The sequence below is a fragment of the Haliotis rubra genome, unplaced genomic scaffold, assembly GCF_003918875.1.
Source record: "Haliotis rubra isolate DU_JTF1 unplaced genomic scaffold, ASM391887v1 Scf595, whole genome shotgun sequence".
Taxonomy (NCBI): domain Eukaryota; kingdom Metazoa; phylum Mollusca; class Gastropoda; order Lepetellida; family Haliotidae; genus Haliotis; species Haliotis rubra.
Genome location: NW_025767296.1, coordinates 394,673 through 538,851, shown reverse-complemented (window position 1 = coordinate 538,851; position 144,179 = coordinate 394,673).

Here is a 144,179-nt window from a genome sequence, read left to right as displayed (position 1 = left end):
GACTCAAGAATACCTGGTAATGGAAATATAGAGGGTAACCTTTCTCGTAGCTTCTTTCTGTGGCGAGTATATTCTATTAAAGTTTATCTATTGATCATCATGAACGCCCACAGGTAACTTATATTCCGATGACCGTTTCGGCATAATCCCATGGAAATCTTCTGAGTAAGCCAACGAAAGGAATTCACATATCTTCAACAACACAATCAATGTATATGCTGTCACTGACGTGATCTTAGCACTGTATAAAAGTATATATCGCTTATTAAGATTATTAGGCGCGATGACCATGAGAAGATATGCTACAATGTATTACTTTAGAATTGTATCAATGGAAAGAGTAACTGGGCTTAAAAATATAAAACCTTGTTCAGGTTTAGTTGTTATCTTTGTCTATCAACATGAGCAAACTTCTCGTGACTTCAACTTATACAACAAGGCCTATTTCGATAGTGTCTGACCAGCATATTGGCTGGTACATGTGATATATGTAGATGGAACTCAGTATCTAGGTGCTGGACGTAGTCACAAGTGCGTGAATGATATATCCTGATACGGTGACACACAATTAGCCTAACCTTACATTGTAGTCAACCTGCGGAACAGGTGTCCCGGTCGTCTGTCCTTCAATGTTTGTCTTCCAGAAAGACATTTAGTAATATATTCATTAATGTCCTCGACACTAACAATAAAGCATCAATCCTTCCTCTTCGTTAAATGCAAGTTGACACGTCTCCTCGTAGCTCATTCGTTATGCTCTTATAACAGATTGAAGCAATATTTTCCATATGATTGATCGAACGTAAGTCGTATACTTGTACTTGGAGGGCTCGAATACAAACGGGTATCACATGTTACGCCTTATCTTACAGCGCATCTCTATATGTCTCAAATAGTGCTAAAGGTTGTGTAAAATGAATTCTCTCCCTGACGATCGCTCGTTATCACTACTTGTTTTGTGATCATTAATAAACATGTCCTTTGGAATTCACTATGTGGAATTGTGAGCAAATACAAAATTACTGACAAAAAAGTGTACTAGTATATACTTCAACAGACAACACACAGTACAGAATGTTGTCTGGTCTCCTGTGTACATAAACGAGTATTCAGACTGACAGTGATTACTCTGATGAAAACTAAGTATTGCATTCATTGGTCCCTGATTTCGAATGAATACAAATGGGTTTGTTTGTGAAGTAAAATTGCTCTCACCAAAATTACATCTGCAGAGAAGTTTCATTCGATTTGTATCGTCCAAAACCAACATTCGGTGTGGACATGTCTATGTTGACACTAATTTGTAATTGAGCACGCAAGAGAATGCAAATGTAAAATGTAAGGATTTGTACGAAGATATTTACTTCACGCCTGTTGGTATCAAGCCCTTGTTGCGCAAAAAATTAGTCCTTTGACCATCATCTATGCTGATGTCACATGTGGCCACACCTCAGGTAAGTGGGTTTGTTCAAAATTGCCTCTGGTCACCGAGCAGTGAATGGATACCCGGTGGGATAAGATGGTCATATAACTGTTCACCTTCGAATGCTTAGGGTAAACTGGGTAGACATATCTGTGTTATGTGCATAGTGTGTTCTAAGCGCCAATGAGCATCTTTGAGGTGAAAACTAGTATTAAGCGCTCTACAAATGTATTACATTATTGATCAAAGTTTACAAAAATATGTGATAAATCACTCATGGATTAAATATTCCAAAACCAAGCAACATGTAAAAGGTTTTATTTCCCTGCACAAGCAACACCTTAGTCCTGAACCATGCTCTTAGCTAAACTACATCGTGGGCGAGAGATGTCCAAATGCAGTTAAATCGGAAGCTTTGTTTCTGTTAACAGATACATTATAAGGCTGTCTCTGGTGATTGCATCTTTAGGGCATCTTTGATACATGAGTTCACTGTATTTAGGATGTTTATGCACCAAGATAATTTGTCAATTATAGTCATCCAGGAAGCCCTGAGCTGAGTTAATTCAACTAGCAGTGAGGCTACATTATTACTGATTCTGTTACAGTTGTTAAAGCTATTTAGTCATGAAATGTTGGACCAGGAAGTAGCAACCTTTCAAACAGGATTCTCACCTAAATGCCAGCATGCGTCTGTCTGATGTTGTTTCAAAGAGGGAAGCTATTAGATACCAAGCAAGCAAGTTAAAAAAGAATAAGAACGGAAATCAATATATTATCTGTATGTCCTGGATATAATTATGGTATATAACTGCCTTTGTGAACCCGTTAAAGATGCTGGTTGAGCATATATTTTTCCTTTTCACTTTGTGTAAATGTAAAGATTCCCAGACGTGTTCGGTGATGCTATCTGCTGTGGAGAGTTGCGTCCCTTTTGTCACCGATCCTTGATCAAGCAGAAAATCATTGTTTTGTCCTTTTAGGTTTCGCCATGTAACAGTTCTCTAGGCAGCAATCACCGTGCATGTCGATAAATAACTGAAACACTCACTCACTACTGGAGGCAACTGATAATGAATGCCCACCAGAGCATGTTTTCCATCACACGCGCACAGAGTTAGAATGCGTTCAAGGGAATAAATTCTGTTGTCCAAATTTCTATCAACATATTACGTCCCATTTGGAGAGTAAATGTACACTTTAGTTTGATTCTGTGTTTTTCTATGGATGATTTTGCATTGTAGGAAATACAGTCAACGAAACCCTGACATATTACGTTAGAAATGTGTTTTCTCGTTTCTATAGTTTTTGACAGCATCTTTAAAGGGGTTATTTATTGAGTGAAGTCCCGATTGCACTGTCTGAAATTAAATTGTCTGGCAACCCAATGCCGTCATAACGATCGACATGTAAAAGTTACCATCAATACAGTATCAAAAACAGAGTGGAGGTGAATGAAGGTTTAACGTCGTGCTTGAGAATATTTCGCTCATATGACGACGTGCATGCGTGTGTATGGGTATGTACGGCTGCTTGTACTAGCCCCGACTTAAGCTGCTTTTACAGTGCTAGCCCACTGAGATACCATGCCGCAGTGAAGCATGAATACCCCACTCAGTCACATTATACTGACTCCGAGCCGACTAGTCCTTGATGTACGCATTAATGCCGAGCGCCAGGCAGGGGCCAACAAGTACCATGTTTTAACGTCTTTTGGTGTGACGCGGCCGGGGTTCGAACCCTCGACCTTCCGCTCTCCGGGCGGACGTTTTAACCACCGATGTTATCGACCGAAGACGGGGTTTCTGGATAAAAGTGGTCATGACTGACACGATGTCTCGTAATTACGTAACATTCGTGCATATCTCACAGTGTGAAATTGCATTACTCATCTTTATAGTAATAGTACTGATATAAAACCATAAGAATTTTACAATTCATAATATCAGATGATATATTGTTATGAGCAGTCAAGCATGTCAATTCCTACAAGCTGAGTAAGGTTTGGCGTCATTGATCAATGGTATTGCGCTATATTCCCAATTACACTTCAGATGATATGAGTCAGACAGTCCACCTAATGTCAACCAGGCATTGACAGTGATGGGTTCATCAATTTCTCGTACATAGGCAATACCAGTACATGGTTTAATAGAAAAGCAATTATTTGCAGAAGGATCAAATCTCACCCGTAGACATGTTAGTGAGATAGGTGTCAGGTTCATTACAGCGATGTCTCTAAGCTGTCTGATACCAGTGTACAGAAGCTACAAGAATACACAGATTGAGATTCGGATCTATATGTTTGACAATAATTAAAGGAGACTACCACCATAGTAAAACCGAGAGCAAGAATAGCAACGAGTTTGTTTGGGAAAGTAGTTTGATGTTGTCTGTTATTTTACATGTATGTTCTTGTGCTTTGGGGTGTTATATGTGAGATAATGAAATCGATTTCATACCTCTTTGAAAGCCATTTCAGTAACATCGTGGCTCTTCAGGGAACATGGGAACACACGGTAAAGTTAAAATAGGGTATGGCATATACCTTTTATCAATGATGCATCAGATTTGGTTATGTTCTCCCAAATCTTACTTAAAACATTCTGAACGATTTGCTGATGCCTTGAATGTTATGACACCTTTCACAGAAAAAAAATAAGACGATATTTGAATGTGCCTGCTTGATTGTTACTCAAAGGTTGTGAAATGATCAAGAGGCCTTAAATATTCAGACAGGCAGACAGAAGTTTATTTCCTAATATCGGCCTCATGGCTTATAATACAGTGACAGAATTTGGCAGTTTCGTGAAACAGTGGTCATAATTTGTATTAGGATCTTACATAATGTAAAAATGGTGCTGTGCAGTATATGACTTGGAGGTTTTTGGATTGCAAAATTGACGTCACAGTTATTGGGCCTTTGTAGACATTTTGTAGTTGTTTGAAGCAATTGTCTCTGTACCGCTGATATTTGTCACATCGGAAGAATATATGGTTTTCAGTTTCTGTTTCTGCGGCATCACAGAATAAACACAAGTAGTTCGTAATTGGGGCATCCTCATTAAAAGTGGACATGTTCTGTTTAAAGTTGTTATTCGAAATACGAAACTTGACCAGTGCACGGATCACATGTTTATATTTTCGTTCTGATATGTATAGCTCCAGGCGAAGTTCATTTATATTTAAACTGTGAATAATGGCTCAGAAAAGTGGAGCTGTTGATTTCGTTGTGCCAAGTTTGGTAGGCAATATCCTTCAATCGTTGTTCGAAAGTATACATGAATAGCTGATAGTTAGCAACGCCCTGGTTTAACCAGACATGAAACAAACCGTTTCTGAATAGTAAGATTCTAACATTGGATGCCCAGCTTGTTCTGCCCATGTCATCAAATGTTTTTAACATTCTGTAGCTCTGTAGTGGATAACGTTGTGACCTTATAATACAACTTTTGAACAAGACACGTACCATGAAAACCTCAATGGGAAACATTGTTATTGTCGCTCAGTCTCCCAAGACCAAATGCCAAATTAATTATTTATTCGAGTAATGTTACTTCCCCTCTTCAGTCTGAAACTCTCGCCGTTATAACCTTTGGAATTTTCCAAAAATGTGTTTATCTGATGACAGGTTATATATTGTACATCCTTACAGGATTATCTGTGACCTTCACTCTTGAGACTAGACGTTTTTTTTCGTAAAGCCATTGAGAAGAGGTGGTGATTGTCATTGAAACATTTCAGTACCAAAGTAGCCATTTCGTGAAAGAGTTGATATGACATATGCTGCTACACTATGCAGCTACATTTATGGCATTGTCTTAGAAGTCAAAATACATTTTCTACAATCACATTTCGGATGGAACAAATCAAGGGGAGATTTTTCAACCAATTTGCGCTTTCAGTGGCTTCTGATGCGATGAGGTCACAACAACCTCCAAAGACATGACACGATTACCTTACCCAAAGTTCTGCACGGAAACAGAATAATACACATCGAGGGAGACGCTTCAAAGGAAAAAAACATCTCCCTTTAACGTCACTTTGCCATGCGTTGGAGTGAAATATGTTTTGAAAACATGCAACAACAATATCTTTGACATTTCGTTTGTTTTTCTAATTTGTCATCAAGGCAAACGTCTTAGTTATTTCCTATTTGTTTTCTCAATAGTGTTATAAACATAGGGTGACATTTCGCAAAACGAAATTGTTTCAAATAAAAGCGACAATTCAGAAGAATTTCCGCTAAAAAGTGCCGCACTGAAACAACATCACGAGCGTGCCGATAAATCACAGTGAAACAACGACGACACCAGGCAATCGCTAAGAAGCGAGCGCGCCCTGTTCAAAGTAGTTCAAAGAAATAGGCCAGCAACACAAGAACCAGACAGCCAAGCTCGCCCAAACATACACGGGCATACATTTTATAAGACAAATTAGGGAACCGCACAGCCACAACCTTGCCACGATGTGACACCACGAGTGAATGAATGTGCGAGTGCGTGAGTGATATGATAGCTTTCATAAATCATGCAATCCCGTGTCTGAAATAATTGTTACTTCGAAAAAACAGACTGAAGTATTGACTCCAAAGTAGAAGAAGTTGCTGAGTTGTATTTGTTAATACATGGTCAAATAGATAAACAAGACACGATTTATTTTCTTGAGTGATGTGTGTCAAATTCGACTTGGTTGATGGCGAGTGAGTGGTGGTTTGATCTATTTGGGTTAAACGCTCCTGTGAACATCGTTTTGGATTTCTCAGGGCTTGCTTGTTTGATCTTTGGCCTTGGATACATGTAATTGGAAACACATGTCCAGTTATTCAAAACAGCAGGTTAAATGCTCGTGTGTTCACCGTAGTCTTATTCTATTGCATTGAATAAAAACCACATTCGAGGCTCAGCGAAGCCGTACGTGGTAATAACTGAAATTGCTTTTACTGTTTAATCTTCAAACTTAGCAAAGGATTGCCAAATGAGCATTTGCATTAATTTTATACAGCTTTAGTGGGGAGGTAGCGGGTTATCCCGCCAGCACGGTGCTTCAGGTTTACTAAAAGTAGTTTGTTTCATACACAAAGAAGGCAAGAACACAAAATACTTTTACAATGATCTACATCGCACAGTCTTTGAGGTGGAGTCTACTAATGCCTACAGTGAATAATGCCTACAGTGTTAAATAAACAACTTTACGCACCAGTGCTGCTGATTGCACCTGCCTTCAACCTTTCAATAAAGTGGCATGGTCCTATTTCAAAGTGCACTAATGCCTACAGTATATAGAAAACAGTAACTTTCTATGTTGAGAGACATTTTATTTGGTCATTCATATACATATGTACATTCATATACATATCTTTCACATTGTTGTCATATTTTTCTTAATTTTCTTAATCTTTCACATAGTAGTTTGTTTTGAGATAAATAAATTTACATAAATACACATAATCATTTATTTGGATTAAGATGTAATTAAAACTTAATTTGATTCATGATTATATATACATATATACATCTTTCACACAGTCAACTACCACATTCATTAATAAAGTCATTGTGGTAACCGTGCATGGTCGTCTACCCAGGTGCTAGTGATGTAGTCCTGGAACTCATCCTTCTGTCCAATGGCAGGGGCGTCGTCCACGACCTCTATCCAGGCATTTTGTACCATGGCCACTGGGAGGAGGGGGAGTGCTGCTGCTCGTCGGACCCATCTGTGGACCTCAGGATCCTGCTGGTAGGCTTCGCTGAGGCCGAGGTTCTGTACTTTCCTCCAGAGAGCCTGGCTGTAGTGGAAATAGCATCCACGGACGTCGCAGTTGGGGAAGACGGTCTCAACAGCGTTGATGGCAGCGATTTCGAAATCCGTCTGGATGACATCAGGCTGAAGGGGCGATCCCGTTGTCTGCTGGATCTTGTCGTTTAGGAGACGTAGCAGGCGTTCATAGGTGCGGCGTTGACGATTCGGCAGTAGACAGAAGACCAACTGGGTCATCTTCCCTCCGACTAGGCTATGGATGACGTACAGCTGATCCCAGAGAGGAGGACAGGAGTAGAAGGTGCCGCCCATGTAGAGGGTGTCCACTTCTTGCAGGAGGGTCAGGCGGTCACTTGTGGCGAAGCAGAGAATCTTGTCATCATCACCGTCATCAATGCAGAGGAAGGGCAGTTCGCTGACCTTTAAATCTATTCTAAACTATTTTTAAAGTCCAATGGAACATGCTGCGTATGCTCATCTGCCTAGTCCATAACATACATTTGTTTAGACTTGGAATTTGTTCTTTAAGGCGAAAGTTTGTTCTTCAACGAGAATGTTCCAAGTTACCGTAATAAATAACGGCGTATATTCTTTAAACACTGTGACGGTAGTTCATTTTGCCAGCATAATTATTGTTTGCTTTTTGTTAAGAAAATATAAACTCGAAACAATAATGACAGAAACGCCTTGACTTCTGTAGTATGGTAAACAGCCGTTGGAACCTTGGCCTTTCTCTCATGTGTTATATGAAATAACCTGAAATCGTTTTGTTGAATCTGCTTTAATTTACATCTGAGGTAATAAATAGAATATTTCACTCACTTCAAGTTTACGTCATGTCATTTCCCTCGTGAAATAGTTCTATATTTGCTCTCTGTTATCTTCGGACAAACGGACAATTATTTCATGAGGGCCATAAGTTTCATATCACACTGAAGCTCTGAATAGAGCTAATGGAGTATAATATCTTCTAATTCGATTCTGTCGATGGAAAACTGCAAATGCACGCACAGAAATTGTTTTAATGAGAACGTGTGATGCGGCGCAATAAAAATCATTTTATTGTACTACATTTGATATCTGATCCTCTTACAACCTGTTGCTACATTTGAAGCATTAAGCTATTTAATGAGTGTACACGGGAAGACAGAATCCATTTGTCAAATGTATATTCTTAGTCCTAGCCAAATTATCAAAACACAAAACTCTTATCAGTGCTTTCGAAGCTTTCAGGCTAATTGGTATATTACAATATAGATTACATAATCATATGATCAACGAATCGTGGGAAGGGAGACGTTTGGTTTGTGATCAGATTACTATTTTGTGATTCATAAAGACATGTTCATCAGGCAGTCGGAATCTCACAATCGACTGTGCTTTTTAATAGAGATTTCAGTTACCAAAGGAAAGTGTTTCGTCACTTTTTTATATTAACCGCAACCATTGGTAACCATAATATATTTTTAAGGGTTTTTTTCATGAAGGGATCTATATCTATTCATGAGCAGCATTGCAGTTATATTGTAGATACAACATTGCAACCTTGACTTTTTGACCTATCATATGTGAATGTCACACAATCCTGAAATGGCTAGATAAGTGTCTTGACAGGCACAGTTGTTGATAAAGGTAACGCTCACTAATCGGATTCATGCTGGAAAAAACGGAGATTCGTCGGAACCGTCAGTTACTTCTTCTGATCAATAAGAATGCGAAACATTACAATTAAATTGCAGACCTGTTTTAGATGGCAAGAAGGACGTACTCTTGATCTCAGGCAAAACATCTTCCCGAAAGCGTGCATTATTTATAAGGGTAGTAGTGACATCCTTCTTCTGACAAGAAATGTATTGCTGACTTCATTAGAGATAAAGGTCTCACCCATTCACTGCTGACAATCTAATTGTAGTCATTATGTCGTATGTTCTTGGGTTTATGGGGTGACATATGCATAGTATTGTAATTACTAGGCAAAGGCAGTTGGAAGATTGTCTACGGTACTTGACCGGTTTGTTTTTGTACTGTCGGCCACCAAACTTACACGAGCACCAATCGTGTAACAACATATAATTGAGTCATTTAAGGAAATAAACAGACCTTGAAATGCCACATCATCATCACGATGGGAGATGGACATGCTTGATCAGGATGCGCCTAGCAGGGCTAGATATGTCCCCTCATTTCCGGAAGCATTCTTGAATATTATCTTTTTGTTTATATACTAGCCACACAAAGAAACTGTGCATTGTCAAAATATGATCTCAGTTGATAAGTACAATAACAATGTCAAAGGTACATATAAACTTTAATGGAGGGATCATGAGACCATAACAAGTCGGGAGAATTTCAATTGAAAAGTCAATCACAATGACGTCACGAGTCCACAAGCGGGACAGGGGTCAAATGACCATGTCACAAGCTCAATAACGGGTATGTCAACCATCGGCATTGAGAACAGCAGTGCATCGACGACGTATAGAGCCTATCAAACGCACAAGGAAGGCTTGTGGGATGTCACGCCAGATTCTTCTAAGTTCTGTTGCAAGGTCAAGGACGTTATCTGGCGGATGCAGAAGACGGCGTAGACGTCGATCCATCTCGCCCCAAACATGCTCTATCGGGGAGAGATCCGGTGAATTTGCAGGCCAAGGCAGTAAGTCAACGTTGTGGTGTTGCAAGAAATCCATAGCAGTCCTTGCCGTATGAGGGCGGGCATTGTCCTGTTGGAATGTTAACTCAGGGCCATAACGTTGCAGAAAAGGAATTGCCACAGGTCGAAGAATCTGATCCCTGTAGCAAACACCAGTTAAGTTGCCTGAGCAATCACCAAAGGAGTTCTTTGGCGTGCTGTTATCCCACCCCAAATCATCACGGAACCACCACCAAAGCGATTCCTCTCCAAGACACAGGCCTGTGCATAACTTTCTCCCACGCGTCTATAGGCACGTTGACGTCCATCACTATGGGAAATGTTAAACCTGGACTCATCTGTAAAAACAACATTTCTCCACCAAAACAAGGGTCTGCGGACATGATTTCGGCACCACATTCGGCGAGCTTGTCGATGATGTTGTGTCAGGATAGGCCGTATGGCGGGACGTCGTGGTCTGATCCCATGATGACGTAAACGTTGTCGAACTGTGTTGTGGTGGATACAGCGAAGTCCTTGGATGGTTCGGGCAGTCATCACTACAGTCTGAAACCTGTAGCGAAAATTGGTCACCCTTATCCATCTATCCTGTCTTGGCGTTGTTACACGTGGACGTCCCAGAACGTGGCCGATCGATGACGTAATGTGTGTTCTGGTAACGTCTCACCAGTGCAGAAATGGTGTTCCGGTGGCAGTGTAAATGTGCAGCCACTTGTCGTTGAGACATTCCCCCATGGACCATCCCAATGACAGACGCGATCCTTGGCATTCTATGCGTTTCAATAGCCGTTTAATTTTTTGAACGATCGTAAGGGCAGGGGTTGAACTTTCCAAAGTGAGAGTATTGTGTGGCATTCATTTGCTCTGTTTCTCTTTCCCGGAATGCACGTGCAACAACGTATTGCACGTCTCAAGGACGAACCCACTGACGTCACGGAACATGGCACGTGCATGCATGTTGGATACATGTCACTAATCTCTGAGTTTAGATCCTTATGTGTCTACACAGGTTTGATTAATTTAGATTTTAAATTTTTGTATGCACAGTTTCTTTATGTGCCTAGTATATATACTTTGTTTGGTTGTTCTTATTAGAGTCATGCATAAGATAAATTCCAAGTTAAATGTCCATGTCTCTAAGCACACAACAGACTACATGAATATATTATGTGTATGATACATAAAAACATGTTCATAATTCAGTCGGAATATTACGATCGACTCTGCTTTTAGCAAAAGACTGACTGACTGAGTTTGGTTTTACGCCGCTTTTAGCAATATTCCAGCAACATCACGGCGGGGGACACCAGAAATTGGCTTCACACATTGTATCCATGTGGGGATTCGAACCCGGGTCTTCGGCGTGACAAGCCAACACGTTCGACCACTAGGCTACCCCACCGCCCCTTTAGCAAAACAAAATGTGTTATATCTTGTTTATATACAACCTCGAAAACAACAATAGCTCGGTTACCATAATGATATATCTTTTAAGTTGTTTTGGTAAAGGGATCAACTTGTCTCATAAGCAAACTCTACAGTTAAAATGTTTTAGATTTGATTACTGGTTTTACGTTTCTATCTGTGATATCAAGTTATTTTAAGTCACGATATGGCTGAAATATTGCCGATGTGACTATAAACCATAACTCACTCACTCACTCACTCTCATGCAAAAGCATGAAGGTATAACAGTGCAACCTTTGATTAATTTAGCTTTCATCTGTGAATGTCGTACATTGCACTGCACTTTCCATCAACACTTTACACGGGCAATTTCAAAACAAATCCCGAATGGCTACATATATGTCTTGGAAGACACAGTTGTTTATAAAGGTTAGGCTCGCTAATCGTGTTTTGGTTAAAAATGGGATATATCGTCGGATCAATTAGAATGAGAGAGGCAACATTACAATTAAATTGGAATCCTTTTTAGATGGCGGAAAGGACGTACTCTCGATCTTAAGCAAATAAAACATCTTTCCGAAAGCGTGCAATATATATAAGGGTAGTAGTGACATGCTTCTTCTGGCAAGAAATTTATTGCTGACTTCATTAGAGATAAAGGTCTCAACCATTCACTACTGCCAATCTAAATGTAGTCATTATGTCCTATGGTCTTGGGTTATGGGATAACGTAAAACAGGCTGCAGAAATAACTTTCTGGAGAACGACTCACACATTTACTTCATCTGCACAGACAGACCACAATCTTCAAACAGGAAACCGTTCATGTGAGATATGCATAGTAAAATAATATTCAATTTTATATTTCTCCATTATATATGAAGTCATAAAAAGGCAGTTGGACGTTGGAAGACTGCCCATTGTTCGTTACCCGGATTTCCTTTGTAATGTCGGAAAACAATACCTACATGAGCACCAATAATTGAGTCAATTTAAGAATTAAACAAATCTTGAAGTGTCACATCATCATCACGATGGGAGATGGACATGACCTATATTTGTGACGGATCCCTCCAGCAGGGCGAGATATGTTCCCTCATCTCCGGAAAACCACCATTGTAACTTTTAAATAGTTTCTTGAATATTTTCTGTTTTGTTAAAGTATGCTTTGTTCGTTTATTCTTATTAGAAGCATGCATATGATAAATTCCGTTTTCAATTTCCATGTCTCTAAGCACACAACAGACCACGAATGTCTGTGTGCGATGCATGATTTTGTGAGTTGGTCTTCCACTGCTAGGGAAATGATGTCCCCGTGGACACTATTGTGCGCCCATCCGTGTTGACCTTACTGTATATGAATCAGACTTTCTGCTGGGATATGTGCGTTCAAAATGTGGGATTAGGGGCAAGAAACTGTATGATTTACTGTCAAATAGTGACAGTGAACAGTTAAACTTTCCTTGTTTTGACTGTGCCAGTCCGAGCCTATATTTTGATTCGTATACATACAGAAGTAGATCCGCAAGTTGTGGAGCATAACTAATGTCCACGGGGATGCCTGCTTCTTGTATTAATGTCTTATTTACATTTTATGTAAATTATAGGCATATGCCGTCATCAGATGACACTTGCGTTTATCTTTTACTGATTGTCCTGAATGCCTGATGATAGATATGTCACTGTATCTACTGTAACAATAGTTTGTGCCAATGGTTGCATTGATCAAGAGAAAAAATCTGCCTTAGGTCTTTCACGTCGGGTAGTGTTGTACAAAGTTGGAAAACACATGGTTTGACAGAGTTGTACTTGGTTCTGTTCTATGAGTGCATGAAGTCAAGCAATTCAGTTTGATGTTTTGAGAATCCAACTCATTATTAAACTCCACTTGAATTGCAGACAGATCTTTGTTCGAAACCGGAACAAGAAACCAAAGAAACTGTCCATTTTGTTTCAATCTCAGATCGATGGATAAAGGGGACACGTGAAGCCCAGCTGCTTTTGTGGTAAACGTCACACCCCCGCATCACATTAAGTCCATATGTCGTAATATATCTGATGTAGTGTTAAATAAGGCTTGAAAAATCCACTCACTTACTACCTCATTATGCCTGCAGATGTATACATTTCTCGGAGTGGAGTAACAACTGAGCATGCTCTTTGCTCAAAAAGTTGTTTGGACAGGAGTGCCACATTCAAAGAATCAAAATAGTGTTCAGAAAGTGTTGTGGGAAACATGCGTTTTCACATTTGACCCCTCTAAAAAAAATATCACCGATGCACTTCCCTATTTCCCAGTGATTGGCCATCCATGCACTATTATTTTGCCTTTGCATCTTTTTCTAATTGTTGCGGACTATGATAGGTCACATTTTAGGAAACAACAGGTATCATAGTTCTTCATAAAGACATGTTTGTGATTGTAATCGGGCTTGTTATGATTATGAAAGGATTATGTTGCTTATAGTTTGATCATTATGAATCTGCAACTATAGCAGATAAAACAATTTGTGGTCTATCACTGTTGGAAAACATGAAGACGAAACATATTCTGATGTATTCCCATCGAAACAGTCACTATACGTTGGCACAGAACCAGCAAAGTTTCACACATTGTAAACACCCGACTCCTATTCCATGTGAATTTCTATGGCATCTATTTTGAATCTGGAATCCCGAAAGCATATTGGCGACATATTCCTTTTTATGCATCAGTTGTATGATGGAATAATCGTCCACACAATTTTTCCGATAAAACCAATTTCAAATAAATGGTTTAGCACTGGCGACCAGAGGGAACACGAATATGTGTTACATTTTAAACTTGTTAGCTTGAAATGAGTTCAAATGCAATAGCTTGAAATACGAAGAAATGGCTTTATATTAGAAACCCTAAAACAATGAATAAGACATGTTTTCACGTATGTACAGCGACAGCACAATGCGCTATGTGCTTACATAGTGTTCATTGCAGTACAAGTGTGTCACATGAATACAATGGGTCTGCGATTGAATTTGAGGTCAACGTACCATTCGTCCACGGTGGTTTCTACACAAAAAAGAATAGATTAATTGACGTATTTTCCTGACATTACATAACAGGGCTACAGACGCCCATGGTGGAATAAGACAACACATTTGTTAGTGTAGGTAGAATGGAGGCAATTTGGAAACATCGAAGCCCCCCAAACACAAATGTTATGTCTACAAAATACGTGCTTGAGGTAATCTTTGGTGGCCTTGCTGCTTTGGTGTCTGCAATTAGTGTAAAAAGGTCTGTTCACTTGTTTAAAGTTGTGGGCATGCTTGGGTCTTTGGATGACCTGGTATGGGGGTTAGTAGGGTTGGGTTGTGGTGTTGTGTGTTGTGGTATGTGGGTGTGCGTGTGCGTGTGTGTGAGCGTGTGGGAGTGTGTGGAGTATGGGCTATGGGTTATGATGTGTCGTAAGGTACATTACTGTAAAGCGTAGAACTAATGTTGTATTATGTAGAAATGTCAATGTTGTGTTTGGGCACATTGGAAATTGATAATGTGCTAGATCTTCATAAATCACAACTTTGAAATTATGAAAATATTCAGCCAAAATAATTGTCAGCCCGACAAAGTTTGCTGTATGTAACCCTACCTAACCAACTTGTCGTGCTTATAGAGCTGGTTCATAATATCCATAATGTCCACCTCAAAGTAAGATTCAACAAATGTTTTCAAAAACAAAACGGTTGTGACATATTTGTTTTACATACAGACACAACCTGAGCTTTAATAGATCATGTGTAACACGCATGACATTTAATAATACAAGAATATTTGTTGAGCTTTAATATCGCGTCACAAAAATAGTGAATTTCAGACAGTTCTTTGCATTTGTCCTTATGTAAATATAGGTAGAGACAACACGTACATATGTGTATTCCATTTCTTGCATACAATACAAATTAGAACGTGAGATTCATGAAGTTTACATGGTTATTTCGTCGACAGATAACTTACCTGGGTATTTAATAAAAGCATCAACGGAGCATGCATAGATGAATAAGTATCTATATATGTAATTCGTGTACAATTTCAGAATCCCATCTGTACATTATGTAGAGGATAAGTCAGTTATAAGGCAATGAATTTAAAGGAAGAAGCAATCTTAATATTTTTCGTTGAAGATTTAGAACACATACGTGTCAGTCACATTTAAAACTGTGCATACTGTTAGGGCAGGAGATTATAAGCATTGATGTAAATGTAAAGTCCCTGTTGTCATTATCCATTACGAGGCATTCATCAGAATGTTTATCTTTTAGTGTGAAAAGCCATTATGAAAGGTAACTTTAGAAAGTTTACTTCTGTCTGTCTTCTGGGTATAAAGGCATCACTTGTTGAAGGTTCACTGTCCAAAGTTCCATACAATCAAGACATGTTTCCGTCTGCCACCTCAGCAAATTGACTTCAGATATGCACCAGACCATCTTGCTAATATCAGCTGGCCATTACCTTTCAATACGGTTGTAGTGTCGACACCTGAAAGACAATTATTTACGCAAAGATCATGCGGGATAGAAAGATACATGCAGAAATGTTTGTATGGTTCATGGGCGAAGTAACACTGATCTGTCAACAGAACTAACGCGTGTGTAGATGGCTTTGACCAATGTGTTACTCATTAATCGCGGATACATCTTTACCTTTTTCCCAGACATTGTAATGTTCACTCAGTGGTCCAAGTTCCAGACAGGTTCTGTAGTTCACTTCACCCGTGCCAGGATTCGGTGATTGTTTGTTAATTTGTCCCAATTTATGAACCTTCATCAGACAGAGACATACCAATTGTTCTCTGTTAGTACATAGTTTAGAACTTCTAATGACAAATACTGAAAGCTAAAACATACATTGCATATGATACTATATTTTATATCATTACATCTCTTGATAGTAACTAGTAAATTGCGTGAAAGACTGAATCGGAAAGAAAGTGAAAGGCAGGAAAACAAGCAGATATTTTTACCGGGTATGATTAAGTTACAGATCAAAATATATTTCTCTATTTTCATTTCAGTTGTGAATATATCGTAGTTGTTTAAAGTTAGGTTAAATTGACCTGAGGCAGCATGACACTTAGTATAAAAAACAAAGAGATGTTTTGCGTTGTTTAAAACGCAAATATATCCCAAATGACAGCAAATGACGACTGACATATGTTTCAGAACAGCACCATATTTCTCTCAAACCGAATGCGTTGGCAGATGAGGTTAACAAAAACCCATTTAAATGACGACAGTGAGAGGTCAAATTAGTAACCTTTACATTTTCATGAGATATTTGCTTAGTTAGTTTGACAGATATCTTATTCTCAAATGTACCCTCATGTAAGATCTTATGTGGAATACAGGTTCTCGTATCTTTGATTAAACATGAATTGAATTGATTCATTCTAACACTGAGTACTTAGAGGTATATAATGGCTTCTCAGGCCCTGTGCTGAAGAGGTCAATAACTGGATTGTCTGGTCCACATTCGAACGTTTACAGAGAGAAGTCACATTCTTGGAACAGTTCGCCAGAGATGGACCTGCATACGTGGGTTTCACCAACATATTAATCATCTGAGATCTGCATCACTTTGGGCGTTTAAGCTGACATGCCGAAATATGATTGAAATACTGTTCAAGCGGCATTTAAGCCAGCGCTGTACTTATTGGAATGAGTCCTGTTATTAAAACTGCTGATGTAAGTATAGTTCAAATAAATCATCTACGCCCACTCGAGATAAACTGTAAGAGAAACCGACACGTACAATTTCTGCTTTGAAAGGATAAATGCTTGTTTTACAGATATATGAATATCCGCTTCGATAGATCAAACAGTAATAAACGAATTTACAATGGAAAACCTAATTGAGCATTGTGTTTGTGTACTCATGTAGCTGTGACATTGTTTCAAAACCATTATATTCGAGCAATTTAGAAAATGACCCTTGCTCACATTTGTAACATAGCTACCAGAGTGACATTTTGATCACTTCACGTATTGGTAAATATTTTCACTTTCTGTCAACCTGTCATACAATGATGTAGCGCTATATTTCCAATATTTCTTTCTCATTAAACGCCAGATAATGTAACTCAAACTGTATACCAAATGCCAGTCAGACCTATATAATGGGAGTCGTCAATTCATCTTACATAGGCAATGCCAACACAATATATAATAGAACAGCAGTTCTGTGCAGAAGGATCATATTAGTGATGTTAACGAGAAACTTGTCAGGTTCATTAAAAATATGGCTGAGCAGTCTGTTACCAGAGTAGCGAATTCTAATACAGATTGTGATTTGGATGTTTATGTTTGACAATAATTAAAAGATACTACCACCATAGTGAAACTAAAAGCACGAATACCTTTGAGTTTGTTTGTGAAAGTAGTTTGTTCTTGCCTGATATTAATAAATGCATGGTTTGGTGGTTATACCTGATCCAATGAAATTGATGATATCTCTTTGAAAGTCATTTCCGTCACACAAGGGCTCGGCAGAGTAACATGCAGTTCATACATAGGGATTGGTATCAGATAATAGTTTTATCACCCTTGCGTCAAATTTGGATATATTCTTCCAAATCTGACATAAAACTTCCTGAAACCTTTGCTGGCATCTTGAATGTTATGATACCTGATCTCTTTGAAAATCATTTCCGTCACACAAGGGCTCGTCAGAGTAACATGCAGTTCATACATAGGGATTGGTATCGGATAATAGTTTTATCACCAATGTGTCAAATTTGGATATATTCTCCCAAATCTGACATAAAACTTCCTAAAATTTTTGCTGGCATCTTGAATGCTATGATACCTTTCAACGAACTTTGGGAACAGAAGATATATGAGTGTTCGTAATCGGACCTCAAAGGCTGGGAAATATTTGTTGACACACGTTGTGCTGATCATGAGGCCTGAATGTTGTAAGCACATCAAACAACTTTAGAACGTGGGTTGTAAAAAGAAAATATTGCTAATGGTGCAAAAGCATCCACAAATGAGTGCCAAACATAATTATTTACCCAAGTAATGCTATCACATTTCCCTTTACAGGCTGAGGCTCGAGGCGTTTATACCTGTGGAAATTGTGTATATCGGATGACATGTTGTATGCTGTACGGCTTTGCAGAACTATGCGGGACTTTCACTCTGGGGACGACACGTTACTCGGTTTTGTAAGCCAATGAACAGGGGTGGTTAATGTCATTGGAACATTTTAATACCCAACTAGTCACATTTCCTGATAGGTGATATTAAGCAAACTAGATTCCACTACAACATGCAGCTAATATGTGCAGCTACTTCTATCATATTGAATTAGATGTCAAAATGCTTTTCCTTCCATCATAATTTGGATGAAACATGTTTTCCTATGAGTATAATCAGAGGCTGCTCATTCAATAAATTCTGGTGAGATACGGTAAGAATGTTCTGCACAGACATGACAAGTTCTGCACGGAAACGTAATAGATGTCGAGGGAGACACTTCAAAGGAAAGCATCTCCCTTTTAAGCCACCTGGCGATGCGTTGGAATGAAGTATGTTTTGGAAGCATGCAACAACGAATATCTTTGACATTTCGTTGGTTGTTCCAATTTGTCACCAAGTCAAACGACTTAGTGGAGTACTTAAACAACAACATGCGGCCATAAATGACAGTAAAACAAAGACACCATCAGGCAATATGAAAGAAGCGTATATGGAAAAGAAGCTTTCGTTTTTCTCAATCGGTGACTTTAAAATGTGACTGAGCTGACGGCGAGTGAATGGAGTGATGGGATGACTTAGTATTGGTTTAACGTTCCATTGGAAAGTATTTTGGTTTTATCAGGGAGTGCTAGTTTGACATACGAGCAAAAGCCGATATCTGTAGCCTTGGAAATTGTAATGAGCGATACTTGTCCAGTTAACTTCTATGGTTTTCTATACATAAATGCTGATATGTTCACAGTAGTCTTTTTCTGTGGCATTGAATGAAAAGCCACACTGGAGGCACTCAAAACCGAAAGTGGTAATAACTAAAACTGTTTTTGCTTAGCCCCCTTCAAAATTAGTAACAAATACTGAACTGTACATCGACCTGTACAATTAGGATAAGATGGGCCAGATCTTGTCTTCAGCAACCCATGCTTGTCAAGAGGCAATGAATTGGATCCGATGCTCAGGCTCGTGACTAAATTATTTTCTACATACTCATGTCAATTGTGAATAATACTTATGAGTTGTTAAAGGATAAATCAAAATGACAATGGACAGCTAGGCACTTACTATTCAATAAGCAATGAGATATGTCATGTGTTTAAAACACAAATATTTCCCAAATGACAGCAAATGACGAGATATGTTTCAGAAGAGAACAGCACCATATATGTTTCTCAATCCGAGTGCATTGACAAATGAGAAACAAAAAGTGATTTAAATCGCGGCAGAAGGAACTGATAATGTTTTGATAAATCTGCTTCAAATTACATCTTTGATAATGAATAGAGCATTACACTCACTTCAATCTTATATCATGTTACTTCCCTCAAGAAATAGTTTTTGATTTTGCCCTCGGTTATCATCGGACAAACAAAATGTTTTCAGGAGGGATATAAGGTTGATATCAAATTGAAGCTAACTGAGTATAATATCCTATTATTTGATTCAGTCGCAAAAAATAAATAAATAATGCGCACATGGAAAGTTCGTGTTATGCGGCGCAATAAAAATCTTTCTCGATAATGTTACAGCTTACATTTGATATCTGATCCTCTAACCGCCTTTTGCTACAGTTCAGAGTATTAAGCTGTTTAATTTGTGTATGCTGGGAGACAGAATTCCTTTACCAACTGTTCATTCTCAGTCCCAGCCCAATGATCAAAACACAAAACTCTTGATAGTGCCTCTGAAGTTTTTGGCCATTTAGTTTATTCGATGGTAATTGCAGTAAAGATTACGTAATCGAATGATGGGATCAAGAAATCCAGAGAAGGGAGACGTTTGTAATTTCACCAGATCACTATTTTGCGCTTCATAAAGACACGTTCACTATACAGTCGAAAGTGTACTTTTGTACAGATTTCCTGTAGCGAAAGAAAGAGGTCCTTATATATAATTTGAAAATTACAATCGTTGGGTAATCATAACACTACATGTTTTAATGAGGGTTTTGATAAAAGAATCGGCATCTATTCATGAGCATGATTGCAGTTATATTGTAAATATAACAGCGCAACCTATGACGTCTTTAGCTATCATCTGTGAATGTCGTACTCTGCACTGGAAGCAGTCAGCACTTTACACGGGGGATCTGAAAATCAAATTCGAAAGAAACACCATTGGTCACCAAGGTCAAAAGCATCTCATCCGGTCCACAAGAAACTGTTTGTTGTCATTGAGGGTTATGCCCTGGGGTTTATGGGATGAGTTTAAAGACACAGAACTAACAATTTTGAAAAAAACCCTAAAATCATTTACTTCATATGCACAGACCACAATGTTAAAATCGGCAACATAATATCCGTGAGCTATTCATATACAGATAACTAGATCTACCACTTCTGATATGCATGCAACAGTATGACGATCATGACATTTAGTAAACATTGATATTTTCACACAAATACATTAATCCGACATTTTCGTTAATCCGACATATTTCTCTGAAATGACTGTATATTACTCATTACACTTACTATATATTACTTATTCATATGTCTACATTGTCGCCCACAATGATGTTTTTCACTTATATAAGTTTCACTTTGTAATGCCCACAGCATATATGTATAACAGACCTGTGAAGATCCGGGTGAGAATTGGTCTTCACCCATGGGTGATGAGGCTCCCTGGCTTGTTGTTGCATGTCATTGTGTCCCAACTGGGTAGCTAGCTGCTCGTGATGTCAATCACTGGATTGTCCTGTTCAAACATAATTGTTTACAGACCGTCGTCCTATTGCTAAAATATTGCTGGGCGGGTGGTAAACGGCAAACAAAACGAAAGGAACACGAGTACCAACAGGTAATAGTGTCAATTAGGCAAAGAAACAAACCTTGAAATGTCACATCGTCATCACGACGGGAAATTGGCATGCCCTTTACTTGTGGTGGATGCGTCCAGCAGAGCGAATCCTGTTTCATTATTCCTAAAAACTTGCTACCACCATTGTAACTTTGTAATGATTTTGGTTAATTTGCACTTTGTTTAAATGTTTTTATAAGATACATTTTTGAGATCCATCTTGCACTTTGATATGTCATTTTGCACACAACATATTGCTCTGAATATCTATGCACGGTGCTGGATTTTGTGAGGAAATACATTCCTTGCTTGTTAGATTACGACCTCGTAACCACCAATTTGTGCATCGCTCCTTGTTAACCTTGATGCATATGGATTGGAACTACTGTCCGGTTTGGAACGTTTCGAAAACAGGATTACGAATAAGCAAGAAGTGTAAGGATGACTGTATAATATGGGAAGCCTGCGTCTTGTCAAAATGTCTTATTTACACTTTACCTCAATAATATCAAGCATATGAAGAAACCTAACCACTTCACTCCATGGCGGAATTATTCAAGCAGCCCGACTTTTGATGTCTGTAAATTTCAGCCCTGAGTGGCAAATGAGCATTTTCTATCTACCACTCTTTCCTCAAAATGTCTTTGATCAAGAACACATTTAAGGAGTGAAATTCAGAATGTGTTGTGGTATATGACGAGGACGTGTTCAGATTTGACACACCTAAAATGATAACCGATCCAATTTGCCTATTTTGACTCGAACCGCAATTCGCGATGCTATATTGCAGGTGAACGACTACTCTGCAACTAATTACCTTGCCGTTGCATGTATTTCTGACAGGTTTGGAAGTGATACAGTCTCATTCTGGGAGTCTGCTGGTATCATCAGTATTTGATAGTGCTTAATGATAATATATGTTTGTCACTGTAGTTTGACTTCTTTTGATTATGGAAGGAATATGTTGCTTTTATGTTCTCCGGTATCAGTCATAGCAGCAAATACAATTTGTGAAAAAACTGACAGTTGGAAAATAATTTAATAGACATTTTAGTGAGCGATTCACATCAATGCAGTCCATATAAAATCGTACATAATCTACAACTTATCACTCATCGTAAACGCCCGACCCCTATTCAACGCAAATTTCTATAGCACCCTATAGGATATGATCCACACATTTCTTCATACATGAATTGTATTTCATGAAATAGTGCACGAATAATTCACATAAACCCAATTTCGAATGATTGGCATTACACTGTCGACCAGAGGGGCACAAACATATCTCAGTGTTACATTTTAAACTACTTTGATATGAGGTAAAATTCCCTAGATTGAAATACGGAGAAGTGGTATTGTGTTATCAACCATACACCAATGACAAAGACGGATGTGCAGTGACGGTGCACACAGCTAAGTGTTGACATAGTGTTCGATGCAGTAAACGTGTCTCGCATGATTAAGGTGGGTGTGCGATTGAATTTATGGTAAAAGGTCCGGTCGTTTACAGGGACAAATAAGGTTTCTTTACAAACAGGAATAGATTACTTGACGTATTTTCCTGACATCTTATATGAGGGCTACACACGCCCACGGTGGTTTCAGACAACACACTTGGTAGTGTTTGTAGAAAGTCTGTAAGGCGTGTGCGTGAGGCAATCGTACATGTATGTGGCATTAAGGTATCAGTGTCGCCAAGGGTTTTACTAGTCCGTTCATCGAATACTCTTCAAAAAAGTAGGGGAAATTCATTTTTAGATTGAAAAAAAAGAGATTTTCGGAGTCAATGTTGATAGGATAATTATGAATGTTTTGAGAGTGCATCACTTCTGCCTACTGACCATAGTTATTTGTACAGTAATTGCTCTTGAAAGATGACTGGTGTATGAAGTGAAATTTGCATGTGTACGATTTTCATTTTCTAAAAAAAAATCCGGGTAAAAACACTAACTACTTTGTGATTCAAGATAATTGTCAAAATTAATGGTTTATACTGATTGTTCAACCATCTTGAAAACTGTCAAAAATCAAGAATGACACCCCTTGCACGTGCATCTCATGCGTTCAACTTGTGTTTAGGGTGGTGATAAAGAGAAATGATGGTTTCGTTTATAAGATGTATGTCTTTGAACAGTTTGATAACGCTTATACTTCCTATCCAAATCGAAAGTTCAGGTTCCCCTACCTTTCTAAGAGTATAGATCGTTGGAATGCGTGAGTGTGTGTGTCGGTTTATGTTCCTTTCGAGTGATGTGGTGGTGAGTGGACTTTTCGTCTAAGAACTGACATTTGTATTATACACATATGTCAACATTGCCACAAGACATATGGGAATTGAACGTATTAGCTGTACATATGTAACAACCTTATCGAAATATTCTTACCATCCTTGTCAGTATGACGAGGGGTCCTTTATATAACACACAGAATACATGCATATAGAGCTGTTTCAAAATGATCATCATGATCAGTTTCAGCAAGCACTTTCATGAGCTCAGTATAGTTGTCGTACATTTGGTTAAAACATAACATGCCTGAACATCTAACAACTTGTGTCCAAAACGGAAAGATAATAATACAAGAATACATTTATGTTTTGTTGTAGAGCCATATCATGCCGCAGAAATATTGGTTTTCAGACAGCTCATTGTCATTGTCCAGATGCAAGTCTGATATGTCATATCTCTATTCATATTGCGTGTATACAAAACAAATTAAAACGATGATTGGTCAAGAGTAAATATTGCTTTGAAACACAGATAACTTCTATGCTGATTAGAAAAGCGAGTCAACGGAGAATGATACTGGCTTGGCATTATGTATAAATATCCATGAATCTTCTAAAAATTTAAGAATTCCCTGCCAAGAATTTCCAGTCGGTAATTAAGTCAGTTTTAAGGCAGATAATCTTAGACATAATTCATCCTCACTTTTTGTCTACGTGGATACCACAAACGTAGATGTTAGTCACAGTTGAAACTGTGTATACTATACATGAATAACATTATGAGGATTGGTTAAAATGTAATATCCGTTTGGTTATTGCCCATTACCTGAATGAATATGTTAGTCTGTTGGTGTGAAAAGCCATTACCAAAGTTAACTACAGAATACTTTGTTCTGTCTGTCCTTTCCTCACCAAAGACAGTGTCCAATGGTATTTTAGGGATTGTTTTTCAAAGCTTTTCCATTCCAATTCGATGTAACGTAAGCGGATTGTAGACACCAACTATCACTGGTGTGGAGACTGGGTATAATGACATGTCCAGTTGAAGGCTCACAGTCTAATGTTCCAAACAATGAAGATACGTGTTTACCTCTGTTACCTCAGCATAGCCATTCATCACACCAAGTACCTACTGTCAGCTAGCCATTACCGTTCTATACGGATGCAATGGCGATGCATGAAAGAGAATTATTTACGCAAGAGTCATGTGAGATGTAAAGATAACTACAGAGATGTCTGTTGGGATCATGGGCGAAGTAACACTGATTTGTCTACAGAACCAAAGCGTGTGTCGGTGACTTTGCCGAAATGTAAATGTTACGTATTATTCACAGATACCTATTATCATTCCTTCTGGAGTTCCCGACAGGCTGTAAAGTGCACGCTATCCGCGCCAGGTGATTGCTTGTTAATTTGACCCAATTATATACCTGATCAGGCCATGGGTTTGACAAAGTTTGAAAAACGTCTAAAATCCTCAGTATTTGGGCCTTTTCACACATTTGTGTTTTACTATTTACACTGGTATTTACACTGACTGTAGCCGACTGTACAAAAGTGGATGTGTGACATTACTCAAGGATCCCTAATATCGTTTTCCCTGATGTTCTAATGGATGAATTGCAAAATCTAATAATTGCAACAAAACCAGATTTTGCACAGTCCCATGTAATCGACAGACCAACTCTTATGATTTGTATCATAATTTTGGACACCTGAATACATATGTTGTTGAACAAGCGACCATTATTTTGTTGTCACTTTTCGCTATTTCTTACGAGGGGAGAACACTCGCTGGTAGGACAGCCAGGTAATCAACAAGCATGTGAGGTGAAATTTCAATTTCATTTGTGCAACTCGCACACATGGCTGTCCTACCAGCAAGTGGTCCCCCCTCGTAAGAAATAGTGAAAAGTGTAGAACATTCATCTCATCTACACAAGATAGTTTCAAATCTGAAAATTATGTAACACAATATTTTCTATACGGTTTTCTCATTGGTCAGACAGTCTGCCTAAAGTCAATCTGAGTAAATTGTTTTATAAGTTTCTTCCACATAGGCCATACCAATACATCGTCTAAGCAGATATTTGCAGAAGGATCAAATCTCACCTGTAGACATGTTAGTGAGCCAGGTGTCAGGTTTATTATGGAGCTGACTGTAAGCGGTCTGCTTATTGATGTACAGACGCTATAAGGATACACAGATTTTGATTGGGATCCATGTTTAACAATACTTATAGGAGACTACCTCAATAGTGAAACCAAAGCAAAATACGTTTGAGTTATAGTTTGGCATGAAATGCATGTGGACCCAGTTTTTGTAAATATCTCCATATCATCCAATGACAGGAAACTTCCTGAAAATCGATCTCAAACTGTGCAAGTGGATGTTTTGTCAGACAACCTAATCACATTGTAAAATGACCGATTTTATGCATTTGTATTAAAGAATCTGTCTATGTAACTGTCAACAAAATAAACAGCAGAACGCAGAATGCTTGCAGAGGGCGGGAGCCAATGCACCGGAGACCTGTAACAGCGTGGCCAGGCTCGCTTACTTGGTTCGTGGATTTGATCGCATCCGATTGCGCTGGTAATGATTGTGATATCTGTCATTGAATTATATGGTCCAGACTAGATTATCGTCGCAGACCAATGGCACTGTGCTGGAATAGTACTGTTAAGTATTATAAAAAAACTAACAAAACATATTTTTAATATTTGCACAGCTCACAAGTATCTGTTTTCAGCAATTCCAATTTCTTGTTTTGGCAGAATGTAAAGCTTCTGCGACTACTTTCGCTACATTCAAACTTGCTATTTCGAACTCCGTGTCGGTTTAAGTTGACAATGAAACCAATATAGTACCAATGAAGTACTATTAGCAATTTTATTATTATAAGTTGAAGTAATCTATCAGAAAAGCAACACTGTATTTAGTTTTCATATGAACCTGATTATATTTTTGAACTGAGAGAACGTGCTGGTACAGGATGGGCGAGGATCGGACAATACAATGGGAGTAGGAGAATGCCCTCAACTGACATGATACAAATTACTAACCACCGAACAAAATTCAGTACAAAACAACAAGTGCTGTTTGACATATTTTTGTGTGTAGATTTACCGGGTATCCCTGTAAGTGTTGTGCTTCAAGTTCACTAAGAAAATTGTGTCCATGCGTATGATCGTACAGGTGTTTAACAGGAAGAAAGTAAGGAATGCCACTTGGCAAGATAACTTACGAATGAACCACATCGCACAGTCCTTGGAACATGGTCGTGTTCCGGCTGATATTGTCATCGACCATGCAGCGTGAAAAACCACAGTGTTCGCAGGGTGAACAGTGAGATTTCAGTTAGAACACAATAAGACGAATGCGCCAAAAATTCACTGGAACATCCTATGAACTGTCCACAAATCATTGTGTATTCTGACAAATTTTGGGCAAGAAACACGGTTTGATATCAATTTTGACAGTGTTGCCATTTCATCAAATGCCTTTCGCTGATGTTTTAAGGTAAGTCTTAATATCCAGTGGAACATGTTGCGTATGCAAAGTTGTCTAACCTTCTGAGCACAGGATACTAGTTCTTAGGGTTAAATGTATGTCAGCTGTGCTAAGGCATTACTGTATTGTTAAATGCTTGAAGTGTCGTTCATTTGCCAAAGGATTTGTCGTTTACATTCTCAGGAGTTGACATACACCAGCAACTATGACTTCAGCAGTGGTTTGGTGAACAAACGTTGACACTTCACCTTCTTTCTCTCAGAACTGAAACTGCTTTTGTTGACTCCGCTTCAGATTACATCTGCGACAATAAATAGAGGTTTACACTAAATTCAATTTTATATCATGTTTATGTCCCTCGAGAAATAATTTTCGATTTTGCCCTCGGTTATCATCGAACAAATTAAAGAAATATCTCATGAGGGACATACGCTTGATATTAAATTGAAGTTAATTGATTTTAATCTGTAATTCGATTCACTTGCAGAAAGTTTGCAAATGAACATATGGAAAATTCTTCAAGTATTTTCATAATAACATCATTCGAAGAGCTTTTACAGCTTACATTTGATACCCTGATCCTCGAACTGCCTTCGGCGAGATAAGTATCTAGATATTTTATTAGATTTTGTATTCGATCCATACCGAAAACAGGGAGACGCAATTAACTTTCATTCTTAACTCGAGCGAAATGATCAAAACACAAATCTCATATTATGCCCCTGGGGCTTCTACCTTGTTGGTATATCAATGAAAATTACAGTATAGATTACATAAACCCTGGGGCTTTCAGTTGTGCAGCAGTCCCTGGCGTGTTCATTTTGCGAACACCTGTTGTCTTCAGTGGTTTCTTTTTCCAAAAATATACTCATGTGTAGAGTGAGTGAGTTTAGTTTTACGCGGCACTCTGCAGTATTCCAGCTATATGGCGGCGGTCTGTAAATAATCGAGTCTGGACCAGACAATCCAACAGCATGAGCATCAATTTACGCAGTTGGGATACAATGACATGTATCAACCATGAAAACAGCAATCGTTCGGTAACCATAATAATGTGTGTGTGTGTTAAGTTTTTGGTAATGGCTAATGACATATAACTCTGGTGTATACATCTATTCATAAATAAATATAGCAGATTTAACAGTGCGGCCTTTGACGTATTAAGCTGTCACCTATTAATGTCGTAATGTGAATCGGAAACAATCAACAATGAATTTAGACGGGGAATTTGAAAACAAATGCTGAAATGGCTAGATGTCTGCCATGTTGAACTGATGGTGGACATAGTTGTTGGTAAAGGTCACGTTCACTAATCAGATTTACGCCGGTCTTTAAATTGACATACCATCAGTTAATACTGCTGATCAATTAGAATGCGAAAGGCAACATTCCAATTACATTGAAACCTTTCTACATGACAAAAACAATGTACCCTTGATCTTGGGCAGTAAAACATGCTCCTTAGAACGAGCATTATAAATACGTTTAAAAAGGAGGCAATAACATTCTTCTTTGAAACGAAAGGTTCTTGTTAACTTCATTACAGAAAAAAGGTCAAACGCATCTCATCCGGTCCACAAGACACCGTTAACAACCTATCAGTGGCCCTGATGTGTTATGTTCTCAGGTTTATGGGATGACTTGAAAGCTGGTTGCTGAAAAAAACTTTTCTACAGATGGATGGACAACGAGGTTGATATGGGAGAAACATTTGAGCTTTTCACTTCTACAATAATAGTATGATAAGATTCATATTTCTTCGTTGCCGTCCATAATAAAGCCTTCCAAAGGCAGTTGGAAGTATAAATACTGCCAACAGTGGGTTTGCCCTTTGCAATGTCGTCCACAACTGAAGATATGAATACTAGTTCTGCCATCTTCTCCAGCCCATGCCTGTCGTACGAGGCGACAAACGGGTTCGGGCGGTCACGCACTCAGACTTGGTTGATAAATGTTATCGTATCCCTTGCATGACCACAGCACTACTAAGATGCGCATGCGCCTTGACCTTATGATATTACGCATGCGCAACGACAGCGTCTAAACCGCGAGATCGCGAGATCACGAGAACGCGAGAACATTCTTGCGTTCTCGCGATTTCGTGTTTTTGTGGCCATTTTGGACAAGTCGAGATTGCGAGATTGCGAGATTTGACAGCATGTACAAATATCGCATTCTCGCGTTGTCGACTTTTGACAAAAAGTGCTAAGTACCAAAAACACGAGAATGCGAGATCGCGAGAACGCGAGATTTTGGCCAAATCTCGCGTTCTCGCATTCTCGCACTTTTAGCATTTTTAGCTTGTTTCCAAAGGTCGAGATCGCGAGAATGGGAAATCGCGAGAATGTCCCTTACAGTGTTCCATACTTTTTGCGTAGATTAATGTACCTGGGTGCCGTTGTACAAAGCGGTCTTAGCACTAAGGTGATAGTGACTTCCATTCCTTAACACAGACTTAATACAGCCTCAGCACTAAGGTTGTTTTGTACAACGGCACCAAGATGTCAACCACTGGACGGTCTGTTAGAGACACGACTATTTCAGATCACTGCCATTTAGTTGAAATAGTGCTCAGTGGGGTGATCAATAGCCAACAAAACGAAACGTTCACGAGTACCAACTGTGTACCAGCCGGTGATAATGCTGATGAAGCACAGAAACAAATCTTTTATAACAGCATCATCATCACGATGGGAGATGGACATGCAGCAGGGCGAGATATGTTCCCTCATTCTTCAAAGTTTACAATAATTCATGGAATATTGTGTCTTTTCCTTCAATATATATAGGGGCGGTAGGGTAGCCTAGTGGTTAAAGCGTTCGCTCGTCATGCCGAAGACCCGGTTCGATTCCCCACATGGGTACAATGTGTGAAGCCCATTTCCGGTGTCCCCCGCCGTGATATTGCTGAATATTGCTAAAAGCGGCGTAAAACTATACTCAATCAATCAATCAATATATATACATTGTATCTTCGTATCAATAAAGACACTCCGTCAGTAGCGTTACTGCCTAGTCAATAAGGTACAGCCTCGTCAGTAGCGTTACTGACTAAAACGACTAGACAGTGAGTTTACTGACTCAGTTATATTTGCATTTTTCCGATTATTGCCTTAGGTAGTAGTGTTACTGACTACACCATTTCCAAAATATTTAAATTTAAATAGATTTTTCTTTATTTCTCCATTGATGATATAAACGAAGTGGGAGAAATTGCATAAGTCAGTGTCATAATTCCAGTTCATGCTCTCATAAATAATCCACATTTAACAAGTTTTCATGCAATATGAATATGTAATCAGTCAATTTACTCTGTGTGTGTGAGATGAGACAATGAATTTCAGCTTTTTAATGTGTATTCTTATTGTTTTATGCATTAGGGAGTAACGCCCCGCCTACTATGAATTTCAGGCAGTATCGTTATAGACTCAGTCAATATAAGCTTACTGACTAACCTTAGACATCAGTTCTCTTATTGACTATGTTGCAATATAATGATTACCCCTTATGAGTATTTTGTGAATGCAAGGACTGCTCCCCGCATCCGGGTAGTTGTACCATCATGGCTGACTAAAGTGCAAGCGTGGATCGGTTTGTTGTGTTATCATTTAAGTTTGGGTAACTTTAACAGGATATTGGTGTATGAAACAGACTAGGCAGTAACACTACTGACGGAGGTTCCTTATTGACGCTAACATTGACGCTCAGATTTCTGAGTTTGTGAGATTGTCACTGCAGAAAACATATGGTATTATCGCTATCTGTGATTGTAGTTTGACTTTTTATGAATATTTAAGGATTCTGTTCTTTTTTATCATTTTCAATATGCAACTATTCTCATAGAAGAAAACACAGTTTGTGGAAATCTGACTGACGCAAAAGACGAAAACTTATGACAATTTCCTGATCGATTGGCATCAATACAGTCGATATCTATTTGCACATAACCTACAACTTATTACACATCGAAAACATCAAACCAATATTCTGTGCGAATTGGTATAGCACCTCTTTAGATATATTCTTTTTCATAGATAGGATGTTTTTCGAGAAAATATTACACGAATCGTTTCACATAAAACGAATTTCAAATAATTGGCTTAGGTCTGTCGACCATAGAGAACACTAATGTCTCAGTTACATTTAAATGTGATAGCTTAGAGTTGAAATCAAATAGCCTAAGATATGAAGAAATGGTCATGTGTTATCAGCCATAAAACAATGAAAAGACATGTTTTCACGTATGTGCATTGACAGCACAATGCGCCATGTGTTTACATAGTGTTCGGTACAGTGCTATTGTCCAACATGATTACGATGGGTCCGTGATTAAATTTATGGTAAAAGTTCCATTTATCCAGCGTTGTTACTTACACAAAAGAGGAGAATCCTCGCACAACAGAGCTACAGAGGTCCATGGTGGAATAAGACAACACGTGAAGCAATATTATGCAGCGTTGCGGCTTTCGTGCCTTGATTGAGTTTTAGTTCATTGTTTTGTTTGCTGTGATGCCTGGGTCATCGGATGGTTTGGTGTGGTGTCTTGGTGAGTAGATTTGTCTTTTAGTATTGTGTGTTGAGGTATTCTGTTCTGGGTATGCTTGGTATCGTATTAAAATGTTTGATGTCTGGAGTGTTTTGTTCATATATCACCCATTCTCCACTAAGTGGGACGATTTTGGATTTGTAACATTTCAAATTTTTTCTTCCGAATATTATTCACTTTATAAATTTTCGTCTAGAAGAAGACACAAGATATCTGGAACAATGACTTGATGACCCAAATCTGACTTAGATTATTTTAAGCAATGCCTTAAATAATGTATATCAAATTTCAGAAAATCAGATACGTTAACATGGTGCATAAATTAAGAAAAAATACTGCTTTGAAAATGTAAACAATATGTTCTTTTAAGCATTGGTGTTGAGTTTGTGAATGTGTTGTTAATCATATTTCATCACACATCATGTCCAGGATTGAACGAGTTCGTGATGTACGGTAAATATGAAGAAGACATAAACGTTCAGACCATTTAAGAATTTTATAGGTATTTGTCGTTTTAAATCACAAGTTGACTCTCCCCGGAAGTGAGATACGATTTTGATGCAAATATAGTTGAAGGTATTCTCCTAATGGTGGACTAAGTAAAATCACTGCTTCTAAGGAGCGGATTTCAGGAACATTAAAATAAAAAATGATTCAGAAGTTAACGTATCTGATGTATTTTCCATTGGCATTGTGTTGTATTATTGTATTATTCAAAATACCTTTAAACATGTTTCCATGAGATAACACAACAAAATCAACTCAAAATTCATTTCGGATAGTACCTTAACACAATATTAACTCAAACAACCATTACTGTAATGCGACTGGACAATATAACCATATATAAAACCATTATTTCAGCAAAACATAAGACAAACAGATCATAATCGGATACGTTAACAGCATTATCCGATACGTAGAATAGCGTTTCGCTAACTTGTCAAGAGTTACATTATTTACCGTTTAATTTATGGAGAGAGCATCAGTGTATGACCACAATAACGCCCATTGATAATTATAAAAGTTTTATAAACATTATCTAACAAACAAATGATTAATACCAAATTACATCAAATACGTTAACATACAATAAGATACATTAAACATATTTGTTAGCGTTTGTCACAGAGAGGGTTCAGTCTAAAGCTATCTGAGGCGCATTCAATGAATATACGATTATAAATGTATACAAACAATTATCTAGCTGGTCCGATAAGAACAGTTTATATTTCCTAGAATACTCACTAGAGAACAGGCAATATCCCTCCCTAGTCTACATACACAATGGCACCAAGTTCCAACCACGTGCGCAAACCGGAAATACACCTAAATACACGAATACACGAATAATTCGGAGTGGAAAGTAAAGATTATCGTGTACATGCCGATGTAATCCGAATGAAAATAAAGTGACCCTTGTTTGTGGTTAAGGCATCTGATGAAAACGTCTCTGATGACCACTAACGTAAACTCCAGGTTTGTTTTATGTACTGGGGATGATTGAGGCAAGTATAAATATTCTTAATAAGTATTTGATACTGTCCTCCATGAGGCCCTAAATCCTACGATTAATGCAATGGTTAGTGTGTATGTAACTGGGTTTAGTCAACGTATCTGATGAAAAGTGAATGTCACATGCCTTTAATCGTTTGCGTTTGAAACTACCACGACAAAGTGAAAGTAGCAAATTGGAAACAAATTTCAGTTGCTTGACTTTCATGATTAGCCCGATCACTTTGTACACTTATATTGTTAGGGGGTACATTCTAATATTTTCACGATGTCTGCAAAAATGCTTAACGTATCTGATGTTAATTTGTTGGAAATTTATTTCATGCATATTAACAACAACTATTGTTTTGAATTCAACTGACTTTGTTATGTGTTGACACACTTATATATATGCTACAAATGATAGAAGCATGTTTTTTGCACACTACCTGGCGTAGGTAAGAGAATAGAACAGCGCTTTATATGTGAGTTAGGACGTGGAAACCAGAAAATGCCAAAATTGGGCCTTAAAAAGTCATATAACTTAGATTTTTGTGTTTATTTGTGATGAAATTAATGTTGTTTCAGCTCAAACCAAACCTAAATGTAGTATAAGAGTACAATTGCAACTTTTAATCTTTGGATATTTACAATATCGTCATTGGAAAGACAAAAACTAAAATCGTCCCACTTAGTGGAGAATGGGTGATATGATTAATAGGTACAGTATGCAGGAGTTGGTTGGTGTTGGTGTTGTATGTGGATGGGCTGGGTGCTGTGTTTCTGGGTATGTTGGTGTGACTTGTGATTGGTGCCACAGGTAGGACGGGGTACATTCACTTTTTCTAAAACACGTGGTTTAATCACTATTTGAGCGTATCAAACACGTGGTTGTGATTTAGTTATTTTATGAATATCTCTGTGGACCTTTCGCGGTGATGTCTTGTGATTATAGAAAAGGGTTTGGACACATGTAATGCTGGATGGGACTTGAAAATAAGTGAATGCTAAACCTGTACATGCAGAGAACACTTATGGAAGGCAAACAGATATCAGAGGATGAGCACGCCTGTTCTATGAAGAAATTCATGTGAAGCACGGGGCTATTGTTGTATTGTATGCAAATGTCAACGTTGCGTTTAGACACATGGGAAATTATTTATGAACTCGCTCTACATATATCAAAACTTTGACATTATCCAATATACTTCTTTATGTAACACACTGAATCAAGTCATAAATTACAAATTAAGAAAATACTTGAATATATTTTTTAAGAACACAGTTATGGTTCTCGTATATTTGTTTAAAAACACAAAACTGCCTGACTATTTAATAACTTGTGTGCAATAAATGTGGCATTTGATAAAAGAAGAATACATTTGTAAGAGTATGTTTTGTTGTAGAGCTCTCATATAACGTCACGAAAATATTGATTTCCAGACAATTCTTTGTGTTTGTCCATATGCAATTCTAGGTAATGACACCATGTACGTACGTATATGTGCATTTCTATTTCGTGTGTGCAAAACAAATGAAAACGTGAGATTCATGAATGTTATAAGGCAGATATTTCGTGGAAAGGCAGCTGAGATCTCTGTGTATTTTAGAAAAAAACATATAACGGAACAGGATAACGCATGGCATGCAGAATAGATGAATAACTATCGACAGATATTTTCAAATGTAAGCACCCCTGCAAAGGAATTCCAGTGGCTACGTCAGTGTCAAGGCATGAAATTTAAGAAAAAAGCAGTGTGGAGTTAGATAACATACGTAACAGTCACCGTTCAAAAAGCATAGTTTAGGTCAGGACATTATTAGCATTGATGTAAATGTAATATTTCTGAAGCCATTAGGCATGCATTAAAGTGAATATATTTGTCTTTTGGTGTGAAAAGCCATTACGAAAGGTAACTTCAGAACCTTTACCATACATTACCCAAAAAGGTGCCAATGCATCTTTGTAAAGAAACCAAATTCAATTGAAATGGTAACTAAAAGATTCGAGCAGTTGCAAGTCAATAACGCATAGGTTAAGATTCTGTATATCACTGTTTATAGAGAGTGAGTGTGTTTGCCTTTACGCCACTTTTAGCAATATTCCAGCAATATCACAGCAGGGGACACCAGAAATGGGCTTCACACATTGTACTCATGTAGGGATTCGAACCCGTGTCTTCGGCGTGACGAGCGAACACATTAACGCATTAACCGCTACCCCACCGCCCCCACCCTTTATTGAGTAAATTAGAGGGTATTTAGCATTTGAATGTGTGTTTTTTAGTGTTGTAGTTTTACTCAAATGATTCGGTTCAGAAGAAATATACTCATTTTTCCAAAGGTTATTCGCTGTAATTCGATGTTACCTTAACCTGAGCAGGTCGTATACACTAAAGATCACCAACTCGGCCTTATGAAATGGAAGCCTACAATATGTACAGTGTCATCAGATCATGTACCTTATGTCAGCTATCCATTACCGTTCAATACAGATGCAGTGTCGCTACTTAAAAGGCGGTCACTTACAAAAGGATCATGTGGGATACATGGATACCTACAGCGATGTGGGGATTGGTTCACATCTTACTTGACAAATCGTCATCAGGCTGTATTCATTGATGGTTGTTCTTCTGACAACGTTCATCTCCAATGTGGTGTTCCTCAGGGATCTGTACTGGGACCGGTCCTTTTCACACTATACACAAAGGATCTCGGGACTCTCATTGACCAGTTTCAAGTCTCGCGACAGCTGTATGCAGATGACACCCAGCTTCATAACAGCTTCAAACCAAATCCAACTGACGTGCATTCTGCAACAGACCACATGGCAGAGTGTTGTGACCAGATCAAGTCAAGGATGTTCACCAACAAGCTGAAACTAAATGAGGACAAGACGGAGTGTCTTCTGGTAGGAACAACACCTCGCCGAAAACAGATCAACATCAAGTCGTTTCACTTTGGCGAAACCACTGTTCCACTATCTAACAGTGTTAAGGACCTTGGCGTGACTTGATCCAGAGCTGTCATTGGACCAGCACATTACCATCTTGTGCAGGACATGCTTCCTACTCCTCAGAAACATTGGAAACATTCGAAAGCTTCTCACAAAGGAGTCAGCTATAATCCTTGTCCTCTAATTGGTGATGACAAGACTACATTATTGCAACAACCTCTTTGCTGGTGCAACAAAATCCCAGATTGGTAGACTGCAACGGGTCCAGAACACAGCAGCAAGAATAGTCACTCTCTCGACCAAGTCAGCTCACATCACCCCTGTGTTGAAGGACCTCCACTGGTTGCCCATTCCACAGCGCATCACTTTTAAACTCTGCATCCTCGCCTTCAGATGTCTCTCTGGAAGTGCACCTCAATATCTGTCCGACCTCCTTTCTCCATACAAACCAACAAGATCCCTCCGCTCCGAGAAACATAATCTTCTGTGTATTCCTTAAGTCACAACAGTTAAATTTGGTCAAAAAACTTCCTCTTATGCTGCAGCCTCAGAATAGAATCATCTCCCACAACATTTTAGAGAAATGCCAGAACTTTCAACCTTTCGAACATCGCTAAAGACCCAACTTTTCCAAAAAGCCTTTTCGTCCTAACAACAGCGCTTGGAGCATGCATTGTACATCGAAATATGCGCTTTATATATGAACTATTATCATTATTATGTTTTACAGATTAAAGATAGCATGTAGCAGAGAGGGTTCGGGTGATCCTGGCACGGTCAGGCTGGTAAGGCTCATCACCAGCTCAGGGCCCTTGCCCCCTCTACACGCAGCCCAGACAGCGAATGGGACTTCTCCCAGGAAACGCTGCCTAGTCGAACCCACCAAGAACTTTCCGGAGAATATGAAGGCTCCCCAACACTGCAGCCTTCTGCATTACCCAGAGTGTCAGAAGGGCTGTACTCCCTGTGGAGAACCCGGGCACTCTCCTGATCTGCGCAAAGAGATCAGAAGGTACCAAACCTAGGGCACCGAGTACAATGGGGAGCCTGACGACAGTGTACTTGGGATGCAAGCGAGACATTTCAAAGGCGAGGTCCGCATATTTATCATGCTTTTCCTTAATCTTGCCAATCACATTGGTGTTAAAAGGGACAGAAAATTCAATGATATAAATAAATTCATTGGCTTTATCAAAAAGGACAAGATCAGGTTTGTTAGCTGGAATTCTTCTGAGGCTGTATATGGGCCTATTCAACAGAAGTTTAAAAGCATCATTTTCCATGACGCCCTGGACATGTTCAGGGTCGTACAATGGATGGACCTCGGAGTCAAAGCCACAGACATGTCGGAGACGGTAGTAAAAGCAAAGAGCCATGCCATCATGTCTTTTAAGATATGCTGTTTGTGCCAAGGAAGGGCATCCACTGACAAGGTGTTGGACAGTCTCTGTAAATTCATTGCAAAGTCGACATTTCATGTTAATATTATCTTTAAGAATCACATTTAGGCGATTACGAGTGGGAAGTGACTGGTCCTGAGCAGCAAAAAGGAAGCCCTCAGTTTAGCAGTTAAGACCAGCCGACTTCATCCAGGCGAAGGAGTCGGTGGGATTGCTATTCTGTTCAACACACTGCATGTACACACGATGCAATGGCTTCTCAGAAAGCTTCTCCACAAAAGACCGACTCTGGGCAGACTTGGTAAAGGACTTCACCCGGTTTACTCCCATCGCTGTACCGTCCAGCAGTACATTGCCATCAGCAAAGTCAACCTCAAATTTCAGATTCTGTCCAACAACCTTGGCACGCTTAAAATAACTGTGGAATTCCTTGCTTTCATCATGAGTCTTCACATGCATCACCAGAGGATCATCCGATAAATAAATATGTGCAAAAGTACACAATAAAATTCTGTCATGAAGAGCCTCCACATTAATCAAACCCCGACCTCCAGAATTGATTGGCATGTATAAACGGTTAAGAGAGGAACGAGGGTGGTGGGCTCTGTTATCAGACATGATCCTTCTGGTCAGACGGTCAAGACTCTGGATGTCTTGTTTTGTCCAATCAACTACTCCAAAGGAATAGGAAAGGACTGGCACAGCAAAAGTATTGGTGGCTTTGACCTTGTTTCGAGCATTTAGCCCTGAGCTCCAGATTTTCTTTAAACGAGATTTATACTCGGCGCGAAGTTTGTCTTGAATCTGGGCATCCTGGAGCTTGTCTCGAACTTGCATTCCAAGATAGGTGTAGGCCTGATCTTCCACAAGATGCTCAATAACTCCTCCCCCTTGTAACTTGACCGATCCATCATTAGTTACCTTGCCACGTTTCAAATGAAGAGTATTACATTTGTCGTTATTATTATTATTATTATTATTATTATGTCTGATTCGTGGTCGAAGTACAACTGATGTCTCTATAGAAGAAGTGTGTAGACGACTGTAATCTAAATCTAAATGTGTGGCATTATTCAAGGATGCATTGTATCCTTCTTCCTGGTGTTCTAATGGACGCTCAATGGTCCGATTTCCTGACATGCTGTGTAGTGCACTTTATCCATGCCAGGATCCGGGGACCATTTGTTTAGTCATTTGTCCCAATTATGAACCTTTATCAGGCAACGACATACCGTGTTCCCTAATTAACAATATGTGAAGAGTCTACAACCCACAACATTGGGTTTGTCACATATTAGCGTCATACTCCACGGCAATGAACCACTGTTCAAGTCATCGATGCACATATAGTACTCTCCAAGTACATGTACATTTTCTGTTTTCCGCCAATTCAGGAATATTCACTGTACAGTAGTGTCCTCACAGTTTAGAACATATGATGACAAATTCTTAAATCGAAAATGTTTTTTACATGTGATATTAAAATACTGTTCTATATTCAGATTCCTTTTTAAAAAGCTACGTGATGAAAACATGGCTAAAGCAGTAATTCCCTTCAACGTGATTGAGATTAATTCAATATGAACTAAAATGTGCATTCATCTACAAGGACACGTCGGATTCCTTTACAAGCAGAAGATAATTAATTACTTGATGTATTTCTGCCGTCAAATGGCACGGGTTCTGATGTTGGCAGCGGAGTCATGGGTAGTTACTGCTTGCATGAGGCGGTCATGGAGAAACAACGACGTCAATACTCCTGGAAACATAGCAATGCCATGTCTTAACTCATAGGTCGACAGCTGGGGTATTGTCTGCTATTGAGGACAGTTTTCTCTAAAGAGAGAAGTAAGCTCGTGTGAATAATTTCGTCCAAAGATATGTTGTCATCTTTTTTTCATTTCTTTTGTTTGTTGTTTAATGCCGGACTCAGCAGCAATATTCCAGCTATATGGCGGCGGTCAGTAAGTAATCAAGTCTGGACCAGACAATCCGGTGATCAACATCATGAGTATCAATCTACGCAGTTGGGATACGATAACATGTGTCAACCACGTCAGCGAGCCTGACAACGCGATCCCGTTAGTCGCCTCTTACGACACGCATAGGTTACTGCTAACCAAAAGCCAAGGCGAACTCTGTTCCATCGGTAACTGCCATCACAAACACATGCAAAAACATCCCTTTGTTCATCTGGAAAATAGACATGGGAACAAACAATATGGGAAAGCTATGGGATATTATTTATCGTCACTGGTGACAAATTTGGAAATGCCCTTCGTATGTCTGACATAGCACATTTTGGAAGCTATTCTCAATCGTTCAAGTTATGCACACCTACCTCTACGAATCTACCTGAATCCTCTGTGCAGCACTAGTAAAGACTGTCAGCTTTGCCGCTGCAACAGCCTCCCATTCTAGTTAGATAACCTTTCCGCATTTCCAATATCTTTAAGCGTTGATCAGGGACTGGCCTTTTCAAGCTCGCCATCGTTGATTGATATGAATATTTGTTTGTGCACTTTGAGTAAACATTATTGGTGGATTTATAGATAATGTATGACTTGTTCTAGTCCCGGCATTACTGACATATTACCAACGTGACTATAACTTCTCTCACGAAGGGGTTATGATTAATGTTGGCGTGTCCTTGTCACATTATGGCTGACATATTGCCGACGTGACTTTAACTGTTAACTCCCTCATTCATGTGGCGTCGTGGTTTCAATATTAAAGCCTCCCAATAAACATGTGTATAATGCACCGTGGTCGAAGTTGAATTTGGTTAATGAATATCACAGACAGAAACACAAGTTTATTATTGTTAGTAGCCTGTATCTGTGGAGGAATGAAGAAAGTTTGAAACTATACATGACCGACATTTGCTTCAGCGTGAAACATGTGCATGTAACGAATGACATTTGTTAGTTGTTGCCAACTCTTGACAGTGTCAAGTAAAATTATTTTATTTTGCTCTGCATAAATCTAGCTTTGCTTTCAATCAGTTCTTTGCTATTTTTCAGCATTACTATGGTTTTAAGCAGACAAAGTGCTGTTCAACAAACTTAAATATGGTAAAACATTCAATCTTATATTTAGATAAATGCAACGTTAACAAAGTGTTGAATTACCATTGTAAGACATGCATTGGAAAACATCTGTACAAAGACTATTCAATGTCTTTTTCCTGTCAGTGTGAAATAGGATTATGCATGTCCATTCCTAATCTTTCAGACAAAACAGTCGTTACTGTCTTTCCCTTCCTTTGATAAAAACAACCACTCGTATCTCTTTGCTTGGAAACCGAGTAGAATACGTTTTATCGGCCTGGAAACAACAATAAAACACTTTTTCATTGGTTAAAAAAAATATCGAAATAAGTAAGGTGCATGCAGTTAGAAATCGATACCGATTAAGGACAGATAATCGAGAGAAAGTAATACAGGAAAGTAAATCTACAACCCTTTGTATTTAAATATGGATCGCTAGATCCAGCTTAATCGGACGTTCGGTGTCAATATTGATAGTGCCAAAAGGCTATTGGATGTGTCATAGAAAATTTCAGGGGAGTTGGGGCATTGTAACTAACCAGGCAGCTTCATCTTGACTGGGTGTGTCTAATCTTAACGCTTACGTTGCGATATCAGAGCTATACGACATCGTCTGTTGACTGCATCACTCGACGTATACACAGCGTCTTTATCGAAGGGTCACTTAGGCATGTAGGGTGCGGAACACGAACATGTGTCAACAGGGTAATACGTCTGAGCATGTCAGCAGAGTGATACACTTTTAAAAGACGTGCTCTTTATGCCTGTATCGTGATGATTGGATTCTTTTAAAAACACTGAAAGGTGAAATATTCATGGTGATGGATAAAGTTATCCAAAACACACGCGTGAATGCTATCAGCGGTTTCGCCAAAAACGTTGAATAAATGACAGCTGACGGTCAACGTGGGCATAAAATAGTGCGTTCCACATGCAACTGAACAGCACTCTTTGAAACTGGAAATGCGACATGAAGCTGATTATACAGTTAAAAACAGGAACGTTGGGGAGTCCATTGCCAATGCTAAGGTAATTTGCCCATCTGCCGATATTTTGGACATGTACCGATAACCACCATCATATTTGAAGCTACCAAAACATTTATGCAATCTAGGTTTTTGTAGTTTTATATCTGTATATCAAGTGATATAGAGTCGATGGACAGTTCATTTGAATGAGCATCAAGTATTTGCTGATGTTGGCTTCATTCTATACAATAGCAATGGGGATAGGTTAGCAACACGGGTTGTAGTTCAGGTGAGGTGAAATTGGGTTTGTGTCCCCCGCCGTGATGTTGCTGGAATATTGCTAAAAGCGGCGTAAAACCAAAACTCAGTCAGTCAGAAATTGGGTTTAACGTCGTGCTTGAGAATATTTCGCTCATATGACGCTCATACTTGTCCTAGCCCAGACTGAAGCTGGTTTTATAGTGCTAGCCCACTGAGATACCATGCCGCAGTGAAGCATGGATACTCCACTCAGACACATTATACTGACTCCGAGCCAACCAGTCCTTGTTCCCATTAATGCCGAGCGGCAGGCAGGGACCAACAAGTACCATATTTTAACGTCTTTTGGTATGACACGGTCGGGGATCGAACCCACGTCCTTCCGGTCTCCGGGCGGACGCTCTAACCACTACACCACGGAGGCGGTCTGTAGTTCAGGGAAAAGATGTGTAAATGACAGCTTGCTGTACATAATGAGCCAGGTAACGCGTGCTTAAAGGCATGATAATTATTTCATATTTCTTTGTTAAATTTAATCATATGTTGAAAGCCAATTCACTAGCATTCACCCATGAGGGCTCTACATATCACTTATATATTCATTGATTTTTTGATACAGTTTTCATCAGGCATATCCTTCATGTGATCAGTAGATGTTTTAAAACAAGGGGTATCATTTGGGGAGTATATGTGTCCCTGGAAATATGACTGGAAAGAGCGTACCTATATATGTTGTAATTACTATTAAATAGCATTTTTCTCATAGTCATGTGTTCCAGTTTGATGTGCTCTATTTGAATTCTCTGCTCTACAATCCCACACCACCAACCTGAAGTAAAACGGCTTTCCGTGACCCACGTGAACTTTTTCTTCTCAAAACGCGGTAGCTATTGATATATCTTTATCTCTTTATGTCAAACATTAAACATGGAATGTGGCGACCTGACAAGAAATATGCATTTTATGGACACTAATCTACTTCCTAACACACAGGAACTGGAGTTTATGGTCGGGAAATTGGCCAAGAAATGTAAATTCAATTACATCGCTGATCTGATATTATATAGTGCAATAATGGTCAACTTGCCAATTCCCTTCCACATTTTTACTTACCTGTTTCACATTTAGATAGACATTTGTGCTAAAAAGTCAGAGTGTTAAAACACTATCGCCTAGACAGTGACCTATAGGATGACTTGAAATTTCGGTAGCAAACTTCTTCTTTATGCCGAGCAATTTTCCAACACCTCCAGCCTTTGGAGTCACACTTACAAATTAGCGTTACGCGACTCTTTGATGAACTGTTGTGTTTGATGGGTGGTCTCCAAGGCCTTATTTAAGCTACCAAAATATTTATTGGATACATGTGGGGTCTATTGCAGGTTACGTAAAGGTTGTAACTTAAGGAGAGAGAGAGAGAGAGAGAGAGAGAGAGAGAGAGAGAGAGAGAGAGAGAGAGAGAGAGAGAGATCCAGAGATGAGAGAGATCCCTTAGAGGAATTGTGTTTCCAGCATACCTATAAACACTAAAAACTCAGCAGGAATATGGCTAAAGATGGTCAGCTAGGGTCAATAGGCCTGCTCGTGTCCTAGTATTCATACGATCTTCCTGAAGCCTAAATGACGTCTGATGAGATTCATTCTTTTGTCTTGACTATATGTTCCCATGATTGTTTTGGTGTACGTTTGACTTGCTTCCTGTACATGTTTAGATGGGTGCAACCAGCACGGTGTCCTATCCTTCAGTACCTGGTGTCATCTCGATCTGATACGGTTTCACAAACACATACCTGTGATATAATCACGGACACTACTTTAGTTTCGGTTTTCTTACGATTTCTTTTTATTAAATTCTTGAATTTGCATTTTCAAAAACTAAATGTAGAAATTTAATCTGATTATGATAAATGAGATTTAATTAAACATGAAATGCCCATCCATTTATAAGGACACGTCTTATTTCTTTAGAAGCAGCTGAACATTGGATTGCTTTTTTTTGCCATCATGTTATACCGTTTCAGATGCTGGTGGCGGCCAAATCATTGGATGATGCTTGTGGAAGGCGTTCATGAATAAACAGCGGCGTCAACACGACTGGAACCGTCGTAATGACAAGTCTGTACTCAATGCGCCGTTTGTTGTGGTACGACCTTGTATTGAGGATATTTTTTTTCTCCACAGCAAGAAGTAAGCTTGAATTAGTGTTTTTGTTTGAAGATGTTATCAGAAGACAGATCATTTTATTAGGCATTAGAAAATGACCGATGATCTCCTTACTGGATCCCTTTGCGGTGATTATTCATCAAATATGCCATTGAACTTTTAAACTTAATTTGTAAGTGGAACATGTTCATTACGAGGAAGATCAGACTAAATTGACGAAGGACATTACAACAAGGAGAGGAAACAGGTTATTTGCAAGAAGGGGTATATAGAAACTAAACATTATCCTTTTCCTTGAGCGGTTAGCTTATAAAGCAGATATAACTTAATTATGAAAAATGGACCGCGTAACACACAATATATTTGGCATTATACTTTTTCAGTAAAGTATAGATTCCCATCCGGGATTCGAACCCACATCCTCAGAGTCAGGCACCCAATCGCCAGCACACCAAGTCAGCAACCTGACCCACTCACCCACCGCGGCTTCCACAAAAATGGAAGTCGGATAACTGGCCATGGTAGTCTGCATCCCTCTGGTAAGTATAATTTCTATTTCTATGGCCTTATCGAAATCAAGGTACCACCGATTTCAGTTCGTTATGTCTGTCAATTCGTTATTCTGAACAAATATTGCTCAGTTTTACAATCTGTAATCCAACGTAATATATTCGAGTCTGCAACTACAAGTAACTATGGCCGTTATAAGACATGAATTTACGTATGCTTTTTAAATGTGTTTTTTTTCTGTCTGTTTGTAGACCGTATCTCCAGCACGACTATTACATCCAGCATTTGCTTTAACGTGTCTGTTTTGAATTTAAACTGTGAACGAATTACTTCAGGACTTCACATCATTGACAATATTAAAAGTCCACAGGAGAGAATAACCAGGCTCCAATGTCCGACGATACAGATTTCATTGGGTGATAGAGATAATACTGCAGTGACAATTTTACGAATGTACCATTGTGTTAAGGGGTAACAATGCCCTCCACTATTGGTAGCCCTCCGTTACTTAATTTGTTGTTTAACGCCGCATTCAGCAATATTCCAGCTATACGACGGCGGTCTGTAAATAATGGAGTGTGGACCAGACAATCCAGTAATTAACATTATGAGTATCGATCTACCCAACTGGGATAAGATGTCATGTGTCAAGCAAGTCAGTGAGCCTTACCCCACGATCCGTTTAAGGGTAAACATGTCCAGCTTATTGGGTAGCACCCCGCTATTAAACCTCAACCTCAATAAACAGTAAATTCAAAAGAAATAAATTAGGTTGCACTATTTCTTTTTGCCTTACATAAGCTTCTTTTGTATTTTTCAGAATTTGATTCGGCAAATGTCAGACAAAATGTATTTGTTTCATGGATTTTGATTATCTTTCTTTTTTTTTGTAACTTTCGGATGTGTCAATGTTTTAAAATCTAACCATTACCATTGTGTCTTGTATCCTACTAATTTGAGACATGTTAGTTTTATAATAGAATACAAATTTAAAAACGAATAGGATTGATGATTTAAGACAGCACATATGGTAAAATCATGCAGGCTATATTTATAGTTGTTGTGAGTGCCCATCACGACACCTTCAGACAGAACATTCGGAACCGCTGTTCCTTTCCCATGGCAACACTCTTTTCTGGTGTCTGATTGTTAGGAACCTATTGGAATTCATGAAATTTACAAATAACTATAATAGGCTTGTACGGCGGTGTACAAATATTACTTTGTCCCCAAATTATTTTAACAATACTGATGCTTTCATAAATCCGTGTGGTTGGTTTGCCTAATAAAAAAAAACCTGTTCAAATGTTTATACAATGAAACAAGAGAAAGCAACCGTCTCAGGTGAGAAGCAACGTTTTCGGCTTAATGGATCCAACGAAAGGATTAATAATGGACCGTATTCCGAACACTGATGGACCTAAAAGCGTATACGAATCAATGGTAATGTCTTTTAAATTACTCCATAAATATCCATCAACATACTGTACTATTGTTTGTACGTACTTTAATGTTACCTTACAAAATACGACCACCTGGAATTGGGAAATTATCCTGATTGTAGCGGAATGGTGATGATCGTGTAGTCAGATGTTTGTAGACGTATTCATGGCTAGGGCAAGGTTTACGATCAGGTTCATTGGCCATGTTTGTTCTCCCGACAAAGGATGAAGTAGAATAATGATGGTTAAGTACACACGTATTTTAGGTTGACAGTTTATGTCCTCAAACTGTAACAAGGTAATTGCAAGGGTTGGAGAACATCCAACTCATTCGGTTCCAATGACTGCTTGGTACGTATTGCTTTGAAAGAGTGACACTTGTCATTGTGTTACACTCTGATATAGCATGATCACACGTCAACACTACAAAAGAAAGATTTCGAAACGAAGCGACAGAACCACCTCTATAATCATAGCAACACATGAAATGAAAAGGAGTAGCCAGATTGAGAATTCTTTCCGAGTTCATTGAACTCACACACTATTATCACGAAGGATGATTATGTTGTGGCTGTTACCGGTGTAGCAGCCAAGAATACACACACACCCACCCACCCACACACCCCACTAGATTTTACCCCAAGGGTAAAATCATAGGCTAGCCCAGTTTATACCCCGGGGGTATATTCTGGACCAGGACAAAGTATACCCCTCCAGCCCAGACTAAACCCCTAAAAAATTATGTTGACAATTCACTCAATATGAGTATGTGACTCAGGGCAATGGTCTTGGTGTCATTTAAAGGAATTTGTAGGTGCATTTCATTTACATTACTGCATAATACAAAATTTATGAAGCATTTGTTTAATGCCTCTCTGCGATGTGATATTTTCGACTTTGCGTAAGCCAGCCATGCTGATATATCATCAAGGTTAATAGTTAGTTACCTGCTTTATTTAGCGTCGCACGCACAACTAAGGTATTTCGGTTAAATTATGTTTACGTTTTTCGCAAACACTTGTTGTTATCAAACGATTCCTATAATTGTCAACAAATGTTGCCTTTACTCCCAATGAAATCTATTTTGGTAGCTATTGGTGACTGAAAATCTCTTTTACTGACGCTTAACAGTTACATGGTAAGATATCTACACTTATTGTTGTAGAAGCATATAAATATATACTAAAGCTTCAGATTTTTCATGACATGAACCTATATAATATCAGTTATAGTTTAGGTATAATATGATCCATATACATATAGCACAAGACATTTCGGCAGATAATCAGGCCTGAATATTCTCTGGCACTTACGTTTCATATTTATGAATCACTATCAAATAGAGAGATGGCGTTTTAGACAAACGGTCAGTATGATCCAGCTCTTCCGGTGGTATATGTTACAAACACTTACAAACGCAAAACAAATGTTTACCTGAACAAACATGGGACATCTGGCACAAGTACAAAGAGGGGATTGCCTGGAGCGTTATCGTTGTACTAAATACCTCAGACGCGGGAATGTTTTCATGTCCATGTTGTAATCTGTGTCAGTTTTGAATGGAAATTACACTTTCCTCATGGAATCATGTGCCACTCTTTGTAATCTGCGTTGACCGAGAATAATCGAGTGTGCCTCAAAAGTTGTTGAATGAAGATCCCAGCTGCTGGAATACAGTGCTCGACATAAAGTGAAAGTAGACTTTCAGAAAGTTGAAGTCCTCCTTTTCATATCCTAATTATCCGTAATCCTGTATCTGCTGTGCATAAACCTAACTATGAAACAGACAGGTTTGTACCACTGGTAGAGTAAGTTACGCTGACTTTATGCGGACATCCGGTGTCAACACAAGTTGCTAGGGATTCGGGGCAGTGAAGTAGCCTAGTGGTGAACCGTTTGCCGACGATTTGGGTTCGATTCCCTACAACGTGTGAAGCCCATTTCTAGTGGCCTATTGCTGGAATAGTGCTAAAAGCGGCTTAAAACTAAACTTACCCATGGCAATGATTCATAAACACACGCTTATTGTACTCATAATTCATATTTCTGATGACGGAAGATCAGGTTTAGTCGCATTACCGTCTACGATTAGTAATGTGTTGAACTTATGAGCGAGAACCAAAGCAATGATGCGTTATTTTTATTACTATTTATGGACATCAGGCGCGTGTTTGTAGCCCACCAACACAATGTGAAATCGACTCTGTTAACTACCTGTCCACACCATTATATAAATGTGTATTTATGCATGTATGACAAATATGAGCAGTTAGTTACACATTCATCAGACAATATCTGACCGCCTCCGTGGTGTAGTGGTTAGAGCGTCCGCCCGGAGAGCGGAAGGACGTGGGTTCGATCCCCGACCGCGTTATACCAAAAGACGTTAAAATATGGTACTTGTTGGTCCCTGCCTGCCGCTCGGCATTAATGGGTACAACAAGGACTGGTTGGCTCGGAGTCAGTATAATGTGTCTGAGTGGGGTATTCATGCTTCACTGCGGCATGGTATCTCAGTGGGCTAGCACTATAAAACCAGCTTCAGTCTGGGCTAGTACAAGCAGCCGCACATACACATACACACGCATGCACGTCGTCATATGAGCGAAATATTCTCAAGCACGACGTTAAACCCAATTCCACCACCACCAAACAATATCTCACATCAACTAGTCACTGAAATGTTCACCACTTCATGATATATAGCCAATGTCGTCACATTGTCTGATTGCAATCAACTCTACCACGTAGACAGTTGTCTGTCAGGTTTATGGGAAAATGACACTATGCTGTCTGCGACTAGAGTTACGGCTCTTTCAAATGGATAGCTCTATTCGTCAAGTCTGTATCACAGACATTGTTTTGAAGGTAGCCAATAATCAGACTTGCTGACATTCTAATTCAAATGCCTGTTCGCGTTTCTTCTATACATTCTACCTACACGTAAACAGTGGGCGAAGCAGTGAAAATATTGGTATTTCACATTTGGAGACATCAAGATGTTTACTTATAAAGGCAAACCGAGGGTACCAATAAAAGGCGAATGTATGTGGATACATAAAACGTATGCACTTATATGAAGATTCAGATAATTTGATCACAAATATTTTTATGATGTTTTATATTTAGAGATTTAGCTGGTTTATCTTCGACAACCTTCACTCGATAATCTATGTTTGGTGATCTGCATGTTACGATCTACCAATAAGGATGATTTATAATATTTCGTAGATGTTATTCAAACTAGATGTAATAATGATGAATTTCATGTTCCCTATGCTTGCTCAACTGAGGGTCGGGCGACCTGACTGATTATGTGTCACTGAACCCCAAACAGTGGATCGCTTCTTGATTTCGATTTCTAGTTTTCTGGGCCTAGATTTTCGAAGCTCTCTTAGCGCTAAGATAGTCGTAAGTTAATGTTAATGTATGGCACTTACGACTTTGCTGACTAAGAGACCGAATATCTAGGCCCATGACTGAAATTCAAGTCACAACATCCACTCAGTATTCACTCGCACGACGGTCATATTTACGATGATGACACACGCTTCCACGATTCAAGACACAAATGATTTTTGACATGTATTGTGTGTCAATTGACGTGGGTAATTATTAATCTTTGGTGTATTTTTACAAAAGTAAAAGAGCAAAAACACTTGGTTTCGAATTCAAACTTAGCATTTAGCAATATATCATTTACACCAGAGGAAGTATAAAGGGTCTGCATGAAAGTAATATAATGATTTTAAAACCAAGTATAATGGGTTTTTTGTTTTCTGTAATGATCTTTCGAAGACATAGGCAGTATTGCAGGCTGGAAATAATCAATGTGTAAATAGTGGTAAAACAAATGGCATATGACTATGTTGATCAGAAATATCATGTCTTTTAAAATATAATATATGTTTTACTTGTTTTGTACTGATTTAGATTAACCATGGCTTCACATAATATTGACCTCGTCTACGGGATGAAGATACATACTCATGTAAATATGTATGGATGGCATACTCTCATAAAAGCCCGAATTCCATACGTTGATTGCCTACCCTTTGACCCATTCTGAATAAATGTTACATGTTGCATAGTTACATTTGTACAGGTTGCAAACAATAAACTGTAGATGCACGTTAGAAAAATGAAGACTATGTATATATTTTGTTGAAACTGATGACACATGGGATATGACATCTCCGCAAATGGCTGCAACTTTGCTGACTCATAGTTAAAGAGTATTCACTCACTAAATCTCTCATTGTGTCGCCCTGTGTCTTCGTCCATGCCACAATCCCCACCATTATCCTTAGTCTTCACGTATGATTTACCACAATAGAAGACGTCTCACACCTGCATCACATTGGGTTTCTTCCTCAATACTACACTTGCAACAAGTGTAAATCTCAAGAGATGAAAAACACTCAATATACCTATGCTGTTGATATACATGTATGATCTGGCCGTGATTTCAACTCGACGAGGAATTTCTGTGATGATAGAGAATATCTATAATGCTATCATTATTGTAACAATCAGCCTTTCCGAACAATGTAGGCACATGTAGTTTCTTTTGCCATATCAGCAACACAACCCATTTTCTTCAGATAGTCTACATGATATATGTTGGCAATTACTATTCAGTACAGATGCAATGGATATACGTGCCCACATTGAAAGACAATCATTTACACAAGGACCAAGACTGGTGTTTAGATAACTGCAAGGGTGCATGTTCGGTTGCTTGATCTATGTACAGAAACCATTTGGACGACGACTGCTCCAAATCTAAATGTTTGGCATTTTTCATGGAAGGTAATTAACGTCTGTCCAGATGTCCTAATTGGATGCCGAATGAACCTGTCCTGCAAAGGTTCGGCGTCTGCGCATTCTTATGTTTTTTGTCTTTCAGTAGGGTAATCGAGCTTGTGGGATTCATTTAAATTGGAAGCAATGACTACTGTATATGTTCATAGTCGTGTCACTATGGGCTTCCATACTTTTGAAAAAAGGACCTGATGCAATGCCTTATTTTCTTGATAAACGACCACTCCATAATTAAGATTCAGTACCGAATTATAGCTTCTCACTCTGAAATCGTCAGAGGGATACAAACATCTTTTTGATTGATAATTTTGATTGATAAGATGGACAACATCAGTGAGATTATTAAAATATAAAATGACATTGTTCTATTTGTTGCCAAGTGAAAACATTTCCAAAGTGAGAAAAATAAGTCTAATACCTATATATTTTCTAGCACCTGGATAATCTGATTAAAATTTAATTGAAATGCAATGTGAAAAGGAATATCTAACTTTTAGACGTAGTCAACAAAGGCATATATATAAATAACGAAACGAAGAATTTAACAGGACCTAAACTATGTTGTGTCAGAATGTATGTAGAACAAGGCACGGTGACATAGCGCGTGGCATGTAAAGTCGACGAGAAAATGTAATTTTCCTCACGACACATAAGCGACTGCAGAATGTGGTTTCCTGTCAGCTTGTAATTGTGTAGTTGCGGCTGATCACAAGCCCCCCAGACAGAACAGCTGTTTCTGCTCGTGGAAAATGGTCTCAGAGAAAAGCCAGGCGTCACTTCGGCGGAAACCCTCCTTGAGACCATGTCTTATCTGAGGGTCAATCTAATCTTAGTTTTAATGATGTATAGAAAAAAGCGCAACCACATCAAATACCGTAACAACCGTTCCTCCCTATCTGCCTGATCTATTTGTATCCATATACGTACTTCATTCTGTATCTATCTTAACATCTGCCATGTTGTGTCGGGTTTACATTGAATACCCAACGCCATTAAATGTCAATGTGTATGCTTGTCAATAGTATAGTCCTTCAGACAAAAATAAACGTTTATTCAAGAAGTCGAGTTAAACTTGAGTTGCTGACATCCCAATCCTGTGTTCCTGTCACATAGATCCTGATCATTAGATGTCCTGACAGGGGAAGGAACATATGCACACTAACACTGACTGACTGAGTTTAGTTTTACGCCGCTTTTAGCAATATTCCAGCAACATCACGGAGGGGGGCACCAGAAATGTGCTTCACACATTGTACCCATGTGGGGATTCGAACCCGGGTCCTCGGCGTGAGGTGCCAACGCTTTAACCACTAGGCTACCCCACCGCCCCACACTAACACTATTTAGTTGCTATACTTAAAGGTTCCCTTCAGGTTTGTGGCTGTTGGTGATCTGGAATGTGTATAACTATGTCAGAATCGCGGTAGGGAAGTTTGAGTATGTAATGTAAGCGTGTACTATCAATGAATTGGTTCCACTTCGAGAGCGTTGAGTGGAACAGAAACGTTTATCGAATGTGAACCACACTGAAATAATTCTGAGAAGGTTCGTGTATCAATGCACTTACACAAAGTAAATTTCAATGCTATAATGTTTCTAATTGAATCAGATGTGTGGAATCAATGTAAGCAGTCTGTCAACAAGTAAACCAAAACATATCAAACATTTCAAAGCATGCCATAAACTCAATCCTAATCTGTCTTTTTTTTGCTAAGTTAGATTTAGCACATGCTGTGCTTTTAGACAGGCGATGTGTTCTTGTGTTAAGATTAAGTTACCAACTTTGAATTTCAGCATTAGATTTGCATTGACTTCTTTGGTAAGGCATCTTATGTTCGATATTATGTAACAATAAAAAATGTATATTAACCACCACACTACAATTGATTACATCAGTTAAAAAAAACTACTGAAAGCCTTTTGGCTGTTAGTGTATGATATGGTTGCAAATGCTCATTTTGAAATTTAGATCGGTTTTATGAATGTAAATCTTGCTAATATGATTATATTCAACAACGCATTAATTTTAGACTCGTATTTTTATATCATTTCAGAACTTAAATCGTGGAATAAATCAAGACTACTGAATGTGTTTTTCTGTTGGTGCTCAATGGGGTTGTGAATGCCCAGCAGGAAACCTTCAGACAAAATATTCGCTACCGCTGTTCCTTTACTTTGAAAAAACAAACAATCTCCGGCTGGTGTCTCATTGCTTGGATACCATATGGAGTATCACGTCTAATCGTTCGGGATATTTTGTCAATTGCTCTAAAGAAATCGTATAACATGCTAGACTTAGTTGCGGTATGATTATAGAAACACTTAAACGTGAATGCGTGTGCTCTGGTACTGACAATAACACTTACAATCCATAGGAGGAAAAAGCGAATTCTGATTTATGTCATGGGTTGCGATAGTAGGAGCATACAACTGAATCTGAAGTTTAAGTACTTGTAACATATTTGATCTAAAATCTTGCCAAGTGATCGTATTTTTTTAAACATTTTTTTAGAAAGCGTGTTCGCAATATCAGTGTTTACAAAAATCACTTTATGATTCCTTTGAAAGTTTGAGGCTGGTTGGTTTATCAAATCGAAAACTATTCAAGTGTTGATGCAATGATATATGCGAAAAAATATGAAACAGATTCCACTTGAAGTGAAAACATCAATGATTTTATCAATCATTTTAAAATGCTATTGAACGTTTTACTGGAGTTTGTTTATCAAATGAAAATCTGTAAAAATATTTTACAATGAGAACATATGAAAGATATAACGTTTGAAGTGAAAACACATGTTCCCCGATGGATTGATCATGCAAAAGGAGGACTAAATAACACTGATGGATCTGAAAGCGTATATGAATCAATTATCTTTTACAAAGTAGTTATTCGGTAGATCAAACAAAATGTTTACTTATGTTAAATTTATCACAATGCGGCTGTGTAAATGCGGCGACATAGAAATCAGGAATTGACCAGAAAATGGATGTCTGAGACATTGTACTAACTGTTTGTAGCCGTGTTCATGGTCATGGGTTAATTTCAGGATTTCGATCAGGTTCATTGATAATATTCGTATTTCTGTATTGAAACATGTAGTGACTCCTTCTATGTTGAAAGCGCGATAATAAACGTTTGAGAAGGAGGTGCATGATTTTCTTTTAAATAGGATTTTGTTCTATTGGACATCATGTTGTGAAATGCTGCCACCAAAGGCATAAATAGCTGGAATACTGTTTATTTGTTATTGGAAATTGTACTTATATATAGTTACCAATTTGTTGAATACAAGAGAAAACACTGCCACTCATAAACACAAAACCATAATCAAGAGGATATTTGGTATTTTGTATGAATATATATGTTTCTCAGACACAGCTCTCAGAACGCCAAGACGACCGAGTGGATCAGTTAAGTATTTGCAAACAACCTTCTATAATTGTAGTCTTTCTTCATGATTGACAAATACGACCTATTTGTTGGGCATTTATCGAACAATATCTCACACCAGTAAGCTACAGAAATATTCACCATTTAATGGTGTATAGGCACTGGCGAATAACATTGTCTCGACATAACTGGAGTCATCCACCTACACGGCTGTCTGTCAAGTCTGTGGGAACATGACACTAAGTTGTCTGCTACTAGTGTTACAACTCTTCAAACTGATAGGACCCTTCGTCAAGTCTACATCTCAGGCACTGTTTTGAAAAGCAGCCAATTATCAGACTTGCTGACATTAAAGTTCCAATACAATTTCAATTTGCCATACTATATATTCCACCTATTCTTTAAAACTACTGAACATTGAAAATGTTTTGTTTTGTTTTTTAGCTTCAAATATTTATAGACATACATGTTCAAGACACTTGCTCGTATACGGGAAGAATTATGTCAACATTTGAAACGTCTGAACTTAAAACAAGAATCAGAAAATTTGATCGCATCTATTTTTGTTATGGCATTTCATATTGGGAGTTGGTTTATTTCTAACAGTCTTATATCTTTTTAAGTCTTTCTCTGACAAAACACCCTCTATGGCAGATACTCTCCCACCGTCAAATGACTGCTTTATTGCTCTGTCACAGACCACACATCCACTTTTGAATGTAGTTTAGTAATAACATGTTAATAAAATGCCCCATAATATTGAAAAGTTTCAATGGAAACGTTCATATCCACAATGATAACACACGTTTCCAAGATCAACTAAAAGTATTTAAGGAAAGTTAGCATTTGCAGGTATAAGTATCACATGCCGTGCAAGACAAAGTACGCATAATGTGTAAATTTTGAAATCCATTTATCTGAGAATGATAGGAACTTTCAAGGACATGGAGAGTCACACAATCATACAGTCTACAATCTACAAAAGCCAGAATAATTATATCAATACTGACAAAATCAAATGCAAAGCCACTGTGTTGGAATATCATACCCTTTACCACTTCATACAATATAGCTTTGTTGGTTATATGAATTTAGATTAACCGTTACTGTTCACCTTGCCGTGTACGAAAGGGAAATACGTGTAGCTGTCTTAACTTCTTCATAGCTGTTTTGGTTATATGAATTGCGATTGATTATTACTGTTCATATTGCCGTCTACAGAAGGGAAATGTGTGTGTCTGTCTTTACCTCTTCGTAGCTGTGTTGGTTATATGAATTGAGATTAACCATGACAGTTTACATTGCCGTGTGCAGGGGGGCAATAAGTATATATGCAATCCTGCAAGGATCACACACGCTCAATGTAAAAGGCGGCGGTGGGGTAGCCTAGTGGTTAAAGCGCTCGCTCGTCACGCCTAGGTCCCGGGTTCGATTCTCCTAATAGGTACAATGTGTGAAGCCAATTTCTTGTGTCAGCTGCCGTGATATTGCGGGAATATTTCTAACAGCGGCATTAAACTAAACTCACTCACTCAATGCAAAACCCTCACTTTGACAAACAGGGAAAATCTTTGACCTTACATCACAAAATGTTCACGCTTGTGGGTATTTGGAAAGAATCATTGTAAGATCATTTTAACGGGATACGTAATATGTTTTAATTTAATCCATATTGAGGACAGATAGGCTTAGCAATCCCCGCAACCAGCTGTAATATTGCAGACTCAGGGTTAAATTATATTCACCGGCTCACTCACTCTCTTATTAATCTCAGTTAACTTCCTCAGACTTAATGAGTAGTATTTAGCAAATATGTAAACATCCTGCTGTCAAAATACAAAATCCTTTCACGTTGTATTTCATCTTTTTAAGATCTGAATAGTATTGTAAATCAAATATTTAACCAAGTAAATCCACAATATTTATAGGTCTTAGCAGGTTATTAACTTAATATATCCATATCATTAAGGTTTAATAAGACCATTCCAACACAACCTTAAGAAGGTGGAAGAATAGTGTCTATGCTATACAATGCACTGGCATCATCTGTTGTAACAGTAGCGACACATGTTCCAAATAGCTTACACATGCAGTTACTTTTGCCAGCAACGCTTCCGTATATATATTCCTTCTATTGTCTACTTCATGCCAAATCATTGTTCAGGGAAGATGCAGTGTCGATACTTGTCCACGTTGAAAGACAATCATTTACACGAGTATCAAGAGAGATGTTGAGAAAAGTACGAGACAAAAGTGTCGAGTAACACTCATCTGTCAACAGAAACAATGTGATTGAAGACGACAGTGCTTTAAATCTAAATGGTTGATATCATTCAAGAATGCCTGTTAGCGATCGTCAATTTTGCGCATAATGATTTCTTGTCTTTCAGACCGCCTCCGTGGTGTAGTGCTTAGAGCGTCCACCCGGAGAGCGGAAGGTCGCGGGTTCGATCCCCGACCGCGTCATACCAAAAGACGTTAAAATATGGTACTTGTTGGTCCCCGCCTGGCGTTCGGCATTAATGAGTACAACAAGGACTGGTCGGCTCGGAGTCAGTATAATGTGTCTGAGTGGGGTATTCATGCTTCACTGTGGCATGGTATTTCAGTGGGCTAGCACTATAAAACCAGCTTCAGTCTGGGCTAGTACAAGCAGCCGCACATACACATACACACGCATGCACGTCGTCATATGAGCGAAATATTCTCAAGCACGACGTTAAACCCAATTTCACTTCACCTCACCTCTTGTCTTTCAGCACTGTTATCGTGCTCGTGGGCTCCATTTAATTGGTAAATGATAAGAAGGAATGCTCTCACCTTTGTTATTTTGAGCTTCCGCCCTTTTTAAATTAACAGTTATATGCTTGATAACGGTGTTAGGATCTTCACCGAAACGTCGCAACTACTACTACAACAAAGAAGTTGTCTATCCATAAAAAGTGTTCCACTTCAAGAAATGACTATAACGTGTCACGATGTATCTGGCACAAGGTATCGTGACATGAAGGGAGGCATGTAGGGTCAACATGTCCTCACCACACATAAGAGACTGCAGATTGTAAGTTCCTGTCAGCTTGTAAGTATATAGTTGAGGCAGAACACACCTTTCTGTTAGCGGATAATGGCCTCAGACAAAAGCCAGGGGTCGCTTTAACGGACCCTTTTTTCAAAACCTTATCTTATCATGGTCAGTCTAATCTTAGTTTTGACGATGCTTTGAAAAAGAACAACCACATGTAGTTCCTCCATAACAACCGTTCCTTCCTATCTGAACATATACTGACGTTCAGAAGAAAGTACACAGTCACCTGATTCTTTGGTAAAATGTTTTCTTTAAAACAGCATTAATATTTTAAAAAGTGTTTTGATTCTGCCTTGTCACAAACATTGTGCACGTGTTTCCAAAACTCCAGATATTGTACCTAGTTACAGCATTGCTAGCGAAATATTTATGGTTTTAATGGAAATAGCCCCAAAACACCAGGTGTGTACTTTCTTATGAACGTCAGTATATTTGTATCCGGGCGTGTACGTCTTTCCACCTCCATGTATCAGTTTGTGTGTGTATTTGTCTATAACTAGACATATACATACATATGTGTCTACTTAACTGCCTGTGTCCTTACCGGACTGCTTGACACACTGTTGTAGCCACCACGGAAGTACTTGTGTGACAACTCTCATGTCTCATACTTTTATGGTATTCAGAAGAGATAACATTTGATTACGAAATCACTGAAGTTGCTCATGTCCAAATTGTGTGATCATCACATAGATAGAACATATTTCATGTGCCAGTGCGTGTTTGCGTTTACTGTGGTACTAACAGCATAATTTCACACTGTTAAGGATAAACTGAATCTGATCAAGGATCCACTTTTCTGTATTTGGAGTTACAAATATATATCAGACATCTACATATTAGAAAATCAAACTATATCCCTTTCTAAAATATATTTTCTAATATTTCCATGTAATCAGAACAGTTCACAAGCACCAAACATTAAATATTTATACAATGAAATGTGCTGCTTCAAGAGAAAACAAATGTTACCAGAATATTGCATCACACGAACCCCGCGAGTATCAATTGCAGTTCTTACAGTGATCGACCGGAAAATGCTGTTCATCATTTTAATGTAGTTAATGCATTTTCCGCACGTTCCGTTGTTCAAGCATACTGTGGAGTATTCTGTTTGTATTGTAATATTACCTTGAAAACTACTGACCTGTTTGAAGGTTTTAATGTAGGTCAGGGCCAAGGTTAAGTTCACGGTTGCCTTGAATAATTACATTTGGATTTTCTGAAAAGGGAAAGGGGTAATCAGGGTTAAAGCAGTGAAACCATTTGTTCTGAGGTATGTCAAACATTTCAAAACGTGTTTCAGTGATCAAAATGATGGCCGATGCCATTCACCGTATTGACCTTCACATTTTTTCGGGTGTGTACAGATTACCCGCGTACAAATACAGGTGTGTACAGATTACCCGCGTACAAATACAGGTGTGCAAATGATTCGCATGTTTATGATGACCATCTGTGGCGGTGTGTGGTCCTGTGCGTAGAGCTAAGGTCACAATCAGTTGAAGTTAAGCAAACGTTGGTCGCGAACAGTCCTCGGATGGGTGACCGTGTTTGGCAGCTTGACTCCTGAAAGTTTCTAGGACTGCTGTCCTGCTCCACAACGAAGCACATGTGACGCATGTGATCTCACCTTGGGCAAGTGGGTTTGTTCAAGATTGCCTCTGTCCACCCAGCACTAATTGGGTACCTGGTATGATACGATGGTAGTCTGAATTTGAACCTTGAGCGCCTGACAGGCGACCGGTTGTATTGTCCACATGGAGTGTTCTGTACTCGTTGACCAGGGGGTAATATGTCAGCGCTTTGAGCATGCAATGTGCATGGATAAACGCGCAATATAAATGGACTATTATTATTATTATGTTTTACAGATTAAAGATTGTATGCAGCAGAGAGGGTTCGGGTGATCCTGGCACAGTCAGGCTGGTAAGGCTCATCATCAGCTCAGGGCCCTTGCCCCCTCTACACGCAGCCCAGACAGGGAATGGGACTTCTCCCAGGAAACGCTGCCTAGTCGAACCCACCAAGAACTTTCCGGAGAATATGAAGGCTCCCCAACACTGCAGCCTTCTGCATTACCCAGAGTGTCAGAGGGGCTGTACTACCGGTGGAGAACCCGGGCACTCTCCTGATCTGCGCCAAGAGATCAGGATGTACCAAACCAAGGGCACCGAGAATAATGGGGAGCCTGACGACAGTGTACTTGAGATGCAAGCGAGACATTTCAAAAGCGAGGTCTGCATATTTATCAAGCTTTTCCTTAATCTTGCCAATCACATTGGTGCTAAAAGGGACAGAAAATTCAATGATATAAATAAATTCATTGGCTTTATCAAAAAGGACAAGATCAGGTTTGTTAGCTGGAATTCTTCTGAGGCTGTATATGGGCCTATTCCAGAGAAGTTTGAAAGCATCATTTTCCATGACGCCCTGGACATGTTCAGGGTCGTACCATGGATGGACATCGGAGTCAAGGCCACAGGCATGTCGGAGACGGTTGTAAAAGCAACGAGCCATGCCATCATGTCGTTTAAGATATGATGTTTGTGCCAAGGAAGGGCATTCACTGAAAAGGTGTTGGACAGTCTCTGTGAATTCATTGCAAAGTCGACATTTCATATTGATATTTTCTTTAAGAATCACATTTAGGCGATTGCGAGTGGGAAGTGACTGGTCCTGTGCATCAAAAGGAAGCCCTCAGTTTCACATTTAAGATTGCATGCTTATTATATTGTCTAAAACGTCAAACGGACTTTGCTTTTAACAGTGATGTTACAAATACAGTGGAAGTTTAATGTCGCGTTTTACTTCATTCAGTGCAAGTTTAATGTCGCTTACTTCATTCAGCAAGCTAATGATATGTGAGAGACACAAACCAGTCAATGATCTGACTCAGTGTTTTGTGATAAAAATTCATCTTAATGTAAACGTTTTCAAGTCTCCAAACAAAAACAGCAGAGTCAGCATGTTTGTTAAGCAGCAAATGAAAATTGTATTTTGTGCAGAGAATAAAAAAACATATCGTATATCATGTTTAAGCGGCAAGTGCTTCTCACCATATTTTCGTACAGCTGAAGATCAAACTATTTAAATTACATCACTGCACACAATGGTTCTTTATTAGTGTCATTCGAAGTTTACTAAATTATCTCCTGTGGTTTAAGAAGCGTCTTCTAATGATAGCTTCCGCAGCTTGTGCAACATATGTGATCCATTCTCACAGAAGCTTTACTTTTCACAAGTCTTTTATCCACGATTCAATAAATTCTTCGACTCAAATTCACCATGAAGCTGAATGAATTATCGGTAGGAATGGGTCCAGAACTGAAGTCGATCTTGCTGGTGCTCACTCACATCGTATTTCATTTGCGGAAACAGTTCAGTAAATGGCTTGCACGCATGACTCAGACAAGCACATAACTGCCCAAATGTCAATATTTTCATCATAAATCAAAGAGATCCATGATCATGTCCATATGATTGTAAATGTCAATTATGTCTCCATTTATCATTCGCTGTAAAGGATAAATTGAATTAAGACATATTATTTAGGGAAATATTACTACTTCGGACAATACTCTTGCCAAAAATTAAAAGTAGAAATTATTGTAAATCAATGCGTGCTAGCGAGCATGTTTGTTAATTTGTGTATATGTATCTATACATCATAACTGGAATTTTTCGCCCACATCATCCAAATAGACATACTAACTGAGAACGCCGTGTTTACCACCACTGTAAGCAATGCATTAGCAACAAGAAGGCGGTGGTAACGGAATCCGTTTGGCACCAGTGATTGAAAGTATGAGGAATAATCGTTGATACTTAGCTACTCATTTACACAGCAAGTATATACCGACTTCAGACAGTTGTGGCTTCATGAATGTGGAAAGAGGCCCACGCATAATAACACGCTAAGGAAGTCCACGCATAATAAACACGCTGAAAAGTCCACGCATTTTAAACATGATAAAGAATCCCACGATTAATAAACATGATAAAGAAGTCCACCCATAATAAACACGATAAAGAAACTCACACATAATACACGCTAAAGACACCCACGAACAATATAACACGCTATGTGTATTGGGCAAAGGGCGACAAATCACACACAAATGCATAAAACGTCCACTGTTAAATTTTGACAAGGGTTCATCATGATCATTGTCTTTTACGTTCTTTGCTTTAACTACAGACTGCCGTCACACAGCCGTTGTAAGTAGTGACCTGAGTGTGACGTTAAGCATGCAAACAATCTATCCCCAGCTCATAATTTTATCAAGATTGTACAATCGACAAATTGAAATCTATGGATACCTAGGATTTTGTCGTTTTTTCAACGCATTACTTTGAGGCACGTTTCAAACATATGTATGAATAATACTCTATATTTCATAATTTCTGTGTTTGCAACTTGGCATATGGCAAGGATTGAGTGCCTCAGAGCCCTAACCTCAAATACACAATGAGATATATGATCGTATGAGATGATAGCGCCAGGTTATTGCCTAGATACCCAACACCTAGACTGGTAAAGAAAATAACTGAAATGTGCTCTTTTTGTAATGAAACCAGTTGCATAATCTGAACGGAGAAATACACATTAAAATCTTCAGCTGTGTTTATTAAGAATAGAAAAACAGAAACATCATGAAGAATTCAATATACAGAGTACTTTCCTATTTCATACAAGTCTGGGAGTAAATGTATCGGCAGTTACTGAAGACAATATACCGTCAAATGCCGTTGTGCCGAAGTTGAAAGGACCTATTATAAATACTTCGAGGTATCTGAGGTTCGATACAAACACCAAGTGAAGAAGGATTACGCTGGGAACAAACCCTGACTTCGAATGTGAAAGGACCTATATAAATACTTCGAGGTATCTGAAGTTCGATACAAACACCAAGTGAAGAAGGATTACGCTGGGAGCAAACCCTGTCTTCGAATGTGAAAGGGCCTACATAAATCGTTCGAGGTATCTGAAGTTCGATACAAACACCAAGTGAAGAAGGATTACGCTGGGAGCAAACCCTGACTTCGAATGTGAAAGGACCGAAATAAATACTTCGAGGTATCTGACGTTCGATACAAACACCAAGTGAAGAAGGATTACGCTGGGAGCAAACCTTGACTTCGCGTGTGGAAGGACCTACATCGAACCTTCGGGACAACCGTTCGACAGGTTACAGTTTGACACAACGGTGTTTTACTCTGTGTAGTTTACTTCATGTAAAATAGCAATGGCATAAAGACGTTTATGGTTAAATGATAAAGCACCAATGATAACAAACTTTGGATGTTTCGGCCTTTTACTTTTCAATGCTCTTTGACTTTCAAATGATTCAGATCAATGCATTTTATGCATTGCGACTCTTTGAACTGTGCATGTATGTGTTGGTGGTAAATTATCTACTTTTCACATACGTTTAGTGTGCAGTTGAGATGAAAGCGGAGCGTTGCCTTTCTCTGTTATTTAAAGACACAATGAAATGTTATACTGTCCGCGAAAAAAACCCCTGCTTTCAGCATTTTTAACTTCAGACTAGATCTAATTTAAAACATTGTGAAAACTGTCGACACACACGACACAAAAACTATCTGTTTCGGTGAAAGATGCAATGATAGTGGCAGTATACGTTGCTGCTGACAGTAACGTCTTTTTCTACTGTTTGGTTTTGCGAAGACCAACATTTATGTAGTGAAGAACATTACAAAAGTATTCGTGCAACCGCCACTCGGTAGTTCAGGAAGAGACAAGAAGGTTTCTTTGTATTAAAGTTTGCCCTGGTATTTTATAGCTTTTGCATACTTCAAAAGCACGTTATTGCAAGAAGATTTAAGAAAACTATTACTTCACAAAACAATAAAAGCTCATAAATCCTCTGCGACATTGATATCTTTTTGGTTGGTTTGCTGCTTAAGGCCGCATTCAGCAATATTACAACTAGCGGTCTGTGAATAATCGAGTCTGGGCCAGACAATCCAGTGATTAACAGCATGAGCATCGATCTGCGCATTCGGGATACGATTACATGTGTCAACCAAGTCAGCAAGCCTGACCACCCGATCTCGTTAGTTGCCACGTACGACAAGCATGGATTGCTCTTTTATTACCCTGATCTGCGGTAGGGTACTCTTTTGCACAGAGAAATAGGCACACAAATCCAAACGTTACAATTACGTAGAACTATTAAAATAACTAAACATATGCAATGTAGAAGAAACGGTTTTAGCTGAAAGTTGCAATAAAAATATTCCAGTTGGTAGTGCTTAGTTTGGTGTACTCACAACAAGCAAGAAAATTACATTATAGTCCAACACAATTCTACACAAGAGCCTCATTAGTGTTACCAAGTTTTAGCGATATTAGTACAATTGCACCTAATCCCTTTACAAGAACAAGTGCATTAATAAGTTCTGACCCCAACGTCCGAGCATTCATGATTCATTGGCCGACATTTCATTTGACAAATTAGGTTTACTTTTTTATAGTTCTATACGAAGTTGTGGATATGGTCGAAACGGATATGCAATATTAGGTTCAAACGGCGGATCGAGCTAATGGACCATGCATCACATGGGACTCGGTACATCCGCATCTCACACGATTTCGTTCAACACGAGATTTAGAAACTGTACGAAAGCCATAATTGGTCAAACGTTCTCTGACAGACGGAAAAGTAGCTGAAATAATTGACAGGATACTAATTATTGATGATTGAATTGAATAGTGCATCGTCCTACAACCGGGATACTCAGTACATGTTATTGGTATGATACTCGTAAGCCCCACATGAGTTTTATATGAAAGTACTTCTCGATGATTGTAATAAATGAGTGAGTTTTAGTGCAATGTTGTAAATGCGGATGACTTTGACTCGAGTAATGTGGACTTTTTTTGCTTGGTTAGATTTCACAGCAGTGGGTTCGTTTAATCTGAGTCAAATTCAAAACAGTGCTTAAGTGAGTGGTGGATTAGTTCGTAAGTGGTTGAGTGAGTAGTAGAGTTGTTCAGTGAGTGGTTGCGTGGTTGAGAGAGTCAGTCAGTCTGATCTTTATTGTTCTGCACTGAAAAGGCTACATGCCTGTAGTACAATTATGCATATGTTTAAGCAGTATTTTACAAGCGAATATTTTCGGTGTTAAAAGGCATAAAGGATAAACATGGATAATCCATCTAAGTGCAAAAGGTTTGAATGTTTTAACAAAGATACAAAGATGTTATGATGCGCAAAGTAATAACGAATAAATACTTGGTTCTCAAATAGTGGTAAACTGGAAATACTTAGAGAAAATTGTATTCATCGTCAATTCAATTCACTAGTATTTCGTCTTTACATTACACATACAGACAGTGTGTGTGTGAGTAGGTGGGTGAGTGAGTCAGTGGGTGAATACATGTGGGTCACGCTAAATTGGTCCACACAAAAATCGATTACTGAACAGATAGTTGCGGAATATCTTTGACCATAACCTCCTATTAAATGTACAGCCAAATGTACTGAAAATATTCGGATTTTCCTGAAAAGACATAACCGTCATTTAATCAGTTGGTTGAGGTAGATTAATGATGGTCATATTCCAGTTGACAATTCTTAAAATTGACAGTTAGATGCATTCCTGATCATGACAGCGTAAAACATGCGAATGCTAATAATTAGCTACTTTTGTATTTGAAAAAGCTCTAAAAAATTCCAACTATCATATTAAGATGTTTTGGATTGGTACATGCAAGACAATCATGATTATCGTTGGGGCGAACACCCGGTGTCACTACTAATTATGAGTGATCCATTCAGGACGGTTTCATAATACTTTTGTCATTTACTCACAGGAGAGATAAGACATATGTTGGTCAATATATCAATATCAAATATATTAAAAACTCAATTTCTGTAGGTAATCGATACCGTTTCTATTTATTTTATTTTTATTATTTATGGATCACTGTGACATAATAATGTAATGATGTAATGATGTTTATAAATGATCGATGTAATCTTCATGCAAAGGCAAACCAACACTCTAGCCATACATGTGCCTATGCATCTTATCATGAGACGGTTAGGAAATCAGTCTAAGTGGGACGTCCTTCTTGTCATACTTATGTTGCTAATATGTTGACTTCTGTAAGACTGGTTGGTTCTCACAAACACAGAACAACAATCAGGACGATGATTTCTAAAATGAATTATGAATTTGTAAATTCACGAGACACAGGTTCGTAAACAACCAAGACAATTTGCTTAGATACATGGCCAAGTGGCTCTGTGGAGTATTCGTGAAGGAATTATGTATTTAATCATATATGGTATGTATGTCACATTTTCATTGGACAATATATTTCAACGACAATGCCATAGAATGCTCATCACTTCATGATATGGAGCCAGTGGGGAATTTCCTGATTGCACACGAGTCTACAACGAAGACAGCTGTTTGTCGGGTTTATGGGAAAATGACACTAAGTTGTCTGCGACTAGTGTTACGGCTCTGTCAAATGATGGGACTGTTCGTCAAGTCTGTATTTCAGACAATGATTTGAAAGGTTGCCAGTTATCAGACATGCTGACCTTTCTACTTTGAAATCTTTATCACTTTTCGTCCTACATGTTCTACATACAAGGACGTTCAGAACATTGCAAATATTGGTTTTGATATTTGGGAACATCCGTATCCAAGATGCCTGCTTAAAATGGGAAGAAGTATGTAAACATTTGAATGATTAATACTTTGTAAAAAGAATCAGATAGTTTCATCACTGCTACATTTATGTCATTTACATTAGGATATGGAGCTGGTTCAAATTAATCAACTTTATGTCAGCACTCGAGAATTTGAAATATACATATTGCAATTCTCAGTGTAACCTGGGCCTATGGCCTATTACTTACTTTTCTCTGAAATAAAACCACCAACCAACAATAATAATAAAGGTACCATTGAGAGTGTTAGATACATTTACTGAAAGCCAAGGATGCTGTGAACAGATCCGGTGCGTCCAAAACCACGAGAGTGACCTTGTTGGTTCTGTGTTACTGAACCAGAAGGAATAATATGTTTTATTTCTGTGTTTCTATTTTTTCGACCTCATATCCTATGTGAAGATGACCATTGATGACCTCGACGTAAACTCGAATTCACTTTCTAATGATGTCAGGAATTGGTGATAAAGCCCTAAAGGTGCATCAGTTAAAGAATACAAACATGATTCCATTTTCATAAGTTTTGCCTAAAGTCCATTGTAAGATTCCTACAAAATTTTAGCCATGTATCTATGATCTGCTATCACAAAGAGATTATACAGGAGGTTCTCCAGAAGGGTAGCATCATGCCCCACCAGAGGCATCCGTCACGAATAAGAATGATAAAAACTAAGACCAAACTGCTAAAATTATGTTACGTGTGCAAACCGACTTGCAGAAAGCTAAGTGTTGGCCTGATTTCAGTTTGCGATTGAATCACCGGTGAGAGATTCATTCGATTATCAGGTCACATGTGGTAGATTACTTGATGTATTTTCCTGACATCATGTAACAAAGTTACTGATGGCGGTGGCGAATTCAGCCATCCCATCTGGGGCTGCTGGTAGAAAGGCGGCCACGTACAAACACTGATGCCTTTAGAATAGGTGAGTCTATCTACATGACATGCGGGTCGGGAAAAGCCACTTGGTTTATATATTAGATTCAGAACATGGCGTGTGACTGGTGTTTGGTTCGAAACATCAATCTTGTCTGAAGAGAAACTCAGAGCCTTGATGGGAATGTGATAGTGACTAAGCATTATAAATGATAAAAGCAGCATGAGAGTGCGTGAGTTTTGTTTGAGGCCGTTTGAACGGTATTTCAGTTATATCAGACCACGTCTTCTTGATGTGGAAGGACAATCTAATTTGATGCAGGTCTGAGAGTTTCAGCACTCGCGTGAAACTCCCGTGCACTGTACGATCCGTGACTCATAATAAGATTAAAGATATTATTTTGCATTCATTTATCTGAATTCCACATGCGGTTGTGAAACATGTTTGGAACATATAGCTAAATGTGGCATGTAAACACTGACAGTAGTTTTGCTTCAAATTGCAAACTGCAAACCTCTCAATCACAGTTGAACGTTGGATCATACAAATCAACTAATAACAATAATATGTAAGATCCATGACACTCAGTATGCGACTAAATATGTTGGACGGTGTACAAGTGTTTTCAGACTGTTGTCGACCTTACTGCTATCCTTCACCGCTGACACCTTGATAAAATATTACCATATCTATGTATTTATAACCCAACACGTCCGCACTATTGAGATCTGATCTGTCCATGAGTCCAGTTCGACCTTAAGACATGGAAGGATAGATTCTGATCTAACATAGACGGGGTATTTAATGGCACTATCTAAATATTGCGATGAATGCTGCCAAAGGATCCAAACAATGTACTAGGTATTTGTAGCTAACGTTTCCATATCAGCAACACAACTCTTGAGATATTCCTCAGACTGTCTACATAATGTCATCTCGCAATTACTATTTAGTACAGATGCAATGTCGATACTTGTCCACATTGAAAGACAATCATTTACACGAGGATCAAGACTGATGCTTAGATAACTACAAGGATGTCTGTCGGATTCATGGGCTAAGTAATACTGATCTGTCTACAGACACAATGCCAGTGAAGACGACTGTGCTCCAAATCTAAATGTTTGACATTATTCAAGGAAGCTGATTAGCTTCCGTCTTGATGTTCAGTCGGCCGCCCAATGGTCCTGTCCTGCAAATCTGCCAGCGTCTGCGCATCATGATCTGTGGTCTGTCAGCATGGTAATCGTGCTTGTGGTTTCCATTTGATTGGTAAACGATAACTAGATAAGCTCTTACGTTTGTCACTTTGGCCATTTAGGTTGAAAAGGACAAATACATACGCACGTACTTGTTACACTTTGAGTGCTCTCCCTTTTGAAATTGACCTGACGCGATATGACAGAATTACTGTTCAAATCCCATTCATTTTCATGATATGTGACCGACCATTCCGTTCACTGAGATTCAGCGGTTAAGTACAAGTTCCCACAGCGAAATCTTCAGAAAGATTCAAATAATATCAACAAATTATCAACAAAATTATGCAAGATAATATCAATGAATGTTAGAAAACCGTGACATGAAACTGACCATTGTCAGCAAGGCGACTTAATGTGTTCATCTGCAAAACAGACACAGCAGTGGTATATTTTCTAACATTTGGGTAATCTGTCTATAATAGGACACCTAATTGTAATAGCCAGCAATGTAGCATCAAATGTCTGAAGTTTGGAAGTAATTTGGCCAGAACATGTGAAATAATAACGAAACTTGGAAACCTACTACATCATTTCTTCCAGCATAAGGCACAGTGACATAACGCGAGACATGTAACATCTCCCAGACAATGTAATGTTTCCTGATGACACATATGAGACTTCAGATTGTTGTTTCCTGTCAGCTTGTAATTGTATAGAAGAGGCCGGCCGCAAGCCACTAGACAGAACAGCTGTTCAAGAGAGATGTTCTCAGAGGAAAGCCAGGCGTCCCTTTGACTGAAACTCTTTTTGAGACTTTGTCTTATCTGAGAGTCAATCTAATCTTACTTTTAATAATGCATTGAAAACGGGCCATCACATCTAATGCGACCACAACAAATGTCCCTTCTCATCTGGACATAGGTTTGTATGAATGCGTCTACATCGTTCTAGAACATCTTTGTGTCTCCCTTTATCTGTATCTAATATTGGCATCCCAAGTATTTGATCATACTGATTACATTAAGACACTTTAACTAACATGTTACATCAACTGTGTAAGGCTGCACACTGTCTAAGGCTGTTTTAACCGTCATTCCAACATTAGCAATATGTTTACAGTCCATTCAGTTCTTTAGTAATTTTATGCCGGTCCTCTGCAGACGAGGAGGTGTAAAAATGTAATTAGAAGTAGTTAGATATTTGGGTGATTAGTAATTTTAAATGATTCGGCATTAGGCAAGTGTATTCACAAATCAGTATTTGTATCAATTGATCTATGATGTTGAATAGTTCCATACTAAGTTAGAGACATGTATTCAATCTGGTTTCTATATACTTTTAAAGTTATCTAGCAGTGATCTAAGTTGAATATAAGTATGTAATGGAGAGGTCAACTATGATATGATGACGTCCATATAGTGTGATCCAGTCATAAAGGGCCCGAACACTAGTTGTCCTGGCAAGACTTGAAACACACGCACATAAACACCATCCAATTGTTATACATAAACGTTCTCATCAGGATTTTAGATGTTGATGATCCGGAACGGCAGAGTGCGGCGTACTAAACTCACTCGCTAAAAACCGTACGGCAGTTTGTATGGAATCCTAGAAGGTATATTATCGCGTCACCGCGCGTTACCTAATGTGCTTGTGACCAACTGATTCCACATTTTGTGAGTCCTGTGGTGTTATCTCCTCTAATGTGTGTCACCGAACTGTATGAACGTTCATAAAAACCCTAAGAGAGTTCATACACCACTGAACTTCTACAAAATTAATTTCAATGCCTATTTTTTTTTATTGAACTCAGATTTGTGAAATCACTGTAATCAGTCTGTCCACAAGTAAACTTTCCGTTTTAAATTTATCACAGACCATGTTAAACGCAATTCTATTATTTTGCCTTTGAGAAAATCCAGCTTTGCCTTTAATCGGATTCATTTGTCTTTTTGTACTTTAGATTTGGCATATGTCGACCAAACCAGCTAGGTCTTTATACAAGCAAAGTGTTTCTTTTAGCAGTCTGGATTAAGTTATCAAATTAAGCTCATGTCGTTATATTTAAATCCTTCCAGGATAATAAGACATTCAAGACATTTCAGTTTCAAAAAGAAATATTGCAAGTTTTAGAACGTCTAGAATTACCCACCGCCAAGACTTTAATTCAGTTTCATCATAAAGATTGTTGGATGTGTTCTTTTGCTCTTAGAGTGTAATAGAGTTGTGAATGTCGACTTTGTTCCCTGACTATCAGATTTATCGTCAAAAAATTTCATTGAAATCACATAATCACAGTACTGTTATATTTTACACTGTATCCGTTCGAAACATAATAGTTTTATCTCTGTGATCTATAAACGTGTAGCGGTTGTGACCAGTTGCAGGACGTGCGTTTGGTTAAATCAGAACATAGACTACTGATCATATTTCTTCAGCTGTTGCATAACAAACATATTACTTCATGACGGACTGTGATAAAAAGGGAGTTCACTGAGTTGCAAAATAACAAGCATGCGTGCACTTTAGTACTGGCATGTAGTACTGGCATGAAAACTGAACTTGAAAGTAAATTTCATTAAGCATACATGTATGCACTATGCTATATCTAACATGTTATATGGAGCAGACAAGTAATCTAAATTCAGTTGTAAAAATGTCCAGTCTGGAATCCAACCCAAGGGATCTAACCTTTTCTTTCAAATGCTTACTAGCTATAGATCATTTCAAGACACCATTCAATGTTATAGGTTGGGAGGGAGGTGATGCGGTCCAGGAAGATGGAAAACAAATATTAACTAACGACAATGAAAGCAATAACGTTCCAAGTGTAAACACCCTTTCACGGGTAAATGTATCATTGTTGAAGTCATAACAGTGACCGATCTGCAAACGTTATAAATCATTTGTAATGTTTTTTTCAACACACTGGAGATATTCATTCATGCAGGCACACAGTAACTCTATGTTGTATACATTGCAATGTTACATTAGAAACACGGCCCACACAAATCGAGAACCGACCTGATACTGTAGGGATGTCTATGACCGTGTACCGACATTGTTGTAGGGGGGGACAGGGACCAGGTTCAAGGTCACGTTAAGCAATACTTTTCGGAAATATAAATTGCCTAATCAGGGTTTTAATCAGTCAATACCTTGGTACATCCTTTTGAAAATGTTAGTAGAAAATTTTAAATGAGATACAGTCACCAAAATGATGTCCGAAGCCATTCTCTTTCTGTTGGTTTTTGTTTGATTTTCAGGGGTACATCTTAGTCGTATTTATATTACGCTCATCGTTTTTCGGCAATATGGTATCGTCAGTATTTGAAAATGATTGATACACACATGCTTATGATATTATTGTAAATATGAAATGGGCTTTGCTTTCAGCGAACATGACAAAGGAAAATAAAGTATTGCGCATAGCAGCAGGTGTGTTCTATGTAGGGGACTGAAAATACTGAATGATCTACCTCAGTGTTTTGTGATGTGAATTCAGAAAATATTGGCTTGTCCAAACAGACACAAACGAGTCAGCATGTTCATTTTGCGGCAAAAGGAAATCAACTCTTTGTGTAGTTTTCATCATGTTTCGAGAGGCAAATCGTTTTGCCGATAGACGATGAACCACTGAAATTGCACACGATTGTTCTTTGTCAACGTCTTTTTGAACGTTACCAAATCATCGTACAAGGATTATAAGCTTCTCGTAATGAAAGCTTTCGCAGTAAGTGCAAAATTACCATCCACATGTCTTTTATCCACGATTCAATAAATTGTCAGGCAAGAACGCATCTGTACTGCCGCTACAGGCAATATGGTGATGATAAATAGAAACGATTCATTATCATGTACTTATGTCAGTGTTATCATTCACATTCTATTTAATGGAAAATGGAATCAGGATTTATTATCCAGGGAACTACTACAACTTCGTCCTTCTATAACTCAAACTTGGAAGTTTTTGTAAATCAATTTCTCATCCAAAATGGTCATTTCTGTTTGCAGGGGAAGGTCTATTTGAACGATGTTTTTTTTAATATAGAGAACAGTTCCTGAATTATTGTGCCATTCATTAATACGCATCCCATTGAGGCGCGTTTCCGTTACATTCAGCGTGTGTTCTATGTCTTTACAATTCAATTTATTGCAACATTACGAATTGAAAGGATTGTGTGCCTCACAACCATAAACTCAATTACAGAATGAGATATAAGATCTTGATGTATGGTAGTGCCATCGGGGATTACCTAACAAACTGACACCTTCACTGACATTTAGATTGGAGAGTACAATAACAACGATGTGCCTATGAATATTTAAAAACAACAAGCCACATAATCTGAACACAGTATATATAGAGATCTATAGGATACGATTCTAGGAACGTTTTGGAAGTACTGAATGCAAATATTCTTTTTTTTCTTCATTCATTAAAAGAAAGGAAAAACTCTCTGTTTAAATGAATACGATTTAGAAAATGAAACAATTGGAAACATTGAGACGCAATGGATTGATCAAATTGATTCTCCTTAACTAATATATCGGTCGGATGGGGGCATTCTTGTAGGACTTCTCTTTCAGAAATCGAACTGTTCATCATTGTCGAAAGAACAACTGGAATCAGGCTGAAAGGCGTTCCTTAAACTACTGCATTATGCAACACATTCCATGTTCAAGTTCTTTAGATGACCTGCTTTGCTTTTACATTAATAAATTTAGTGGTTAAAACTGAATTATAAAATTGTGTCCATAATCGTTTAAATGTAAAACGTTAGAAAATAACGAACGTCCATACAAATATGTTTTGCTGGATATAAAAGAATAGATAGAGTACACTGGCTGCTCTTTTTAAAAGAACATGACATCTGTAATGTTGATGTTAGATATAATTATTGTGTCTCTTACGTAGGCGTGCGAGGTCTTCTACCAATGAAACGAATGCTCTGCCATTATTGCTTACTGACTATCGATAGATTTCTTCTGATATTGAATAACTAACAATAATGGTTATTCTATTATTAAATGATGATGAGGTTGTATGAGCCACCATAGTGTTTCCAGATACGATCTGTTGCGTGTTGAGTGAAGGGCCGCCCATACCGTTTTAACATTAGAACAGGGGAATGATAAAACTATGCCAATGCGAGCCAGCCACCGAAACCTAACATAAAATAGCCATGGTTTGTACAGAAGTGTGATACATATATACGTAAACGTACATAATGCACACACACACACACACACACACACACACACACACACACATACGCACGCATTTGTGACATATGATGACCAGCAGTGGAGTGCTATGCTTACAAATAATTGTAACACTTACAAAGATGAAAGCAGGTTTCCACCAAACAAATCTGTTATCACCTTTCATGTGTGAAGATCGATTTGTCTTTTTGTTAAATAGGCAAGTACATGACATGGCCAGAGTCATAAGATCATCGTTATCACGAGGCACCAATAGATATAAAAAAAACTTTAGATGCTTAGAGGTTTCAGCTGCTTGGCTGTTTTGTATTCTTCAAATACATGTTGTCGGTGGATAACATAATTAAAACGGTAACTGTACTTAATCAAACAGAAAAAGTGGTTGAAATTTACATACAATAACGTAGAAAGTGCCTTTTTATGTTCAGTGTAGAAGACACAGTTTCTGCGAAGAAATGGCGGATACATATTCCATTTGGTTTACATTATGTTTATTTTTCTGTATGCACAATAAGAAGAAAGATTGCATTACAATCTAACAAACCGGTGAAGTTCTGGGTTAGAACTGGTCTTCAGTAACCAATGCTTGTCGTAAGAGGCGACTATACGGGATCGGTTTATCAGGCTCGCTGACTTGGTTGACACACGCCATCGTATCCCAATAGCGTAGATCGATGTTCATGCTGTTTATCATTGTCATTGGATTTTCTGGTCCAGACTCGATTATTTACAAACTTTCGCCATATAGCTAGCATACTGCTGAGTGCGGCGTTAAACAGCAACCAACCAACCAACCAGCCAGTCAACAATCTAACACAATTGTATACAAGGGTATCATTAGAGTTATCAGTCTTTCCCCATATTCGTAAAACTGCACATAATCCCTTTACAAGGACAGGTGCATTTACAAGTTCTGAACCAAACGCCCGTCCAGTCATGATTCACTGGCCGACGCTTCAGTAGGAAAACTTGGTCTACTCTTGATAGTTCAACGACTTGTTACATATACATCTCTCATGAACCCGTTCAACACAAGATTTACAAGCAGACAAAAAATATCTGAAATCCATAGTAATGGAGCAAAGGTCATCTGATAGACGGAAAAACAGCTGCAATAATTGCATTGGCTGGATAATGATTAGTGTTGATTGAATTAAGTAGTGCATCGTCCTACAAACCAAGATACTGCGTATACGTAAGTGGTACGATACTGATAGTTCTCAGTTGAATGTTATGTGACAGTCCTCGCTGATTGATACTAAATCATTTAGCTTTAGCGCAATGTAAATGCGAATACTCGTAAATACGAAATACACTGTTCGTTATTTGGTATATGTTACGGTTTTACATTGAAAATACGGCCACACAAATTTGGGAATTAACCAGTGTTGTCGTTGACCATAGCCCCTCAGAAGGCTTCGTTGTTGGTCATGGGTAAGTTTTATTTCAGATTCACTGAAGAGGATTCGGAAGAGCTTAGTGTGTATCGATATTTTGAAGGGAACTTAATAATGACCTGTATTGTAACTGATATAAGTAACAGGAGAGTGAGTGAGCGAGTTGGGTTCAAACAGAATTTCAGTTACATCAGAACTTATCTTGCCTCACACATAAATGTCGCTTCCTGATTGGCTGAGCGCTCTTCTATTATTTTCAATGTACCCCGCTTACAAGAGAGTAACATTTTCGATGTACCCCGCTGGGAATGCCGAACTCATTTGGTACTTCGTAGTAGTAATTCTTTATCTCCAATAACATTGAATCGCGTATGATGTACGGAAATTACCGATGTTTTGCGAATGCAAATCGATGGAAGGAGATAACTCTAAATGTATTTTTCTTGTCGTCTTGTCGTCTGGTACTCAATATTATGATCTGATACCCGTGCTTCAAACAGTTCAAAATTACCATTGAGGTGTTCAGTAAGATAAATACGTTGTTCACTGGTCCCTCGGGGCCCATGGGTTGATGGACCCTTGATGTTTCTTTATGTTCCCCTCGCCCTTAGGCGATGTGATGCAGGTCTCAGAGTAAAGGGTATCTGAGAAAACTGTACCCCCCATGCTTCATAATAACATAAGAAGTATCGTTTTGCACTCATGTATGTGTGGTTTCCCTTGCGTTTGGAACGTAGTAAAACAGTATGTGAAAAGACAGGTAGAAATTTAGCTTCAAATTACAAAATGCAAACCTCTCAGTCGCTGATGAAACGTTGAATTATCAAGCATGTAATAACAATAATATGAAAGATTCATGAAAGTAATAGGACTTGCACTCGGTTTGTGACTGAATATAGACATTTGTCGAGCTGACTGCTTTCCTTCACCGCTGACACCCTGATAACATGTTGTCATATATATTTATTCATATCTCAACACATCCATACTGTTGAGGTATTATCTGTCCATGAGTCTAGTTCGACCTTCAAATGAAGAAGGATTTTTTGTGCTGACATATACTAGATATTTTATGGCACTATCTATTGCGATGATCGAGTGCAGTCAAATGTTCCAAACAATGTAGGTATTTGTAGATATCGTAGGTAACACAACTCCTGAGATATTCTTCAGACCGTCCTGACAATGTCACTTCGCAATTACTATTCAGTACAGATGCAATGTCGATACTTGTCCACATTGAAAGACTATCATTTACACGAGGATCAAGACTGATGCTTAGATAACTACAAGGATGTCTGTCGGATTCATGGGCTAAGTAATACTGATCTGTCTACAGACACAATGCCAGTGAAGACGACTGTGCTCCAAATCTAAATGTTTGACATTATTCAAGGAAGCTGATTAGCTTCCGTCTTGATGTTCAGTCGGCAGCCCAATGGCCCTGTCCTGCAAATCTGCGAGCGTCTGCGCATCAAGATCTCTTGTCTGTCAGGATGGAAATCGTGCAAGTGGTTCCCACCTAATTGGTAAACGAGAACTAGATATGTTCTCTCACTTTTGTCACTTTGGGCATTTAGGTTGCAAATGACAAATACACACGCACGTGCATGTTAGATTGCGCATCATGATCTCTGATCCGGCAGCGTGGAAATCGTGCTAGTGGGTTCTTTGTAGATTGAAAATGAAAAATACATACGCAGATATCTGTTACACATGCTGTTTTTTTCGTTTTGAAACTGACCTAAATGACAAAAATGTAGCTCAAACCCCTTTTCCTCACTTTCAATTTCATTACATTCAAATGACCATTCCTTTTACTGAGATTCAGGATTCAGTACTTAAGTCTAAATATATCGACATCTTGAGAAAGAATCAAAGCATTTTATTAATTAATGGTAAATCAATTTCTAATCCACAATTTGTGTGTTCCTTGCAGGAAAGGTCAATGTGCATGATTTTTGTGTTTAATGCAGAGATCAATTCCTCAATTTTTTGCCATACATTAATACGCATCCTGTTGAGGCACGTATTATTTACATTTATTATGTGTTCTATAATTCCTTTTTGCAGGGGCAGGTCTGTTAGAACGATTTTTGTTTTTGATGTAGAGAACAATTCTTCAATTACTTTGCCCCACGTAAATATGCGTCCCGTTGAAACACAATTCCATTTATTGCAACAGTATGTATGGAAAGTATTGAGTGCCTTACAACCATAACCTTATTTGCAGAATGAGATATAAGATCATGTCGTATTGTAGTGTTATAGGGGATTACCTTACCAACCGACACCTTCACTGACATTTAGACTGGCGAATACAATAACTACGATATACGCTATGAATCATTTAAACCACCAACCGCATAATATGTACGTAGAAATACATAATTTAGTAGAGCAACTTCAGGTCTGTAGGATAAGATTCCAGAAACGTTTTGGAAGAACTGAATGTATAATGCACATTCTTTTATCTTCTTCATATATTAAAAGCTTCTTATAAAAAAAAACTTTCATTAGTTGTTGAAAACGATGGAAGTAGTTCGGTTTTACATAGTAGAGTGTTTTAATACGATTTAGAAATTGAAATAACTAAAAATATTGAGAAGCAATGGAATGATCAAATGGATTTTCCTTAACTAATATATTGGTAGGATGGGGTCAATAGTTGACATTCTTGTAGAACTTTTCTGTCAGAAATCGAACTCTTCATCATGTTCAAAAGAACTACAGAAATCAAACTACTGCATTATGCAAAACATTTCATGTTCAAGTGCTTTTAGATGACCTGTTTTCGCTTTTACATTTAAATTAATATATTTAGTGGTTAAAAGTGAATGATAAAATTGTGTCTATAATCTTTTAAATGTAAAACGTTAGAAAACATCGCATTTCGATGCAAATATGATTGAAAGTTGGTGAAATTAGATAGAGTATACTTGCTATTCTTTTTAAAAGTACATGACATCTGTAATGGCGATATGAAATATAATTATATGCCCCTTACGTACATGTAGGCGTGCAATATCTTCTAACAATGAAACAAATGCCATGTCATTATTGCTTACAGACTATCGATAGATTTCTCCTGATATTGAATAACTAACAATAATGGTTTTGCTATTATTAAACGATGATTCACGGATACATGGAGAGTCATCATAGTATTTCCAGACACGATCTTTTGCGTGTCGAATGAAGGATCGGCCTATATCGTTTTACCGTTAAAATAGTGTCATGATCCAACTGTACCAATTCAAGCCTGAAACTAAAATCTAATACTAGATATTCAGGGTTTGTATGCATGTGTGATACATATATGTATACATGCACACACAAACACACACACGCGCGCCAGGTTTCCACTAAACAATTCGTCTTTCATGTGTCTTTTTTTGAACATTCATTTCATTCAGTGAAGGTGATTACAAATGTGTGCGTGTAATCAATAATGACTATACAATTTATTGACCTTAAGTTTTTTTGGTATAATTTCGCCTGGTATCTTTAGTTGTTTTTTACTCTTCAGAGGAATGTTGTGGGGTAATAATCTATTTAAACCGGTACATTGTTTGCACTAAGAAAATCCCACAAATCCATACAGCACAATTACGTCGAAAGTGACTATTTATTATCAATGTAGAAGAATTTCACTGTGAACTTTCGTATAAGTAATCCAGTTGGTTTGTGTTCATTTGTGTGTACTCACAACGAGAAAGACAAATTGCATTAGTGTCCGACACAATTCTACACAAGGGCATCATTAGTGCTACCAAGCTTTACCCATATGAGTAAAACTGCACCTAATTTCTTTAGAAGAACAAGTGCATTAACAAGGTCTGACCGCAGCGTCCGAACAGTCATGATTCATTGGCCGACATTTCAGTAGGAAAATTAGGGTTACTCTTGATAGTTCTATACGACGCCTTGGATATGGTGGAAACGGATATGCAATAGTAGGATCAAACGACGGATTGAGCTAATGGACCATATGTTACAGGGGACTTGGTACATACGCATCAATCATGATCTTGTTCAAAACGAAAATTTAAAAAAAAAGGACAAAAACTGTCTGAAAGCCATACTCATGGGTAAAAGGTTCTCTGATAGACGGAAATAGTTGCATTGACTGTATTGTAATTAGTGGTGATTAGTTGAATAGTGCATCGTCAAAAGATTTTTGTGTACGTAGTCTTGTTATGATACTGATAAGTCTCTAGTGAATATTATATGACAGTCCTTTTCGCTGACTTATAGTAATTTGTTATTTTTACACCAATGTTGGCTGCAACCTCGTTAATCAGACCGCCGTTCGTTATAGATGCGACTCAAGACGACCCTGGCAGAATGATTTTGCCGAAAAAGAGTTACGAGCTTTTCTGTTCAATAGGGTCTTGTTGTATTGCAGGTTGATAACAGTGGGTGAGTGAGTGAGACAATTTTGTAATTTTTATTAAATACCAATATACAGATAGTGGTATATAGTGGTACGGGATTTTGGTCCGTTAGGTTTTTGGGTCTGTTTAACAGGTGCATAGGCTGTGACCTTGAACATGTGCGAGGGATTAAGGCCAGGTGACATATATCCTCATTAATACCGATCGACTCGACAATCTTTCTTGACTTGCAATTACCAATGCCACTTTTACAAAATGAAGTTAATCTACATCCATCACATTATGTCGAACTTATCAGCCATCAAACAGCCTGAAGGCGGTTATTCGCTTTTGAACTCCTTAATTCTGGTTGAATTGTCTGGCTGTCGAAATTGCCCTATATGTACATGCAAAGTCGCTAGTACTTATTGAATTTGGATCACGCCTGTCAATATTTGAAAGTTTAAGATATGTTCATGGGACCTTGGATCTCCTTTGAAATGCTCTAACTTGGCAGAATATCTTATTGGCCTTCAACCAATAAGGCTCAAAGGGTATATATGATATGTTACGCATATGTCAATAGTAGTTAAAGTTATCAAAGGGAAATTTGTTTCATAACTGTAAGGGTTGATCGAATGAGTTACATTTGAATGGAATATGATGCCTGAACACGGTTCAGCAACTTGTGTGCTATCGAAGGCGTTAGGATTCTTCACAAATTCAGCTGTGATCAATAGGATCGGCCTATATCATTTTACCGTTAAAACAGTGTCATAATCTCGTCATATGAGCGAAATATTCTCAAGAACGACGTAAAACCCAATTTCACCTCATTTAATAATCAAATTAACCAAATTACTCGAGCCTGTAACCAAATCTAATTCATGGTTTGTACGTATAGGTGATACATATATGTATACATGCACACACAAACACACACGCGCGCCAGGTTTCCACTAAACAATTCGTCTTTCATGTGTGGAAATTGATATGATGCCTGAACACGGTTTAGCAACATGTGTGCTATCGAAGGCGTTAGGATTGTTCACAAATTCAATTGTGTCTGAATTTCAATACGGCAGGGAGAAACATGTAACTACCTTATGCCAATTATCATGTCCTTTTAGTTATAATTTCTTACTCTTGTCCTTAAGCGTAACGCATGCATCAAATCAAGACACATTGTTCATTATTTGCTAAATGTCGACACATTATCATTTCGAAGGAAACAAAAACACATGTTGCGTCAACGCCAGAGAATAATCAATCAATTATCCGCCAAACCATATTCCACTGGGTGTAAAGGGGAAAGAAGTGGTGAAAACTGTATGAACGGAACATTGAAACTCAGGAAATGCCACTGGGTGTTTGCCAAAATAGTTACCATGTCCTGCACCATCGGTAGAATCCGCAAGACATACAATTGGCATAAAACTGTCAGCACTTGGTATCTAAGAAATACGTATTGTTTTGGTACATATTCTGAATTTTACCAGTGCGACTAATGAATTGCTTCAAATTTAACATTTAACTTCAACTCCATACTAAGGTTAAGGGTTGTGTGGTATCATTAATGCTTACATTCTGATAGTGGTTGATCATACTGTCGACTCATGTCAAACGACCTGGTTGGTCAGGATCCTGCAGAGTGGTGTCTTGAACATGAGTCACCATCCACGCAGTCGTGGTGGGGTTATATATAATCGTCAGCGTTACATGTCCTGGGAACCGTTTCCCAAATATAGTCTCCCTCAGGAGCAAAAAGGATTATTGGGACTCATTCTGACTCATGGATAGAAATGAAATATGGAAGGTTAAAAACAATTTTATAAATATTTATGTTTGCTCTTTCTCTATCGTTCAAGTTTTATTGCAATTCTTTAATGATATATTTTTTGAAATTTTAGTTTTTCACTTATGAAGAATGAAATGTACTACGGTACGGTAGATAGTAGATTTATCATCTGAAATTGGGAAACTACATTGTGTGCGTTTTTTGGGGGCTTATATTGAAAAGTTTAGGAAAACAGTTCATTTGCTCTTATATCCTTTGTTTGCTCTTATATCGTTTGAAATTTCCCTTGAGAAACAGTTCGTATACATGCATGAAGAAAGCATAGGGAATTCAATATCTGACACCTTGGCATACACCAAGGATTGAGTGCTTCGCAGACCTAAACTTAATTATACAATGCCGTGTACACTGACCCTATTGCTATGATGTTGTTATGTCGGAGTAGGTGTCTGACACGTAGACTGAGAAAGTGACAGCTGTGTCACGTACTCACCGGGAATAAAAGTGGGGATATAGCATCTACAGAATTAATCGTTCAGATTGGGTTCGTCTTGTAAATATAAGTGGGTCTGTGTCATATCTTTATATACTGTACAAAACATGAAAGACCTTTGATAACAAACTACGGGAACATGAACCATATCAGCAAAAGTAAGAAGCTTATGTGGCAAGTGCATTTCTGACAGAAATGTAACTCCAAAACACACCATTGTGGTAATGATGGAACACGTGCCCTCTGACAGCACGTGAGAGCGCGGTGCCAGCCGTGGGATGCCAGATGTAACATAGTCATTAAGATTCAATTATGACCAGATACATCTTGTTTTCTGGGAACCAAAGATACTTCGTTAAATACATTTAATCATTTACGTGTGCCTCCGCATGAAAATAAACCACTTTCAGAGTCCTGCTCTGACCAACATAGAACATAATGAGTCAAGATGGCTCTGGTCGACTCATCGGAAGTATGCCTCTGGGCAACACTTGTGGTTTTACATGATATTAGATAATTGCAAAACGCAAATTTTGAATTGGACCCCTGAACTCTGGAACCTCCACTCCAGCAGATATGATCGTATTAGTTATACTTGCCATGACAATATGGATCAGGCGATAAGTGTTGATGATTCCCACTATCACATGCTCTTTCGGAAATAATAACATTTTCAGATATATTTGAAGAATGGAAGCCCAGTATCCAAACAGTTGTTTTTAAGTTTCATACATACTTGGTACAAATGGATCCTGCTCTTTAAATGAACATTTCACAGAGCGTCACACGACGCATCAGCTAACCGTTTTCCCTACTTGGAAATATACCATGTGTCCCATAAATGTGTTTGTGACGTGTGCTAGATACGATCACCTGGTATCACTATCTGAAAGTGATAGCCTCATGCTGCTGGATGTATTAAACAGTATAACCAAGCTTATCCAGACCCTGCCTACCGACAACATGAGGCGAAATGCATATCCAGAAAATTCTTCTTGTAAATGATAATCTTACGTGTATTCATTAAACGAGTTTCCTCTTTTTTAGCATTATGATATTACGTTTCTCCTTCAGCAGATCTGTTTATGTAAAACTATTTGTAGATCATTAACGTAAAACTGCAGAGATGTATTCTGTAATATACTTGTTTCAAAACATATTTCATTGCTTTCTATAGATCCACGTTTTATAGTGAATGATAAACAGCCACTTGCGTGTCTTCATGTAATATAATTGACCAAATTACAGAGTTAAATACATTATTCTGTGCCTTGAAATGGATATTTCTAACAAGACACAAAAAGGTTTCATTTTTAATCAAGCTCTCCATGGAAAGAACGAGGTCTTACTTGTCCCTCTTAGTTTAGTGTGCAAAAGGATCTACCTCATGAACAAAAGTATTCTCAATATTTCTGATCTCCAGTCAACAATTTCCTGATATTTGATGACTAATAATACGAAAATGATATTATAATGAAACGATTTAGGACTATGTATGGGTTTCTAAAAGGTTTTAAACCATACTATATTGCGTGTACGATGATGGATAGATATGCACTTTGGACCATTTTTGTTTCGTGATCTAATTGAGCACTTCGACAGCAACCATCAATCGATACTTGATATTTGATCCAATATCGATAGGTTTTTAGCATGTATCCAATACAGTGGTCTTCTGGTATCTATAAAAATGTCTCCAGCATGTATTCCAGCAATATCACGCCAGGGTACGCCAGGGTACGCCAGGGTACGCCAGGAATTGGATTCAAACATTGCATCAATGTGGAAATCGAGCCCGGGGTCTTCAGTATAATGAGCGAACGTCTCAAGTTTTAGGCTACCCCACCTCTCCGTAATTAATAAGCTATTGGAAGCTCTTGTCGCGAGTGGATATCGAGGCCACAGTTTTCTGTGTAAATCTACAATCGTGAGAGTACAGGAATTAGGTTTCTCCAAAAAGAATGTTCTTAATCTCTCGAATGTAGTAATCGCAATTACTGATGATTCAGTCTGTTGCATACACGTCCGACATTTCTTCCAACGATCGATCTGTCCAGTTTCCCAAACCCAAAATTGGCCAAAAAGTCATTTACCTCGTCAAAACATGAACAGTAACAACCAAGACGCACCAGCACATGAAACAAACTTAACATCATTTGACCTTTCATTCCGTCAAGAATAAAATCGATAGTGGAAAAAACTCCCCCGTGTGTTACAACCTGTGCTTTTACTTCAAACGAAAGACAGAAGTGATTCACCAACGGATATACAGTCAGATAAATTTGTCTCATTCGGGACATTTCGTTGGCCTGATCTTGTTAACTACAATTGATTGGGATAGGTTTAAAATAGACATGGGGATCTTACATTCTTGGTCAAGTAGGAGAGACTTGAGAGGATTTATGGTTTCAATCAAATAGTGTGCCGAAGTGATGATAGGAAAGGGAGACGTTCCGACAATGACACTCTTTATGACAGGCCTCAATGCCTCTGGGATATTTAATACAAGAACTCCCCCCAAACTGCAATGTATGTTAGAGCTGGCATGGTGACTATCTAATGCTGACGATATCTAATCTGATTCATGCATAGGAATTCAAGACAGTGGATAATTTACAAGAACACACAAAATGGAAAAAGTCAATTGTCCAGTCGCAACAATTACCTTTATGTACACAATGTCTCTCAGCTCAGTAAGGTATTTTAATAAGTTGGTGGCCCGATTTCCTTTCTAAGAATACCAAGAAGAATCGAAAGCACTTTCCAGTTAATCGTAACAGTTCTGAAGATGATAGATTTGTTAAATGATTTGTAAACAGATGAATATTTTATGATTGGAAGTTTGAATTAGTAACTCAGATTGTGAGTGGCTGTATCCTCAAGGGGGGTTAAAGTACTGCAAAATTATTGTCCTCCTGAGAGGGATGGTGTAAATCCAGCTAGGGCCCATGCAGGAAGCAAATGTACTGTAAGTCCCCATGGTCCCTAGGATGGTGATCTACCTTTTTGGCAATTTATAGCCTGTTTTTATATTGTATTGTCCACATAGTGCTATTACTTTTAACTTTCCACACTAGTTTTAATTGTAATTGTGATATACTAGTTTTTTTACTGACCTTTGACGACAGGTATTTTATAATATACACATATTCCATTTCAATGTCAAACATGTTGTCGTCACGATACGGCTGAAATATTACCGATATGACGTTAAATATTAACTCACTCACTCACTCTGAAGATGAACTTTTCTTCACATGAAAAGATGTAGACGTTCAGAAAATACACGATGCAAGTTATTGGCATGTCGTGAAATCGGTGACAATTTTAACATTAACCACACGGTTATTATTCGACTAGTGAAGAAGAACATGATCACTTGTGAAGTAAAGGTTCGTCTAAGACATCTAGGAGATCTACGAAGAGAAATGACAGTGATGACCGAATCCTAATTCGTCGTTCAAGACGCAATTCCATGACCAATGTCGAAGACCTGCACAGTTAATGGAGAGTACAAGTCAGGAGGAGACTGCGGGCTGCTGGTCTGAGGGGGCATCGTCCGACCAGAATGGTCCGGCTCCGAGAAAAACTCAACTTGAGGACATGATCTCGGAATAATTGGCCAAATGAAAGTCGTTCTGTTCTTTATGTTAGATGTGGTCGTTGTCGGGTATAAATTTGTTGTAACAAGTCATATCAGTAGGAGATGAAACCTTTATTGGTGGCTCAGAGGTGGCGGGGGTTGTGCCTCTTATGATTGCAAGTTAGAGCTCACTACAGTACATGGGGCATCCAGTAGACGACGCTATCAACAGAAAGTACTGCATACCGTCGTCGTGTCTCATTTTATTAGCCATCCCCTAGCCAGTCGTTCGATATTCATGGATGACAACGATCGACGTCACTGTTCCCAAGCCAACATCGCCCATTTGCTGAACAACTCCATCGATGAACCCAATCGAATATGTCTGGGCTATCATGTGCGCCAAGGCAAACTATTTTAATTTCGTAAAAGAAATGTAGCTAAAGATCATCCTGTTCAAAATCTGCAGGAACTGATACAGGCACTCAACGACTAGTAGCTGCGAATTCGATTCTTGATTGCCAGTATGAAGAGGAATCTGGCAAATGTTATCCGTGCGAGAGGTGGCGACACCAGGTACTGTGGTCGCCAGTGGTGGTTTATAAAATAACAATAATTATTATCTCTGAACTTTCCGGCCTTGTTGATATTCACGTCTACGTGTATTCCTGTTATATTGTAAACCAAATTTCAATGGGTTTCAAAGCATACACAACATATTGTGTTTTCGAAGGTAGCTTTCCATAAAAAGTGGGTGGTCCATAAGTGTCTGTATCTGTCTGTGTGTCTGTCTGTCTGTGTCTGTCTGTCTGTCTGTCTGTCTGTCTGTCTGTCTGTCTCTCTCTCTCTCTCTCTCTCTCTCTCTCTCTCTCTCTCTCTCTCTCCATACATGTGTATCCTGATGTTTTCTTTCTACAACTTCCCGACTGGTGTTGTCCTGTGTGATGAATCCGCCACCAGCATCTGCAACCCTGTCATGTTGCGGCAGCGTGATAAATCACATAGTCTGAAACACAATGTAGCAAAGCCAGAGTTGTTCGTGAAGAAACAGTACCTCATATGGGAGACGTAAGTGTATTACATTAACCAACCTGCGTATTTCAGACAGCCACACATTATTTGTGTGTTACTCACGTTATTGGAAACATTAACTACCATATTTGAAACTTACCCGTGTGCGGCTATTTTTCTGTCCGACTTTCAAAAGACAAACGATTTTTTATTTTAAAAACAAATGTAGCTAAAGACGGTGTTTAAATAGCCATGTGATACTATGCTATCGGAAGACGATCGGAAAATTTCGATGTACTTCGTAAACAGGAATAACATCAGCTATTATTAAATTTTCGTTGAGTTTACACGAACTTTGCCCTTTTCATGCAACTTATTACTGATAGTCATTCATTTATACGTTGGATCACAAACATAATAGAGAATTGGACACCTTGCAATGCAGTTTTGTTGAAGGAAACATGATGGAAACTTGTGTAACTGGAATGGCGTCCACGTTTCATTTGAACTTTATTGCAATGCTTAATATTTATGAATTAGAGAAAAGAACCTAAGATCTCTTTTCCCTTTGTGTACGTACACTAAATATTCATGACTTTATGAAAACCGAGTTTACAGTAAAAGCGAGTATGTCCTATGAGCTTTGTGTAAAAATATTTCTTAAAACTTAACTTTTGAAATACTTTAGGTTCCGATGAAATATATAAACAACAGGAAAACATTCTAAACAGTCAAACAAATGCCATCACCTTCAGCACTGCAATATATCAAATGAAAGGAACGTGTTATGGGAATGTAAATTTGTCTTTTTCATCCTTCAAAAGCATTTTGTAAACGCTTAATGTGTCTATTACCACAAACTTTGCATCAACTACAAAAGAGTTCATCCTGCGCCATCGGTATAACTGAAAATGAGAACACAATCCACATGGTGTAAGGATGCTTCGAAATTGATATAAATGAATGTTGGCGTTTGAGAAGAAACAAAGCGAAATGTAATTTCCAGTATAATACATAGTAGCACTGTCAGTCTTTTGAAACATAACACATAACTTATTTCATGGGAATATATTCTATATTCAGAAAATATATCCGATATGTATAATTGAATGGTAAGTTTGTCTCAAGTGCGATAATTTTGCCAATTCTTAAGACAGATGGTTGAACTACGCCAAACACAGATGGCAGTGACTGTGATTGATTTTGGAAGACATAAATACCATTCTGTTAAAGCGCTTTGTCACGTACAGATGACCAGACATATAACCTGACTGTGTCGTTTTCAGCCCCACTAGCTACTGCTAACAATCGAATAAATGTATTGAACAAATACACTTACTATTCAAAAGATACTGGAGTAAAAGATCCCCAATTCTTTCACACTGCAATAACTACTAGTAATCTATCATGTAATACGACGACGAACGAAATCAAAGATGGAAAGCCATTTTTTAAAGATTTTAATACAAAATTCCGTCGTTTAAGTGGAGTCAGTATCGTTCCATCACTCTGAAACTCGATTACTTAATTCTATTTATGTTCCTTACCAACGTATTGCTCTTTTTAACGTTGCATGATACACAATAAAGCAATCAATGACGCCTACTTACTGAAAATAAGAGGATAAAGCGTTCACTTCAAACACGTGTATTTTTGTTGAGATATTTTTATGTCCTGGCAATGCCAATACTCAGTTATAAATGTTTATGTAATTTTCATTTATATTTTTTTCTAGCACTGAAAAAATGCCAGTGTGGGTATGGATGCTTCGCGTTGACAACAGAGGGTTTTGCAATGAACATTTTTGTACGCAGCTAAAGCAATTTGCAAGGAATAGTGACAGACCTGCAAGAAACAGTCGCATTCATTCCGGTATGGGATCGATCACAATGTCCAAGAAGGTTCACTAGCTGTTGATAATCGCCTTCCATAAAACATAAACAGAACAGCAATCATGTTCGCGTTAACAGTAAGACAGGATATAAAACCAGACATCATCGCCTGTGTATGGGCCAAACCAATCATCCCTTATAATAAAAGGTTAAGCAGTTTTATTCGAATAGTTTCATCTATATTTGATAATGTTCTCAGTCGCTGATAAAGTTATCTTTGTCCCTCAGCAGAAGGTGATCCGAGATACCTTGACTTTCAGACTGCAGAAGGTTATATTGAGTAATCGTCCCAAGATGTCGAAAGTCATAATAGAGTGATATCCTCACTCTGGAGCTGCAGGATGTGATACTAGGAATTGGCTTGTGCATTTGTATTTTACAGATATGATAAACTCGGGTTAAAATGTTGTGAGACTACGTGATGATCACGCATGTAGCTAGGTTTCAATTTATCACAGCAGGTCTTTATAGCATATTATCTTTGGCGCTCTTTGGAGATTGAATACTGGCATCGGAGTTCTGTAAGTGATGGTAATTGATACATTAAAAGACATATGTCTGAAGGTGCTGATACCATAATCACTCTCATTCATTAAGGGGACATTTTTCCCTTGTACGTGTTTTTGCATTATGAACAGCCGTCCACATTAATCATTCGTTTACACACAATGTCATGTTTGCTACAATGTTTCCTTGCTAGTGATCCCATAGCATTTGATTGGCTATGCTAGCAACTAACGTTTTTGCGTTTTTTCATGTTGGTTTGTGTTGCCTTTCTGCGTTGATCAATGCACTGATTCTGTATGTTTCCGAGAAATGGTTTATATTCATGTTTAAAACATTCTTTGAAGTTGGTATACTTTACGTATTGGTTACATAAGAACTGGCATTGATGTAAATCACAAATGTGTCTTAGCAACACTTCAAACATATAATGTTGCAACTCTACCCAAGAGGATTTCTCTTATAAAGTTAATTGCTTTAATATGCCATTATTAGGGCATAAAATGTTAATTCAAAAACATATTTATTGGCATATGGCATTATAACTCGCCTGATCATTGCGGTATTTAAGTGCGAATTCCCTCTAGAGGTATGTGTAAAGAGAAGCAAGAAGGCCTAAATTACTTTGATAGAAAACGCAGTCGAGATCAAGAAACTGCTGTCAGTACGGAGGCTTACACGGAGAATAATTCATGTATATATTTTTTGTCTGTAGACCGTCACACATTCAGCAATAACTTGACCACGTGTGCGCCTCACAAGCAATTAGTAGTTCATCCCCCTAGTTAATGGACGATAGCCATAATTTTTTACGTACTTGGATGGTACCCAAGAGAGAACACTCTTCTTAATATTGCAGTAAGTTTGTGGTCGGAATTTGATCAAAATCTCTAAATGGGTCAATATGAAATAACATTCTAGTAATAAAACTGAATGCTTCGCTACCTACAGAGCAATGTGGTATCAGAATGGTCGTGAGTGCAAGGGCAATGTGGTGATTTGTATCCACTTCCATTTAACGTCAAATTGAATTTATGACAACGTTCAATGTTTTTGTCCATTTGTTTATAGCGCCGCTTGTGAAACAGGCCAATACAATACCTATCCCGGTGAGTTGAAACGAATCCCATATGTAATAGACTATCCTTCACAATTTACCACTGAAAATTATATTCATTGGGGACCAGATAACGATGCTCTCTCTCACTCTTCGGTTCCCAAAGTGCCAACCGTTAGATACGTAGAATTGGTTTTCAGTTACATTTGGTAATTCAATTTCACTGAATTAAATGAAATGGCAAACTGGGCTTATGCCAGCAAGTAAATGCTAAGAGATGAACTTGATTGGTCATGCACACAGGGGAGGTTGTGATAGGTCCAGTTAGAGACATTATGTGGTGTGCTTGCTGTAAAAGCTTTTGAATTCTATGACAAATCCTATCGGTACATCTCCGTTATCGTATAGATGCACTTCTGGTGCCCTGCCGTGGCCCTAAATGTCAAACCAATTTGGTGGAATATAGATGGTAAAGCTTTGTACGCTTTAATGCGAATGTAACGCATCAGGAGAGATTTATGGCTCAGATTGAAACGCCAATGCAATATGATTTTTGTTTTATAATTAATCGATATGGTATTCAAAATGTACCGAAGTCGACTCAAAATCTTTCTCCGTGGAAATGCTACGAGTTTGAATCCGCGTCTAATACGTACTTCAGTACTGTCTGATTTATATGTTTTAATTTTCATCTTGATTATAACATAAATTGGCATTTCTCTCTGATAAGTGGGTATTTCATCAATTCCAATATTCTTGCCAGAAATAGTAACTTTGTTTATTCATGACTGTATATCTGTAAACAATAAAGTAGTCATTGTGTACAAATTAGGCAAGAATGTCCATAAGGTAATAGATTGCTTCACTGGCATGCGTGTTTCATGCAATCAAACATTGTCTGTATTAAACTGTCTGTTTATTGTGATTTTAATAGCAAGAGGTTTCCAAATTGAATGTACCCCATTCCCCACCCCTATCCAACCCCAGATATAGCTACAGTATTTTTAAGTGATAGGAAATGGACACATTATGAAATATTAATAACTGTTTTTTACTAAAGGTGTCTTTAACAAGCATATGCCCCATCTGCGAGTGTTGTGTATCAGTGTTTTAGACAAGGCGAATTTACCTTCTTATGAGTGGGCTCTTTCAAAACAAGCTAAAACACACACAGTTATGAATATTTCCGTCTACCTAATATATACGAAACTGTAGCTATATATCGGGTGGGGAATGGGGTACATTCAATGTTATATATAATGCTCCGATGTGTAATCAACTTCCCAGTAGCATCACCCAGATGTTGCCATACCATGACTATTGTTAAACTTTATAAGATCAATGCCTATTGCATCACCATGATCAGCCCAATGTTATATTGAAATGATATATGCCAAATGAATACAAATAATAAATAGGCCATATTCTTCTATTATTATTCCATATTTGAAAGCACATACATTGTTGTAAAATTCATTGTTGAATGAATCATTTATGTATTTCAAATGTATTATATCTACTTATTATTAATTATATAATGTGGTAAACACCATTTTCTAGTTACTATTACTGGACGTTCAATTGTTTCCAACACACACAACAGGAGAAAATGGGGCCAAATCAAAGATTGACACGTCATCAAATTTGCTAAAATGAAGATGCTAACTATATTCAATAAGTGTGGTCGTTCAGATCCATGTTTTATGTGTACGATTTCGTGGCAATAGCGAGCTGACACGAAATATCAAAGCACATGTCGGTGATGAAAATAGGGTGTGTGTCATTGTTTACATATCGCCCATGTAACGACGATTTTCGTGTCTCGAAACTGCTTAAATAACGTGTTCGTCCACTGACAGTAACGATGGCCGTTGTTCTGGTGACGTATACTTTGCCATAGTATTGATGAAAATGCTATGAAAAAATTCTAACCAATCGTTCTCGAATTTTTCTATAGTAAATGTATGGCGCGTCTCCCTGCAGTGAAGGCCGCCATTCGGCAGTGGTTGCCTGGGTCAGTGTCGGAGCGTTAGCGCAGGCGCAACAGACCCAGGGAACCAGGCTGTGTTACAATTACATCAAGCAACGAAACAAACTATGTTACATGACGAAAGGGAAAGATACACATAACCATGGGGTCAAAACAACATAATCTTGCATAAGTTTTAAAATATTGCTGATGACGGTTGCTATGTCGACGGTTGTAAGAAGCCTGAAGTAGTAGACAGTTTGGATAAGGATGTGTAATTATTTAGGGCAGGATAATTGAATTCAATATCAAAATCAATTACAGCTGTCATTACAAATGGTATTTTTACAGTTCCTGAGTCCTTTTTGGAAGCCATTTCAGTAGTAATTTGCATCATGGCGCGGTTTTGTCTCATTAGGAAATCTGATTGTCAACATCGTGGCAGTTGTGATTTTTGAAAACACGAGAGTTGTCAATAAAAGTCGTTTAAACTTAACACGTGGTATTGTATAATTAGATTGAGCGTGATTTGATCAAATTCACTTTTTGTAATCCGGACTGAATACATTTACACGATTTAACATTTCTTTTCAGTTTAATGGCTTTGGTTTTGTTCATATGCCCATTACACTGTGAACTGTTTTAAGCGTAAATGACACCTCTCCGAAGAAGATGTGCGTTTTTATATGATATGAATAAATTATTCATTTCGTGTGACGAATTTTCAAAGTTATTTAAATAATTGACTGTGACATATGCGCATCGCCGCACTTTGTCACCCTCCCATCTTAATTGAGGTTGGTGGAATGCATTATTGAGAAATTTGAACATAACAAATCTGTGAGCAACATATGATAGGTCTTCGGCAATCTATGTTTGTCGTAAGAGGCAGCCAACAGAATTATGGTCAGGCTCGCTGTCTTAATTGATCCATGTCATCGTATCCTGAGACTGATGCTACTGATGGTTACTGAAATGTCATGTCCAGACTCGATCATTTACAGAATACGCAAAGAAGCATGTTAGTGTTAATATTAATACATATAATTTACATGAATCACCACACCACAAGTATCTTGTACAATCGATTCAACTTTAAGCAGATTTTATATGGATATGTAATTAAAAGCTTTTATTGCTTTAATTCAAAGAAAACAATCACGTGTCTCCATCACGTGACATATGCCAAGGTGACATATACACAATGTCACAAAGTCATCAACTGCAGCTTAAGATGCAGTTTTCATCCTTACTTCAGATAGTTTGTTTGTTTGTTTGGTTTATCTCAGCAATATTCCATCCATATGGTGGTGGTTTATAAATAATCGAGTTTGGACCAGGCAATCCAGTGGCCAACATCAGCATCGATGTGAGTGAGTGAGTTTAGTTTTACGCCGCACTCAGCAATATCCCAGCTATATGGTGGCGGTCTGTAAATAATCGAGTCTGGACCAGACAATCCAGTGATCAACAGCATGAGCATCGATCTGCGCAATTGGGAACCGATCAGCATCGATGTACGCAGTTGGGATACGATGGCATGTGTCAGCGAGCCTGATCATCTGATCCCGTTAGTCGCCTCTTACGATTCGACTCGATTACAGAACACGACAAGCAGGGTCAGTTTTTAAAGTAATTGTCTTTGAATGACGATGTGCCTAATTTAACAGACAAGCTATAAATATCTACTGTCTTTTCATAATATGCTTTCATGGAAATATGAAGATGATATTAGTACATGTCAAAGTGGTATCATGGAACGATTCCATATGACGTATGTGCTCATACATACATGATGTCCACCAATATTTGTTTTGCAATTATACATTTTTAATAGAATCGTCTCAAGTAGGGTGCTGCTACTACGGAGTCAAATCGTATGCTGAGCACGAATGGGTTCTACTTGATGTATTAGTCTAAACAGAAGTTATGAAAGGGAAAGATTGAGAATGAAGTGCCCTGTCTGGTGAAGAGGATTGTTATGCCAGCACTGTCGGGTTGAAAGGCTCCATCTTCATCCAGTCCCTATGCTGACAGTTGCCAAGAGTCTCCAGTTATTGCTAATTTTCCGTCTGAGCGACACTCCCAATTTTGCAGCCACCACACGTTCAGAGGACTCCATCTTTGTTCTTAGCTGTGATGAGGTGCCATGACTGTTTGAAGGATACTTTAATCGTTTAAAGTAAGATGTGCACTAAAAGTGAAGTTTATCAAGTCATGCACCAGGTATCGGGGATTGAAAACTTTTTTCTCAAAAGATATAAGCAACCCTAAAGAAAGCTGTAAAAAGTATTGTCCGTCGTACGATTCAAACTACTATCATTAGTGTTGCTTAGTCAGTAATCAATGGTGATAATACCAGATGATCGAAAAAGGGCAAGTGTATCCTGTTAAATCATACGAACAAAGGACGAAATAATGGTTCATAACAATATACTCAAAGATTATTAGCTGCGGACCGTTGCAACTAAAAGAGATAAGCGTGTAATTTGACATCTATGTCAGTGAATCTTTCTCGCATGCCTCCTAAAGCACACATCAGAAAACATTGCAATAACAATTGTTTCGCGGTAACATAACCAGCTACGTTTAATAGTTGCTCAGCAAATTGTGAAGCGAACATGGGAGCGTTTGCGCTGGTCATTTGAGACAAAATTCGTGCCCAGAGCTTACGCTTGGACATGACATGGCAACACCGGTCAAACGATAAATAATTTCCTAACTTAGAATAAAGGACGACTAAAGTCATGAAAGGTAGCAGGTTGACTCACAGAAGATGAATGCGTCTAGCACCACGATGGAGACTGAAATATATATTGAACATGTATGTGAACTAGATGAGATTATCTCAGCGTGAATTTGTGATGCTGCACGTAACTTCATTGTAAATATGTAACGCCTATAGATGATGGATATTGATGATGTTTTGCAAAAAAAGAGTAAACATGTCTGAGGCTATGTATCTGCAATACACATGAACTCATGCTTGGGAACTGTACTCTTGTGTACCGTTCCTTCAATAATTTAGTTAAAAAATGAGAAAATAAAATGTGACTATTACCTTTGAGTTCCCTTATCTCTCATGGTTGGTCACACGTACTTACACCTATAGGATAACGCCGTATTTAAGTGCACACATTGAGTAAAACCGGTTCAGTGCATTGAGCATCATGAGTTATAAATCAACCCAAAGCTACCCGTGTGTCCCTACGTTCGAAATATGTTCAAAGAACAAATACACAATATCTATGTGTATACTTTTTTTAAAAAGAAAACAATAGGTCGCGTGTTAGTAGGTAAAACGTTCTAATATATATTTTATTTTAGGACAAAGGTCTGTCATTTTTAACAAAAAGAGTCCTTTGTATCTTATATACATGTTATATCAAACATAGGTGGTTACCTCATAAATACAAGCAAAGGTAAGTGGAGTGTACACCAAATAACACTTGGGAAGATAATGTCAAAGGAGGGTTGATTGGTTTCTTGTTTAGCGTCGCACTCAGCAATATTCCGGCTATATGGCCCCGATCCGTAAATAATCGAGCCTGAACCAGACGATCCACTGATCAAAAACATGAGCATCGATCTACATAATTGGGATACGATGACATGTGTCAACCAAGTGAGCATGCCTGACCACCCGATCCCGTTAGTCGCCTATTACGACTAGCGTAGGTTACTGAAGATCAATTCTAACCCGTCAAGAAAGGGAATAGCGTATCCGACATCACTTTTGTCACTGACGCGTCCCGTTTGAAATGTTCAAGAACGACCATTGTGTATAACTTTTACAAAGTTATTCAACAGTACAGGACACTACACAGACAAACTCCGTTTTGATAGTATTCTAATCAATGGATATAGCATTGAACTAAACTATTTACATACCACTTCACAAGCTGTCGATAATACACGTTCGACGTACAGACTCAGAGTAGCATAGCAACACACGCCCCATACAAATGAATACTCAGTACGGTGCCATATAGTGTATACAAAAGGTCGGCTCAAAGGATAATACTGAGCGAAGGAACAAAATAGGGTTCTATTATTTCTATTCGATTTCCGCCATGAAAAATCAGAGGAACATTAGCCACGGAAGAAGGGGTAGAGGATTTCCAATATCCTGTTGCAACAAAGAGGTGTAGGTCGTTTTCGGAATCCTAAGCACTTTGGGGGACTAGTAATACACTTCTGTCTTGCATCGCCATATTAGCACGCATGCTTGATATACTTTAATCATACCTCATTGGAGAAACATGCAAGATTTCCGCAACTAGGTGTCCATTTACGATGGCGGCAATGTATTAGGTGCCACAATAATGATTTTATCAATATGTTCCCGATTGGTAAATTGGCATCATTCTAGTGATATACGCGTCTACATTTGACACGGTAGTCCTGCGAGCATCTCACGATCACGCACCTCCTCGTCAGGGAAACTAGTCATTACTTGGACCAGAAAGAGTTGCAGTTTTGTACTCCCTGCTTGGATATAGTAGAAGAAGTACTGCTAAACAGCAGAGTGGACATATGAAGTTTAGACCATTCATTTTACCATGCATTTTAAAGAAAGTTCTTCATTCAAATATTATTTATTGCAAACGTTTGTTAAAGTATTGTGGCTGAAAATGAAAATGAACGTACGTATATATTAGACAATGAAGGAACAGTTTCCGAATATGTATTAGACACATATATGTTTTCTGGCGGATCTAATGTAACAAAATCAATAGGTTTGCATAGTATATAGGAATTTGTACTTTACTATGAAAGTGTAGACTGTTACGTCTTCTCTGACTGTGTGCAGCCGTTTTACCGTCAGAAGCAATACAACAATGATGTGTACTTCGCGTGACTGTAAATGTCAAACGTTAAATGAAAACATTTTTAAAATTTCCCTTTTACGTCTAATTTCTGGAGTAAAATATATCCTTCAGGTATCGATCATTCTGTAAATATAAGTGGGTCTGTGTCATATCAGAGGGTGGAAATCGAGCCCTGGTCTTCAGCATAATGAGCGGATTTCTTATTAGGCTACACTACATCTACGTAATTTATTGGATATCGAGGTCACAGTTTTCTGTGTAAATCTACAATCGTGAGAGTACAGGAATTAGGTTTTCCCCCAAAAGAATGTACTTAATCTCTCGAATAAAGTAATTACAATTACTGATGATTCAGTCTGCCGCATACACGTCTGAAACTTGTTTAAACGATCGATCTGTTCAGTCTCCCAAACCCAAAATTGGCCAAAAAGTCATTTACTTCGTCAAAACATGAACAATAACAACCAAGCCGTACCAGCACATGAAACAAACTTAAGATCATTTGACCTTTCATTCCTTTAAGAATATAATCGATAGTGGAAAAAACTCCTCCGTGTGTTACAAACTGTGCTTTCACTACAAAAGAAGGACAGAAGTGATTCAGCAACGGATATACAGTCAGATAAATTTGTCTCATTCGGGACATTTCGTTGGCCTGATCTTTTAACTACAATTGATTGATATAGGTTTAAAATAGACATGGGAATCTTGCATTCTTGGTCAAGTGGGAGAGACTTGAGAGGATTTATGGTTTCAATCACATATTGTTCCGAAGTGATGATAGGAAAGGGAGACGTTCCGACAATGCCACTCTTTATGACAGGCCTCAATGCCTCTGGGATATTTAATACAAGAACTCCCTCTAAAATGCAATGTATGTTAGAGCTGGCATGGTGACTGTCTAATGGTGACAATATCTGATCGTGTATCAGTTTCAACTATTCATTTATGCATAGGAATCCAAGACAGTGGATAATTCAAACAAACACAAACTCTGGACAAATTCAATTGTCCAGTCGCAACGATTACTTTATGTCAAGCAATGTACGCAATATCTCTCAGCTCAGTGAGGTTTTTAATAAGTTGGTGGCCTGATTTCCGTTCTAAGAATACCAAGATGAATCGAAAGCACTTTCCAATTTATCGTAACAGTTCTGAAGATGAACTTTACTTCACATGTCAAGACGTAAACCTTCAGAAAATGCACGATGGCAAGTTATTGACATGCGCTGTCGTGAAATCGGTGATAATTTGAACATTAACCACACGGTTATTATTCGACTAGTGACGAAGAACGTGATCACTTGTGAAGTAAAAATTCATCCAAGACATAGTAGATCTAGGAAAATAAATGACCGTGACAGGTGGGAACGTCTGGAGTGGTGCGGCTCTGAGAAAAACGTAACTTGAGGACATGGCCTCGGATTAATTGGTCTCATGAAAGTCGTTCTGTTCTTTATGTCGGATATGGTCGTTGTCGGGTATAAAGATGTTGTAACGAGTCATATCAGCAGGAGATGAAACCTTTAATGGTGGCTCAGAAGTGGCGGGGTTTGTGCTTCTTATGATTGCAAGTTAGAGCTCACTACAGTACATGGGGCATCCAGTAGACGACGCTATCAACAGAAAGTACTGCATATATGCCGTCGTTGTCCACAAACATAATGGAGAATTGGACACCTTGCAATGCAGTTTTGTTGATGGAAACATGATGGAAACTTGTGTAACTGTTCATTTGCATTGAGATACAAGTGGACCTGGAATGGCGTCCACGTTTCATTTGAACTTTATTGCAATGCTTAATATTTATGAATTAGAAAACATAACCTAAGATCTATTTTCCCTTTGTGTACGTACACTAAATATTCATGACTTTATGAAAACCGAGTTTACAGTAAACGCGAGTATGTCTTATGAGCTTTGTGTAAAAATATTTCTTAAAACTTAACTTTTGAAATACTTTAGGTTCCGATGAAATATATAAACAACAGGAAAACATTCTAAAAAGCCAAGCAAATGCCATCATCTTCAGCACTGCAATATATCAAATGAAAAGAACGTGTTATGGGAATGTAAATTTGTCTTTTTCATCCTTCAAAAGCTTTTTGTAAACGCTTAATGTGTCTATTACCACAAACTTTGCATCAACTACAAAAGAGTTGCCATCGGTATAACTGAAAATGAGAACACAATCCACATGGTGTAAGGATGCTTCGAAATTGATATAAATGAATGTTGGCTTTTTGAGAAGAAACAAAGCGAAATGTAATTTCCAGTATAATACACAGTAGCACTGTCAGTCTTTTGAAACATAACACATAACTTATTTCATGGGAATTTATTCTATATTCAGAAAATATATCTGATATGTATAATTGAATGGTAAGTTTGTCCCAAGTGCGATAATTTTGCCAATTCTTAAGACAGATGGTTGTACTACGCCAAACACAGATGACAGTGAATGTGATTGATTTTGGAAGATATAAATACCATTCTGTTAAAGCGCTTGTCACAAACAGATGACCATTTATATGATCTGACTGTGTCGTCTTCAGCCCTACTAGCTACTGCTAACAATCGAATAAATGTATTGAACGAATTCACTTACTATTCAAAAGATACTGGAGTAAAAGATCCCCAATTCTTTCACACTGCAATAACTACTAGTAATCTATCATGTAATAAGAAATGCTCACGACAACGGAAATCAAAGATGGAAAGCAATTTTTTACACATTACAAGATTCCGTCGTTTAAGTGGAGTCAATATCGTTCCATCACTCTGAAAGTCAGTTACTTAATTCTATCTTGGTTCCTTACCAACGTATTGCTCTTTCTAACGTTGCATGATACATAATAAAGCAATCAAAGACGCCTACTTACTGAAAATAAGAGGATAAAGCGTTCACTTCAAACTCTTGAGATGTTTTTATGTCTTGGCGATGCCAGTACTCAGTTAGAAATGTTTATGTAATTTCCATTTATATTTTCCCAGCACTGCAAAGATGCCAAGGAATAGTGACAGACTTGCAAGAAACATGCACATTCATTCCGGTATGGGATCGATCACGTTGTCCAAGAAAGTTCACTAGCTGTTGATAATCGTCTTCCATAAAACATTAACAGAACAGCAATCATGTTCGTGTTAACAGTAAGACAGGACATAAAATCAGACATCATCGCCTGTGTATGGCCCAAACCATTCATCCCTTATAATAAATGGTTATGCAGTTTTATTCGAATAGTTTAATCTATATTTGATAATGTTTTCAGTCGTTGATAATACCGACAAACTGATATTGTCCCTCAGCAGAAGGTGATACGAGATACCTTGACTTTCAGACATCAGAAGGTGATATTAAGTAATCGTCCCGGGATATCAAAATTTACAATAGTGTGATATCCTCACTCTTGAGCTGCAAAAAAGTGATACGAGGTATTGCCTCGTGCATTTGTATTTTACAGATGTGTTAAACTCGTGTTAAGATGTTGTGAGACTACGTAATGATCACTCATGTAGCTAGGTTTCACTTTATCACAGCAGATCTTTGTAGCATATTATCTTTGGCGCTCTTTGGAAAATGAATATTGGCAGCGGAGGTCTGTAAGTGATGGTAATTGATACATAAAAGGACATATGTCTGAAGGTGCTGATACCATAATTACTCTCATTCATTAAGGGGACGTTAACAACACTCAACAACATTCTGATATATGGCAGCGGCCCGTAAATAATCGGTTCTGGAACAGATAATCCAGTGATCAACAGCATGAACATCGCTTTACACAATTAGGATACGATGGCATGTGTCAACCAAGCCAGTGAGCCTGACCCACCGATCCTCTTAGACGCCTTGTACGGCAAGCACGGGTTGCTGAAGACCAATTGTAACCCGGATCTTGATGGGTCCAGATTTGTTTTTGAATTTGTTTGCTATTGAGCGCCGCACTCAGCAATATTCCAACTGTCCTTTAAGTGATCTGGTCTGGTCTAGATAATCCAATGATCGACACAGCTATTTGACGGCCAATACATACCTTAATTTTTACACAGGTTCAAGAAATTTTGTTCATTTGAACAATTACCTGATGGTGACTGGCATTTCACCAACGAAAATCACCAAATTGAAATAAGCACTTTTATCTTTTCAATGACATAAATGAAACAGTTTCATTATATAACGCTAAATTTGTCCTTGATGAGATTTACGAAAGACCATTAGAAAGAATGATACGTCTGGAGACGCTTACATGTCAATTTAATGGCCATATAATATAGATTGATATTTCAGCAATTGTATTTACCTATACTGAACATATATTCATCAATCATAAATATGTTTAAGGATATTTCAAGAAACATTAGTCCCCTAAGGTAGTAATGATCCCAATGTATTCGGTCAGCACATACTGTACCGAGTATGGGTTAATATTTTATCCGCATCAGTGTCGTTATGGGTGATTAAAGACGTTTTCACTTTTGATAGAGTCTGACAGAGGTTAAAGTTGCTTTGTTGAGTTCAAATAAACATGTGATAGGATCATAAAGCACACCCCTCGCCTGCACAAACGCCAACAGCTGTGAGCTTCCCCGGGGCAATACTTAAAGCATCACAAGTGTGTCTTTGCAACACTTCAAACATATAATGTAGCAACTCTACCCCAGAGATTTTCACTTAGAAAATTAGTTGCTTTAATATGCCATTAATAGTGCATAAAATGTCAATTCAAAAACATATTGATTGGCATATGGCATTATAACTCGCCTGATCATTGCGGTATTTAAGTGCGAATTCCCTCCAGCGATATGTGCAAAGAGAAGCAAGAAGGCCTAAATTACTTTTCACGGAAAACGCAATCGAGATCAAGAAACTGCTGTCAGTATGGAAGCTTACATGGAGAATAATTCATTTATACAGTTTTTGTCTGTAAACCTGCCGACATTCAGCAATAATTTGACCACGTATGCACCTGAACGCAGTTAGTAGTTCATCCCCCTAGTTAATGGACGATAAATATTTTTTTTTTTACTCACTTGGATGGTACCCCAGTGAAAACACGCTTCTTAATATTGCATTAGGTATGTGGTCGGAATTTGATCAAATTCTCCAAATGGGTCAATATGAAATAACATTCTAGTAATATAACTGAACGCTTTGCTACCTACAGAGCAATGTGATATCAGAATGTTCGTGAGTGCAAGGGCAATGTGATGATTTTGATCCACTTCCGTTTAACGTCAAATTGCATTTTATGACAACGTTCAATGTTTTTGTCCATTTGTTTATAGCGCCGCTTGTGAAACAGGCTAGCTATTCTCGAAACGTTCGTAGCCCTACGAACTTCTTAAGCCCATTCTTAACACATTGGCTACGATCAAAGTTAAGAATTCTTAGGGCTACGAACGTTTCGAGAATAAGGGCTCAGGTCCGTACAATACGTATCGCGGTGAGTTGATACGAGTCCCATATGTATCAGAATATCTTCACCATTTACCACCGAGTCAGTACCAAACAGTATGTTCGTTTGAGACCAGGTACAACCAGAAATTATTGATAATTTAAGATTGTATTTTTTTCCCCCTCTCATTACTCACGTATAAATGTGAATATTAGCAGAACATAACTCAAGATTCAAAGACAGGTGAACAGTTAGTATTTTGTCAAGTCACCATGGGCAGCAATGCAGGCTTCAATGCGGCAGGGCATACTACTGATCAAAGAAGTTAGAAAGTCGTGGTCCATGCTGTCCCAATATCGGACCACCTCTTCTTTCATTTCAGCAATATTTGTCAGATATTTCTTATTGACACTTTCCGTCATAAGTCCCCAAACATTTTCTATTGGATTTAGGTCCGGGCTATAGCTTGGCCAATCTAATAATGTCATATTTTGGGTCCGAAACCAGGCCTGTGAATGCTTTGAACGATGTTTTGGGTCGTTGTCCTGCTGGAAAATCCAAACATTTCCATAGAACACGTGAGCAGATGGAAGTAAATGTCCCTCGAAAATATCTGTGTACCGCTCACTGTTCATATTCCCTTAAAAAACACAGAGGGGCGTTGCCCCTAACACAAAAACACACACCCCCCCCCCCACGTTAAATTTCGGACTGTACTTTGGGCGCTGATACAAAGGTTTTTCAGTTTGTTTGGTCCAGAATTTCAGTGTATTAGGAAACAGCCACACAGAACTTTCATCTGAGAAAATCACATTGTCCCAGTTATAATTTAAATGCTGTAAGCACCAGTTCAACCTTCGTTCCTTTTGTTCAGGTTTCATGATCGGTGATTCCTCGACTGTTCTGCCAACCCATTGCATGCAGCTCAGTTCTAATTGTCACCTTACAGACAGCCACAGTTCTTCTATCAATCATATCCAGCCTTAAGTTTCCGTTTGTTTTTAAAAACAAGAATACCAAGCCGCCTCCTGTCACCGACAGTCAATTTTCTGAGCCTACCTGCGCCTCCCTGGTGCTCAATGTCATATCCATTTGCAATATTTTTCAAAGCACGATAAACAGTGGACAAAGGGATGCCTGTTCTACTTGAAATCACTTTAGCTGATCTGATGTCCTTGTTATAATACTCTAAAATCAACTTCCTCTTCTCTAAATCATCCATACTGAAAATGTCGTCTGCTAGCAAGTAAACAAAGGGGCATAACTCTTTACAAACTAATGAAAAAGGGATTAACGGAGTTGTCTCTCTTGAATGATACCAAGCACTTGATAGCTGGTCAAGGTTGTTTATACTAGAAATCCAATTAAACATATTCCTAAAATTCTCAATAATTTCTGGTCATACTATAACGATGCACACTCTCAGTCGCCGGTTCCCAAAGTGCCAGCTATTAGATACGTAGAATTGGTTTTCAGTTACGTTTGGTAATTCAATTTCAGCAAGTAAATGTTAAGAGATGAACTTGATGGTCAAACTGGGATATGCCAGCAAGTGTGTGTGCGCGTGCGATGTGTGTGTGTGTGCGTGCGTGCGTGTGTGTGCGTGTGCGTGTGTGTGTGTGTGTGTGTGTGTGTGTGTGTGTGTGTGTGTGTGTGTGTGTGTGTGTGTGTTGTGATAGGTCCAGTTAGAGACATTATGTGGTGTGCCTTTTGTAAAAGCTTTTTAATTCTATGACAAATCCTATCGGTACATCTCCGTTATCGTATAGATGCACTTCTGGTGCCCTGCCGTGGCCCTGAGTGTCAAACCAATTTGGTGGAATATAGATGGTAAAGCTTTGTACGCTTTAATGCAGCGTAATGCAGGTAGAGAATTATGGCTCAGATTGAAACGCTAATGCAATATGATTTTTGTTTTATAATTAATCAATATGACATTCAAAATGTACCAAAGTCGCCTCAAATGCTTTCTCCGTGGAAATGCTACGAGATTTAATCAGCTTCTTATGTCTACTTTAGTAATGTCTGGTTTATAATATCTTTTACTTTTCATCTTGATAAAAACTTGTTTTGGAATCTCTCTGGTAACTGAGTATTTCATGAATTCCAATAATCTTGCAAGAAATAGTAACTTTGTTTTTTTATGACCGTATATCTATTAACAATAAGTAGTCACTGAGTACAAATTAAGCAAAATTGACCATTGTATTGTTGTGAGTACGAGGAAAGCCAAAGGAAGGAAAGGAGTGTTTATCATTATTTATCATCATGTCATGAAAGATGAAGGAACAGTGTGTCAGGTAATGTTTAGCATTCTTATGGCAAAATAACACTTACATCAAGCAACGAAACAAAATATGTTACATTACGAAAGCGAAAGTTACACATATCCATAGGGGTAAAAACAAGATAATCTTGCATAAATTATAAATATATTGCTGTTGTCGGTTGCTATGTCGACGGTTGTAAGAAGATCGTGGTAGTAGACAGTTTGGGTAAGGGTGTGTAATTATGTCAGGCAGGATAATTGAATTCAATAACAAAACTAATCACAGCTGTCATTACAAATGGTATTTTCACAGTTCCTGTGTTCTGTTTGGAAGCCACTTCAGTAGTAATTAGCATCATGGCGCGGTTTTGTCCCATTAGGAACTCTGGTTGTCAACATCGTGACAGTTGTGATTTTAAAAACACGAGAGTTGTCAATAAAAGTCGTTCAAACTTAACAGGTTTAAACTTAACACATTGTATTATTAGCTAGAGCGTGATTTGATCAATTTTGCTGAATCAGGACTGAATATATTTACACGATTTAACATTTCGTTTCTGTTTTCTGGCTTTGGTTTTGTTCATATGCCCATTACAACATGAAATGCTCAAAGCGTTAATGACACTTCCCAGAAGAAAATGTGCGTTTTTATATGATATGAATTCATTTCATATGACGAATTTTCAAATTTATTTTAATAATTGACCCTGACGTATGAGCATCTCCGCACCCTGTCACCATCCCATCTTAATTGGGGATGGTGGAATGCTCTATTCAGATATTTGAACATAACAAATCTGTGAGCAACATATGATAAGGTCTACAGCAATGTATGTTTGTCGTAAGAGGCGACAAACGGGATTATGGTCAGACTTGCTGTCTTAATTGATCCATGTCATCGTATCTTGAGAATGATGTTACTTATGATCACATGGGTGTCATGTCCAGACTCGATTTTTTACAAAATACCAAGGTATAACTGGAATATTTCTGAGTGCACACAAAGGAAGATATTACTCTTACACACATATGTTTGTGTTAATACATATAGTTTACATGAGTCACCATAGAGTATATTGTACATTCGATTCAGATTTTATCAAATTTATATCTATATGGAATTGAAAGCTTGTATTGCTTTTATTCAAAGAAAACAATCACGTGTCTCCACCACGCCAAGGTGACATATGGAAAATGTCACAAAGTCATCACTTGCAGCTTAAGATGCAGTTTTCACCCTACTTCAGATAGTTTGTTTGGTTTGTTTGTTTCATTCATCAATACTCCATCTACATGGTGGTGGTTGTAAATAATCGAGTTTCGACCAGGCAATCCAGTGATAACATCAGCATCTATCTATGCCATTGGGATCCGATGATATGTGTCAACCAAGTCAGCCAGCCTGACCACCTGATCCCGTTAGTCGCCTCTTACGATTCGCCTCGATTACAGATCACGACAGGAAAGGGGCAGTTTTGAATATATTTGTCTTTGAATGACGATGTGCCTAATTTAACAGACAAGCTATAAATATCTACTGCCTTTTCATAATACGCTTTCATCTAAATATGAATATGATAATACTACACATTAAGTCGACATCATGGAACGATTCATATAATGTAATCGTCTCAAGTAGAGTGATGCTACTATGGAGTCTAATCTTATGCTGAGCATGAATGGGTTGTACTTGAGGTATTGGTCTGAACGAACTTTTGAAAGGGAAAGATTGGGAATGAAGTGCCCTGTCTGGTGGAGAGGATTGTTATGCCAGCACTGTCGGGTTGAGAAGGCTCCATCTTCATCCAGTCCCTATGCTGACAGTTGTCAAGAGTCTCTAGCGATTTGGTTATTGCTAATTTTCCGTCTGAGCGACACTCCCAATTTTTGCACTCACCACACGTTCAGAGGACGCCATCTTTGTTCTTGGCTGTGACGAGGTTCCACGACCGTTTGAAGGATACTTTAATCATTTAAAGTAAGATGAGTAGCTAAGCCGAAGTTTTTCAAGTCATGCACAAGGTATTGGGGGTTGACAACCTTTTGCTCTATAGATAAAAGCGACTCTTAAGAAGTCTGTAAAAAGCATTGTCCGTCGTACCATTCAAACTGCTATCATGACCATGTGTTGCTGAGTCAGTAATCTATGGTTTGTTTGTTTTATGCACAAGGTATTGGGGGTTGACAACCTTTTGCTCTATAGATAAAAGCGACTCTTAAGAAGTCTGTAAAAAGCATTGTCCGTCGTACCATTCAAACTGCTATCATGACCATGTGCTGCTGAGTCAGTAATCTATGGTTTGTTTGTTTTATTTTCACATTTGTATTTCCCAGTACATGTTTCCATGACATTATAGTTATGAATAGATATTCACATGTATAAGACATACATAAATAGCTAGGAATTACAGGCTTGGCATAGGGCCTTAGTCGTTGTTACATTGACCATTCTTTCTTTGCAGATATTACATATAGATAAGTGGGCATAACTATATAATACATAAGTAGGCATCGGTACAAAATGTTGTTTCGTATTGTATATGAATTACAACTTGTGTATGTTTGACTACCTCTGGTAACATGCAAGGTATAAGTCATTTAACATTACCCATTGTTTCTCAACAGATGTTTACTTATACATAAGTATACAAAGTACAGTGTATGAAAACGTCTACTGCATGTTTGACTGTTTCTAATCACCTGATCTAGTATCACCAGTAATCTATGGTGATATTTCCAGATGATCGAAAAAAGGCGTATCATGCGAACAAAGGACGAAATAATGGTTCATTAACAATCTACAAAATTATTAGCTGCAGTTTGTTATTTTACGGAACGCTTATAATAAGCAACAACAACAGTGACAAGCGATTCATTTGACATCTCCTAAGTCAGTGGTTCTGTCTCCCATGCCTCCTAAAGCATACAATAGAAAACTTTGTAATAACAATTGTTTCACAGTAACATAACCACCGCCGTTTAATAATTGCTCAACAAATTGTGAAGCGAACATGAGAACTCCAAAGAACTGAGATCAAACGCGTTTGCGCTGGTCATTTGGGACAAGTTTTCCTAGAGCCTACGCTTCGGCATGACATGACACCACCAGTCAAACGAAAAAAAATATCCAAACTTAGATTCAAGAAAGGTAGCAGGTTGCCTCACAGAAGATGAATGCGTCTAGCACAAGGATGGAGATTGAAGTATATAATGAACATGTATGTGGATATAGCAGATTATCTCAGCGTGACTTTGCGATGCTGCACGTAACTTCACTGTAAATATGTAACACCTAAAGAAGATTGATTTTGATGATGATTTGCAAAAAATGAGTCTAAATGTCTGAGACCATGTATCTCTGTAAAACACATGAACTGAAGCTTGGGAACTACTCTTGTGTAAAGTTCCTCAAATACTCAGGTCAAAATGTGACTCTTTACCTTTAATGTCCCTCATCTCTCATGGGTGATCAAATACACTGACACCTGTAGAATAACGTAACTGCACATATTTTGGTTCAGTACATTGAGCTTCATTCATGTGTTATAAATCAACGCAAAGGTATCCTGTCTGTTCTTACTTCCGTAATAAATTCGAAGAAAAAACGCACAGCATCTATGTATATACTTTATTGTTTCAAAAAAGTTCGAGTGTTAGTGGGTAAGAAGTTCTATTAATTTTGCAATATTTAGGACACAGGTCTTACTTTCATATGACATTTTAAAAACAAAGAGTCCTCAGTATCTATATACGTGTTTGTCACATGAAGAAAGATAAGGTTAGACTTAAAAATGATTTTAAAGAACCAGTGCAGTTTTTAAAAGACCTTACCTTTACTGACAATGAAGTGAGAAGTATATTAGACGGATGTCAAGATGCCACGTGTGATTGGATCAGGCTGTGTATGTGACAACAGTGGAAGAGATTTCAGTCGTAAAATGGTATCTTGAAACCGTATGAAGCCATTCAAAAGCAAATTTTAACAAGGTAATTTTCTGACAATCATGCATGACAGATTAATTACTGATAGGGTTGTCTGAAATCCTTCCATGGTCTTTGTATTCCGTAAATCGAAAACAACCCTTTCGAACTTCAGTACACTTGGGGATAAGAGATACCCTACTTTATTCCTTGGATTGCAAAAGCTTTGTTTAATAAAGCTTTGCTTTGATTGCCATAAAACTTATAATACAATTAGCTCATCGAAGACCAATTACTAAGCTTCTTCCAACAGTCATATCATGAGAAATTCTTTAAGAAAAGACGAGTTACGATATGGTGAATGCTAAATCCCTTTACACAATGATACAAATAATGTTCATCATTTAATGTAATTCTGGAAATCCAACAATTCATTGGTATTCATGTTTATAGATCCCTACACAATATAAGTAATTGTGAAACTTTTTGCATGATGTTGTGTACAGACAATGCCTGGTTAGAGTGATCCTGATCATAATGGCACCATTGTCCACAACATGGCATTCGAACGCAAGATTATCTTGACTGAAGGGCGTTACTCGCGAGAAATGTTGAGGCCTTAGACACCTTTCGTATCACTGACCCTCACATTAGGAGCTATGATACTTGATAGGAGATTGCTATGTGTCAGATACACAATGCATGGCGGTGTTTCTCCGTGCATCTGGCGTCACATGAGGCGCTTTTATTCAGTGGACTTGCCAGCAACTTACTCCTACGTTTGAATCCTGTATTATTCCTGATTATGGGTTCCCTCAAAGTGACAAATGTGTAAAACCTGCCTCCCGACACGTGGGCCTTCCACATCAACGTTGGCTGACAAGCTTTGATATAACTGAAATACTATTTAATGTTCACGAACCCGAATCGACGGAAGAAATCACAGTATTGTCCAACAACAAGCGTATGTTCATCTTACAAACAAAGTGATAAAGCTAGGACGTTTGAAATATCTTCACATGTTTGATTTCGACAATATCACAAACCTGCGTTTATGATCACTATCAAAACGTGATGATAACAGGTGTATGCGAAAATATGACCCACCAGTGGCTACCTCACAAACACATACAAAGGCAAAGCAAGTGTACACCGCATAACACCTGGAACATAATGTGCAAGTGAAACACAGGGACTTGCCCGTCAGACTTTACTCTTGTCACTGACGCGTCAAATTTGGAATTATAAAGAAAGACCATTGTGTACAAGGACATTTAACACTTCCGGATACCAAACAGAGAATCTCCGTTTTGATAGTATTCTAATCAATGAACATAACATTGAACTAAACTATTTACATACCACTTCACAAACTTTCGATATATACGTTCGATGCACAAACTCAGAGTAGCACTGCACTCCCCATACAAATGAAAACTCAGTCCGATGCCATAAAAGTGTATACAAAAGGTCCGCTCAAAGGATTATCCTGAGCGAAGGAACAAAATGGTGTTCTATTAGTTCCATTCGATATCTGTCATGAAAAATCGGAGGAACATTAGCCATGGAAGAGGGGGCAGAGGATTTCCAATATCCTGTTGCAACAAAGAGGTGTAGGTCGTTTTCGGAATCCTAAGCACTTTGGGGGACTAGTAATACACTTCTTTCTTGCCTCACCATATTAGCTCGCATGCTTGATATACTTTAATCATACCTCATTGCAGAAACATGCAAGATTTCCGCAACTAGGTGTCCAATTACGACCGCGGCAATGTATTAGGTGCCACAATAATGATTTTATCAATATGTTCCCCACTGGTAAATTGGCATCATTCTTGTGATATACGCGTCTACATTTGACACGGTAGTCTCGAGAGCATCTCACGCTTTGGCGCCCTCTCTTCAGGGAAACTAGTCATTACTTGGACCAGAAAAAGGTCAAATATTACTTATTGTAAACATTTATTTAAAGAATTGTGGCTGAAAATGAAAAATGATTCATTCCGATAAGTACATACATATTTAGTATATATGAATACTTTAAGAAGATATATTAGACACATATATGTTGTCTGGCGGATCTAATGAAACAATATTGATAGGTGTGTATAGTAGTGTTAGGAAGGTGGCTAAAGTTAAAAAATGATATTTTGGAATTACCCCTTACTACAAATACTTACCGCCTCTGTGGTGTAGTGGTTAGATCGTCCGCCCGGAGAGCGGAATGTCGCGGGTTCGATCCCCGACCGCGTCATACCAAAAGACGTTAAAATATGGTACTTGTTGGTCCCTGCCTGGCGCTCAGCATTAACGGGTACAACAAGGACTGGTCGGCTCGGAGTCAGTATAATGTGTCTGAGTGGGGTATTCATGCTTCACTGTGGCATGGTATCTCAGTGGGCTAGCACTATAAAACCAGCTTAAGTCTGGGCTAGTACAAGCAGCCGCACATACACATACACACGCATGCACGTCGTCATATGAGCGAAATATTCTCAAGCACGACGTTAAACCAAATTTCACCTCACCTACTACAAATACTGGTGCCTTTTTTTATACCCGGGCATTGTGGATTCATAGCTTTCGGTCTTTGGAGTCGTGCCAATTAACACTGTCAGAGGAGTATGTAACGTGAGGGTATAGACTACCAGTTGTCCTTAGCTTCGTTGGCTGAGATCTCTGACTAGGTGTTTTGACTCAGTAATGTGGGTGTGAGTCCCTGACTGGTTTCTACCCAACATCATACTGGAATTTGTACCTGTTACATTTTGTCTGACTGTGTGCAGCCGTTTTACCATCAGAAACAGTACAACAGTGGTGTGTACTTCGCCTGACTGTAAATGTCAAACATTAAATGGGAACGTTTAGAATGTTTCCCTTTTACGTCTATTTTCTTTGGTATAATAAGTAACTCAGGTTCTTTCGTTCTGTAAATGTGCATGTGTCTGTGTCATATCAGAATGTGTTTAAATCTTTTTGTACGGCATAAACCATTTAGAGGATTGGTTCGAGGTGAAACTACAGGAACATGAACCAATATATGTCCGTCAGTGAAAGTAAGTAGGTTATGTGGCAAGAACATTTCCGTCAAAAATGTAACTCCAAAACACACCATTGTGGTACTGATGAAACACGTGCCCTCGGACAGCACATGGGATCGGGGTGCCAGCCGTAGGATGCCAGATGTAACATAGTCATTCAAACTCAATTATGACCACATACATGTTGTTTTCTGGGAACCATTGATGCCTCCTTAAAACATTTAATCATTACATGAGGTAATCGAGTTTGGGTGTCATGTTTTCGGGCAAATCAATGTCCACTCCTGTCATGAATGACCGAGGGAATAGAGTATGGAGACGTCCTAATGATAGTCAACGTCGTACAGAACGATCATATTACTGGTGCGTCCATAACGGTATATTCCAATGACTGCGCCGCACTGTCATTGCACCACTCACAGTGCCATTTGCACAATGTGTTAGGGAACGTTTCATCTTTCAAGATGATGTTACACGTGTTCATTCTGTCATAATAGTAACCCTATTGCCTCAACAGCAAACATCCATGTCATGGTCAAAACTACGTACCGACATTTCCACCATTAAACACGTCACTTCTGTTATAGGTTGACGTGTATAGCATCATCAAAATCAACCACTTTGAATTAACTCGGTCCTGCTCTCACTGACATTTAACATAATGAGTCAAGATGGCACCGGTCGACTCATCAGAGTATGCGTCTGGGCAACATTTGTTGCTTTACACGATATTGGTCAATTGCAAAACGTAATTGGACCCCTGAACTCTGGAACCTACACTCCAGCAGATATGATCATATTAGTTTCTCTTGCCAATGCTATATGGATCAGGTGACATGTGTTGATGATTCCCACTATCACCTGCTCTTTCGGAAATAATACCATTTTGAAATATATTTGAAAAACGGAAACCCTTCACGTCGAGCAGTATCCGAACAATTGTGTTTAAGTTTCATACATACTTGGTACAATCGATCCTGATCTTTAAATGAACATTTCAAAGAACGTCACACGACACATCAGCAAACCGTTTTCCCCTACTTGGAAATATACCATGTGTCCCATGAGGGCTTTTGTGAACAGTTACCTTGACTTGCCCATGCATGTGTTTGTGACGGGTGCAAGATACGATCACGTGGTATCACTATCTGAAAGTGATAGCCTCATGCTACCAGTTGTATTATACAGTACAACCAAGCTTATCCAGACCCTGCCTACCTGACAACATGAGGCGAAATGCATATCCCATTTTTCCATTAACTGATAATCATATGAGTAATCATTAAACGAGTTACCTCTTTTTTTATCGTTATAATATCACGATATTTCTTCAGCAGATATGCTTATGTAAAACTAATTTAGGATCATTAGCTTGAAACTGCAGAGACGTATTCTTTAATAAACTTGTTTAAAACATATTTCATTGCCTTTTATAGTTCAGACTTTTTGTAGTGAATGATAAACATCCTCTTGTGTGTCATCATATCGTGAAATATATTTTCTTTGCCTTTAAATGGATATTTCTGACAAGATACACAAAGGTTTCATATTTGAATCATTCCCCATGACAAGAACGAGGTCTTACATGCCCCTCTTATTTAAGTGTGCAAAACATCTACCTTACAAAAGAATTCTCAATTTTTTTTATCCCCAGCTGACAATATCCTGATATTTAATAACTTATAATACTGCAATTCTATTATAATAAAACGATTTAGGACTATGTATAGAGTTCTAAAAAGTTTCAAAGAATAATATATTGCGTGTCTGATGATGGATAGATCTCCATTAGGTTGCACTTTGGACCGTTTCTGTTTCGTGATCTAATTGAGCACTTCGTGTCGCAACCATCAATCGATACATGATTTTTTATCCAATATAGACAGCCTTTTAGCACGCATACAAAACAGTGGTCTTTGGATATTCATAAACATTGCAACTATATGAACAGATTTCAAAGAAAACATTGTATATTATACCAACATAGTGGCCGTAAGCATATTCCAGCAATAACACGTCAGGGGAAGTCAGGAATGGGATTCAAACATTGTATCAATGAGGGGAATCGAGCCTGGGTCTTCAGTGTAATAAGCGTACGTCTCAACTACACTAAGCATAAGAAACGTCAGTTTGGAATTTTCCTTCGCAGAAACGGATAACTGTAAACTCATTTAATGTGTTGATTGTAAATTTTTGACAACATCTCCAACTTTACCTGAGCAAAGACAGTCCTTCCCAAACTCAGAATGGAACCCAGGAAATGGTCTCAAAAACGCAACCTGATATCGAAGATGGTACGGTGTTCTGCTGCACGTGCTGTTCACAAGGACCAGCCCTATAAAATGCAACCCCAAACCTGGTTGAAACATAGACATTACAACGTCAGCAGGATGCCGCGACTCACGACAATTCAGAGGAACCAGGCGCTAGGAAGACTTGAAGCTGGCCACACTGCACAAGCCATTGCCAATCACTTCCAGGTCAACGTTCGGACCATTTACAGGCTGCAGGAACGTTTCCGGGCCACCAACACCACAAATGATCGCAACCGTACTGGCAGGCCAAGGGTGACCACAAGACGACAAGACCGCCATGTTGTGCGACAGCACGTACAGAATCCCTTCATGCAGGCATCCGAAACAGCACGCCAGACAGTGGGAACATACGGAAGACCAATCAGTACTGATACAGTACGCCATTGTCTTAACAGCGGGAACCTCCATTGCTGTAGACCTGACCGTGGACCTATCCTCATCCCTCGTCATCGGCATGAACGTCTACAGTTTGCCCTACAATACCAAAACTGGCGATACAGGCAATGGAGAACTGTTTAGTTCACAGATGAGAGTCGGTGCTGCGTATCAACTGCAAATGGCAGAACAAGAAGATGGCGACGACGTGGCCAGCGTTACTCAGACCAATGTGTTATGGAAATAAACTCATGGTGAGGTGCAAGCATCATGGTATGCGGTGGAATAGGCCTGAACCAGAGAGTGGGTCCTGTGGTATTCCAGAACCTTGGTCCAGGGAGAGGAGGCGGCATCACAGAGGTGCGCTACATCGACCAAGCTCTCTGACCCCACATTTCGCACGTCACCGGAACAAAATTTTCCAGCATGATAACGCCCGGGCCCATACTGCCAGAGCTACACGGGACTTCCTACAGCACAACAGTGTCAACATTATGCTGTGGCCAGACCTTAGTCCTGATTTAAACCCAACTGGACACCTTCAGGAGACTCAATATTGTCATACCAAGGCCGAACACAGCCGATTTATTGCGCCAGCCTTTCATCAATCGATTAAGGCACTCCATGCACAGACACTGTGCTGCAGTTATTGCCGCTCGTGGTGGTCACACTAGATGCTGAAGTCAAGAGTCTGAATGGACTACAAACGTTCACGTAATGCGCTGATTTATTCACTGATGTGTCAAGATATTGTACACAAAATATGTTTTTGATCCGCTTATTATGTCAATTTCTGTAAAGATTTGATTACAGTGCCTATCTAATTTTTAATTCGTACTGACGTGTTGGTTTTTTTTTTGGCTCCTGAGTATATTAGGCTATCCCACCGGCCCATAAACTATTGGACGCACTTGTCGTGAAGAGATATCGAGGCCACAGTTTTCTGAGTAGCAAATCTACACCATTGGGAGTATAGGAATTAGGTTTCTCCAAAAAGAATGTTCTCAATCTCTCGAATGTAGTAATCGCAATTACTGATGATTCAGTCTGCCGCATACACGTCTGACGTTTCCCAAACCCAAAATTGGCCAAAAAGTCATTTACCTCGTCAAAACATGAACAATAACAACCAAGCCGCACCAGCACATGAAACAAACTTAAGATCATTTGACCTTTCATTCCGTCAAGAATAAAATCGATAGTGGAAAAAACTCCTCCGTGTGTTACAAACTGTACTTTCACTTCAAACGAAATACAGAAGTGATTCACCAACGGATATACAGTCAGATAAATTTGTCTCATTCGGGACATTTTGTTGACCTGATCTTGTTAACTACAACTGATTGATATAGGTATAAAATAGACATGGGAATCTTGCATTTTTGGTCAAGTGGGAGAGACTTGAGAGGATTTATGGTTTCAATCACATAGTTTGTCGAAGTGATGATAGGAAAGGGAGACGTTCCGACAATGCGAATCTTTATGACTGGCCTTACTGCCTCTGGGATATTTAATACGAGAACTCACTCCAATGTATGTTAGAGCTAGTATGGTGACTATCTAATGCTGACGATATCTGATCGTGTATCAGTCTCACATATTCATTCATCCATAGGAATCCACAACAGTGGATGATTTACACAAACACACAAACTGGATAAATTCAGTTGTCCAGTAGCAACCATTACGTTCATGTCAAGCAATGTACGCAATGTCTTCCACCAGATTTCCTTTCTAAAAATACCAAGAAGAATCGAAAGCACTTTCCAATATATCGTAACAGTTCTGAAAATGAATTTTTCTCCACATGACAAGACTTTCAGAAAATTTCCGATGGCAAGTTAATTGGCATGTCCTTTCGCGAATTCGGTGCTAATTTGAACATGAACCACGCGGCTATTATTTGCCTAGTTACCAGGACCGTGAACATTTGTAGATTAAGAGAAATGACTCTGATGATCGAATCCTAATTCGTCATTTAAGATGCAATTCCATGACCAATGTCGAAGACTTGCACAGTTAATGGAGAGTACTAGTCAGAAGGAGACTTGGTGTTGGTCTGAGGGGGAATCGTCCGATCAGACATCCCTACCTCACAGATAAGCACAGGCATGGCGTGGGATTACTTGGTTTAATGAAAGTCGCTCTGTTGTTCACGCTATGGAGGTCGTTGTCGTGTATGGACATATCACCAGGAGAGATGAACCCTTTGGTAGTGGCTCAGAGTTGGTGTTCGGTTACGTTTCGTATGACTGCAAGTTAGATCTCATCCTAGTAACTGGGACACTCAGAGGACAACGTTATCAACAGAAAGTACTTGAAGTGTCATCGAAACTCCATCGAAACATTACCATGACCCGCAATTAGCCCTGGTATGAACCCAATCAAATAGCTGTGGTCTATCTTCAGCGACAAGTTCGAGCTAAAGATCATGCTGTTCAAAATCTGCAAAACTGACGCAGGCAATCCACGACGACTAGCAGAGGATTCCGATGCTGCAAATTTGATTCTTGATTGCCAGTATGAAGAGGAATCTGGCAAATGTTTTCAGTGCGAGAGGTGGGGAAACCAGATACTATGGTCACCAGTCATGGTTCACAAAATCACAACAATTATTATCTCTGAACTAGTCAGATTGGTGTTGTAGTCATTGTGACCACACTTTCCGGCCGTGTTACTATTCACGTTTATGCGTATTCGTGTCATATTGTAAGTAAATTGTTACCAAATTTCAGTTCACCGATTTGGGTTTTCTTCACAACATACAGTGTTTTCGCACCTAACATTTCACAAAAACTGGGTGTTTTTTCATCAGTGTTCATGTCTGTGTCTGTGTCTGTGTATGTATTCTAAAGCATATGTATCCCGATGTTTCTTTTCGACAACCTCCCTACTGGTATGTAGCAATGTAGCAAAGCCAGAGTTGCTCATGAAGTCTCAGTAGCACATATGTGTGATGTAAGTGTATTACATGAACCTCCCTGGGTATTTCAGACGACCTCGCATTATTTGTGTGTAAGTCGCGTTAAACAGTAACACTAACAGAAATGTAGCTAAAGGCGATGTTTAAACAACCGGGGCGATCGGAAAATTCCAGTGAAAATTGGGTGAAACACGAACTTTTTTGCCCTTTTGATTCAACCTTTGACGCATAGAGTCATTCATTTATACGTTGGATCACAAGCATAATGAAGAATGGGACAGCTTGCAATGCGATTTGTTGATGGAAACAGGGATAATCCCTGGTGGAAACAAACGGACCTTGAGTAACGTTTCATTTGAAAGTTTATGTAGTAGAACTAGTTTGTAACTAATTTTTTAATTCGTCGGTTTCCTGATCAATAACAAAAAATGGCCGAACAGAGGGAGCGACATTCATCATCTCCAGTTGATACGTTTAACTTTGTGTGCGTACACTAAATATTCCAGTGACCGAATTTACAGTAAGAACATCGATGTCCTACGAGATTGGTGTAAAAATATATGTTTGGGAAAACTTAACTTTTGAAATACTTTAGGTTCCGAGGAAATATATAATAAACAGAAAAACATTCTAAAAAACAAACAAATGCCATCACCTTCAACACCGCAATTGATCAAACGAAAAGAACGTGTTATGGGGATGAGCGTTTCTTTTTTCAGCTTTCAAAGGCTTTATGTGTCTATTATCACAAACGTTGCATCAACTACAAAAGTGTTTATCCTGCGTCATCGGAATAAATGAAAGTAAACAACACAAACCACATGGTGTGAGGATGCTTCGAAATGGATATAAATGGATGTTGGCGTTTGAGAAGAAACAACACGAAATGTAATTTCCAGTATAATACAAAGTAGCACTGTCAGCCTTTTGAAACATAACACAAAACTTATCTCATGGGAATTTATTCTACATTCAGAAAATATATATACGATATGTATAATTGAATGGTAAGTTGTCTCAAGACAGATGGTTCAACTACGCCAAACACAGATGACTGTGAATGTGATTGATTTTGGAAGATATAAACATCATTCTGTGGAAGCGCTTGATCACGTACAGATGACCAGACATATTATCTGATTGTGTCGTTTTCAACCCTAATATCTACTGCTAACAGTCACATAAATGCATTAAACCCATAAATTTACTATTCAAAAGATCCTGAAGTAAAAGATCCCCAATTCTTTCACACTGCAATAACTACTAGTAATCTATCTTGTAATAAGAGATGCTGACGATGAAGGAAATCAAAGATGGAAAGCTATTTTTTTAAACATTTAATACAAGATTCCGTCGTTTAAGTGAAGTCAATATCGTTCCATCACTCTGAAAGTCAGTTACTTAATTCTATCTTGTTTTCTTACCAACGTATTGCTCTTTTTTAACGTTGCATGATACATAATAAAGCAATCAAAGAGGCCTACTTACTGAAAATAAGAAGATAAAGCGTTCACTTCAAACACTTGTATTTTTGTTGAGATGTTTTTATGTCTTGGCAATGCCAATACGCATTTATAAATGTTTATGTAATTTCCATTCATATTTTTCCTATCCCTGTAAAAAAGCCAGTGTGTCCATGGATGCTTCGCGTTGAGGGTTTTGCAATGAATTTCTTTATACGCAGCTAAAGCAATTTGCAAGGTATAGTGACAGATTTGCAAGAAACAGTGCGTATTCATTCCGGTACATGATCGATCACGTTGTCCAAGAAAGTTCACTAGCGGTTGATAATTGTCTTCCATAAAACATTAACAGAACAGCAATCATGTTCGTGTTAACAGTAAGACATCTTCGCAACATCTTATGATAAACGGTTATGCAGTTACGTGTATATTGGATTAGTTTAATGTATAATTGATAATGTTCTCAGTCGTTGATAAATGTCGACAAACTGATATTGTCCCTCAGCAGAAGGTGATACGAGATACCTTGACTATGAGACTGAAGAAGTTGATATTCGTCCCAAGATATTGAAATTGATAATAGAGTGATATCCTCACTCTAGAGCTGCAGAAGGTGATACGAGATACTGGATACCTCCACTCTAAGGCTGCAGAGAGGTATCTAACATCTTTCCCATGAGTCAGCAAGAAGTGATATTGAGATTGTGTGTTTGAGATGGTTGGGTCAGTATTCGCCCATCTTGTCGCCAACACATGGCATCATTCACTGCCTGATACTGATTCATAAACAAGTCCTTTAAGTATAGCTGGACTCAAGTCAAGCAAAAATATTCGTTAAAAGTAACAGTTGTGGTTCGAAGCAAATCAATACCAGAAATACGAGAATAAAGATTGCAAGTTGTTAAATAGTAATAACGGTTCTTATTTTACCAATAGTCCTATGGCTGTAACAAACCGTGCAACCTTACTAGTACAAGACCTGTTTATCTCGAAAGCTCAGAACACTTCCTGCTTGCAGCAGGTTCATATAGCTAAAAGGCACATGACTCGCTAACAAGGATATTCGTTATTCCGGGAGACTCCAGTGAAAATAGTATTGACCAGATCGTGCACTCTGCTACATACCCATGAAGTTCCGGGTAAGAACTGGCCTAAAGAATTTTCGTAGCAATGCATTTCGAAACAAGACGAGTAACGGGAACGGCTGGTCATGCTCACTGAATGAGTTGAAGCATACCATCGTATCCGAATTGGGAGGCCGCCGTGATGTTGCTGGAATATTGCTAAAAGCGGCGTAAAACCAAACTCAGTCAGTCAGTCAGTCAGAATTGGGAGGACCGATACTCCTGGTGTTAATTCAGGTCGATCACTGTTGATCACCGTCACATTGTAGGAATATTAGAGTGAGTGAGTGAGTGAGTTTGGTTTTCCGCCGCTTTTATCAATATTCCAGCAACATCACGGTAGGGGGACACCAGAAATGGGCTTCACACAATGTACCCATGTGGGGATTCGAACCCGGGTCCTCGGCGTGACGAGCCAACGCCTTAACCACAAGGCTACCCCACCGCCCTAGGAATATTAGAGCGTGCGGCGTAAAACAATAAGTATTGTGACTTGTTAAGTTCTTTTGGAGCATGAATAATGCAACTTATATAAACGATTCGGGTGCGTAACATGTTTGATATAGTCGGGATTGTACAATGGACTCGCCTTCAGCAGAGATCTCTTACGATTATCAGACTGGTATTGCCTCTTGCATTTGTATTTACCAGATCTGTATAAAACTGTTGTGAGAGTCAAACTGATGTTCATGCATGTAGCTAGGTATCGCATTATCACAGTGGAACTTTAAAGCATATCTTTGGCGCTCTCTCGAGAATGAATATTGGCATCGGAGTTCTGTAAGTGATGGTAATTGATACATAAAAGGACATATGTCTGAAGGTGTTGATACCATAATCACTCTCATTCATTAAGGGAACGTTTTTCCCTTGTACGTGTTTTTTTGCATTATGAACAGCCGTCCACATTAATCATTCGCTTACACACAATGTAATGTTTGCTACAAACTTTCGTTGTCAGTGATCCCATGGCATATGACTGGCTATGCTTTTTTGCGGTTTTACATGTAAGCTTGTGTTGTATTTCTGGGTTGATCAATGTAACTGATTCTGTATGTTAACGAGATATGGTTAATATTCATGTTTAAAACATTCTTTGAAGTTGGTGTACTTTACGTATTGGTTACGTAAGAATTGACATTGATGTTATTATCTGTTTAGGGAAGTATAAACTTAAACACAGGTATCCAATATGTATAGACCAACTAAAGGGACTGCAATTACGGTCTAAACCATTCCGGATGTGGTAAACGAGTATAGGTTTGGTGCTTACAAAATCATCAGTGCAAATTTGTGATCTGTCGAATCCACAGCCCTAAGTTTCTAGCATGCCTAACGAACGCATCTTTGCACAGCGAATTACTGTGACTTAGTCAAATCACTATTAGGACAGTGTGGAATTTGGTCACATTCCTATAAGATCCTGGCGCGCTTTGATTCGCAGCTAGAATTAGTGAACTGCACCTGTGCTGATGACTATGACAGGTGTGCTCTTGATGGGTCTGTTTTATCGCGGTTGTAAATGTGAAGACTAGCCAAATGTTTGGCTGCTGTTTATTTACTGAAGGCACAGACAGCATGTGAAATACTCAAGGTAATCTTAACGAAATGTAACTCAACGCTGTACAAAGTTGAAGACGTCGAAAGCTCAAATCTTAAAAAATAACAAAGGGGGCATTATGAAATGACTCTGGGACACTAAGTAATGCCATCATAATACAGATTTCATTGTCTTTGCTTGGTTAGTGTGTTGTTTTACGCCGCACTCAGCAATATTCTGATATATGGTGGCGGTGTGTAAATAATCGGTTCTGGAACAATGATCAACAGTATGAGCATCGATCTACACAATTAGGATACGCTGACATGTGTCAACGAAGCCAGTGAGCCTGGCCACCCGATCCTCTTAGACGCCTTTTACGACAAGCACGGGTTGCTGCAGACCAACTCAGATCTTCAAGGATCCAGATTTGTTTTTCAAATTGTTTGCTATTGAGCACCGCTCTCAACAATATTCCAACTGTCCTTTAAATGATATTGTCTGGTCCAGATAATCCAATGATCGACACGGCTATTTGACGGCCAATGCATACTTTAATTCTTACTCAGGTTCAAGAAATTATGTTCATTTGAACAATTACTTGATGGTGACTGGCATTTCACCAAGGAAAATCACCAAATTGAAATGAGCACTTTTATCTCTGTCAACAATAGTCTTTCACTGACTTTTCATTATGTAACTTAATTTGTTCTTGATGCGATTTCCAAAAGGCCATTAGAAAGAATATTACGTCTGGAGACGCTTATATGTCATTTCATATAGACTGACATTTCAGTGATTGCATTTACCTTTATTCGTTAAAATATATACTGGACAAATACGCATAAATCATGAATGTGTTTAAGGATATTTCAAGAAACATTAGTCCCCTAAAGAACTAATGATCCCAATGTTTTCGGTCAACACATACTGTACCGAATGTGGATTAATATTTTATCCGCATTAGTGTCGTTATGGTTGCTTAAAGAAGTTTTTCGTTTTGATAGAGTCTGACAGAAGTTAAAGTTGCTTTGTTTAGTTCAAATAAACATGTAATAGGATCATAAAGCACACTCCTCGCCTGCACAAACGCCAAAAGCTGTGAGTTTCCCAGGGGCAATACTCAAAGCATCACAAATGTGTGTTAGCAACACTTCAAACATATGATGTAGCAACTCTACCTAAGAGGTTTTCTCTTAGAAAATTAGTTGCTTTAATGTGCCATCATTGTTGTATAACATGTCAATTCAAAAACATATTGATCGGCATATGGATTGTAACTCGCCTGATCATTGCGGTATTTAAGTGCGAATTCCCTCCAGCGGTATGTGTAAAGAGAAGCAAGAAGGCCTAAATTACTTTTGACGGAAAACGCAGTCGAGATCAAGAAACTGCTGTCAGTATGGAAGCTTACATGGAGAATAATTCATTTATACATTTTTTGTCTGTAAACCCTCAGACATTCAGCAATAATTTGACCACGTGTGCACCTGACACGCAATTAGTTGTTCATCCCCCTAGTTAATGGACGATAAATATAATTTTTACGTTCTTGGATGGTACCCCAGAGAAAACACGCTTCTTAATATTGCATTAAGTTTGTGGTCTGAATTTGATCAAAATCTCCAAATGGGTCAATATGAAATAGCATTCCAGTAATAAAAGTGAACGCTTTGCTTCCTCCTGAGCAATGTAGTATCTGAATGGTCGTGAGTTCAAGGGCAATGTGGTGAATTTTATCCACGCTTCTATTTAACGTCAAATTGAATTTTATGACAACATTTTTGTCCATTTGTTTATAACGACGCTTGTGAAACAGGCCTGTACAATACCTATCCCGGTGAGTTGATACGAATCCCATATGTATTAGAATATCCTTGACAATTTTCCACCGAGTCAGTAGCAAACAGTATGTGGTTTGGGACCAGATAACGATGCACTCTCTCAGTTGTCGGTTCCCAAAGTGCCAACCGTTAGATACGTAGAATTGGTTTTCAGTTACATTTGGTAATTCAATTTCACTGAATCAAATTAAATGGCAAACTGGGCTTATGCCAGCAAGTAAATGCTAAGAGATGAACTTGATTGGTCAGGCACACAGGGGAGGGTTGTGATAGGTCCAGTTAGAGACGTTATGTGGTGTGCTTGCTGTAAAAGCTTTTTAATTCTATGACAACTCCTATCGGTACATATTCGTTATCGTATAGATGCACTTCTGGTGCCCTGCCGTGGCCTGAGTAACAAATTTAGTGGAATTTAGATGGTAAAGCTTTGCACGCTTTAAATGCGACGGTAATGCATCAGGAGAGATTTATAGCTCAGTTTGAAAAGCTGATGCGATATGATGTTTGTTTTATAATCAATCGATATTGTATTCAAAATGTACCGAAATCGCCTCAAAAGCATTATCCGTGTAAATGCTACGAGTTTGAATCAGCGTAAATAGTACTGTCTGGTCTATGTATGTTTTACGTTTCGTCCGGATGAAAAATGTAATTGGTATCTCTCTGATACCTGGGTATTTCATGAATTCCAAAGTTCCTGCCAGAAATGGTAACTTTTCTGCATATACCCAACTGTTTATCTGTAAACAATAAAGTAGTCAATGTGTACAAATTAAGCAAGAATTGACTATTTGAGTACGAGGACAGCCGAAGGTAGGAAAGAAGATGTTTATCACTATTTATCATCACATCATGAAATACAGTTGTGAAAAGCAATACACACGAATCTGAAGGAACGGTGTGTCAGGGAATGTTTGCCATTCTTAGGAAAAAACAGTTACATCAAGCAACAAAACAAGACACTTTACATGGCGACAGTAAAAGTTACACATAACCATAGTGTAAAAACAACACAATCTTGAATGGGTTTTAAAGATATTGCTGTTGACGGTTGCTATGTCGACCTGTGTAAGAAGACCGTGGTAGTAGACAGAATGGATAAGGGTGTGTAATTATTTCAGGCAGGATAATTGAATTCAATAACAAAACTAATTACAGCTGTCATTACAAATGGTATTTTCACAGTTCCTGTGTCCTTTTTGGAAGCCAGTTCAGTAGTAATTTGCATCATGGCGTGGTTTTGTCTCATTAGGAAATCTGGTTGTCAACATCGTGGCAGTTGGGATTTTAAAAACACCAGAGTTGTCAATAAAAGTCGTTTAAACTTAACAAGTGGTATTGTAAAATTAGATAGAGCGTGATTTGATCAAATTCGCTTTTTGTAATCGGGACTGAATATATTTACACGGTTTAACATTTCTTTTCTGTTTTCTGGCTTTGGTTTTGTCCATATGCCCATTACACCTTGAACTGCTTAAAGCGTAAATGACACTTCCCCAAAGAAGATGTGCGTTTTTATATAATATGAATTCATTTCATGTGACGAATTTTCAATTTATTTTAATATTTGACTCTGACGTATGAGCATCGCCGAACCTTGCCACCTTCCCTTCTTAACTGAGGATGGGGAATGCATTATTCAGAAATTTGAACATAACAAATCTGTGAGCAACATTATGTTAAGGTTAGAATTTGTCTTCGGCAATCTGTGTCTTAAAAGGCAACAAACGGGATTGTGGTTATCAGGCTTGCTGTCTTAATTCATGCATGTCATCACATTCTGAGAATGTTACTGATAGTCACTGGGATGTCAAGCTCTAACTTCCAACGGGCATTGCATTGTACGCTTTTATGTAGATGGTATTACTACATGTTAAAACAACATCATGGAACGATTCCATATAACGTATGGGCTCATACATACATGATGACCACCAGTATTTGACTTGCAATTAAAGGTTTTTAATAGAATCGTCTCAAGGAGGGTGCTGCTACTACAAAGGCATATCCTATGCTGTGCACGAATGGGTTCCACTTGAAGTATTGGTCTGAACGAAGTTATGAAAGGGAAAGATTGAGAATGAAGTGTGCTGTCTGGTGAAGAGGATTGTTATGCCAGCACTGTCGGGTTGAGAAGGCTCCATCTTCATCCAGTTCCTATGCTGACAGTTGCCAAGAGTCTCTAGCGATTTGGTTATTGCTAATTTTCCGTCTGAGCGACACTCCCAATTTTTGCACTCCCCACACGTTCAGAGGATGCCATCTTTGTTCTTAGCTCTGACGAGGTGCCACTACCGTTTGAAGGGTACTTTAATCATTTAAAGTAAGATGTGCAGAAACAGCGAAGTTTATCAAGTCATGCACCAGGTATTGGGGCCTGACAACGTTTTCTCAAAAGATATCAGAGACCCTAAAGAAATCTGTGAAAAGTATTGTCCGTCGTACGATTCAAACTACTATCCTTATCACGTGTTGCTGAGTCAGTAATCAATGGTGATAATACCAGATGATCGAAAAAGGGCTAGTGTATCCTGTTAAATCTTACAAACAAAGGACGAAATAAAGGTTTATAAACAATCTACTCAAAGATTATTAGCTGCGATTTGTTATTTTACGGACCGTTGCAACTAAAAGCCACAAAAACAGCGACAAGCGTTTCATTCAACATCTCCCATTTCAGTGGAAGTATCTCCCTTGTCTCCTAAAGCACACACCAGAAAACATTGTAATAACAATTGTTTCACGGTAACATGACCAACGTCGTTTAATAGTTGCTCGACAAATTGTGTAGCGAACATGGGAGCTCCACAGAACTGAGATCAAACGCGTTTGTATTGGTCCTATGGGACAAAATTTGTTCCCTGAACCTAAGCTTCGGCATGACATGACAACACCAGTCAAACGATAAATAAATTCCAAGCTAAAGGACGACTACAGTTATGAAAGGTAGCAGGTTGACTCACAGAAGATGAATGCGTCTAGCACCACGATGGAGACTGAAATATATATTGAACATGTATGTGAACTAGATGAGATTATCTCAGCGTGAATTTGTGCTGCTGCACGTAACTTCACCGTAAATATGTAACACCTAAAGAAGATGGACATTGATGATCATTTGCAATAAATGAGTCGAAATGTCTGAGGCCATGATTCCGTTTAATACACATGAACTGAAGCTTAGGAACTGTACTCTTGTGTGAAGTTCCTCAAATACTCAATTTAAAATGTGACTCTTTACGTTTGATGTCGCTTGTCTCTCATGGTTGGTCACATACACTGACACCTGAAGCATGACGTTACTGCTTACCTTGAGTTACAGTGGTTCAGTACATTGAGCATCATTCATTTATTAGAAATGAACAGAAAGGCATCCCGTGTGTCCTTACTTTCGGAATAAGTTCGAAGAAAAATAGACAATATGTATGTATGTTTTCAAAATATGTCGTCTTGTGTTAAAATGTTCTAATAATGTTGTTATATGTAGGACCAAGGTCTTACTTTCAGATGAAAGTGTAAACACAAACAGTCCTCCGTAGTTTTACATACCTGTTCGTCACATAATGATTGATAGAACAAATGTATGAGCTTCTCCCGCCTGTCACATCATGGGCAATCCATCAAAGAACACGAGCTACAGTCAATGCTAAATCCCTATCCACAATGATATAAATCCCTTTCCACAATGATATAAATCCCTATCCACAATGATATAAATAGTGTTCATTTTTCAATGCAGTTCTGGGAAGCCAACAATTCATTGTTATTCATGTTTAGTCATCCGTATACAATGTATGTGGTCGTGAAACCTGTACAATATGTTTTGTATAGACAATTCCTTGTGAGAGGGCTACTGGTTATAATGATGCTGGAACCTTTGTCCACTGTTGGTGGTCTAACAATATCACAAGCCTGCGTTTATGAATCACTATACCAAAAGTGATGATAGCAGGTGTTCACGAAGAGGTGACTCACTGGTGGCTACCTCACAAACATGTACAAAGGCAAGTCAAGTGTATACCGCATAACACCTAATGACAAAAAAAGAATCCCGCATCGGACATTTACTTTTGTCATTGACGCGCCCCATTTGCAATTGTCAAGAAAGACCATTATGTGTAACTTTTACAAAGTCATTCAACAGTTCAGGATACTATACAGACAAATTCCGCTTTGATAGTATTCTAATCAAATGGATATAACATTGAACTAAACTATTTACATACCACTTCACAAGCTGTCGATAATACACGTTTGACGCACAAACTCAGAGTAGCACTGCACCCCCATACAAATGAATACTCAGTACGATGCCATAAAGTGCATACAAAAGGTCGGTTCAAAGGATAATCCTGGACGAAGGAACAAAATGGGGTTCTTTTATTTCCATTCGATTTCCGCCATGAAAAATCGGAGGAACATTAGCCACGGAAGAGGGGGCAGAGGATTTCCAATATCCTGTTGCAACAAAGAGGTGTAGGTCGTTTTCGGAATCCTAAGCACTTTGGGGGACTAGTAATACACTTCTTCCTTGCATCACCATATTAGCTCGCATGCTTGATATACTTTAATCATACCTCATTGGAGAAACATGCAAGATTTCCGCAACTAGGTGTCCAATTACGATCGCGGCAATGTATTAGGTGCCACAATAATGATTTTATCAATATGTTCCCCACTGGTAAATTGGCATCATTCTTGTGATATACGCGTCTACATTTGACACGATAGTCTCGAGAGCATCTCACGCTTTGGCGCCTCCTCGTCAGGGAAACTAGTCATTACTTGGACCAGAAAGAGATGCAGTTTTGTACTCCCCGTTTGGACATAGTAGAAGAAGTACTGCTCAACAGCAGAGTGGACATAAGGACAACGAAGTTTAGACCATTCATCTTACCACAGTCTATAACAACATGCATTATAAAGAAATTTCTTCATTCAAATATTAACGTTTGTTAAAAGGATTGTTGCTGAAAATGAAACTGATTCATTTCGATAAGTACGTATATATGTAGTCAATGAAAGAATAGTTTCAGAATATATATTAGACACGTATATGTTGTCAAACAGATGTAATGAAACAAAATTGATAGGTGTGTATACTAGTGTTAGGAAAGTGGCCCAATGAAAAAAAATGTTATTTTGGAATTACACCTTCTTACAAATAGTGGTGCCTCTTTTATAACTGGGCATTGTGTATTCATAGCTTTTGGTCTCAGGAGTCGTGCCAGTTAAAACTTGTCAGAGGGGTATACAAAGTGAGGACATAGACTACCAGTTGTCGGGCTTCCATTGGTGTAAAAACATCGTTGGCTGAGGTCTTTGACTTTTCGTACTGGCGACTAGGTGCCTCACTGTGAGATAGTGGGTTCGAATCCCGGACTGGACAGTATAACCCAAAATACTGGAATGTGTACTTTACTAAGAAAGTGTAACCTGTTACGCTTTGTCTGACTGTGTGTTGTCCTTTTGCCATCAGAAGCAATACAACAGTGATGTGTACTTCGCGTGACTAAATGTCAAACATTAAATGAGAACGTTTAGAATATTTCCCTTTAACGTCTTTTTTTCTGGGGTAAAATAAGTCCGTCAGATATCATTCGTTCTGTAAATATAAGTGTGTCTGTGTCATATCAGAGTGTGTTTAAATCTCGTTTGTACGACATTTATAAGACAAGTAGGGATTGGTTTGAGGTGAAACTACAGGAACATGCACTAATGTCCGTCAGTGAAAGTAAGTAGTTTATGTGGCAAGAACATTTCCGTCAAAAATGTAACTCCAAAACACACCATTGTCATAGTGATGAAACACGTGCCCTCGGCTAGCACGTGGGATCGGGGTGCCAGCGGTGGGGTGCCAGATGTAACATAGTGATTCAGATTCAATTATGCCACATACATGTTGTTTTCTGGGAACCAAAGATACTTTCTTAAATACATTTAATCATTGTATGAGGTAATCGAGTTTGGGCGTCCTGATTTCGGACAAGTCAAGGTCCACTCCTGTCATGAATGACCGAGGGAATCGAGTTTGGAGACGTCCTAATGAGAGTCAACGTCGTACAGAACGATCGTGTTACTGGTGCGGCCATAACGGTACTATAATACAATGACTGCGCCGCACTGTCATTGCACCACTCACTGTGCCATTTGCACAATGTGTTAGGGAACGTTTCATCTTTCACCATGACAATGCACGTGTTCATTCAGTCATGATTGTGACCAAAACCCTAAACAGCAAACATCCATGTCATGGCCAGAACTACGTACCGACATTTCCACCATTAAACACGTCACTGCTATTATAGGTTGACGTGTACCTCCACATCAAAATCAACCACTTTGAATTAACTCGGTCCTGATCTCACTCATATTTAACATAATGAGTCAAGATGGTCAACACAGGTGGTTTTACACGATATTAGATAATTGCAAAACCGCAAATTTTGAATTGGACCCCTGAACTCTGGAACCTCCACTCCAGCAGATATGATCGTATTAGTTATACTTGCCATGACAATATGGATCAGGCGATAAGTGTTGATGATTCTCACTATCACCTGCTCTTTCGGAAATAATAACATTTTCAGATACATTTGAAGAATGGAAGCCCTTCACGTCGAGCAGTATCCAAACAGTTGTGTTTAAGCTTCATACATACTTGGTATAATCGAGCCTGCTCTTTAAATGAACATTTCAAAGAGCGTCACACGACGCATCAGCAAACCGTTTTTCCCTACTTGGAAATATACCATGTGTTCCCATGAGAGTTTTTGTGAACAGTTACCTTGACTTGCCCATGCATGTGTTTGTGATGGGTTCAAGATACGATCACCTGGTATCACTATCTGAAAGTGATAGCCTCATGCTGCTGGATGTATTAAACAGTACAACCAAGCTTATCCGGAACCTGCCTACCGGACAACATGAGGCAAAATACATATCTCAGATATCAAATTCTTCTATTAACTGATAATCATATGAGTAATCATCAAACGAGTTTCGTGTACTTATCATTATACTATTACGTTATCTGTTTATGTAAAACTAATTTGGGATCATTAATTTAAAACTGCAGAGATGGATTCTTTAATAAACTTATTTAAAACATATTTCCGACGTCTATAGTTCCGACGTTTTATAGTGAATGATAAACATCCACTTGCGTGTCATCCACATAAGTATCCAGATAAGTCTCTTCTAAGAGTAGTTTGTAAATTTAGAATATCCCTACATAATTTTAGAATTGTTACTTACAGGAGAAATAAAGACAGTGGTATAACTAGTTGTATCTGTATAAATTGTAATCTTGGAGCGATTGAAGATGAATACCATGTTTTTATACAATGTACAAAATATAATGAAATTCGGCAAAAGTACTTGCCACAGCTGAATGCCATGCTTAAATGTGAACAAAACATGATAAATGTACTACACTCTAAAGATTCTAATATTGTTAAATCAATTGCTCTGCTTTTGAAACATCTGTTTAAACATTATACATGAAAATATCACATGCCATTGTAAAATAAAATATTGTATGTTTCAATTGTATTATAGGCCGTTAGGCCCACATTACTGAATAAATATGTATGACTGTCTGTCTGTCATATAGTGCAATAGACCAAATTACAGAGTTAAATATATTATTTTTTGCCTTTAAATGGATATTTCTAACAAGATACACAAAAGCTTCGTTTTTGAATCAAGCTCTCCATGAAAAGAACGAGGTCTTGTCTGTCTTATTTTAGTGTACAAAAAGATCTACCTTATGAACAAAAGAATTCTCAATATTTTCATCCCCAGGCGACAATAACCTGATATTTGATGACATATTGTATAACCATTCTATTATAATAAAGCGATTTAAGACTATGTTTAGGGCACAAAAAGTTGCAAAGCATAATATATCGCGTGTCTGATGATGGACAGATCTCCATTAGGTTGCACTTTGGACCATTTTTGTTTCGCGATCTAATTGAGTACTTCGAGTTGCAACCATCAATCGATACATGATAGTTGATTCAATATAGACAGCCTTTTAGCATGTATCCAAATCAGTGTTTTGGGGTATCCATAAAACTGTCTCAGTTACAACTACAGTGGACTCTGTATAATCCGACATCTGAATTATCCGACAATCTGTGAATTCCGACATATATAATTATTATCATCATTTAAACATTGAATTATCCGACATCTGTACATTCCGAATTCCGACACCATTTTCTGGTCCCAATGACACTATTACTCCGTACAATCCGACATCCTCTCCCCATATTGGACTAAAATAGCCAATCAACCTACGCCTGCCAATGGCCAGTTGACAACTAACATCCTGTTACTGGTAATCCCTTTGGTCCCAGCACTCGCTAATTGTGAGGTAATTAGCAGTGTGAGGACGACTGTACCTTTGTTTTTACAAGCTGAGTGCCCAATGTTTTGTCATGCATAGGATGAATGGGCTGTGAAAAGGGATCTACAATGGAGGACTTTTTCATGAAAGTGTGAATATGATTGTGATAGTAGTACATGTATGTATATTGTACTGAAGATAATAAATCCAATGATATACATGTACATGTAAATGCAGAATTTGTTTTTCCCCTTCATTTACCAAGCTTAAGAACATAGCTATTAACCATTAATTTAATGATATAAGCCAGTTACAATGTATGCTAGTGTTTGAAAAGTATTCAAGCAAGGAGACATTGAATTATCCGACACTCTGTATAATCCGACATTTTTTCCCGGTCCCAGTGAATGTCGGATTATACAGAGTCCACTGTATATGAACAAAGGAAACTTTGTATATTATACCAACACAGTGGACGTAAGTATTCAGAATGATCCTAGTACCATATAAAAGTGACTGAGTGAGTATGGTTTTATGCTACTTTTAGTAATATTCCAGCAATATCAAGTCAGGGGACGCCAGGAATGGGATTCAAACATTGTATCAATGTGGGGAATCGAGCCCGGGTCTTCAGTGTAATGAGCGGACGTCTTAACTTTTAGGCTACCCCAGCCTGTAAACTATTGGAAGCGCTTGTCGCAAGTGGATATCGAGGTTACAGTTTTCTGTGTAACAAATCTACAAACGTGAGAGTACATGAATTAGGTTTCTCCAAAAGGAATGTTCTTTATCTCTCGAATGTAGTAATCGCAATTACTGATGGTTCAGTCTGCCGCATACACGTCTGACATTTCTTCAAACGATCGATCTGTTCAGTCTCCCAAACTCAAAATTGGCCAAAAAGTCATTTACCTCGTCAAACCATGAACAGTAACAACCAAGACGCACCAGAACATGAAACAAACTTAACATCATTTGACCTTTCATTCCGTCAAGAATAAAATCGATAGTGGAAAAAACTCCTTCGTGTGTTACAAAATGTCCTTTCACTACAAACGAAATACAGAAGTGATTCACCAACAGATATACAGTCAGATAAATTTGTCTCATTCGGGACATTTCGTTGGCCTGATCTTGTTAACTACAATTGATTGGGATAGGTTTAAAATAGACATGGGAATCTTGCATTCTTGGTCAAGTGGGAGAGACTTGAGAGGATTTATGGTTTCAATCACATAGTGTGCCGAAGTGATGATAGGAAAGGGAGACGTTCCGACAATGCGAATCTTTATGACAGGCCTCAATGCCTCTGGGATATTTTATACAAGAACTCCCTCCAAAATGCAATGTATGTTAGAGCTGGCATGGTGACTGTGTAATGCTGACGATATCTGATTGTGTATCAGTCTCATATATTCATTTATGCATAGGAATCCAAGACAGTGGATAATTTACAAAAACACACAAACTGGATAAATTTAATTGTCCAGTAGCAACGATTACGTTCATGTCAAGAAATGTATGCTATGTCTTTCACCAGATTTCCTTTCTAAATTTACCAAGAAGAATCGAAAGCACATTCCAATTTATCGTAACAGTTCTGAACATGATTTGTTCTTCACATGACAAGACGTAGACTTTCGGAAAATACACGATGGCAAGTTATTGACGTGTCCTTTCGCAAAGTCGGTGATAATTTGAACATTAACCACGCGGTTATTATTCGACTAGTGACGAAGAACGTGAACACTTGTGGATTAAGAGAAATGACCGTGATGGCCGAATAGTAATTCGTCGTTCAAGACGCAATTCCATGACCAATGTCGAAGACCTACACAGTTAATGGAGAATATTACTCAGAAGGAGCCTGCCGGTTGCTGGTCTGAAGGGGAGTCGTCCGATCAGACATCCCTTGTTCACAGGTAAGCACAGGCAGGAACGTCTGGAGTGGTCCAGGCTCAGAGAAAGATGCAACTTGAGGACATGGCGTGTGATTACTTGGTCTAATGAAAGTCGCTGTGTTTTTTTCACGTTATGGACGGTAGTTATCGTGTATGGACATGTTGTAACGAGGTATATCACCAGGCGATGAACCCTTTGGTTGTGGCTCAGAGACAGTGCTGGGTTAGGTTTCGTATGACTGCAAGTTGGATCTCATCACAGTACCCGGAACACTCTGTGGACAACGTTATCAAGAGGAAGTACCGAATCCCCTAGTCGTTCAAAATGCATAGATAACAACGACAGACCTCGCTGTTCCTGAGCTGTCATTGAGGAACAACTCCATCGAAACATTACCTTGGCCTGCAATTAGCCCTGATATGAACCCAATCAAATATCTGTGGGCTATCTTCTGAGACAAGATTGCGATGCTGCGACTTCGATTCTTGATTGCCAGTATGAAGAGGAATCTGGCAATTGCTATCAAATTTCAGTTTCACCGATTTGTTTTTTCTCAAAGCATACACAACATTCAGTGTTTTCGCTCATAGCATTTCACAAAAACTGGGTGTTTCTTCATCAGTTTTCATGTGTGTGTCAGTGTCTGTGTCTACATTCTGAATCATGTGTATCCGTACGTTTCTTATCGACAACCTCCTGACTGGTATTGCCATGTGTATGATGAATCCACCAAAAGCATCTGCAACCCTGCCATGTTTCGACAGAATAATAAATCACATAGTTTGAAACACAATGTAGCAAAGCCAGAGTTCTTCGTGAGGTCTCAGTAGCACATATGTGTGATGTAAGTGTATTACATGAACCTCCCTGGGTATTTCAGACGACCACGCATTATCTGTGTGTTAGTCACGTTAAACATTAACACTAACAGAAATGTAGCTAAAGGCGACGTTTACACAACCGGGGCGATCGGAAAATTCCTGTGAAAATTGCCCTAAAATTGTGTTGAGGTTTATTTCATTCAACCTTTGAAGCATAGAGTCATTCATTTTCACGTTGGATCACAAACATAATGAAGAATGGGAAACCTTGCAATGCGGTTTTGTTGATGGAAACAAACGGACCTTGAATAACGTGCACGTTTCATATGAAAGTTTATGTAGTAGAACTAATTGGTAAGTAATTTTTCAAATCGACTGTTTTCTGATCAATAAGAAATTTGGCTGAACAGAAGGAGAGAAATTTATCATCTCCAGTTGACACGTTTACCTTTGTGTATGTACACTAAATATTCCAATGACTTTATGAAAACCGAATTTACAGTAAGAACGATGATGTCCTACGTTCCTTGTGTAAAAGAATAGGTTTCGGAAAACTTAGCTTTTGAAATACTTTAGGTTCCGAGGAAGTATATAATAAACAGACAAAACATTCTAAAACCAAACAGATGCCATCACTTTCAGCACGGCAATTGATCAAATGAAAAGAACGTGTTATGGGAATGAGAGTTTGTCTTTTTCATCCTTCAAAAGCATTTTGTAAATGCTTTACGTGTCTATTATCACAAACATTGCATAAACTACAAAAGAGTTTATCCTGCGTCATCGGAATAAATGAAAGTAACAACACAAACCACATGGTGTGAGGATGCTTCGAAATGGATATAAATGAATGTTGGCGTTTGAGAAGAAACAACACGAAATGTAATTTCCAGTATAATACAAAGTAGCACTGTCAGCCTCTTGAAACATAACACATCTTATTTCATGGGAATTTATTCTATATTCAGAAAATACATACGCTATGTAAAATTGAATTGTAAGTTTCAAGTGCGATTATGTTGCCAATTCTTAAGACAGATGGGTGAACTACGCCAAACACAGATGGCAGTGACTGTGATTGATTTTGGAAGATATAAATACCATTCTGTTAAAGCGCTTGATCACGTACAGATGACCAGACATATTATCTGACTGTGTCGTTTTCAGCCCCACTAGCTACTGCTAACAATCGAATAAATGTATTGAACCCATACATTTACTATTCAAAAGATCCTGAAGTAAAAGATCCCCAATTCTTTCACACTGCAATAACTACTAGTAATCTATCATGTAATAAGAGATGCTGACAACGAAGGAAATCAAAGATGGAAAGCTATTTTTAAAACTTTTAATACAAGATTCCGTCGTTTAAGTGGAGTCAATATCGTTCCATCACTCTGAAAGTCAATTACTTAATTCTATCTTGGTTCTTTACCAACGTATTGCTCTTTTTAACGTTGCATGATACATAATAAAGACGCCTACTTACTGAAATTATGAAGATAAAGCGTTCACTGCAAACACGTGTATTTTTGTTGAGATGTTTTTATGTCCTGCCAATGCTAATACTCAGTTATAAATGTTTATGAAAGTATCATTTTTATTTTTCCTAGCACTGCAAAAATGCCAGTGTGGGTATGGATACTTCGCGTTGACAACAGAGGGTTTTGCAAAGGACTTCTTTATACGCTGCTAAAGCAATTTGCAAGGCATAGTGACAGACTTGCCAGAAACAGTGCGCATTCATTCCGGTATGGGATCGATCACGTTGTCCAAGAAGGTTCACTAGCTGTTGATAATCGTCTTCCATAAAACATTAACAGAACAGCAATCATGTTCGTGTTAACAGTAAGACAGGATATAAAACCAGACATCATCGCCTGTGTATGGCCCAAACCAATCATCCCTTATAATAAAGGGTTAAGCAGTTTTATTCGAATAGTTTAATCTATATTTGGTAATGTTTTCAGTTGTTGATAAATACCGACAAACTGATATTGTCCCTCAGCAGAAGATGATATGAAATACCTTCACTTTTGGACTGCAGAAAGTGATATCAAGTAATCGTCCCAAGATATCAAAATTGATAATATCCACACTCCAGAGCTGAAGAAGGTGATGCTAGGTATTGCCTCTTGCATTTGTATTTTACAGATATGTTAAACTCGTGTTAAAATGTGAGAATACGTGATGATCACGCATGTAGCTAGGTTTCGCTTTATCACAGCTGATCTTTATTGCATATTATCTTTGGCGCTCTCTGGAAAATGAATATTGGAATCGGAGTTCTGTAAGTGATGGTAATTGATACATAAAAACATATGTCTGAAGGTGTTGATACCATAATTACTCTCATTCATTAAGGGAACGTTTTTCCCTTGTACGTGTTTTTGCATTATGAACAGCCGTCCACATTAATCATTCGCTTACACACAATATCATGTTTGCTACAACCTTTCGAATTCGTTGCTAGTGATCCAATGGCATTTGATTGGCTATGCTAGCAACTAACATGTTTTTACATGTTGGTTTGTGTTGCCTTTCTGCATTGATCAATGCAACAGTTACTGATTCTGTATGTTTCCGAGATATGGTTTATATTCATGTTGAAAACATTCTTTGAAGTTGGTGTACTTTACGTATTGGTTACATAAGAATTGACATTGATGTAATTCTGAGTTTATGGAAGTATAAACGTAAACACAGGTATGCAATATGTAGAGACCAACTATCGGGACTAAAATTACGGTCTTACACCATTCTCGGATGTTGTAAACGAGTATAGGTTTGGTGCTTACAACATTATCAGTGCAAATCTGTGATCTGTCGAATCCACAGCCATAGGTTTCTAGCATGCCTAACGAATGCATCTTTGCACAGCGAATTACTGTGAGTTTGGCAAATCATTATTAGTACAGTGTGGAATTTTACACACAATGTCATGTTTGCTACCTTTCGTTGCCAGTGATCCCATGGCATTTGATTGGCTATGCTAGCGACTAACCTTTTTGCGTTTTTACATGTTGGTTTGTGTTGCCTTTCTGCGTTGATCAATGCAACTGATTCCGTATGTTTCCGAGATATGGTTTATATTCCTGTTTAAAACATTCTGTGAAGTTGTTTCTATGAAACATTCTATAAACGTAAACACAGGTATGTAATGTGTATAGACCAACTATCGGGACTGCAATTACGGTCTTAGACCATTCCGGATGTGGTAAACGAGTATAGGTTTGGTGCTTACAACATTATCAGTGCAAATCTGGGATCTTTCGAAGCCACAGCCATACGTTTCTAGCATGCCTAACGAAGGTATCTTTGCACAGCGAATTACTGTGACTGTGACTAACACTGGAAAAAAGTCCACATTTACAAGCATGGAAATGTCTAAGAAAGATGATGTTTCCAAGACATTTCCAATTTGGAAAGATGATGTTTCCAAGACATTTCCAATTTTGGAAATATGAGATTTCCAAAAATATCCAATTCAGTGTGGAATTTGGTCACATTCCTATAAGATCCTGGCGCGCTTTGATTCGCAGTTAGAATTAGTGAACTGCACCTGTGCTGATGACTATGACAGGCGTGCTCTTGATGGGTCTGTTATATCTCGGTTGTAAATGTGAAGACCATGCCAAACGTTGGGCTGCAGTTTATTTATTGAAGGCACAGACAGCATGTGAAATACTTGGCTTAACAGTAACTCAACGCTTATTGAAGACGAAAAGGCAAACTTAACAGATAGACAACCAGGGCGTTATGAAGTGACTCTGGGACATAAGTTATGTCAATATAATACAGATATGATTTTCTTTGGTTGGTTGGTTTGTCGTTTCACGTCTCAGCAATATTCTTAAACGAAATAATCGGTTCTGGAACAGTGATCAACAGTATGTATCACAAATTAGGATACGAAATGTCAACCAAATGAACCTATCTTTTATGACAAGCACGGGTTGCTGAAGACCAGTTATTGTAACTCGGATCTTCAAGGGTCCAGATTTGTTTAAATTATGTTCATTTGAACAATAACTTGATGGTGACTGGCATTTCACCAGGTTCAGGAAAATGTTCATTGGAACAATGACTTGAAATTTGGAAAATCACCAAATTGAAATGAGCACTTTTATCTCTGTCACCAATAGTCTTTCACTGACTTTTCATTATGTAACTAAATTTGTTCTTGATGCGATTTCCAAAAGACCATTAGAAAGAATGATACGTCTGGAGACGCTTATATGTCATTTTTAATGATCATGTCATATAGATTGACATTTCAGTAATTGTATTTACCTTTATTCGTTCAAATATATACTGAACAAATACTCATAAATCATGAATGTGTTTAAGGATATTTCAAGAAACATTAGTCCCCTAAAGTAGTAATGATCCCAATGTTTTCGGTCAGCACATACTGTACCGAGTGTGGATTAATATTTTATCCGCATTAGTGTCGTTATGGTTGATTAAAGAAGTTTTAGTTTTGATAGAGTCTGACAGAGGTTAAAGTTGCTTTGTTGAGTTCAAATAAACATGTAATAGGATCATAAAGCACACTCCTCGCCTGCACAAACGCCAAAAGCTGTGAGTTTCTCCGGGGCAATACTCAAAGCATCACAAATGTGTCTTAGCAACACTTCAAACATATAATGTAGCAACTCTACCCAAGAGGATTTCTCTTAGAAAGTTAGTTGCTTTAATATGCCATTAATAGTGCATAAAATGTCAATTCAAAACATGTTGATTGGCATATGGCATTGTAACTCGCCTGATCATTGCGGTATTTAAGTGCGAATTCCCTCCAGCGGTATGTGTAAAGAGAAGCAAGAAGGCCTAAATTACTTTAACGGAAAACGCAGTCGAGATCAAGAAACTGCTGTCAGCATGGAAGCTTACATGGAGAATAATTAATTTATATATTTTTTGTCTGTAAACCCTCAGACATTCAGCAATAATTTGACCACGTGTGCACCTGACACGCAATTAGTGGTTCATCCCCTAGTTAATGGACGATAACCATATTTTTTTATGTACTTGGATGGTCACCCTGAGAGAGCACGCTCCTTAATATTGCATTAAGTTCGTGGTCCGAATTTGATCAAATCTCCAAATGGGTCAATATGAAATGACATTCCAGTAATATAACTAAACGCTTTGCTACCTACAGAGTAATGTTCAATCTGAATGGTCTTGAGTTCAAGGGCAATGTGGTGTTTTTTATCCACTTCAGTTTAACGTCAAATTGAATTTTATGACAACGTTCAATGTTTTTGTACATTTGTTTATAACAACGCTTGTAAAACAGGCCAGTGCAATACCTACGAATCCAATATGTAATAGAATATCCTTCACAATTTACCACTAAGCTGGAAGGAAAATCATACGATAGGTCTAGTTAGAGACGGTATGCGGTGTGCCTGCTGTAAAAGCTTTTTAATTCTATGACAAATCCTATCGGTACATCTTCGTGATGGTATAGATGCACTTCAGGTGCCCTGCCGTGGTCCTGAGTGTCAAACCAATTAAGCGAAATATAGATGTAAAGCTTTGCATGCTTTGATGCAACGGTAATGCATCTGGAGAGATTTATGGCTCAGACTGGAACGCTAATGCAATATGATGTTTGCTTTATAATCAATCGACATGGTATTCTAAATGTACCAAAGTCGCGTCAAAATCTTTCTACGTAGAAATGCTACGAGTTTGAATGCGCGTCTAAAACGAACTTCAGTAGTGTCTGGTTTATATATGTTTTAATTTTCATGATCATGGGTATTTCATGCAAAATTAAATTGGACTGTATATTCATGACTGTATATCTGTAAACAATAAAGTAGTCACTGTGTACAAATTGAGCATGAATTGACCATTTGAGTACGAGGACAGTCAAAGCTAGGACAGTAGTGTTTATCATTACTTATCATCATGTAGGTTATGAAAAGCAACACGCACGAATCTGAATGAACGGTGTGTCAGGTAATGTTTGCCACTCTTAGGAAAAACAGTTACATCAAGCAACGAAACAAACTGTGTTACATGACGAAAGCAAAAGTTACACATAACCATAGGAAAAAAACAACTTAATCTTGCATAAGTTTTAAAATATTGCTGTTGACGGTTGCTATGTCGACGGTTGTAAGAAGACCGTGGTAGTAGACAGTTTGGATAAGGGTGTGTAATTATTTCAGGCAGGATAATTGAATTCAATAACAAAACTAATTACAGCGGTGACTACAAATAGTATTTTCACAGTTCGTGTGTCTTTTTCGGAAGCCAGTTCAGTAGTAATTTGCATCATGGCGCGGTTTTGTCTCATTAGGAAATCTGGTTGTCAACATCGTGGCAGTTGGATTTTTAAAACACCAGAGTTGTCAATAAAAGTCGTTTAAACTTAACAAGTGGTATTGTATTATTATATAGAGCGTGATTTGATCAAGCTCACTTTTTGTAATTCGGACTAAAAATATTTACACGATTTAACATTTCTTTTCAGTTTTATGGCCTTGGTTTTGTTCGGATGCCCATTACATCGTGAACTGCTTTAAGCGTAAATGACACTTCCCCGAAGATGATATGCGTTTTTACATAATAGGAATTCATTTCATATGACGAATTTTCAAATTTATTTTAATAATTGACTGTGATGTATGAGCATCGCCGAACCTTGTCACCTTCCCATCTTAATTGAGGATGGAGGAATGCATTACTCAGAAATTTGAACATAACAAATATGTGAGCAACATATGAAAAGGTTAGAATTAGTCTTTGGCAATCTATGTTTGTCGTAAGAGGCGACTAACAGGATTATGGTCAGGCTTGCTGTCTAAATGGATGAATGTCATCGTGTGCTGAGAAAGATGCTACTGATGGTTACTGGAATGTCATGTCCAGACTCGATTACTTACAGAATACCAAGGTATAACTGGAATATTTCTGAGTGCATACAAAGGAAGATATTACTCTTACACACACATGTTAGTGTTAATACATATAGTTTACATGACTCATCACAGAGTATATTGTACATTCGATTCAGCTTTTATCAAATTTATATCTATATGGAATTAAAAGCTTTTATTGCTTTTATTCAAAGAAAACAATCACGTGTCTCCATCACGTGACATATGCCAAGGTGACATATGCAAAATGCCACAAAGTCATCAACTGCAGCTTTAGATGCAGTTTTCACCCTTACTTCAGATAGTTTGTTTGGTTTGAATGTTTAACTCAGCAATATTTCATCTATATGGTGGCAGTTTGTAAATAATCGAGTTTGGACCAGGCAATCCAGTGATAACATCAGCATCTATATATGCAATTGGGAACCGACGACATGTGTCAACCAAGTCAGCGAGCCTGACCACCTGATCCCGTTAGTCGCCACTTTCGATTCGCCTCCATTACAGAACACGACAGAAAACAAGCAGTTTTGAATGACGATGTGCTTAATTTGAAAGACAAGCTCTGAATATCTACTGCCCTTTCATAGTACGCTTTCATCGAAATATGAATATGATAGTATTGCATGTTGAAACAGCATCATGGAACGATTCAATATAACGTATGTGCTCATACATACATGATGTCCACCAATATTTGTCGTGCAATTATACGTTTTAATAGAATCGTCTCAAGTAGAGTGATGCTACTATGGAGTCAATTCTTATGCTGGGCACGAATGGGTTATACTTGAGGTATTGCTCTGAACGAAGTTATGAAAGGGAAATATTGAGAATGAAGTGTGCTGTCTGGTGAAGAGGATTGTTATGCCAGCACTGTTGGGTTGAGAAGGCTCCATCTTCATCCAGTTCCTATGCTGACAGTTGCCAAGAGTCTCTAGCGATTTGGTTATTGCTAATTTTCCGTCTGAGCGACACTCCCAATTTTTGCACTCACCACACGTTCAGTGGACGCCATCTTTGTTCTTAGCTCTGACGAGGTTCCACGACCGTTTGAAGGGTACTTTAATCATTTAAAGTAAGATGTGCCGTAAAAGCAAAGTTTATCAAGTCATGCACCAGGTATCGGTGCTTGACCACATTTTTCTCAAATGATATAAGCGACCCTTTAGAAATCTGTAAAAAGTATTGTCCGTCGTACGATTCAAACTACTATCCTTATCACGTGTTGCTGAGTCAGTAATCAATGGTGATAATACCAGATGATCGAAAAAGGGCTAATGTATCCTGTTAAATCATACGAACAAAGGACGAAGTAATGGTTCATAAACAATATACTTAAAGATTATTAGCTTTTTTTTTATTTTTTTATTTTGTTGCAACTAGAAGCCACAAAAACTACGACAAGCGTTTCATTTGACATCTCCTGTGTCAGTGGATCTTTCTCTCATGCCTCCTAAAGCACACACCAGAAAACATTGTAATAACAATTGTTTCACGGTAACATGACCAACGCCGTTTCATAGTTGCTCGGCAAATTGTGTAGCGAACGCGGGAGCGCCATAGAACTGAGATCAAGTGCGTTTGCGCTGGTCCGCTGGGACAAAAGTTGTGTCCAGAACCTAAGCTTCGACATGACATGACACCAACGGTAAAACGATAAAAAATTCCAAACTTAGACTAAAGGGTGACTACAGTCATAAAAAGTAGCAGGTTGACTCTAAGACTGACTGGGTTTTGGTTTTACGCCGCTTTTAGCAATATTGCAGCAACATCACGGCGGGGGGACACCTGAAATGGGCTTCACACATTGTACCTATGTGGGGATTCGAACCCGGGTCTTCGGCGTGACGAGCCAACGCTTTAACCATTAGGCTACCCCACCACCCCATTGAGTCTAAGAACATGACTGCATCTATCACCACAATGGAGACTGAAGTATATAATGAACATGTATGTGAACTTATGAGATCATCTCAGCGTGAATTTGTGATGCTGCACGTAACTTCATTGTAAATATGTAACACCTAAAGAAGATGGATATTAATGATGATTTGCAAAAGATGAGTCGAAATGTCTGAGGCCATGTATATGTCTAAAACGCATCAGCTGAAGCTTGGGAACTATACTCTTGCGTAAAGTTCCTTCAATAATTTAGTTTATAAATGAGAAATCAAAATGTGACTTTTACCTTTGAGGTCCCTTATTTCTCATGGCTGGTCACACGCACTTACACCTATAAGATAACGCCGTATCTAAGTGCACACATTGAGTAAAACCGGTTCGGTACATTGAGCATCATGAGTTATAAATGAACCCAAACCTATCCCGTGTGTCCCTACGTTCGAAATATGTTCGAAGAAAAAATAAATAATATCTGTGTGTATACATGTACTTATTTTAAAAAGAAAAACATAGGTCGTATGTTAGTAGGTAAAAACTTCGAACATATATTTTATATTTATGACAAAGACATTTTACCAAAATAGTCCTTTGTATCTTTATATACATGTTATATCAAACATAGGTGGCTACCTCATAAATACACGCACAGGTAAGTCAAGTGTACACCGAATTACACCTGGGAAGATAATGTCAAAAGAGGGTTGGTTGGTTTCTTGTTTAACGTCGCACTCAGCAATATTCCAGCTATATGGCGCCGATCTGTAAATAATAGAGTCTAGACCAGACGATCCACTGATCAAAAACATGAGCATCGATCTACACAATTGAGATACGATGACATGTGGCAACCGAGTTAGCGTGCCTGACCACCCGATCCCGTTAGTCGCCTCTTACGACAAGCATGGAAATCAATTCTAACCCGTCAAGAAAGGGAATTGGGTATTGGACATTACTTTTGTCACTGACGCGTCCCATTTGAAATTGTCAAAAACGACCATTGTGTGTAACTTGTACAAAGTCATTCAACAGTTCAGGATACTACACAGACAAATTCCGCTTTGATAGTATTCTAATCAATGGATATAACATTGAACTAAACTATTTACATACCACTTCACTGTCGATAATACACGTTCGACGTACAGACTCAGAGCAGCATTGCAACATACTCCCCATACAAATGAATACTCAGTAGATGCCATAAAGTGTATACAAAAGGTCGGTTCAAAGGATAATCCTGGACGAAGAAACAAAATGGGGTTCTATTAGTTCCATTCGATTTCCGCCATGAAAATCGGAGGAACATTAACCACGGGAGAGGGGCAGAGGATTTCCAATATCCTGTTGCAACAAAGAGGTGTAGGTCGTTTTCGGAATCCTAAGCACTTTGGGGGACTAGTAATACACTTTTCCTTGCATCACCATATTAGCTCGCATGCTTGATATACTTTAATCATACCTCATTGGAGAAACATGCAAGATTTCCGCAACTAGGTGTCCAATTACGACCGCGGCAATGTATTAGGTGCCACAATAATGATTTTATCAATATGTTCCCCACTGGTAAATTGGTATCATTCTAGTGATATACGCGTCTACATTTGACACGGTAGTCTCGAGAGCATCTCACGCTTTGGCGCCTCCTCATCGAGGAAACTAGTCATTACTTGGACCAGAAAGAGTTGCAGTTTTGTACTCCCCGTTTGAACATAGGAGAGGAAGTCCTGCTCAACAGGAGATGACATATGGACAATGAAGTTTAGACCATTCATCGTACAAACCACTGTCTTTTTAAACATGCATGTTATAGAATTTATTCATTCAAATATTATTCATTGAAGCTTTTATTAAAGGGATTGTGGCTGAAAATGAAACATGATTCATTCCGATACGTACGTACATATTTAGTCAATGAATGAATGGATTCAGAATATATATTTGACACATAAATGTTGTCAGACAGATCTAATGAAATAAAATTGATAGGCTTCCATAGCAATGTTAGGAAAGTGGTCAAAGGTAAAAAAAATTAGTTTTTAAT